Below are 126,452 nucleotides of genomic sequence, written 5' to 3' on the forward strand. Positions count from 1 at the left end.
GCTGATGCTGCCACGAAGTTGAACTCTTATCTTAACCACATGCTGCGGAGGACCAAAAAAAAGCGTTATCCAGCCAATGCGGGTGATGTGAGCGCGCGCGCGCACACACGCACACACACACACACACACACACACACACACACACAGCACCCCTATTTTCCCCGGATCATGACATTCCCTACACGGTGTCTCTTTTGGGAACATTACAGGTTGTTGCGTTGCCCACTTTCCTTCCTCGGTTTCCTGCGACTCTTCCTCCCTCACATGACTGTTTAGGCTTTGCGTCTGGTCGTTTGCCAACGGCTTTTCTACATTCCCCCCAACCCCCCCCCCCCCAAAAAAAACCCTCCCCGCAGCCCGGAGGCAGCGCTGCTCTCCGCTGCAGTCTCAAATAAAACTGCTGAGGCGTGACGGGCGACGCCACCGCCACGCACGCCGCGCACTCGCACGCCACGCACGCGCAGCCGGCGGAGACGCTTCCGTGTGGCGGTGACGTCACCGGCCAAGCCTCGGGCTGGTGGTGCCTGCGACTCGCCTGCTGCAGGGGAACGAACGCACACACACACATACATATACACACACATACATACACACACACTCTCAACACCTGTTTTTTGTTATGTGCGGCACATGTTTTTGTTTTTTTTGTTTTTTTTGCAAATTAGTTTTGGAGCAGTGAGATCAGAGAGCACAGCTTATTGTCTAATAAACAATTGAACTGAACATTGTTGTTTATTTGTTTATTTTTGCCTGCCTATCTGACAGTTTTATTGATCACTAAGATTGCATTGACTTGTGTGGCGAATTCGGGGTGGGGGGGGGGCAACCACAGGAACCGCCGCAGCCGGGACGCGAACCCGTATCGCCCGCGCCACGGGAGACGTCGCTAACCGCTCGACTAAAGGGTCCGACCTGTTAGCCAACGTGCCTACTTATCCATGCACGTTATACTACCTACCCACCCACCCCCCTTTGGGTAAGCGCGTCCGCGCGTATCCCACTTCTGACACCAATGCAGCGAATTCGGGGGGGGGGGGTAGCGTAGATCGGGACGCCGCAACCGGGACGCGAACCCGTGGCTCCCACACCGCAAGCGACAACGTTAACCAGTCGATTAAAGGGTCCGACATCGTCTTTTGTTTCTTTCCGCCATCTTTTCCGTTACAAGGGTTGAAGCGGATAAACTAGTTGGCTATCTGATCAAATTGATTTCTTCACCTTTACACTGACCCGGACATGCTCGCGAGCCATTGGTTCCCGACCCGACCCACGGGTGACCCGTGACCCGTGACATTTATCTTCAAAACTAATTTCTGTTTACTTTAAAATGACACGGTATTATTAAGAAATATCACAAGTATTTTAAAATCAGTTCCAAACTGATTTTTTTTTCCAACTCAACATTGTCTGGGAGCCATATGCCGTCACCGGAAGAGCCATATATGGCTCGCGAGCCATAGGTTCCCGACGGCTGGGCCATGGGGCATTTCTCTGGGGGTTAGTGGCTTCAGTGTAGCGAGGCTTGGTTTAATGTGCTGTAGCCGCTAGCTTGGCTCCCTACACTCTCCAGGTGGCTCACCCAACGCTGGGGTCAGCCGTTGTAATGTAGTTTTATAAAGCTTCGACGTGCTGTGAAAGAAGGGAAATAAACGACGGGACGACGACGCCGTCATGATGCGGCGCAGTGCATCTAGAGAAGGTTCGTATCGGGATTATATTTTGAAAAATGCATTGGGAACTATTTTCACTGGCGGCGCGAATTGGCGTTCGCAGCGGCCTCCCCCAGTGACTTCGTCCACGTCCGCGTCCTAAATTTTGTCTTCGTCCGTTGGCTGGGAGAGCTGGCGCCGGGTCAGCTGGGAGGGCTTGGTCTGCGCTGGGATGTGTTGTAGGCCCGGGGACCACGACCTTGCCTGGAGCTGCGACCGAGGAAGTAGCGACGAGGGCGGTCTGACAGGACGCAGAAGCGGGGCAGGCTAAGCTAACCGCTAACCCATGTAGACCGACAGTCATCCTGGTTAGTGTTCGTTCCCTTGGACAGTGAGTTTTTGTGTGTGTGTGTTTAGTTTGGATAGATGTGTTAGTTCAGATGTGTGTGTTAGTTAGTTAGTATGTGTGTTCTTGTAGTTTTTTGGATACGCGTTTTTGTCTTTGTTGTTGCACTGCTGTGGATTCGTTTGAAATGGCAAAGTGCTCCTGATTCCTGATTCCTAATTCCTGATTCCTGATTCCTAATTCCTGATTCTTGATTCCTAATTCCTGATTCCTAATTCCTGATTCCGAATTCCTGATTCCTGACACTTAGCAAACAAGGTGCCTGGTAGGAGGCTACTGAAGCGGCAAAAGTTCAGAACGTCGATGGCTCACGTCTGCCCATCAAACGCACGTCTATTGCGCTGTTGTAAATGCCACGAATAGGGCCCCTGGCCTCCATAAAACCTTTCCACAGCTGCATTTTTGATCTCTAGTCTGTAATTAAATCACATTTGGCTTTCCAGGAGGGTTTATTCCGAACAGTTACATTAACATGCCATCCATCCAGCTAAGTCGGATACACATTTATAATTTACGAGGCCATTATGGCAAATTTACTTTCCTGACTACCAGCTCGATTGCACCGTTTTTGCAACTTCCTCCAAACCACTTCTTCAAGCCACAGTTTAGACAGAGAGGGCATTTCTCCGCGCAGAGGAACGGCCGGCCCGGCTTTTCGGCAGCTTTAAATAAAACGTACCGTAAACCCCCGTCAAGTCGATGTAATATAGCTCAACCTGACCGTGCTGCATCAAATGTTGAACTATTAGTAGGAACAAAAAAAAAAAAATTACAGACACTGTGACCTTTGAAGAGGACTGTGTTTGTCTCCTGAAACAATGTGTGCATAATTACTAACTTGGAACCTTTGCTGAGGGGGGGATTCACGCCGTCTGAAGGTTCTGCATTAGTGCTAGTCCTCCCCTCGTGTGAAATATGAGACGAGAAAGGCAGGATGTCGGCGGCATAAAGGGAGTGCTGAACTGACGCAATGAAAGGTGAAAGGGAAGGGGGCAGCTATTTGAGCCCCGAAACCTGAAATCATCTATTTCCTGGCTGCCTTATAAGGTCAGCCATGGGCGACAATTCCAGTATCCACCCACTTATTACTCACCCACAGAGGGAGGCCAGAGGTATGAGCAGGAGAATGGGGAAGGATGGGGGGAGGGGTTGGCCTTTTTTTTGGACTGTGTGTGTGTGTGTGTGTGTGTGTGTGTGTGTGTGTACCAGGGCCCACGGCAGGGCGGGGCTCCGTTGATCTGCGTCTTATTCACTGCTGAGGATAAAGAGACGACATCTGAGCCTCAGTGTGATATCAGATATGCCGCCAGTTGGCCCCGGGGACTAACGCATCAATAGCTGTGCTACTTTTCACAACCCCAACCTTTATGTTGCAAGAGTCTGGGGCAGGTCATTATCTGAGGACCCCCCCCCCACCCCCGCTTTCAAGAATTAACACTCCGCAATGCGATGTTCAACACAGTCTAGACAGCAGGCGCATGTGTCAACATCCATTGTGCGTACGACTGACGCACAAGGAGAGTATAAACGTTTTCAGCCCTGCATCTATGGCCTCCTGTATACTGTGTATGCAAGTAACATGATAATCTTGTTTGATCTGCCTCAAAGCCCGATGAACATCTCCCCCCCCCCTCTGCCTTTATCTGATCGACGTTCCGCTGCAGCGGTTGCTGAACTTCCCCCGCTCACATGCGTTGACTTGCACCTGCTCACATAGGTGGGAGCCTGTCCTCAGGTCCCCTCTGCAGACGGAGAAACCATTCTGAAGGATGTAGCGCTGCACGCTTTGAGCCCCCCCCCCCTCTCTCCCGTCTCATGCTAGCATACTTTATTCACTGCATTTCCCTCCCAGAGGCTCCGGGCCCGAGGCGTGCCCACTCGGGTAGCATTCTGGACCGTGCGCGCCCTGTGGCGGGAACCGGTGTGAATTATTTGGTCTTTGCGAGGTATGCGGAAAAAGCTACAGTTCTTTTTATACGCGGTAGCCGGAATCTGGTAGATACAACCAGGGGCGTCTCCAGGATTTGAGGACATTTGGGGCTTAGCCCAGACTTCAGTAGAGGGGTCCGGGGGGGGGGGGGGCTACTCCATCCGCCCGTTATCCAAACCGCTTATCCTGCTCTCAGGGTCGCGGGGATGCTGGAGCCTATCCCAGCAGGCATTGGGCGGCCATCACAGGGCCCCTGAATAATAATAATAATAAAAAATAGCCGTAATCCATTCATCCATTATCGGAACCGCTTATCCTGCTCTCAGGGTCGCGGGTTCTCAGTAAAAAAAACAAAAAAATGCAAATAAAAAGACCCCGGGAAAATGTTTTTGATAAACAAGCTCTATTTTGATGCTTTTTTATACACTCTGGCACCTAATTCACATTCAAAGTACACGTCTTATCACTGAAAAAATTGAAATGTGTACCTCAAAAACTGTTGTTTACTCTCCATATGAATTATGAATTGTGACGTTAAAAGTATTCGTAGTTGTTAGTAACGAGGATTAGTATTGAGTAGAAGCAGAATACTTCACAACTGCTGTCATTAAACATTTACTGACATGCTGCAGTACCAGACTAGAGAAAAAAAGAAGTTAAATGTACTTATGTTAATGTTAGTTTACCGGACATATTGTAGCGAATTCGGGGGGCAGCCACAGGAACCGCCGCAGCCGGGACGCGAACCCGCATCTCCCGCACCGCGAGAGACATCGCTAACCGCTCGACTAAAGGGTCCGACCCGTTAGCCAAGGGCTACCGAGCCTATTCATCCGTGATCGTTACATTGCCCCCTTCCTTTGGGATTGGCGTCCCCGCGAATCGCCACAGCCAGGACGCGAACCTGGGGCTCCCGCTCCGCAAGCCACAACGTTAACCAGTCGACTAAAGGGTCCGACCCGTTAGCCAAGGGCTACCGAGCCTACTCATCCGTGATCGTTACATTACCCCCCTCCTTTGGGAAGACCATCCGATGGAGGGGACCGCCACACTCGGGGCGCGAACTCGTGTCTCCTGCAGCCCGGGCGACTACGTTAACCAGTCAACTAAAGGGTCTGACCCGTTAGCCAAGGGCTACCGAGCCTACTCATCCGTGATCGTTACAATATTACATTTTCTTTCACACACACACACATGCGGAGTTAGTTTCGAGATCTGCATTTACTTTGACAGGCTGTTGTTTTGGTCGGGCTTCACATAGGCGGCTTACATTTAAAATTACATTCCGGGCCACGCTCAAAACGTTCGGGGGGGGGGGGCTTAAGCCCCGGCAAAACGACCTGGCGACGCCGATGGATACAACACATCATGGCCCCAACAGAAGTGGGAATGACAAAATCAACAGAAATCCACCAACAGTTAATACGGAGAAGCAGGGCGTTACAACAACGTGGACTCAACGCCGCCGGGGTTTTGAAGGCTTTGCTTGAGAAAGACATTGCTGGACCAAAGTGTGTATCCCTTTTTATAGGTATTGCGTGGGGGTGCTGAATGTCACGGCCCAGCCGGGAGACGGAGCAGGCAGCCACGGCTCAACGGCGGCTCAACGGCACGGCTGCCGTGGAGAAGGCATGACTGCAATTGCCACAGCACAACTTGGCATATTAAAAAAAAGAAAAAGAAGAAGAAGAAGAAGAAAAGAAAAGGAAAATGGAGCAGGAGGGGCATCACAGACGGAGGGCTGACTCATATGTTGGCAGTCTCTCACCTCCCACTTGGGGAACATAAAAGAAACATACAGAGGAAACTGTACGTTAACAGCCTTGCCGTGTGAACCCACCCGACTCAGTCAGGCTGAACTCGGAACGTTTGCCGAGTGACTATTTTAAGTTACTTTCAACCCCGATTTGACTTTTTTTCTTTTTGATATCAAAATTGGTTTTTTTTTTTCCTGATTACAATACCATCGTCCTCGCTCATACACACATACCTCGCTTTCTCTTTTCCATATGCTGGTACATATTCGTTCCTGTGGGAGCACCAATGCCCCATCAGCATCATCATCATCAGCAGCACCACCATCATCATCATCATCACCCATACACCAACATGTGAGATGTTACTGACCGACACCTTGAGTCATGCAATTGCTGCGTAACTGCCACCCTACAGCTAGAAGGCTCCACTTATTATTTCATTATATATTTTTGGGTATCGTCTGTGTCTCATAGCCTTAAAACAGCATAGGATAGCTCCCACTTATGGACTATTGCAACACTGCCTCCATGTCTGGTGTGACCGGCACTTAAGCCATCGTTGCTATATGGCCGTGATATCACGCTACCATTTCAATATGAAACAACGTTAGCTTGTACGCTGCCTGTTGACGGACTGTAGAAAGTTCCAGAAACCAACCTATTTTCATGACAATACGTATTTATGCATGCATCTCTCTCCCCCCCCCCCTCTTTTTTTTTTGGGCCTGGCCACTCTCGATATGATCTAATAATTCCAAATCTGATTTCCCTGTGGTTCTTAGCTAACTTGTTTTGGCCCGAGGCGCACACGAAATAGGAGGCAAGAGCGCGCAGAAGTGGGGCTACCGCTCCCCTGTGGGCCGTGGGATGGGTCTATTTGTGGAGCTATTTCGGTTTCCGTCTGTCACAGCATCCATAAAGGCTGCGCTTCCGCCACAGCACATGCGAGGGTGTAACTGGGGCACCGAGGGGGTAGAAAAGTGAAGCGACACGACGGACACAGACAGTCGCGCCTCGTCCCTGGCTTCGGGCAAGGACCAAAATCAATCAATGTAATGCAGCGTGTAGCGTTAGGAAGTGGAGCGGGCACCTAGCTGATTACACACCTGCCCCTCCCCCACCCCCACCCGCCCCACCCCCGTGCATTTGCATGGCCCTGGCGTGGCTTGGTAATTAGACGTGAATATGAGAGCCCTCCGTGGCTGCTCTCGGTCAGAGGTTCGGCAGAGAGGCGGGCTACTCGAAAGAGGCCGACTTTCCAAGCGGCCGCGCTCACCAGGGGATGGGAGAGGAGAGCCAGCCCCTCCTGAAGCGAGCGCGGATGGAGGACAGAGGAGCAGATGCCATGTGTAAAAGGAGTGGGAGGCGGATCAAGGAGCGTGCTAGTTAAGTCACAGCATGAGCACATGGAAGCCATGCTTATAATGACCGGCTTTCATCTATAGTCCACGCTGCACTCCATGTATTGTTCACGGTGCTGAAATTTCGGGGGAAACAATGCCTTATCAGGAGCGCCAACACTGCACATTGTGTAAAATGGAAGGTGTAGAACAATGACTCACCCCCCCTCGCCTTGTTTTATTATTATTCACAAAGTCAAGCTGGCAAGGCTTCTGGCCCCGGTGAACAGGAAAAAAGAACAACGGGCTAACGTTGATGTACAGCCAAGCTTGACCTCTCACACATATCCAGCGAGTGGGGGGGGGGGGGGTCACACTTTAACATATGTTCACCGTGTTTAGTGGGGGAGGTCAGTCCCCTCACTTGCCGGAGAACAAGACGGACCACCGGGGTAAGGAAAATAGGAAAAGCGGAGTCAAAAATCCAGACGCGGTAGACCCTCAGACAGGCAGAAGCAGTTCAAGCAAGGACGCCAGCTTTTACAACTGGATGCATAGCCGGGAGACTGTCTTCATAAATCTCCACCCTAGCATGGTGGTTTTTTTCGAAGTATGTGTGAATATGGTGTCAGCACAGTAAAAGGCCCGGGCAGCTGGAGACTGGCCTTGCCATGAACAAGTACAGCTGATTGACCAATCATGAGTAACCAGCCGGTTCACTGTGGTCCAGCTGCCCTGAAAATAGTCCTGATAGGTCACTTTTCTGTATCGGCGATGTCCCCACGGAGCCATTACGGTTATCGTCCCTACACCAGCGTCATTCTAATCAGCGTGTCACATTTCATAGTGAACCCGGCGACCTCTGACCTCTTTCAGATGACCCCCCCCCCCCCCCAACGCTATTTGGTTCTGCAGTGACATTTCAGCTGACCGTCCGTGGACGTTTAAGAAAACGAATTCCCCAGGAGGTCATGTCAAGACCTCACATTTCAGGATCCTCTTACGTCGTCGCAAAAAGCACCGTCGGAAGGTCAGGTCAGGTGCGGTAAGATTAGCTACGAGAGGCTCTCGTCAATACCGCCCCATAGAAAGTCAAGAGAATAAGAGGAGGCCTACTTTCCGCCCCGATGCTATGGCCTCCTGTTGTGCTCGCACGTTCCGAAATCGGTTTCACTCGTGGCAAAAATGGCAAATGAAGTCATGTACTCGATCCCTGTCCGGCGCGGCCAGACTAAATAGAAAAATAGCCTTGCAGAATTTGGAAAGAGGACCCGAGCTCGTGATTTTATGAAAACAAAACAAAAAAACAACCAAAAAACAAAAAAAAACATTGGAAAATGCTGGTGAGGCCAAACACAATTATCACAGAATTCCCCCAGTGTTGCGCACAACCGAGTGACCTATCACTTACTTCTGGCTCCTCCGTGTTTCTCTGCAGAAGAGAAACGGTCGAGCTACAAGGGCGTTGTCATTTTTGACGAAGCTTCTTAATTTGAGTGTAGGTTGACTGCACACCTCACTGGGGTGTTGGAGCGTGTTACATATAAACTATTATTCTCAGGGCAGGGACAATAGAATAGAATAGAATAGAATACTCTTTATCACTGAGGCAGCGTGGCTCAGGAGGTAGAGCGGGTCGTCCAGTAATCGGAAGGTCGCTGGTTCGATCCCCGGCTCCTGCGGAGAGCGTGTCCAAGTGTCCTTGGACAAGACACTGAACCCTTAAGTGCTCCTGATGAGCAGGTTGGTGCCTTGCATGGCAGCCTCCAGCATCAGCGTATGGACGTGTGTGAATGGCTGAATGTGAGGCGCACACTGTAAAGCGCTTTTGAGTGGTCGGTAGACTAGAAAAGCGCCGTATAAATGAAGTCCATTTACCGTTCCCGTCGCGTAAACGTCCATTTACCATTCCCGTCGTGTAAACGAGACAACCCGTCTCTTAAATTTAGCATTTCTACATCTCATTCTGCCGCAGTTCTGCGTTGTACATGCCACCCCCACAAGATCAGACGTAAATCATCTGCCTTATTTCCAAGTGAAAAAAAATAAATAAAAAAAAACTACTAAAGCCCTAAAGCGAAATTGCACCACCCCATTTTTTCCTTTTTTTTTTTTTTGCAGTTTCTTCTGGAAGGGGGGCGGGCGGGGGGGGGGGGGGGGAAGGCATAAATTTTACACCGATGATACAGATCGGCTTGCTTTTAAAACAGCGCTTTGCTGAGGCAAACCCACTAGTACATGTGACTCTTCACACATGTTCACATGCAAACACCAACGCACACGCATGCACATACACGCAAAGTGCACCACCTCGTTGACCTGCTGAACGGCCCGTCCCCCCTCTCGCCCCCTCTCGAAGAAATGCAGGCTATCGGCTCCTGGGTTCAGCCATCTGCGACACGGTGAACCTCCCGACCCCGTCGAGAAGCAGGCCTCCGCAATTAGCCCGAAATATTTGGACGAAACCTGTCCGTCGGAGGATCAGCTGTCACAGTCACTGGGACTTAATTTAAGTTTTGAGAGTATTTCCCCCGCCGCCCCCCACCCCCCATTCCAACACCCGCGCCACCATACCTGCTTATTTTAGGCGTGCGTGTGTGTTTGGTCTTTTCGTTGCTCGGGGTGCAAAATCTGTTTAAGATTCCACTGCCTCACATATGCCGCTTACGCAATATCGTGACTGCTTTTACAACCTATTAATCTTTTAGTGCACCATTTAACTGTAACATACAGCTGGTGTCCATTGGATATGTGGTCGAGTGGGTTTTGTTTTGGTTTTGTTTTTTTTTACATCGAAAAAGTTTTGTAATTTTGCAGACTTTTGCAATAAGCGCAAAGGAAATTCGTCTGGGAACGAAGGCCCCACGAGGGTCCAAGGGGGGGGGGAACTTCGTCCGGTCCATTGACTGGCCCTCGGTCAACGTAAAAACAAATAAAAAAACCCCCAAAAAAACCCTACAATCTCACGAAACGGTCACATTTCGTGGACTGAAATGAAAACACCGACGGAGGGACGGACTTAGCCGGGGTGAACCGCGTCCAAGGCGCGGTGACGTCATGCAGCGAAACGGGACGGCATCCACAGGCTTCGGCCTAAGCAAAATTACAGATCTGGACGTTTATGAGAGCGGAAAATGTATGGGGGGGGGAAAGGCGAGGGAGCTGACGGAGAAGCCAGATTTAACGCTGAACAAATGCTTATAACGCCGGGTGTCTTTGGCCGGCTCGGTTTGTGGCTGCATAATTAGCTGTGTGGCCATTTAAGGGTTTTAACCAGGATCCCGCTGAGCTGGGCTTCTCTCGCTGCTGCTGGAATTCAGACCTCCTTGAGAAGTTAATGGGCCAAAATTAGTGAAAGGGCAACCCACCCCCCCACCCCCTACCATCTACATCCCCGCCCCCACCCAGCTCATCCACTGGACCCCCCCACCCCCAACCCTGTCCTCACTGGTCTTGAGACCGGTGGCAAACTCCTCGGCGCTTGACCTAGTTGTAGTGTCTCGGGAGGAAAGGGAGCTGTAAACACGCACAACCGCTCCTCTCCGGAGAACCTGGAATTTTCCACACTTTGCACGCCCCCGTGCACAAACCAGGCTGGTGTCCATGCAAAGGTGAACAGGAGGAGCTTTTTTTGGCATGCGATATATTATACAGGAAAATCCCCCCCCCCCGCCTCAGGCCTCCGACCGAGTCGGTACCGGACAGACCCGCGAGCCCATCGCGAACGTAAGCGCGAAAGAGGAGTCGCACTTCTCGGCTCTGGTTTGACTTGAGATGGCCGATCCCCTCGTTTATTTCACGATGTCGAGCGATTCAAATCAAACGCTTTCGTGTCAACCCCAAGAGAAAGTAAAAAAAAAAACAAAAAAAAAAAAACAAAGCGGTAAAATATAATGGGATTCACGGACGGGTCACGTGCAGGGTTTTGCAGCGAACGGTTCTGAATTTGTGGCCGAAGCGCCGTATTTAAAAGATCATAAGCTCGGGTTTGTTTTCTTTCTTTCTTCCTTTCTTTCTTTTTTAACTCGTCCTGAAGACTTAACACGAGAAAGATGCTAGCGGCTTTCACATGCACAGGCTCTGCGGCCATGTGGGGGATTCGCAAGGGATGGGGGCTGTGCGAGGGAGAGAGCAGGGCTAAGAAATGGTATATGGTTGTGCATGTGGGGGGGGGGGGGGGAGGCGCGGGGAGGGCTGGGCGAGCGACTGATGAAAAGATGGTGAAAGGAGGAGCGGTGCGCAATGAGAGGAGAGCAATAGAAACGGAGAGAGAACGAGAGAGGAAGGGAGGGGGGGGGGAGCGAGAGAGAGAGAGAGAGGATTTACAGTCGGCGTGTTGGCGGGGGAGGGTCGTGACAGAGTCTCACGTGTATCCAAGAATAAGTGCGAAGCTCCGCCAGGGCGATCTCTGGACACGGCGATGGCGGCGAAGACCCCCGCGTCCCTCGGGACCCTCATGTTCCCTCCACATGTACTCCTCCGGCAACCACGCGCACACTCCTCTGACACCTGCCCCCCCCACCGCCGCCTCCTCGCCTTATCTAACCCCCCCCCCCCACCCCAGGCAGGCTCGCTCTCTCCCTCTCTCCGTCCCCCCCCCCCCCCTCTCTGGAGACTAACCCACCCCGTGTAGACGTGCTATAAATCAGAGTCATCTTGTTCTAATCCATTAGCGCTATTCCCACGGCAGCACTCCGGCTTCTTCCCATACTGACAAGTGGATTCCTGTATCCCGACGTTCCCGCACATGGCCTCGCACAGGGACGGCTTTACTGTAATACGCGTGTCGATATCCCAGCACGAGCTATACATGCGCCGTGTCATTTACTCGAGCCCGCTGCAGCAGCGTGCAGTCCGTGACTAAGTAGAGGGCACGCTTAGCCGGTCATCACCCGGAGCGGCGCGTTAGGGCGGTTTCGGTTAGCGCTGCGGCGGGTAAGCGCTGTCCCCCGAGCCTCAGCCCATCCCGGAGAGGAGGACTGGAGGGTTGCCAGCTTCTTTTTCCCTTTTTTTTTTTTTTTGTTTTTTTGTAAAGGTTTGGGACGAGTTCCAGACAAACGAGTTAAAGTCCTAATGTGGACTTTCCAATGTTATGCAATTGTGCGAGCGCAGCGGCCCAATAAAGAAAAAAAAAAAAGGGCTTACGTAAAGCCCACGTTTCTGCTTATGATCCGGTTGCCGAGGGAAGGAGAGGCTTCCCACCTGGGCCGGGGCCGAGGACATGTGCTAGCCACCGCGAGCCCTCGGTGAAACCCCGCGGCCTGGGAGAGACACTGGTGTTTCCCTCAGACAAGACGGAACGTGCCGGGGGTCTTTGGTCTTTCGAGGGTCTTTGTGCACTGATCTGTATCTCGGCTCTGAACTGAGTGGGTGGGGGGGTGGGGGGTGGGTGGGGCTAGAAGGTGTCTGCTAACTCCGCCGCAGTGGAGGTGAGGCGCGCGTGACTCGCGTAATCTGGGGGGGGTTGGATTTCCACCGCCGCATCCTACCAGTCCCGCTGGGTAAGGATGCTGCAACCGAGGTCAGGTCTGATGTGGGATGCACCTCCGGCTTTTTGCAAAGCAACGCTGCACAACAACACGATAAATAAAGTCTGCCGTTTATCACGTGGCTGCTCCGACAGGGAGGAACAGGCTGCTGAGGAGAAAAACGTTTCGCATGCCCCCCGGTCAGTTGCTGCAAAGCGCAGACGCTTGCACAGGGCAGCAAACAAAGGCCGATGTCTCCGGCCACACCTAAAAACATGCACGCCACTCGCCCCGGTGCCCCGGTGTCACGTAAGAAATACGAGCCCAGCCGATTCTGCTTAACACCACGAAACCGACTTAATGCGTCCGATTCATTCTGCAGCTTTGAACCCCCCCAGCCTGCAGTTTTAAGTCTGATGGGATGTGCCCGTTCACCGGCTCCGGGTCTTCTCCACTGCACTGCCCCCCCCCCCCCCCGTCTGACAAGCCTTCGTTATCTTTACAGGCATGCACACCGTAGAGGAGCGGCTCCTCCCTGCAGTTGCGAGATGACATGGAAGGTCACGCGGGCCTTCCTGAAGAAGGAAGAGAAAAAGAATGTTTTGCGCTCAGATGAATGACGTTTTTATAATAATAATAATAATAACGATAACAGAAAAGACAAAAAAGTGAGGAGGACGAGAACCCCCCACCCCCGCGCTCTCTGTGGAACACTGATCCTCCCACGGATATGCATCATTTTGACAGCTGCAAATAAAACTGTAACCCTCTGTAGTTAGTAGCTATGCACGCTGTAAAAAAAAGCTGCTCTTTATTGGGGGGGGAAAAAAATCAACACACAAATCACAAGTTTATATTGTGAATGGAGGGTTTCGACGCGGCAGATATCGTTACCTCCAGGCTGGCACCGCTCTGCCGTCTAAGCGGTAAACACCGCGGCGAATAGTGTCCGAGCGATGTACGCTATAGAGCACTGTGTAGTCCAACGGGGGGGGGGGGATCACTTAGATTGATGCATTTTAATTTTGGAGAACGTTGCCCATATTTGGTTGCGAGACACCCTGTGTCGGCCTGGCGGCCTGTCCGGGGGCGTCTCCCCGCCTGCCGCCCAGTCACTGCTGGGATAGGCTCCGGCATCCCCGCCGCCCTGGGTAAGGATAAGCGGTTCGGACGCGCGGACGATGATCACTGACTGACTGAAGATCCCAGTTCGCCCACCTTTTTCCTTTTTACCACCGCATCACCGCTGGTACCGCCATTCAAACCCTGAGCCCCCTTCTGGGTTTCCATGTCGATCCGTCCATGATTTGATGTGCTTTGACAGGAAACCTGTGCGTCACGCCGTGACAGCCCCCCCTCCCCCTCCCCAAAGTTGAAAAACAACACTGCAGGGGACGCTGCGACAGCGGGGCCGTGATATATAGTCCCCCCCCCCCCCCATGTGTTGCTGGGAGTCCGTATGTGGCGGTAAGAATTCATCGGTCCCCGGCACATCGCATCCAGATAGGAGCTCACACCAGGATGCCCACGTAGCGGCTCCGTGAACGTGATGGCAGAGGGAGCGTGGGCGGGCGGCTCTACGTTGGGACGCGGACTTGGCAGACGTGCTGATGCGCCGACTCATCGTCTCTCAGCGGGGGGGGGAGGAGGGCCGAAGTTAAGAGATCAGCACCAAAGCAAGACTCGCCCGTGTTGTGTTTTCCACGGCCGCACCGCCACCGACCCGCCTACCGGCGACGCACTCATTCCGTATTGTGCGGTCAACATGGGCCAAACGACCCCCGCTCTTCGTACCGTAGCCGCCACGCTGTTCCCCTACACTCAGCACAACTTATCAGGACGATGTGGAGGCCACGTTACGCCGCCACACCGACTAATACTGTTCCCGGTGCACAGCCGAACGACAGGCTTACTGATGTCCAGCTGTAACAACACAAGAACGGTGATTGAACAGTGCCGCTTGTTGTGGTAATGGTAAAAAAAAAAAGGGGGGGGAGGGGGGGAAAGGTCCACGTAAGGTGAAACAGCCCCGCTGGAAAGTCAAGTTTTATGTTTGTGTGCGTTGGCTGGCCGAAGGTTCCAGCCCGAGTGAGGGAGGGAGGGAGGGAGGGGGTTATTCAGTGTGCTGTGAAGGTATTAGTTGTGGTGAGCTCACGGCTCTCTCATCATGCGTAGCCTCCTCATCCGTGCGTGGCGCGCAGGCTGGAGCGCTTACATAACCCGGTTAAAACATACCCACAGTCACATGTTGTGTTCAGCCCTGCAGATAGATATCCCACTGTCGCCTGAGCCGCCCTGGCAGCCGTTCAGACAGACGTCGGTGAAAGTTTAAACAAGCGCACATGCGCAAGCATGCATGCACGCACACACACACACACACACACACACACACACACAGAGCCCATTAAAGATTCGATCGTGGTTTTGCTGCCAGACGTTTTGAAACGCCTGCATGTGAACCGTCTGTGGAAAACGGTCAGGGAGTGTACTCCCCGAGTGAAGCTGCATGTGACTGACTGGAGCTGGACGGGGGAGAAGCCACAAAAAAGAGGGGGCGGGCGGCTGAACAACGACGGCGTTCCAGAGGACCGGCCCTTTAAAGTCACAGCGCAGGCTTCTCACAAGGCAGCCCGGTATCACTTCCTCCGTGGCTCCGCGACCAATAAGACTACACCCGAACGCTTATTGGCTCAGCATCACGCTGCACAACTGGCACCCTTTCCTCCCACCCCGCCCCCCTCCCCCGCCCCCACCCCCACACAGTGCAGCAGCGTGCCCCGCACTACGTGCAGTCACATTTCTTTTGTGTGGGTGGGGCTAACGCAAAGAAACTAGCGTTACCAGTAACAGGGTGACGTCATATCTGGGGGGTGGGGGGGGGTGTGTGGGCACACACTGGTGAGAAATGCCTGAACTCCGTGGAAGAGGTTTAGGGTCACAGCGTCCAAACTCACCGGAGCCTCGCTCGCTTATGTAAGACACGCGCCCGTTCGGCTTTCGGAGGTTAATAAAGCGACGTTCCGCTTTATCTGCAACCGCGTCTACGAGAAACATGTGCGGAGACCTTTGTGAAATATTACGGGATAATTAGCGGTCTTATTTGCGTCGACGCAAATCCCCCCCACCCACCACCACCACCACCACCCGCAGTGCAGTGTGGGAGAGGTCCGAGGGTTGCTGTAAACCGCGGTGCGCGGGGTTGCAAAGTATGACAAAATGTGCTCTGGCAGGAGCGTCAGCGCGGGGAAAACCGCAAAGATGTTTAAACAAAAAGCCGATATCCTCGTCGTTCGTTTAAAAAAAATGAATCAAAAATAAACGAGGGCGGTATCACGCAGTTGAAGTGCAGTGACCTCCGGGCCCTGTGGAAAACTGTCGATTTTGCGAAAGAAAAAAACGAAATCGGCGTCACTCTTGTGAGGACGGAGGACTTTGGCGTCCCCGGAGGAGCGTGACGTCGTTTCCTCCGTCGCCGAGCGCGTAGTGACCGTCCTCGCTCCCCACGTGTCACGAAGGCCCGGACGCCGTTTTTCACAGCTCACAGTTGTGTTTATGTTTATGTTCCCCCCCCCGCGGCCGTCTCTCGCTTTTCCGTTATCACAGCTACGAAGATTCCAGTCGCTCCTCCCTCCCCCTTCCTCTTCCACCGAGCGAAGCGTGCGTTGTGAACTAGTGTTGGGCGGCTGCAATATGGACAAGGCTCCTGAACGGCTCCTTGTCGGTGGTCCCGATTCAGAGACACGCCGCAGATGGGTAGCGCACACATGCGCGTGGACGTAAGCCCCTCGCTTGTTTGCACAGACAAGTGTGGGTCCAGCGACGCAAGCTACGTGGACCGGAGCCAGCTTTAATAGAGCTGAGTCATTTACACAGCTCGCAGCAGGGAAAACAGCAACCGAGGCTGGACACACAAACCGTGCCCAACATGCGAACGTCCTCTCATAGCCAAACAAATACGCACAAAGCCATACATACAATGCAGGCGGAGTCATGTTCACTGTCTGTAACCTATACCTGTGAAACAGGGGTCAGCTAAGGCTGCCGGTGGTGCACATTACACCCGGGCTGCCCGCACAGAGCCAGCCAGCATCGGCGACATCCTGACCGCCGTCTGTTTTGGTATCACATTAAACATGTCACACTTTACGAAGAGGAGAAACAAATTGTGCGAACTCATAATTAATTGTTCGGACATGCACACAAACATCACAAGGCAGCAGCCCTGCCAAATTCTCAGGTCTTTGGGGGGAGGGGGTGTGACGCTCATTATCCTGGTGCACACGCTGTACTTTTTGGGGAGGATGAGGAAGGGTTGGGACAAGTGCTTATTGTATAGCCCTGCGATATAATGGGGTTTGGGCTTTCGACATGGCTTTCATCTGCCTTTGTGAATGAGGATGGAAGCCATCCAGTCCCCGTCAGGCACTGAATCAGCCAGCTGCTCTGACAATGCATAAATCACAGCGTCCGTTCTTGTGTCTGACTCATCTCGGCCCTGACAGAGGAATGCACGGACGAGCGCTGGAAGTGCGTGCTTGTGTATTCATTTGCGATTTCAAAGAGGGTCGAAAATTGCCGCTGATCTTCATACGAATGCCAGCTCTGAAAGACGAGCAGAAGCATTGTATCAAGAGCACTGCAGCTCGAGTCTCGTGCGACTTGTTAATTATATTCACGGTGGATCTGCGCATGTGCTCTTCAGTGTTTAACACTCAAAATGGTGTGAAACAAATTTGGGGGGGGGAAAGCAACATATTGAAGACGGCGGCACGAATTCACACTTGCGGCGGCCTCGCCCAGTACCGTCGACGCAGTGTCTTTGTCGGCGTCTGAATTTTTGTCTTCGTTCATTGGCCGGGAGAGCTGGCGCAGGATCGGCTGCGAGAGCTTGGTCCGCTGCGCTGTGGGCCCGCGGACCGCGGCCTTGCCCGGGGCGGCACCCGAGGAGGTAATACCGAGGGCGGTCTGACAGGACGCAGAAGCGGGGCAGGCTAAGCTAACGGCTAGCCCAGGCAGACGGGCAGTTCGGATAACACCGAGGGTGGTCTGGCGGCGGCCTCACCTGGCGTTGACTGGGGTGTTTTTGATGCCGTCGTGTGGAGTGCGGGGAGGTGTGGCGAGGGTGTCTGGCTGGGAGGGCTGGCGCTGGATCGGCTGGGAGGGCTTGGTCTGCTTCGTCCGGTTGCCACAGGGGCCATGGCCCCTGCCTGGAGCTGCGGCCGAGGAGGAAACACACAGGGCGGTCTGACACGACACGTAATCAGGGCAGGCTAGGCTAACTGCTAGCTCATGCATACTGGTGGTTCTGACAGTCATCCTGGTTGGCGCTTGTTCCCTTGGACAGTGATTATTTTTTTCGCGTTGTTGTTTAGTTTGGATATATGTGTTAGTTTGGCAATGTGTGTTCTTGTAGTTTTTGGATGCGTTTTTGTCTTTGTGTTGCACTGCTGCGGGCTGGGGGAAAACGGCATTTCGTTTCACTTCATGTGCTAAAGTACATGAGGTGAAATGACAAAGTGTTCCTGATACTGCACTGCCATTAAAGCTGTTCGAATGGACACCTACAAATCAAACAGATCAACGGTCAAAAGGCATGTAAGATATTAGATGTTTTTCAGAGAACGGGTTAAAAATATAGCTGCAATTTTTTTAAACTTTCTCCAGATATTTACCACACAGGGGCAACTAGTACGCAGAAATCCGTGTCAACTTTGATTGCATTTTGCGTTAATATCTGTGCTGTGTTTTGCTGCTATTCTGAGCACTGTGTGTTCCTGAAAGATCCCTTTGATGGAAGAAAATATAGATGTTGGTTTCCTGTCCTTTCATGTGATGTACTACACAGTGACAGGGATGCTTTCAGCACACACACACAAAAAAAAGGAAATGAGCGTTGGAAGTGCATTGTCGTCACCAAGTCTGGGGTCAAAGAGGATAAGGGGCCGGGAACTGAGACGCCCCTCCGAGACTGCTTATTGGGCGCTAAAAGAATTACCATGGATGTTAAAGGATTGTAGCGCCGTGGTAATTCTACGTGAGCTGCTCCTTCGCACAGCAGGTGTGTCACCTCCACGAGCTTTTAGGTCTATGCTTTGGTCTGTACTGAGCCTTCTACACAGCAGGATGTGATTAAATACCAGCGGCGAGACGCAACCCCGTCATTCTCTGGGTCGTGGACACTAGGCCACTCTTGCCCTTCTCTTGGCTGTTCGTAAACTGCAACGGCAGAGCATAAACCAAAGCGGCTGCATATGCGCCTCTGTGATGGCTTGACCACAGAATGCCCTTCGAATCTGCTTGACGATTTACCAGCCTGCAATTAAGTAAGGCCTCTATAAATTGGATGGAACATGCTCATTACAGCGAGCAAAAGGACCGCTCCGAAAAGCGCTTCTACATATAAAGGCAGACAGATTTTTGCACCCGGTTGTTAAACCGTCTGGGCGGTGTTGTTGGCTCTCCAGACATCCCACTGTGCTTTTTCACATACAACCTATCAATTCTAAAGACAGCTGCTCTGCGAAGAGAGGGGAGAACAGGGGGGGAGAGGACCGAGGGTTAAAATGAGGCAAACCGGACGGGGAAATACGGCGTTTATGATCCTCTTTGGCTTGGCTAATGGTGTTTGTCAACTGGGGGGGGGGGGGGGGAGAAGAAGAGGCCCGATGTTTTCGAGCGGGTGTCTCCGAAACGCACGTGATCACGTTTGCTGTTAAGGGGTTTGTGACTCACTGGCTCCAGGGCTAAAAATCCTTGTCTGGCTTCCTACCAGTGTATTTTCTTTACTAACCCTCTCAAGCAGCCAAACATGGGTCCTGTGAGTCATACCTTTGCCGTCACTTGCACTCCGTGTCCACATTGAGGAGACGCGTATGCAGCATGCACATGACTGTGTTGTATGACTAACGTGTTTTTATTGATCGGCTTCATGTGGCCACGGCTTACACTCGCTCAGGCGCGAAGCAGCTCGTGGAAACCTGGAAAGGCTCTCTCACACTCACTCCCTTAATCACCCCGAATACCCACGGTTGGCTAGAGTTGTCTATGTCTTTGTACGGGAGGGCTGTGTCTGTCCTCGCTTTAAGATGAACGTGTACTACCGGCCGCTGAGAACAGATGCTTCGGAATTCAACTGCGTCAGTCCGGGTGGGCAGTCTGAGGCGAACACATTGTAGCTCGTCATTTCATCAATTAGATGAGGCCACTTAATAGAGAGAGAGAGAGAGAGAGAGAGAGAGAGAGAGAGAGAGAGAGAACCAAAACAAAACGATGGGCTCCGTCAGGCCCTGTCCAGACAAGCGAATTCGCTGACTGCGCCTGTACTAAGACAGGCCCGCTCTCTGACATGCCACAAGCCAGGCATCATGCGGATGATACAATGAGGAAGAATGCCTCCACAATGACCAAAACCAGTCCTAAATTGACCGCTCTCCCAGCTGTTCAAATGAAACCGAGCCGCGTGTCCACGTGTTTGCGTAATTTCCATCTCATTTGAATATGCGGGCGGCGCCGCGCCTATCGGCCGGGGCGCACACGCGGGGGCCGACTCCATTCGTCCGACGGCGGCGCCGCGCCGGCCAATGGGAGAGCCCGTGGGCCTTGAGCCCGCCCACCCAGACACGTTGCCTTGGGAGAAGCAACACGGGGTCGCTCAATCGCAAGCGCCACTTCTCGCTCAGGCGCTCCGAGAGCCCGACGAGCGTCCCGGATTTTTTTTACCCAACAGCGAACAAAGGGAGCAAGCGGCGCGATTCGACCCGTCCTGGTCAGGTAGGGCATGACGGATCTCCCCCCCCACTCCCCCACACTCCCCCTCCCCGGCCGCCCCGGGTAACACCGATAGGTCGGACACGCCATCTTGGCCGGGGGGGGGATGGAAAAAGGCGATTATTTGTCGCACTTTCTGACGCGATTTTCTAAAGCGACGATAGAGGAACGTCTGGGATGGCGACCCGCGCGCGCGCCGGCTGATTGACGTGTTGGGCTTTTAAAAGGAGAGACGTGTCGGACGTCGGGACACGGCTGCGCCGACTAGATAATAACCGCGCTGCCCGCTCCGCTCCGCTCGGCTGATAAGGAGGCGTCCGTTGCGCGTCTGCCTCGACCGCTCTTAAACGGACGTGGACGGACGTGCCGCGTCGGATCCGTCGCTCCGCTTCGGCCTTTCCGCGCGAATGGGGAAGGGGGTATCGGAGCGCCCCCCCCCCCGGTCCGCCCGTCTTCGTTTGAATGAAGGCTTTTAGGCTCGGACGACCGTGCTCGTTTGCCCCCCACCACCTACACAGGTAAGCGAAGCCCCCACGTTTGGAACGAATAGGCGGTCACGTCAGGAGACGAAAGGGAATAGCGAACTGGACGCTTTAGAAAGGATGCGATCGCCACCCCCACCACCACCCCTGTAATAGTGGATGTATAACACGAATCTATGATGGCCGGGTCAGACGCCCAGAGCCGTCATTTGGGCCGTCGCGGGTAGATTTGGAGGAGTGTTAACAGGTATCCTCGAATCCTTGGGAGGTATCGGCACACTGTTATTAGCTAGAAAGGAAATCGATTGGCTGCGTTTTTCAAATGCCACAATTCCCCATTCAGTTTTATTTGCAGGGCCCAGTATCACACGTTTGCCTCAGTGGGCAAAAAGAGCAGTCAGAATAATGGGAGAGATGAACACGTTTGTATTCAGTTCCGAGTTGTGTGATTGGTCTTTTTTTTCCCATTGGAGCCGACTGATGTTGGTTAGGGTACCCTCCACTCTTTCTTTAACTGCATAAAGGAATATACAGACTTGGGACATTGTTTGGGACTCTGATTTAAGCTAGGTAAGATCTGCTAAAGGCCCGCCACCCGTCCAGCAACAAGGTCAGCAGCTCAAACAAAGGACTGGGGAACAGTTAATTGCCCTTAGAGGTAGGCCACTGAGGACATGGCAGGCATTTACAGTTCAAATAACAAGCCCTGATAATTTGCCGAAAAGGGTGTCATTCGTTATGCGATTGTTCAGAATACATAGGACCAGATAAAAGATCCTCCAAGCGGGTGGGTAAATGGAGGCAATGAAACATTTTATACTGCTCGGAGTTTGCCATTGTTTTTGTCATGGACCGTCGGTACTGTCTCATTAAATAAAATACGTTTTTTTTTTCCCCTCATAAGTGTTACTGGTGTGGAGGTGAGGTCTCCGGTTACAGTTTGTGGTGGTCGTCAGGGTGCCAGACTCCTGGCCACTTTGAATAAACAGGCCGACAGTGTTTATGGACATGCGTGTTGGTGGCAGCTGTCGGGCCACCTAGGAGGGATGGGTTGGGTTTTGGAAAACATCTCGAGTTTTGTGACGCTTACTAGCAGCAGAATCAATATATTTGTTCCAAGTAAAACCACATTTCTGAGCATGTTATTTTCAATCGAAAGTCCTAGATAATAACAGTTGATATTTCCCGCTTGACAAAGCGCTGTTGAACGTTTCACCCGGAGATACATAGGATTGCTGTCGGCGTGAGGCTGTTCAGTGTTTGCGTTTGATGACTGGCTGCCAGTCTGTTTACTGGCTGAGGTGTTGTGACTGGAAATTCAGGCAGGTCAGTGGTTATCCCAACAATTGGGTTTCACTGCCACCACCTGCTCAGTAAACCCTCCTTTGCTTTGCCGTTTGTCCCCCTTTGGAGATGGCACTGTACTATCAGGCTATCTTGAGTGCAAAATAGTAAGTCAGTAAGAGTACTTTACATGTTGGTCTTTCACCTAACACTCTTATCCAGAGCAACATACAGCATCTCACTCAAGGACACTTGGTCAGGATACATGCTGCTGATTGACATACATTGGCCTTAGTGGACTCAAGTAACTTATTACTCTTTGGTTGGTCTCATTCAATCCCCAGGCAGTTTTGGTATCCTTTGTATTGTTGATCGTAACCACTGGATTCTCTCTTGTCAGGTCAGTGATGGTCAGAGCTGGTTAGAGCCTGCGGCTGAGGATGTCTGCTACAGATTCGGACAACTCCATTGACTGGTTGGCGAGTGACAATGAGGTGGAGGAAAGCGAGCAGGAGCCTGACTGCCCCGGAAGACCCAGCCAGACACGCATCTCGCCTTGTCCGAGTTCCCCCTCGCAACTATGTGCATCTGAGAGTGTCTGCTACAGAAGTGACGATGTGAAGGGCGATGATAGCAACTGGAGCAAGGTCAGCAAGGACTCTAACTACAGGTCTCCCTTTGGCTGCACAGAGACATACAACGGCGATGACAGTGGGCCGTGTCAGGCACAGCGAGGAGAAAAGTCCTGCAGTAAAAACAGTCATAAAGCACTGAAGAGACCTCACAGCTCCGTGGTGGAGGAGTGTAAGAGACGGCAGCTCATTCTGAACCAGTCGGAGAAAGATCGCATTTTCACCAATAAGGTGAGGACCTCTGTGACTCATGTTTGTCTACCACAGCGAGGTTGACAATGTCAGCAAAACTAGAGCATGCCCTATCGCACAGATCAGCTTCCCTTAGGTTCTAGAGAATGCTTTATGCGTAACATTTCCAGTTAGAGAAACCCCCCCCCCCACGTTTTGTAAGAGTGCAAAGTTGTCCTACTTTACATTGTTTTTAGAGAATCTTAACTTTAGGAGTGACCTTAAGCATGTTGGAACAACTTTTTTATGATTGTAAAAAGAAAAAGTTTGTCAAAGCCAGTTTGATGTTAGTAATTTGCAATAAGCAGATGTAGAAATTTTGACAGCTATATAATCTAAAGTAAATCAATTTTCTCTTTCTAGTGCATCGAATTACAATGCTATATTCATCCATTGTCATCAATCTTGAACGGACTTCGTTCGGGGAGATACAGACAACGTAAGTCTGCCATGGCATGTCTTTTCTCTTAACCTTCATAAACCTTTGAATGTCTTAATCTAGCTCCCTCTCACCCCGTCTGTCTCGCCCCTCATGTCTTTGCCTGCCTTAACGCCTCTTCCTGTCTCTCTTTCCCCTCTTCCCTCTTTCTTGTAGTCCAGAGAAAAACAATAGTCTGTACAGACAGAGGCAGCATGCCACTCTGAGTAATATGTGTCTCTGAGATTTTAAAGAGAGCTGTCTGAAAGGCGTATTGTCATGTGTGGGACTATCAAGTTTCTACAGGCATTTCCTGTGTGTGGTGTCGATATTTAATAATGGAGCCCATCATGTGTGCTGATGGTGCAGAGCCTTGTATCAAAATGGCCCTTGTGCCTCTGATCAGTGAACTTACTGTGAAACATGCATTGCAAAAATATGTAAAAAAAAAATAAATATTACTCTTAAGATTTTTGAAATATATGTTTGAGGTATATTTCATGGCAAAGAGAGGTAAGAACATACCAGGGCTCATCACAGAATGTACACAGTGTAAGGTAGCTGCCATGACGAAGTTAGTTGATATGTGTGATACAGTCTCTCAACGTGCTCTCTCGAAGTGAGTAGCGCCGTGTTCAGGCAGGCTCTGAAAGTGCTTTATCTGGGATCCCTGTGAAAACCTCAAGGCCTTGTGCGACCCCACACTTCCTGCCCAAAGAGACCGGGAGTCTACTCCCTCACATGCACACATCACAACAGCCCATCTGCTCCACAGACCCGCTGTCAGGACAATATGTGCGGTTCACAGTAAAACTCCCCCTCTTCCTTTCACAGGACTCAGCAGTTTCCAAGAGAGTGTGGCCATGGACAGAATACAGAGGATCATGGGTGTTCTGCAGAACCCCTGCATGGGGTAAGTGTCCTCATGTTACCTGCATGTCATGGTGACTGCAGTCTGATGGATGTTGTTTGTTTGTGTGTGTATGTACAATGAGATACATCCCTGCGTGTCTGGTGCCATCTATGTTATTTGCAAGTACTTCCCTTTTAGGGAAATAGAAAGCTAATGCTCCCTGCCCTCTCTTTCAACTGTGATCCTTGTCACCCCCACAAAAAGCAACAACAAAACACTGAATCAAAGGCATTTTACAAGTGGTAGAAATTGTGCTGGGGCTGGAAATGGACTAATGAGTAATAGAAATCTGTGGTACACAGCATGTAGTCCACCAAGAGGCAACCAAGCCCACACACTCTGAATATATTGACTGTGTAATTCACTGAGTCCCACTAATTCGGGGCATGTATCAAGCTCAGCTCCGACAACAGTCCGTTTGAGTCTGATTTATTAGCTCTCTTTCAGCCAGCAGAATTACAGGCTATCATTTCACTCCTCCAAACGGAAGGTCTCGGTCCCATTTAAAATGATGCTTTTTGATAATGCCTCGGATTTTTTACTCGAGTCACTAGATGGCAAACGGCTCTCGTTCTGTGACTCTTTGACTCTTACTTTCGTTATGTGTCACTATGGGTAGCAATTTGCCTCCACCATTTAGCTGATTGTTAAAAAAAACAAAAAACCCACAACCAATGTTAGTGGAGGACCTGCAGTGTTGTGAGAGGGCATCCAGTTACTCAGGGAGTTTGCATCAAGGTACACCAATGTTGGATACAACTGCTGAGTTTGGCATAGTCTTATCTGACTCCTCACCAACCAGCTGCTCCTTTCATATGTCAGACAAAGAGTGGGTGCGGCTGGCTCCTGCAAACAGCCAGGGCAGGGAAGGTGGACTAACCCCCTCCTTCCATCCCTCACAGTGCCTGGCCCATGCTGCCAGCTGGCAGCCCCTGCAGCAACACAATGGTAGATAGGATCAAAGTGACTTCTTTAGCAGTCACTGTTGCAGATAATCTATCACATGAATTTAACATGCTCCAAATGGGGTTTAGCAGGAGGGTCATATGACATGGGCTTATCCCTGCCAGCCATCTGGTTTGGACGAGTGGGAGTTAATGGGCACTGTTCTCTGCCCACCTCTAATGAAAGCTGCGTCACCGCTGGTAGTTTATTTTTGCTATGACGCGGTTGGAGATCACCTCGACTTAGGTGTTTATTTTTAGAGATGTGGAAAGCTATTGCACACCAGGCCACGTTTGAGCACAAAACATGAGTGAAATTTAAAAAATATTCTCCAAACACGGCTGGAGCTGAATGAATTCAAAGTGTCCGAGTGTGTTTTATTTATTCAAGACCGCGAAGATTTCCTGTGTTGGGTTCATCGAGAAGATAAGTTACTGGGTAAAAAAAAAGTCAACAGGATGTGTGTTGAATTTGACTGACTTTTTTTGAATGGGTGGCAAAACTAGGGGCTCCAAAAAATATTCCAAATCCCTCCGTTTACTGTCTTCCAGGGAGAAATACATCAATATCATTCTGAAAATGGAGGAAATGCTGAAGAGCTGGTTCCCCAATGTAAAACCCCGAGACCAACACACTGCCACCCAGACAGAGGAAGCTGTTCCTTCCAAGAAACTGAAGGTAAGATTTTGCACAACGACTTGGGAATAAGGCTGGCAGGCTGCCAAAAACATAGGCCATATGGGGACCACAGGCAGAATTCTTGAGACGGGGACCGAAATATCTATTATTCTGTACTCACAGGGACACAGTGTCTCTGAGACAGAGGAGAGAGGATTAAAATCTATTTTTACAGTTGTGAGGTATTACTGTAGTCTCAGGTTTACCAAGAACAACAGTGGGGGATAAAAGATAATTTTGGAGGAGTGTCCTTTAGGGGATAAGAAAGGTCAGAAGAGACGGGGAACATTCCACTGCATTCAGTTGGTGAGGATTTACTCCTGTGGCTAATCCCGTCACACCCTCTTCCTGTTGACAGGTTTTTAGTTTTGATGACTTAAGTAAAATTATTTGGTCCTCATAATTGCTCGTTACCAGTAAATGTAAAGGATAGGGCTATGACACAAGCAAAGGTAAAAAATTATAATATTGTTGTTTTTTTTCTCCCCTCCAATAGCTATCTCCAGTGACCACAGCTCTAGCCAGTGAGGCAGAGAGCCCTGTCACCATCGGTGCACCTCCAACGGTCACCAAAACCCTGAGAGTCACTGACCTCACTCCTCCCGGAGCCTATTCGGCCAGCAACCTAAAGTGGCTCCACACTTCGCCCATCTGCTCCCCCATGGCAGAACAGGCCCCCACTGGCCCCAAGCACGTGCTGCCCCCCAGAGATGGGGAGCTAATGCAGGACAATGTTGTGTCCTCCAGCACAGACAGCCACACTAAGACAGACTTCATACCCAGAGGCCCCCCACTGGGCAAAATCAATGCGCCCTGCCTAGAGAGGCTTCTCAAGTCTACAGAGAGCATCATCACCCGCAAGGGGACGGGCAGTATGATAGGCAGCAGCTGGTCCTAGTCCAGATAAACGGCTGGGTGGCCGGCTGTGTGCACAGCATTGCCCAGCTTAGACTAGCCTAGCCTAGCCTTTCCTATCCTGCCGGGAGCCAGTAAGCTCTCCTAGTCCATTCCAGCCTTCAAGGACAGACAGAAGCTTTCAGACCCTTGGATTCTGTATAGATACGGGAGGTGTGTCAGTGAACGTGTGCTCAGTATGAAAATATGCCCTCTCTGGTATGGCAAGTGTCTGCTTCAGTTCCCTTTGTTGACTTTTTTTTGTTTTGTTTTTTTTGTTTGCACTCTTGAATTGTGTTTGTGAGAGTGGGAAGGACAAAATTCACATGCTGGGATCTACGAAGCTATGCTTTGTTAATGATTTCACAAATGAGTTGTTCCCCCCCCCTGGCTTGTAGACGCAATAGCATAGTTTGAATATCTGTGAAACGGCCATTTTGCCTGAAAGGGGAAAAAAAAAAGAAAAGATTGCAAGACTAATTTTGTTTGGGAACATTTCAGATGTTCAGACATGTAAGAGGTCTCCATACTTGTGATAAATATTTGGGTGGAATGTGATTTTTTTTTTTTCTCTCTCTCTCTCCTCATGAGTCCACTCTTACGTTTATCGATGTGACTGTTATTCATTTGTATACTTATAAATAAGTCTTTTGGTACAACTGTTCTACCTCAGTGGGCACCACGTCAAGCTTAGTAGGTAGGAATGTGAACGCTTCAATCAAAGTCTGGACACCTCACAAGATCTGCAGTGAGCCAAACAGCCTGTGATGGCAAGGTCGAGAATGCAAGCTACTCTGCGTGTACAAACAGAGGATGCTCTCTCCTTGGACGAGGGCGTCTGTGGCCTGACTGGTGCCATTGTAAAGAATGTGAACTGCAGATTTTTTTTCTTTTTTTTCCTCGAGTCTCCCAGTCGAAGGCAATCAGTGCCTGTAAAGTCAAGCTGTGCCTGTAAACTGGTTTTAATAAAGAGAGAAACCGTTCACAATACCTGATCCTCTTGGGGATGTACAAAAATCAGGAATTCTCAGACTCCTGCCATTTTCTGTATCAAGTAAATTATTCAAATCTTGCCAATGACTTTCTGTGGTCAGGTAGGACAACTCCTTCCTTTTCGCCGCAGAACTGGACAGCGTGTTAGACCAGCAGAGAGGGACAAGGTATTTCTCTGTGTAAATGTTTTAAAAAGGTAAATTTACCCTGAAAAGTGGCCTTTACAGTGTGATATTTTATACTTTCAAAATAAATGTGGTTATATTTGTTTGACACAAACTGACTGCAGATTATTTATGCACATTTTTATTTCCTGAAATCAAATAGTATTTACTTATTTCGAGACAGTTACTTCCTTATGACAAAATGTACTCAACAATTGTGATACTAGTCAAATAAAAGGCGTCATTTTCATATTGTGAATTTGCATGAATTTGCAGATGCTGCACGGGGCTTTTTTTATTGTCTGCTAAGTAGGGAAGAACGGGGTTGGTAATCACACTTTTCACTTTCATTTGAATCCCCCCCCCCCCCGAAACTACTCTATTTAATAGATTCCCTGACAATGTGCAATGGAAAATAGATTCCCTGACAATGTGCAATGGAAGCCTAAAGTGTCAGGTGGGAATGCAGTGACTCTACTCTCCTTCAGCTTATTCTGTTCAAAAGATGTGGACTGTCAAATACGTCTTGTGCACTTGTGACTACCAACCCCATCGTGGGGTTGGTAGTCACACACTACGGCAGGAGTGGGCAAGCTTATCCAGACAGGGCAGGTGGGGGTGCAGGTCTTTGTTCCAACCAAGCGGTTACACACCTGTGTCTCCTAATCAAGTTCCTCAGCAAAGACTCTACTGGTTGATTAGTAGGATCAGGTGTGTGACTGCTTGGTTGGAACAAAAACCTGCACCCACATCGGCCCTTTCTGGATAAGACTGCCCACCCCTGCATTACGGGGTTGATTGTCCCTGTTATTTCAATGGAGGGGTGGGGGTAGAGGCAATCTTAAAAAATGAATTTAAAAAGTCTTAATTTCACTGAAATTCAACAACCTATCACATCTGCATCGAGAGAGCATAAACGAGAAAAACCATTCCTACAAGTTCATTTGTATCACTATATAACAATATAAATAACGACACGTGACTCACCCTTTTGTCAGTCGCCATCACGTCCAGAGGCCCGGTTCTGACAGATGCAGTCCAGGGGTGCAGTGCTGGTGTGCCCGGCGCTTGCACAGGATGCACTGCAGCTACGTCTCCTCGGGGGGCGGCTGTTTGACAAGGACTCCACACACACCAAGCAGAGACCTTCATCTGAGGATGACTATCTCCTGTCTCTCCTCTTCTTCTTCTATCTGAAAAGAAAGGACTAGAAGATAGATCACGCCACGCGTGTAAATGCCACGTGACAACCAACCCTGAAGAGAACGTGACAAGAACCCCAAACTGGACTTTTTGCTACCGGCAAGGCTAACAACCACATGTAGCCTAGCTAGGAAAAACACTACAGCTCTCCCTCGTACTCATAAAAGTTGTATTAGTATAAACCCATTGTGTAAAAGCCTACAGGAGAAACACCAAAGTGCTGGATATTTACATTCAGGCACGAAAAACTCTGCAGGTCCTCTCACCTCATTGTCAAGTGGCTTTCTCCTGAGATGACCTTGTTGGTGACCTCTGACCCCAATTCGGAAAATTTCAGCGTCAACATTTTTTTTAACAGCGCCCTCTAGGGAGCGACATCTCACGAACGTTACCAACCAACCCATCATGTGACGGCCAACATTGTTCTCCCCTGCAGAAACACAGAGCAGTGTGACACTGGGAGTTATTGAAACAGCGTGAAAAATGCTCTCTCACAAAAAAAACACACAAATATCAAGTTGCTCATTATAAATCACAGCTACGATCTAATATATTTCAATTAACCAATTCTGTAGAAAGGGTCCGTGGGTCGAGCTGATTTATATCAGAGATTTAAGTCAATTATGGGGTGAAAGGAGGGCAAGAGTCAAACGAAAACCACGTGGTGCCTGGAAGGAAAACGTGTTGTGCTATTTTGGAGGACAGGATGTGATTCGAAATACCTCAGAATCTCTTTTGTTTTATGTAAAAAAAAATAAAAATAAAATGCTGAACTTCCCCTTCACCAGGGCATCCCAAAATATATCGGTATCGTTTCACGTTTCTTAATAAAGGGAGACTCTGGGGGATTTTCGACTTTCGCAAAACTTGACACCTGCTTTCTCGTGCCCTGTCGACGACAAGCTATTTGCATAATGATCATGTGACTGTAGGCTTTAGCCGCGCGGCTCAAATGAATAGCGTCCTTTTTCAGCGCGGCACATCTTTCAGGTATTCCTGCAAACTGTTGAGGGACGACGGAGGCTGACAGAGAAAACCGCGCAGACTACTGGATTTCACCAGTACCAATATAGCTGCACCTTAAAATGAAGTCCCTTACGCAGCTCTAAGTAATATTTCTAGGATGAGGCACCCAGACTGGCCATAGAGGTAGCCTGGGAGCTAAGGGCAGGACTTGTGTAACCCAGTCTGAAACTGAATACTGCCCCCTGTAGAAGAATGCTGAGACCCAGGAAATAAAATGTTTTTTAATACCTATTTTTTGACATAAATTCAAGTGTTGGAGTGGTAAAAACACATTGCAAAGAAAAAAAATGTTAAAACTTAATTTTATTCAAATTTTACAACATGTCCACTGGAGTGGACAACCGGATTTTATTGTTCTCAAACGTGAAACATTTTAAAAGCTGAGTATGTACGCGGAAAGATCCACTGGAATCATCCGGTAAAATACAACAGTAAAACGCCACATACAAAACAAATGGAAAATGTAGATTTTCCATTCTTTTGTATTAACGTCACCGTTTCACCTGAACCTTTTCTGATTTCTTCATTAGATGTTTGACTCTAGATGTATTTCATGAAGTATTCTGACTTTTTGGAGACACAGAGGAACATGTTGCACTTTATGCATCTCATAAAGGTTTTGCTTTTGCATCCTGGCATTCTGCATCTGGAAGCATTGGAATGTTGAGCATTTGGGGCAAATATGTTGCACCGTATTTCCTTAAGCTGCCATCTGAGTGGGGATTCCTTTTATTGATGTCTGGAGAGAGTTCTTCGTCACTTGAGTCAGTTTCATCTCGTTGACATACCTGTGCCTGGGATATCAGTTCTCAGCCAAGAAGAGTTTGAACTCCAGGTATTGGGAGGTTTTCTTTGCAGGTCATTGCAAGGCCTGGCTTTCTTGTCGGTATTGAATCCATGAGTTGGTGATGGCTACAGTGAAGTGGACCATGGTATGAACAGTCCACTTCTTGGTGCAGCTGGACATTCTGTAGTAGCTGAGCATGTGATCGCACCTATCACCCCCCCCCCCCCAATGTTGCTGTTATATTCCACTACCACTGCAGGTCAGGTCTTGGACTTGCTTGTTGACCTTTTTTGACCATCTGGAACAGGTGTCCTGGGGCTCAATCTCATGGACGGTCGATACCATAACAACAGGCTTGTTGTCCACCCACTTGGTGAGTACGATTTCATGAGGTCTCCATGCAATCATTGGACATTGTCAGCAGTGAAGTGGCACTCTTTTGGAATTCAATTCTTCTGAATTGTTCCCGTAGCAGGAAGGACCCTTTCCAGAAGAGCCTCCAGAAGCTTGATGGCAGTAAAATACCAGTCAAAGTACAGCAGTGTTCCACTGGGAATCGTCTCAGTCAAATGCAGGACTGCATTTGGACCTATTCCCATTTGCTGGTCTGGAATGAAGGTGTTCTTTCCCTGGTAGGTCTCAAAGTCCAACACAAGGCCACTTGAAGTTGCGAGAACAAACACCCTTAATCCTGTTGGATTTGGTTTGCCGGGAACATATTGACCAACTGGACACAGGCCTGTGAAGGGAACCATTTGTTCATCAATGCAGACCTTTGCTGGCCTTGGTAGGCTGAGGCAACCTTGGAGCACTGTCTTGAGGAGCGGTCTTACTTTCCAAAGCAGATCCTTTTCCTTCTCATCTTCTGGCACATCCAGATCATTGACCACTTTCAGTGAAGATCTGATCTTGAAAAAACAATTTCGTGTCATGGAGTCACTTATAATCGGGATTCTTGTTTTGGCAACCCAATACATTTTCTTGGGTATCCAAGGCATGCCATGTACACTGAGAGTCCTAAAAAGGTCTTGATCTCTTCTTGCGTTGTGTTCAAGCTGCAGCCTGAATCCTGTACCATGCGCTGGTTGGTAAAGACAGACAGATCCTGAATTAGTTGCTCATCAATGTACTGCTGGAAGTACTGCAGTGGGCTCCAGTCTCTACGGCTTAGGACAGCATCATCTGGTGTAATTCTAACATAGGCATGAACCTTAGGAGATCATCTGGTTCCGGCTCACCTGAACTTACGCCTTCTTCTGTCTCATCCTCTGATAGAGCTAAGTCTGAATCTCCCTCAGTGACTCTGTTAAGAATCCTCTGCCTCCGTCATAGAGCTGTCTACTAAAAAAATGCAAAACAAACATAATGAATCGATTTCAAGGGCACCTGAGAACCGCCTCCTCCGTAACGTGAACCCGGGTCTCCCGCACCACGGGCGACTATGTTAACCAGGTGACTAAAGGGTCTGACCCGTTAGCCAACCGGCTAACGAGTCTAGTCCTTTGTGATCTTACACTACCCCCCCCTTTGATAAGTGCATCCCCACGCTTCAGCATACCAGCTCCCTCAAGCCTTTGGGCGCATGCACTTCTGATGGCCTCACGGTCTCACAATCACACTTCTGACACCAATGTAGCGAATTCAGGGGGCAGCCGGGAACCGCCGCAGCCGGGACTCGAACATGGATCTCCCGCACCACAGGCGACTACGTTAACCAGTCAACTAAAAGGTCTGACCCGTTAGCCAACCGGCTAGCGAGTCTAGTAATTCGTGATCGTTACAAAAAGTACAGAGTCCTGATGTCCACTACAGAGTACATTTATGAATTAGTTGTTTTTCAAATGAAAATACATAAACTCAGGTCTGAAAACTCACTCAAATATCCCTGAGATGTTTACTTACTAAAAAAATCAACATATAAGATTAAAAATGTTTTTTCATTATGAATATCATGCTTACCTTTTGTTCCATAAAATGTGCTTGTTGTGATGGCAACCATTTTGAAAAGGCAGGCACAGGCAAGTTGGCAAGGTCACGCCCCCCCACACACACACGTGATGTAATTTTAAAGCCTCAGTTGTCCTCTTTAAGGAATAACAGGGCTTAATAGAGTGACATGTATAGTAGGCAGGGTTGCCAACTGTCCCATATTAGCCGGGATGCAGGGGCGAAAATCTGATATCAACTTTGGAGGGGACAATTACATGAAATTTTCTAAAGCGCAATTCCTGAGGGGGACACCAAAAGTAGTGCTGTAACACATACCCTACGTTGTAATATGTTAAATGTATATTGAGGAACCATAATTACTACTACTGGATAATTGATAGGTAGTTAACTAAAGGGTTGTCCCAACTTGTTCAAATGTTTAAATCATTATACTACTACTACTTCTATGACTACTACTACTAATAGCGATAGCAGTGTTCCTTATCGGTCCAGTATGTATGCAGGTATTTGTATTTACAACCAGCAATACCAAGAACGGCCATTAGGTGGCAATGATACTGTACACTGTATGGGCGCAGTTTTCGTAAATACAAGAAGCATGTTGTGAGCTCATCTAAAAGAATCTCCATTGAGAAACGTCCCAAAGTTGGTCTCAGTATTGGGGGGGGATATATCATATTTTTCTCGGGATGCCGGGATGTCCCTTATATTGGGGCCACATTGATTTGTCCCATACGTGACCTCCCTTGTCCCGTTTATTGACTGCTACCCTACTCTAACCACTAGAGGGCACTCTCACAGTTGCATCAAATTTGATACGACTTAGCAGCAGTGGTGATCACGACGGGTGAGAATGATCACCTGTCATCATCCAATCACAGCCCCCCTCGCGCGCATCAATTATACATGTACAGTAAATGCGCCAATTCCTTCAAAAACAGAAAACGTTCCGGCAATGTCTGGTGCTGTTCGGTCGGTTTGGCATGTGGGAATATGGACTAACCTGCAAATATGGATAAACCTGTCATGGGTGTGTGATGTGGGTCATCGGGGCTCGCCCGTCCCCATCCCGATTGGTGTTTCACTTCACCTGCGCCCGTGTGCGTGAGTGACCCTGATTGCCCGGCTTCACGCACCTGTCCCCTTCTCCCATTGGCTGTGCGGTTCCTGCGCGCCTGCGCCCAATCTACCTCTCCTTTCTCCGATTGGCTGTCCGGCTCCTGCCCCGCCCTACGCACTATGCCCAATCTCACTCCCCTTTCTCCGATTGGCTGTCCGGTTCCTGCCGCGCTCTACGCACCTGTGTCTAATCTCACTCCCCTTTCTCCGATTGGCTGTCCGGTTCCTACCCGGGGCATCTATACCAAGGGGGGCCCCAAAATCGCCCCCCTTGGTATATATATGCCCCGTGGTTGCTCAGAATCCCTGTCGGTTCGTCTTACACACTCGCTGAGACGCTCCCAGAGACTCTTGGTCGTCAGATCGCACGCCATTTTGTGAGCTTTCCCGCCGAAGTGTTTGCGTTAGTAAAGTTTTATTCAAGCCCAGCCTGTACTTGCTGTCCTGCTCTCGCCGTGTCAAAACCTGCAAAGAAAGAAAGAAAAGACTGTGCACTGGGAAGTAAAAAAAGACGTGGGTTAAGCCCGTCAGCGGTGACTCAGCGAAAGCCTCCTGTACTTCAAGTGGCACGGAACCTTCAGTTGGCCACGGAGGTGAGAATGACCTGACTCACCCTGCTTCCACAGAAATGCGCAAGAAGGCCACACCAGCTAAAGGTGCACGCAGTATCGGTGCACTCCTGGTGGTGTCTACTGTGGAAAAGGACAGAATTGCGGCAAGTGAAGCCTCGTACGTGCATCATACTGTAACGTGCATGGACAAGAAGACACGCTGGCCGCTGGTTGGCGGGTCTGACCCTTTAGTCTAGCGGTTAGCGATGCCTCCTGCGGTGCGGGCGATACGGGTTCGCTTCCCGGCCGCGGCAGTTACGGTGGTTGCGTTGTCCCCCGAATTCGCAACAATACTGTTAAACACGGACTCGGCTACAACAGCACCGACTGTCTTGTTAGACTCAGCGGTGCGTTGTTTCATGCCGTGAACCGAGATGATCACGAATGTGTTGGGACCAGAGACTGTGCGGGATCATCTGGATGGTCTGTCCCCAAATGAAGGCGAGTCTGGGGTTTATTCGGTTGCCACTGATGCCTCAAACGAGGGAGGGGGGGGGGCTGTTTCCAGTGTGCGTGAGGTATTTTTCTGTGTCTGACAGGGCGCAGTGCAAGTTACTTATGAAGACGGCGATGAAACTGCAAATGGCAGTGTACACCCAGCTCTGATGACCTGTGTGGAAAAGTGTGAACTGGATATTAAACACCTCACAACCTATGCAGCAGGTAATGCCAATGTCAACTTTGGAAAACGCCACTCCGTTTACCAGTTACTGAGCAGTGCCAACAGTCGCATTCTGCGAGCTAATTACCTGGCTCACATCTCCTAACACCTGCAGGCACGTCAGTGGATACTGAGTCACTCGTTTGAAAGATCTCCAGCCACTTCTCAGTATCTGCTCCAGAAGAGGAGCTGCGTGCATCTTGTGCCTTTGTTGACGTTGAATGGCGTGAAATTCCGCGTCACGTTTGCGCGCCGCGGTTGTCTCTTCATCCAGCTGTTGATCGTCTCCTGCACAGCTGGCCAGCTCGCACCTCATACTTCAGGTCCCTTGGGGAGACCTGTCCCGTGGCACTGAAGAGGATTTTTGAGGACAAAGAAAGAAAAACAAAACAAAACTGGAGATGCTGAGATTTATCTGTGCTGTTTCCACAACGTGTGGCGTGTTTTTTGACACACTCGTCGGAGAGCTGGAGGAAACGACGCTCTGCATCACAGATGTTTACGAGGAGGTAGGAAAATTCGAAGCAAAGATGCCTCAGCGGAAACCAGACAGCTTTTTGGATACCCGACCAAGCAGCTGATGGACAAACAAGTGTCCGCACAAAGATCAAAACAGCAAAAGGACTTTCTGAGGTTCTGACTCTGTCATTGCATACATTGGCAGGTGGTTTGAGCTCTCCTTCCTTGACCTGGAGCAGGTGGTGGCTGCCCTCAGAATGACAGACAGTCAGTATGGCCCAACTCTATGAAGAGTGTTGTGCTAGCAGGGAGGAAATACAGAAACCAAGACAGGATACCACAGAATCCACCAATGAGAAGTGGGTGGCAGTTTTCCAAAACATGGGGAAAGCCAACTTGATCAACATTTTCAGGATTGTCTCATTTGTCCTCGGTTGTGCCGGGCTCAGATGCCTTTTGTAGAGGGGATTTTCTCTCTGATGACCATTAAAGGGTCCGACTCAAGAAACAGATGCAGCGCAGATGATCCGAAATGAACTTCAGATATCTGTGACTTGTCTTGTAAGGACTTTTCTCTGGCTGCACAGACGGACAAAAGACTGCTTGAATCGGTCAAGAGCAGCAAAAAATATCCATGGAAAAAGTAGACTCGGTGAGCAGAGGCACACCCCTCTTTCCCTCTTCTGCGTTTAAATGTTTTGTTGTTGTTATTTCCAACTTATATATACTTTTAGTGAATAAGAATATGAAGCATTCATTCCCCACTGTTTGTGTACACAGAGGGTGCATCGTCTGTGAGTCTCGGCTGTTTGATTCCTCTGCAAAACTACAGCACACAGAGGCGTTGTTACTTGTAGTTTGTCACTTGAAGGATTAACAAGAAGGGGATAACTTTCTCTAACCTACAGTGCAAGAGGCACAGGTGTTTTGACTTGGACTAATAGTAAAGGTGATGGTTCAAATAAAGGGCTGTGTTAAAGGTACCTGCTGTAAGTTAACAAACTGTTATTAAACCTACCGTATGTTGCCAAGGCATGGGAGTTGTGTATTGATCTTTAATTTGATTGTAAGCGATTAGCTATGATTATGACCGATGGCTTAAATCAATACACTATATTCACACAACACCATACCCACACCGCTGCAGCACGCCACCTCTTGTCCCTTATTTTGTCGTGAAAAAGTTGGCAACCCTAAGAGTAGGAGAGGTATGAGCAAAAACATAATGTCCACTAGGGTGGACAACAATGAATTGCTGGGTCTCAGGAGGATGGTTCATCATTGATGAAACATTTACAAGTACCTGGAGTTTGTTTTTATGGACGACAGTGAGTTATGGATGATCTGGATCGGCATCATTCCTACTTGTGAACTCATCTGCGCACCGTTTTTTTCCTCTTTCCATTTCTGAGGATATATGTATGAGTTGGGGGAGGGGGGATGCTACATTAGAATCCTTGTCTTTTTTTGTCAGCATGTCTTAAGTTCAGTTTGAATATTTTTTCTGGGACCCTGAAATATCCCTGGGTCATAGCTGACTTTGACTCCTACTGATATTCCTTGCCGCGATGTCACACCATGACAACAGGCAAATTTAGCGAAAGGAAAAATCAAGACTGTGCCATTTTGCATCTCCTGTCAAGCAATCTGACTAAAAGCCCAAGTTATTTGAATGGGATCACAATTTCAGAGGCCTGTCGTTTTGAAACGTGCTCCACTTGGTATCACAAGATGGTCATGCATTCCTGTCTCAGATTAGAGGAAGTGATTGGTGGGAGGTGCGGGGGGGGGGCTCCTTTTACCCAGACTGCATTGTTTCAGCGTTGCCGTCCCAGATTCCATCTCCCACGGCAAAGCTAATGGTCTGGACTCACGTGCACAGAGGACCTGGGCCCTGATACCATCCATGTCCAAAGGCAGTTGGCACGGCTACTGCCTTCTGCTCGCTCTCAAAGGGGAAGTTCTTATGAATGATAGGAAGACCTGCGTCAACAGAGAGGCACCCCCTCGTAGGACTGTCTATGCAATCTGGAACAAATTTGCACAGCAATGCGGTGATAATGGTGCTGTTTGCGAGCACGAGATGTTCAGTATAGACAGTGGCAGTATATATGCAAACTGATAGTATAATGGCATGGAAATGGATGATGGTACTGATAGTTTATGGGTTAGCAGCATTGGCATTACTTTGTCCACACATTCTGGCACAAATGTGCTGGGCCTCATCTCCACTGTACTGCTCAAATGTGATGTCAGACCTGATGGCAACAGTTACTAAAGCCATTAAGCCTGAACACTTTGATTTTTTAAAGGCTAATCCTGGTTCAATGGAGGTTGCGCTTTTGTGCAAATCACTGATGTCAGAGTTCTTTGTCTGGGCCATGTGTGGGCAAAGCTACAAAGACTAATAATCTCTGGAGGAGCAGAGATGGGAGCCTTTGTTGAGAGCGCTCAAAGGAAGGGAGGAAGAGAAAGCGGGACGAGGGAGAGAGAGAGAGAACAGGTCCATCGTTCCAGTGGCGAAGAGCCGGAAGGAATAACAAATGGAGCCTCATTCTCTCCAGCTACCCTTTCATTATAAATTGCTGTTGATTTGAGCTCCAGCTGAGTCTGAAACAACAAGGCGATGTGATTCTGGATTAGTGTGGCGCTGCCGGTTTGCTCTGCAGCAGCAGCTAAATGTAATGTGGGTAATTTATTTCCCCTGATCAGGAGGGAGAAAAGCTCCTCTGTAATCAGAACACACGACTGAAAGGAAGCAGATTTGAGTGGAGAGGGGGGGGGGGAAACACTGCAGAAATGGACGGACACCAAAGCATATGAAGGACGGACTTGTTCCATCAAACCCGGGGAAGAACAGAATGCTTCTGATAACCACGTCACAGGTGGAGAATAAAGAGCGAATCGTGGTGCCTTCGTCCCTTCAGACCCTCTAAATCAGCTTCTGCTCTTTGGGTCAACCTTCCTCTTTGCTCTTTTGTGAGTGACAATGGAAAGTAATTTGCTCTTACCGACCCCCCCCCCTTTTAAAAAAATGTTTTGTCCACCAATTGCCAGGGCTGCTGTCATGTCAGCTGTGATATGTAGTGCAGCACCTCCATAGGAGAGTGTTAATAAGACAATCCCCGCCACACGCTGTCATCCCAGGAAGTCGTATTAAATCTGCTTCTCTGTTGCTAAAAAGGCCGCCTCTCAATTATGCTGCAAGTTCGTTACGAGAGACGCGGGGGGAAATTCTGTGCACGCATCGAGGGCCAGCCTGCTGCAAGACGAGGCTGCCATACATATTTTGAGCCGATGCCCGCCGAGCTAGAAACGTGCCCATTGCGTTAATAAGATTTCTACAGTTGATCCGTTCCCATCCTAGAGAGAGTTTGGTCTCATTCGTCAGCGGGACCAGGCACTTCTAATAGACAGACCTGTGAACTCAAAATAACCGCTGCTCATTAACGGGCGGTACGGCTGATCAGACCACCTCTGCAGGAGCAGGTAGAATCAATACTGCTGGTCAGCAGGGGGGGGGGGGTTTGCTTGTCATCCCAGCGTACAGCCGCTCGAGTCATCAATATGCCGTGGAAAGATGGACTTCTGTAGGGCGTGATACATGACTATATTTACACAACTTATCGTGTATCAATCCCGGCCTTATTTTGTATGGATATGGAGCAATTGGTACGAGGGAAGCCTGTATCTCTTTCTGATACACTGGTCTGCAGGCTCAGGGCTCCTGTGATGATGCCACTTAGGACATTGATCCTTCATGAACTAGTGGCCTCCGTGAAGCCTTCTGTCTCCGGCCACGTCACCATTTCCAACACGTTGTCCTCGGCTTTTTCAGGGAGGAGGGCCGTGTTCAAAGAACGCTTTTGCTTTTCTGGATTTGTATTTATTTTTTGGTAACGATATTGATTTCGAATACTTCTGCAGACCCTATCTGAATATTTCAGATAGTGCAGGGGATTGATTGGAGAAAAGGGGCACGTATGTAGTGCACGAAAAGTCCAGCGACTTGGGTTGAATGGCCCTCCACGGAGCGCAGACGTGAATAGAGAGCGTGGGCACGACGCAGCAGCGAGAGACGGGCTAAGTGCCGCTACAGAGCAGCCTACCATGAGGCGCACGTATGGAGGCGGTGATCATTGGACGGCGCCTCACAAAAGGGAAATCATCGGGGTCAAGGAAACAGAGCAAGAGATTAAATATGTATTCTGTACCGAATGAGACGAGCTATGAATAAATGAAGTAATCTGCTCAAAATGATAACAGCTGTTCAGCGCTATATCGGTACACGCTGTTAAATAGTGTAACGTGCATGGATAAGGAGACACGCTGGCCGCTGGCTGAGGGTCTGACCCCTTTAGTCGAGCGGTTAGCGATGCTTCCTGCGGTGCGGGCGATACGGGTTCGCGTCCCGGCCGCGGCACTTTCTGTGGTTGCGTTGTCCCTCGAATTCGCTACATTGGTGTCAGAAGTGGGATGGAGCGACCGTACGGCCATCGGAAGCGCATGCGCCCTGAGGCGTGAAGGAGCTGATATGCTTAAGCGCGGGGACGCGCTTCCCGAAGGAGGGGGGTAGTGTAACGTGCATGGATAAGAAGACACGCTGGCAGCTGGCACGCGGGCCTGACCCTGTAGTCGCGCGGTTAGCGATGTCTCCTGCGGTGCGGGTTCGCTTCCCGGCCGCGGCAGTTCCTGTGGTTGCGTCGTCCCCCGAATTCGCTACAATAGTAAAAACTAGATGTTTAGAAACGCTTCGGTGGCAAAAGCATTTACGCATAGTGTGCATATGAACTGAAAATGCACAACTGTAGAATATCTTGCGTGAGCTTCATTTTCTATGTGTTGATATATGCCGAGATGTAGACTGAAGGTTGGTACCGTTGAGACCAATTATGCGAGCAGGGCATCGAGCCCACCCTTGTCTCACAACCACGCACATACATCACCCGCTAATTACCTAAAAGTGTTGCTGTAACGCAGGAGTAGGACTGATACCCTTGGGCTTAATATCCCCTTGCACCAGGCACACCAGAGTTGGAAAAGGACCAACAGGGAACATTTCTGTTCATTGCGTTTGGGGACTTTCCAACTCGTGTGTGTGTGCTGGGTATGCACATCAGTGTGTTTCACACCATAGCCCCCCCCCCCTCTGATGGGGTAGAAGAGCTCAAAAATCGTTGTCCTCACAACAGTATTTGGATGCTACATGTGTACCACTTTCAGCTATACACTTCTTTACAAAGGGGAATAATCTTGCCCCACAGACATAATGCCCCTTGCTCATAGGCGCCATGAAAATAGAAAATGCCCAAGATTTCCGGTAAGACTGGAAAATGGGCCAATCAGGTCAAATGGAGTCTAATTTGTATAACGTGGGTGGTATGTGGCGTGCGTCCCCGTCCGTATTGAGCTGTAGTGATGTGACTCCTCCTTAAAAGACACGACCCAGGTTTTTGCTGCGTCGCACCAGAATCTGAAAACGCGTTGACTTGGAAGGCGTGACGTATCAAAAGAAGCGCGGGCGAATTTCGGCGTGAGCCTATCCTGACGGGCAACTCCCGGCAACCCCCCCCCCTTAGGCCTCTATCTCAAAGCGTGGGTCCGCAGATGTGGGGGGGGGGGGGAACAGCGGGTGGAGGGGACACCGTCGCTCAGTGACAAGTCAAGATCACAGCGGCCTAAATACGAGACCCGTCCTTCATCACGTCGCTTTTCTAAGAATAGGGGCACACTGCGCCCATGTAGGTATGAATAATGGAAGTAGCCCCCAGGAGCTCATATCTAGAGAGTGATCATCACGCTAAAGTAAGCCCTGGTGATCACACAGATAAAGTGGGCGGCTGCCATGCATGATTAATGCCCCCCCCACCCCCCACCCCCCGGTCTGTCGCCTGAGCAACACGACCTCCTGTTGTTGTCCCGCGCGCGGGGAAAGGGAGCGCTTGATATCTGCAGATATTCACGGAATATGAACTGACACCATCGGGGTCTGCGCGGTGTTATTGGAGACGCTATCTACAGCAAGAGGGTTGCCATGCTCGCTGGAACAGTGACAATACCCGTGCAGAGCACAGGGGGACGAATTCTTACAGATTGTTGCCTAGGGTACCAATGCGGGGAGCCAACTGTGCAGAAAATAATGATAAATAACTAAACACAGTTTTGTATTCCTCTCGCAGTGGCAGACGGACTCTAAACTTGCTGAAAGGAAACCCATGTCAGAACGTTTGCACCGTGGCATGGCTGCTCTAAGTCAGTGGTTCTCCACCTTTTTGGGGTCCTGGACCCCCTGCGTATTTTTTGATCTACCCTGAGGACCCCTCCACCTGATCTTGGGGGAGGGGGGTTGCGATTTGATAGAAACAGCAGAAACGGCATTTTAAATTGCATTATAGCATTTATTCACTCTTTGGGGCAAAAATAAGAGCTTTCAGTTGTAACTTAGATATAGTTAACAAAACAGAATTCTTATGCAGTAACTTTCAGATACATGTAACAAAACAGAATATGTATTCAGTAACTTTCAGATATATGTAACAAAACAGAATATGTATTCAGTAACTTTCAGATATATGTAACAAAACAGAATATGTATTCAGTAACTTTCAGATATATGTAACAACACAGAATATGTATGCAGTAACTTTCAGATATATGTAACAACACAGAATATGTATTCAGTAACTTTCAGATATATGTAACAAAACAGAATTATTATGCAGTAACTTTCAGATATATGTAACAAAACAGAATATGTATTCAGTAACGTTCAGATATATGTAACAAAACAGAATTCTTATGCAGTAACTTTCAGATATATGTAACAAAACAATATGTATTCAGTAACTTTCAGATATATGTAACAACACAGAATATGTATTCAGTAACTTTCAGATATATGTAACAATACGGAACATGTATTCAGTAACTTTCAGATATATGTAACAACAAAATCTTTATGCAGTAACTTTTAACAATGCAAACGGGAGCGAGATCTCTTATTAAAATACAATAAATTACACTTGTGAAACATGTAATTAGAGAAAAAAGTCCTGTTACCCTTTATAGTTTAGGTAGGTAAAGGTCTCAGTCACATTTGAGTAAAATAATCCTATTTCTCTAAATGTCATAGGATCTTTTTTTTTAAAGATATTTTATTTTCACGGACCCCTTTGCAATTACACCACGGACCACTAGGGGTCCGCGGACCCCCGGTTGAGAAACACTGCTCTAAGTGACCCTGGAGGCGGCGGTGTTACTTCTCCTAACGCGTCCACTAGATGGCACTACAACGCAAGAAACCTGCCACCCTTCAGGAACCCACACTCGCTTTCAGAACAACTGCTGAAAACAGAGCACAAACATTCTGGAAATAACGACGGCGCGTGGAGAAATACACACCATGTGCAGAAGCATCACCCTAAATCTCCTTATCATTGGTTGTTATTAGAAGTTCACCGGTGGCTTTGCTCCGACAGCCACCGGTTATTTGCTGCATAAGCCTGTGGATGGCGAGTACGGAAGAGAAGAGAAGAAGAAAGCCGCTTCATTTTGTCGTTGTAGGTTACAATGACCTGTGTTCTCTGCATTCAACCCGTCCTATTGTATTGGAGCAGTGGGCAGTGGGCAACTCCCGTTCTTCTTTCCATTGCGTTGCTCAGGGGCACAGGCAGGAGCATCAACCCTACAAGGCCTGGAAGCGACAAAGCGTCACTGTTCTCATAGTCTTGAGATGCTGCGGGTGGATTTGCCGTGGACCGAAATGCTAAACTGACACTCGTTCTGTCTAATCTTAGCCGCCGAATCGGTCCGTTATGGGACCTGTCAGATTCCTTATGGGGTGAGTCATTTACAGGGCCCCCAGTAGCTGCATCTCTAGAGCACAGTGTTTCTCAACCGGGGGTCCGCGGACCCCTAGTGGTCCGTGGTGTAATTGCAAAGGGGTCCGTGAAAATAAAACATCTTTAAAACAAAGATCCTATGACATTTATAGAAATAGGATTATTTTACTCAAATGTGACTGAGACCTTTATCTACCTAAACTGTAAAGGGTAACAGGACTTTTTTCTCTAATTACATCTGTTTCACAAGTGTAATTTATTGTATTTTAATGAGATCTCGCTCCCGTTTGCATTGTTAAAAGTTACTGCATAAAAATTCTGTTGTTACATATATCTGAAAGTTACTGAATACATATTCTGTTTTGTTACATATATCTGAAAGTTACTGAATACATATTCTGTTTTGTTACATATATCTGAAAGTTACTGAATACATATTCTGTTTTGTTACATATATCTGAAAGTTACTGAATACATATTCTGTTTTGTTACATATATCTGAAAGTTACTGAATACATATTCTGTTTTGTTACACATATCTGAAAGTTACTGAATACATATTCTGTTTTGTTACATATATCTGAAAGTAACTGAATACATATTCTGTTTTGTTACATATATCTGAAAGTAACTGAATACACATTCTGTTTTGTTACATATATCTGAAAGTTACTGAATACATATTCTGTTTTGTTACATATATCTGAAAGTTACTGAATACATATTCTGTTTTGTTACATATATCTGAAAGTAACTGAATACATATTCTGTTTTGTTACATATATCTGAAAGTTACTGAATACATATTCTGTTTTGTTACATATATCTGAAAGTTACTGAATACATATTCTGTTTTGTTACATATATCTGAAAGTTACTGAATACATATTCTGTTTTGTTACACATATCTGAAAGTTACTGAATACATATTCTGTTTTGTTACATATATCTGAAAGTAACTGAATACATATTCTGTTTTGTTACATATATCTGAAAGTTACTGAATACATATTCTGTTTTGTTACATATATCTGAAAGTTACTGAATACATATTCTGTTTTGTTACATATATCTGAAAGTTACTGAATACATATTCTGTTTTGTTACACATATCTAAAAGTTACTGAATACATATTCTGTTCTGTTACATATATCTGAAAGTTACTGCATAAGAATTCTGTTTTGTTAACTATATCTAAGTCACAACTGAAAGCTCTTATTTTTGCCCCAAAGAGTGAATAAATGCTATAATGCAATTTAAAATGCAGTTTCTACTGTTTCTACCAAATTGCAACCCCCCTCCCCCAAGATCAGGTGGAGGGGTCCTCAGGGTAGATCAAAAAATACGCAGGGGGTCCAGGACCCCAAAAAGGTGGAGAACCACTGCTCTAGGAGATGGGCTCGGCCTTGGGTTACACGGCGGTGTACCCTAAATGCTTAAGGTGATCTTAACATTACATATGCAGCGTGGAAAATCATGGCAGGAGGCCTTATTTGTCCATAGGATTGCTGTGGCCGCGGCAGGCTGTCGTGTCCTCATCAAACCCAGGCACTGAGCAGCCCCCCCCCCTTTTTTTTAAGTCCACTGTAATTTCACGATGCCTGTCATCCCGCCGCTGGTCGACCACAGTGGTGGGTCCAGCATCGGCGCACGCTCTGACATCTGTTACACAAGACGCATCAGAACTATTAACTGCCACGGATGACTGGAAGGCATGCCGCTTCACACTCGCAACAAAGCCGAAAAGACGGGCCCGGATCATGTGTCGCTGATGCATGGCTGAAATATTTACAGTCATCCGGCTGGAGACGGATTCACCGAGGCATTCAGGGAACACCAATGGGCGACCTGGGCGTACTGGACCATCATTACCTCACCTGCCAGTAAATCACAGGCCTTCAGTAAGGGCGGCCGCTGACGAAGATGTGCAAGCGGTTGTCATACTGCCTTCCCTGGGGGAGGCAAGTCGCATTTGAGGGCTTATAAGGGTGCCGAATCTAAGTGTAAACTTGACAAGGGGGGGGGGGGTCCACCACTCCTCTTCTTCGTTCTTCTGAACCGTATGTCTATATGTGTGAAGGGTCGGTGGATTTCATATAGCCTTTTATGATGCTGATGGAAGAACTGACAAGTAGGACGCTTTCAACGGTACAGACAGCCGTGCCCTTCGTTTACCTATTGGAGACGGGGGGGGGGGGTGCTTCTTCATAGCAAGTGATACATTTTAACTATTTTTGTTACTGTTTAAAGCTGTTCGATTGGGTTAAGATGCTCACGGAGAACAAATACGTGAATCATATATTGATCAATCTGAGCGAAACCAACTACAATGGAAAAATATATCCCCCCCCACTCCCCCACCCACTCCTTTTCTCCTTAATTGTATCCGGCCAATTAACCCCCGCTCTTCTGAGCCGTCCCGGTCGCGGCTCCACCCCCTCTGCTGATCCGGGGAGGGCTGCAGACCACCACATGCCTCCTCCCATACACGTGGAGTCGCCAGCCGCTTCTTGTCACCTGACAGTGAGGAGTTTCGCCAGGGGGGGGGGGGGGGGCGTAGCGCGTGGGAGGACCACGTCATTCCCCGAACAGGTGCCCCGACCAACCAGAGGAGGGGCTAGTGCAGCAACCAGGACACATACCCACCTCCGGCCTCCCACCCGACCGAGCCGGAGGTAACACGGGGATTCGAACCGCCGATCCCCGTGTTGGTAGGCAACGGAATAGACCGCTACGCTACCGGACGCCACAATGGAAACATAATTTGATTTGCTGGGAATGACCTTGCTGTAATTTCCATTACAGAGGAATCATGAAACGTAGGGTATCCGAACGAAGGCCGCTTGCCAAATTTTAGCAAATTATTGCAAATAAAAAGCAACAGTCATAGTCGTTCACGTTCAGCTGCAGTAGTTTAGTACTGCACAGCAGGAGCTCAGCTACAGGGTGCAACCTGCTGCCAATGTGCCAGTGGGGAAAAGGAAGTTCAGGAGCCTTGGAAATGTCGGTCAGAATCTGGGTACACAGCGGGTCGACACACTGGGATCCTCTCCTGTGACCGGGCTCACGAAGGGGAAACCTGTTTACCGTGTCTCTGTTCCTCCATTGTGTCTTTAGGACAAGCACCTGTGGTTTGATGACGTCACATCTATAAGGTGGCTTGTGCTGGATGGGCAGTCGTCGAGAAGGACATCCTCTGATGCCAAAGTCCGAGTTAGCATACAAACAAGGCAAACAAGCGTGCAGATTCTAGACCGACCCGATGGTCAATTAGGATACGTTGGGCAGCTTCTTTGTGGAGCTGGCCTACATTTTCTCACTGCCAGCAATGTATTTAAATCAGGTCAGATTTCCCCTAAATTCTCCTCCAGCTCAGCTGAGCCCAGGCACCACTACCGTTGTGAAACTGCCTCACCCGACAGTTTTAGTCTGAAAAATCTCCCTCAGAAAATAATAGCTCTGTGCATTATAATTAGTGCCGGTTTGTGTTCAGACGGCACATAGGACGTATTTATCTTACAGAAAGGGATGCGATTTACAACTCCTACATTTACTTTTTGTTTTAACAGGGGGAAGAGTTCATCGTAATAGTGGAAATGGAAGGACTGGGATCAGCTCTCTCTCGCACTCTATATATATATATATATTTATACACACACACACACACACACACACACACACACACACACACACACACACACATACATACATACATACATATATACATACGTACGTACGTACGTACGTACATACATACATACATACATACATACATACATACATACATACATACACATATACATATGTACACATATATACATACATATATATACACATATACACACACACATATATATATATATATATACATACATACACACACACATATACACATATATACATACATACACAAATATACATACACAAATATACATACATACACATATATACATACATACACACACACACACACACACACACACACACACACACACACACACACACACACACACACACACACATATATATATATATATATATATGACTGCTGGCTGCTGGGGTAGGCTCCAGCCTCCTCCCGACCCTGAGAGCAGGATAACTGGTTTGGATAATGGATGGATGGATGGATGGATGGATGGATGGATGGATGGATATATATATATATATATATATATATATATATATATATATATATATATAGAGAGAGAGAGAGAGAGAGAGAGAGAGAGCATATATAGAGCATATAAATATATATAGAGAGAGCGCATATATATATATATATATATATATAGAGAGAGAGAGAGAGAGAGAGAGCGAGCATATATATATATATATATATATAGCACATATATAGCATATATATAGCATATATAGTATATATATAGGGTATATAGCATATATATAGCATATATATAGCATATATAACATGTCTGTGGGCAAGTTGGACTGGTGTGCAATGCAATGTAAGCAGATTTATCTCAGAAAATATTTGCATTTGCACAGAAATGCTGAGATTTCCTGCAGGGCTGCTGTGTGGATGGAATTCTTCTGGTAATTGGCTCTATTCCTGCCTCAGCCAGAAGCAAGTCTCCCTCCTGCAGCTCATGTACAAAGCTGCTTCACTTCCGATGGGTGTGAAGAAACGGAAGCATATGACCCTTATGCTGGTCTCATTGCAACGGGTGCCCTTACACGTAAGAATCGGTTTTAGAGTTTCATCGGTCACGTTTGAACGTCCCACTGGTCCAGGTCATTTTCGTGTCCCAGGGGATTTTTACCTCTGCGTTCTCTGTCAAAGTTTCCGGCTTACGCCATCGTGGCTTTCGGTGCACTGGGATCTGATGGCGCTTGCGGGTGTTCGTATGTAAAAGTGTCCCAATGTTGTTCTGTCTCTTCGTGTTGGCAAGCGTCTGGCCTCCGGTCAGGAGACGGGTGACCGTCTCATCCTGTTCTTTGTAGTCTGCACTTCAGGTCACTGGTGATATTCAATATTATTGCCGTATGGCTCTTCAGCGTACGATCTTGTGCTGCGAGGATGAGCGCTTCCATCGATGCCCCGAGACCATCCTCCATCTGCAGGCCTTGTCCACAGCTGTCCGATAGGCTCTCTGGCATGGTCACTTTCCACCAAGGTCTTCTCTTTCCAAGTCTTGACGTCTTTCATTTGATCTTTCTTCCAGGACTTTAATTTTTGTCTGGTCTCTTGTACACCCTCCCTTGTCCTTCGGTCCAATCTCTGCGTTTATTCCACCGTCCGGCCTTCCAGTGTAGGTTATTCCTGGGGTGGCGTAGCTGATAATCACCCGGCTCTTGTTCCGTCCATTGAGATGTTGACAAAGACGTCCTGATGGGACAGCAGGGATGTCTGGTGATGAGTAAAAACAGTCTACAACTAGAAGATTGCGATTGATCTTTGATATTGCCCTGAGATGGCCTGGCGGCCTGTCCAGGGTGTCTCCCCGCCTGCCACCCAACGACCGCTGGGATAGGCTGCAGCATCCCCCCCCCGACCCTGAGAGCAGGATGAGTGCTGGTAAGGGTGCTCAACAAATGAGGACCAGAGTATTAAGACAGATGTAGGAAAAACCTTTAATTCATAGCAGAACGAGCCTGTTTCATGCGCCACGCACTCATCAGCTGCTAATGTGATGAGTGCGTGGCGCATGAAACAGGCTCGTACTGAAATGTATTAACGTTTTTTTTTCCCCTACATCTGTTTTAGTATTCTGCTCCTCATTTGTTGAGCACTCTTACCAACGCCATTGATGGGCTCCGGAAAAACCCCACTATATACGTATATATACACGTGTATATACGTGTGTGTGTGTGCATATATATATATATATATATATATATATATATATATATATGTATATATACACACACACACACATATATATATATATACACATATATATATATATATTTACACAAACACACACATATATATTTATATATGGAATGAACATTTGATAGATAATGATCTTTGATAGGGCTGTGCAATATATCGATATATCTGTAGCATAATATGAAACTAGATATCGTCTGGGATTTTGGATATCATAATATAAGTGTGGCCTTTTCCTGGTTTTAAAGGCTGCATTACAGTAAAAGTGATGTAATTTCCTGAACTTACCAGACTGTTGTAGCTGTTATTATTTGCCTTTATCCACTTAGTTATTATATAGACATTACTGATGATTATTTATCAAATATCTGATGGTGTAAATGTTCTGTGAAAGCACCAGTGGTCATCCCCACAGTACCGATATCGAGGCATTTGGTTCAAAAATATCAAGATATATGATTTTGTCCATATTGCCCAGCCCTAATCTCCCCCCCCACCCCCCGTTTCTCCCCAATTGTATCTGGCCAATTAAATGACCCTACTCTTCTGAGTCGCTGCTCCACCCCCATGCCGATCCGGGGAGGGCTGCAGACTACCACATGCTTCCTCCAATACAGGTGGCGTCACCAGCCACTTCTTTTCACCTGACAGTGAGGAGTTTCACCAGGGGGACGTAGTGCGTGAGAAGGTCACGCTATTCCCCCCAGCCCCCCCCCCCAAACAAGTGCCCAGAACGACCAAAGGAGGTGCTAGTGCAGCGACCAGGACACATACCCACATCTGGCTTCCCTGAGACACGGCCAGTTGTGTCTGTAGGGATGTCCGGCCAAGCTGGAGGCAACACAGGGATTTGAAGCGGCGATCTCCACATTGGCAGGCAACGGAAAAGACCGCCACACCACCCAGATGCCCCCAGCCCTAATCTTTGATATATGTGATGCATGATTTATAATGGCTGGGTTAATGGATTATATATAGACAGCGAATGCATAAAAATATTTACATTGAAAAAGATTTATATACTGAGAATTTAAAGATATTGAATGAAAAAAAGTATATATATATGTATACACACACACACACACACACACACACACACACACACACACACACACACACACACATTGTGGTGGTTGACAAAGTGTACAGGAATATTTGTACTGAATACAGACTGGAAGTCCCCAAGTCCAAATGGGAGACACTGCTGAAGGTGGTTGAGAATGACAGAGCTAAGATCCGGTGGGACTTCAAGTTTCAGACGGACAAGCAGGTGCTGGCTAACCAACCAGGCATTGTGGTGGTCGACAAGGAACAGAAGACGGCAGCGGTGATCACTGTAGCGATCCTGAGTGACGGCAACTTCGGGAAGAAAGAGCACGAGGAGCTAGAGAGATACCAAGAGCTGAGGGAAGAACTAGATTGGATGTGGAAGGTGAAATCCTCAGTAGTCCCAGTGGTCATAGGAGCACTAGGGGCTGTGACCCCCAAACTGGGGGAGTGGCTCCAGCAGATTCCAGGAACAACATCTGAGGTCTCTGTCCAGAAGAGTGTAGTCCTAGGACCAGCTAAGATACTGAGCAGAACCCTCAAACACCCAGGCCTCTGGTAGAGGACCCGAGCTTGAGGAAGACACACACCACCTAAAAAGGGTTGAGAGGGAAATTTATATATTTAATATGTCTCACAGATTCAATGACTGCGGTGTAGAACTGAGTCAACAGCTCCTGTGGCAGGCCAAATTTCCTCAATTGCACAGAAAGAACATCCTCTGCTGGGCCTTTTTGAGGATGGAGTTGATGTTGGTCTCCCACTTCAGGTCTTTGGAAATGGTAGTTACCAGAAACTTGAAGGCCTCCACATTTGACAAATGGCTGTTGGATATTGTGAGGGGGGCAGTGCTGAGGGGTGTCTCCTAAAGTCCACTGTCGTCTCCAAGTCTTGAGCATGTTCAGCTCCAAGTTGTTTTGACTACACCAGAGCACCAGCCACTCAACTTCCCACCGATATGAAGACTCGTCACCATCCTGGATGAGTCTGATGACCGTAGTGTTGTCTGCAAACTTCAGTTGGGTCCTTGGAGGTGCAGTCATTGGTGTAGAGGGAGAAGAGCAGTGGGGAGAGGACACATCCCTGGGAAGTTCCACTGCTGACTGTCCATATACCAGAAGTGACTTCCCCCAGCCTCACTTGCTGTTTGCTGCCTGTCAGGAAGCTGGTGATCCACTGACAGGTGGCAGGGGAATACAGTGAGCTGGGAGAGTTTGGAGGGGAGGATTTCTGGAATGATGGTGTTGAACGCCAAGCTTAAGTCCACAAACACGATCCTTGCGTATGTCGCTGGGCAGTCAAGGTGCTGCAGGATGTAGTGCAGTCCCAAGTTGACTGCATCATCCACTGACCTGTTTGCCCGGTAGGCAAACTGCAGGGGGCCCAGAGGGTGTCCTGTGACATTCTTCAGGTGGGCCAACACCAGTCGTTCGAAAGTCCTCCTGACGACAGACGTCAGAGCGACAGGCCTTTGGTCCTGTGATGGAGGGTTTCTTTGGCACCACGATGACGGTGGAGTGTTTGAAGCAGGAGGGGACTTCACACAGCTCCAGGGATCTGTTGAAGATCTGCGTAATGATTGGAGCCAATTGGTAAACAAAGGCTTTAAGACAGGATGGGGAGACAACATCTGGACCCGGTACTTTCCTGGTCTTTTACCCAATTTCCCCTCAGGGATTAATAAAGTGATTCTGATTCTGTCTCTGGAAAAGCCAGCTGACATCCTCTACACGTGTCTTGAGTTCAGCCTAAGTATCAGGGGGAGGGTAAGGGAGTTGCCAGATGTGTGATGGGGGCTGTTGTCATTGGGCTGGGGTGGGTGAGGGGTGTGAATTTGTCTCTCTCAAACCTCCAATAGAAGACATTCAGGTCAAGTCAAGTCAAAACAAGTCAAAACAAGTCAATTTTATTTGTACAGCCCAATATTACAAATTTGCCCCGGGATGCTTTACAGCAACGTAACATCCTGTTCTTAGACCCTCGCATCAGATAAGGAGCAACTCCCTAAAAAAAACCTTTAACAGGGAGGGGAAAAAAATTAGTCACACGTCTGAGTGAGAGAAGGATGTGTCAGCCAGGTCTTTGTTTGCCCATGGGGGGACGGTCTTCTGTAGTTTGTGCTGTCTTTCAGGCCTCTCCACACTGACACAGGGTCGTTGGCTGAAAACCTGTTTTTCAGTTTTCCAGTGTAGCTTCTTTTAGCCACTCTGATCTCCTTTGTCAGTGCATTTCCAGCCTGCTTGTACAGGCTCTATCCCCACTGCTGTAGGCATCCTGCATAGCCTGTCTAAGTTGTCTTAGTTTGGTTGTGAACCATGGCTTGTTATTGATGTATGTGCAAAAGGTCTTGGTTGGTACACGTCTTCCCAAAAGCTGATGTAAGATGTCACAGTGTCAGTTAGTTCATCCAGGTTGCAAGCTCCAGCTTCAAATACACCCCAATTGGTGCAGTTAAAACAGTCATGCAGTTCCTGCTTTGCTTAGCTGGGCCATTTTTTTTCACTGTTTTAACCATGGGCTTTGCAGATTTTAGTTTCTGCCTGTAGATTTGAATAAAATGAACCAAGCAGTGATCGGAGTGCCTTGTGTGCCATATTAAGTGTCATATTACCAATGGCTCGATTCTTGGCTAGTGATTTCTTGAGATTTTGCACTAATCGTTCAGCTAGACCATTACTTGCAGGATGGTAAGCAGGTGATTTGATGTGTTTCACTCAATTTTTGGTTAGAAATGACCCATATTCTTGTGATACAAATTGAGGTCCATTGTCTTACTACTTCTTTTGGTAACCCATAAGCAGTGAACAAATGTCTCAGTACTTCTATTGCTTTAGCTGAGGTGGTAGTGTGCATGTAAATGATCTCTGGCCATCTAGCATAAGCATCCATCACTACCAAGAACATCTGCTTGTTGTCTTCAGCAAAATCTAGATGTATTCTTTCCCAGGGACTTCCAGCCCATTTCCATGTATGTACTGGTGCGGTAAGACATACTACGCTGCTGTTGGCAAATAGTACACTCACTCACTGAAACAGGGGTGAGAAACCCTGTACAAACCTCCTGTAGCATGAGGCCAGGCCTAAGAAGCTCTTCGGCTATTTCTGGTTGGTAGGGTGGGCCAGCTTGTGACGGCCTCCACCTTCTCCTCCATGGTGAAAATGCCATTCACCAGCCTGCAGTCTGAGCAGAGCCACCAGCCGCCTTTCTTCTTGGGGGACCATGACGACTGCTGGTGCCCAGAGGCTGTCAGAAGGCTCGATGATGTCTGCCTGCAGCATGGTAAATACACCTTCATCACAAGCCTGTTGACGAGCCAGAGGGAGGCAGCGGGGGTACACTTGATAGGCCGTGGGTCCCCCGTATCAATCTTGTGCTGTACTAGGTGGTTCCTCCCCATTTCCTCCTCATTCATGGCAAAACTGCCGTGGAACTCCAGTAGCAGCTGCCACAGCTGTGCTGTTGCTGGGGCTCTAGGCTACTACAGTTCTTCCTCCATACCTCCCTTACTGCAGACACCGCTCCCTCCTCCCCCAACTGAGGCCTCAGGGAAGGGGCTAGAGCTGAGTGGCTAATGCTGGGGGTGATGGAGGGGGGCTCGCGCTGGGAGGGTGTCACAGGAGAACAAGACAAGGAAGAGGGGTCGCTGAAAATCTCCACTGCACTACTGGCTGGTGTAAAACGTCCGTCAGGGAGGCATGGTAGGGATGTCAATGGGGGCATAGTGACAGCAGGCCCCCCTTTGAAGCTCACTGGGCCTCCTTCTAGGTCCAGCTGGCAGCCCGTAGCCCTAAAAAAAATCCAAACCCAGAATACGTGGGTCCTGCATCGCAGCTATCCACACCGGGTGACACACCGCCCTACCCCCTACAGTCACAGTCAACGTGTCTTTGCCTTTCAGAGGTGCTAGATCGACCGTGCGCAGTCGCACAGTGATGGGCTCAAACTGAGCCCAGCCCGGCACCACATCTGACCTCACCAAGGTCACGGTCAACTCTGTGTCCACTGGGGCAGAGAAGGACACCTCCTCCATGGTGACTAAGACATAACACAGGCATGCCCTACTGTGACGACAAGCTCCAGACATGTGCTATCATCTGCTTCTGGGGGGAGTGGAGCCCTGCTCCCCGGGCTGTGCTACTGGGCCCCTCCTGTTGACAGCGCGGCTTGAGAAAACAGGGTTGGAGTTGGGGTTGGGGTCAGCATATCCCCCTCTACACAGGCTCTAGCCAGTTCCCTGAGCCCTTGGTGACTCGGGGCACTCTCTGACCAAATGCCCAGGCTGACCACACCACACCCCCAGCAGACCCTGAGGCCCGGGCGTGGCCTGCGTGCTGTCTGTAGTGATACAGCCCTTATCAGTTCAGTCACTTCAGCCACCCATGCCAGCCTCTCTCCATCCGAGGAGTACTCTGCTGCAGCCCTCACAGCAGGTGGGCTCTCCTTGTGATAGTTCCCGGTAGCCATACCCCACACACTCTCCCTCTCTCCACAGCCATCTCCAAGGCTGCCTGCAAAGACTGTGGATGCTGCAGCTGCAACTGAATGCATAAGTCAGTGGGGAAGAGGGTTCTGATGAACTGATCTCGTGCCAGCTAGCTCTGTACATATGCCCACCACGTCAGGCTCTCTATGTTTTTGGTTAACACTCGCAGTGGCCCCCCAGATTTTTGGCATCGATTACACAGTTCATTACGCAGGAGCTCAGGCTGTAAACACTGTGCAAATCGCCTCTGCAGGGCCCCCACTCAAGCCCCGTAACTACATCTGCTCTCCGGGCTAAGCAGTAGCAGACAGGGCAGAGCATCGTCCATGAGGCACAAAACCAGCTGTAGTGCTTTAGTCTCTATCGACCACCCCTCTGCCTGGGCTAAAAGTTCAAATTGGGCGTGAAATCCCTGCCAGTCTGCCCTACCGGAGTACTTGGGCATTTTCACTGCTGTGGAAGCGACTGGGTGATGGGCACTGCCATGTTTATTTACATCCTGAGCCTTGGCCTTTGTCCCACATCCGGTGGAAGAAGAAACGGTGCGAAACGCCGATGACGGAGTCATGTCCGCGTTGACAGCCATCCTCACAGCAGACTCCCTCAGCTGATTCTTCGCCTCACGTTAAGCTCTTCTGAGCTCCCTGGCCATGTCATCCGACCACCCGCATGCTCCTTCCTCCTCTCTCTCCCCTCTCCTCCTTCTTCACTCCCATCCCACCATAGCAATTCATGACAGGCAGCTAGCTAACTATCCCTCTCACTGACACAGAAACGTCCTTCCCACAGCAACTGGGGGCCATCTGGAGGGGATATCACCTATCACCATGGGCCTCACAAACAATCCAAACAACAACAAAAAAAATTGAGCAATGGCACAGAGCCAACGTTGGGAATCTCGATATGAGGAAGCTCTTTGATGCTGACAAGGACAGATTCAACAAATTCGGTACAACCTTCAAAACAGACGATGGAGACGTTCTGTTGGACAACTCCCAAGAATCTCATCGATGAGGAAGTCATGGCCATGTTGCTCGCCATGGCCAAGTCAAGGGGAGTGGAGGAAGCCAGACAGATGTTCTCCAGCAAAAAGATCAAGTTCACTGAGGGCCATGCTGTGCTTCACATCGCTCTTCATAACCGTTCCAACACACCTATCCATGTCGATGGCAATGATGTCATGCCAGAGGTCAACAGGGTTCTGGACAAGATGAAGGCCTTCTGTCATAAAGTGCGCAGTGGTGAGTGGAAGAGCTTCAGTGGAAAGGCCATCACCGATGTCATCAACATCGGAGGTATCGGAGGTTCTGACCTAGGCTCATTGATGGTGACAGGGGCCCTTAAGCCCTACTTGGAAGACAGACCCAACGTGTTGGTCGTGTCCAATATCAACGGCATTCACCTGGCTAAGACCCTGGTTCAACTGAGCCCCGAGACAACCTTATTTATCATTGCCTCCAAGACATTCACCACTCAAGAGACCGTCACCAACGCCGAGTCCGCCAAGGATTGGTTCCTCCAGATTGCCAAAGACCAAACATTTTGTGGCGCTGTCTACCAATACACCCAAGGTGAAAGACTTTGGCCATTGACATGGACAACATGTTTGAGTTCTGAGCCCAAAACTTTATATTCGGGACAGCCCTAAATATACACACATATTATATATGATGGTTTACAATTCTTACACAATGACTAATTAAATTAATTTACCTAATAATACTACTCATATAGACAACCAATTGCATTTACTGATTGATTTATTTAACAAAATTTCAGTTGGACATACATACATGTAACATGTAAACAGAAAATTTTGCCTTCTTGCTTTCAACAGTGCATGTTTCAATAAGCTAAGACACAAGTCGAGCTGGAATTAAGACATTGGCTGACGTCTATTTACACCATAAATATATCAAAATATATCCAGATCTATTATTTGCACAAAAATATTCAACGGTCCAATTTTCAAAAAGACTATGTATATCCTTGAAAGCAGGACACGTGTTGCAAGTATTTTCTTTATTATTTTTAGCCCGGACCAAAAAAAGTGGCCTCTGAAAATGAGCAAGTTTAATAATAATAATTAAAAAAAAAGAAAAGAAACATGGCTGTATATCCAGTAACCAGGAGATAACGCTGAAGAGTGTGCAAGCTTCAGGTTATTTCTGACGAGGCAAATGGAGATGTTAACAGTAAACGGCGTTGTTGACACAAGATCTCCGCACGTTAGCAAAGTAAGCAGAAGAACGTGTAAAAAAAAATAAAAATACAGCAGGTTATGAAGATCTGCTTCATCCTTTTCTCCTTTCGGTTGTCTTTGTTTGCAACCATCAGTTTGTTTGATATCCATAGGGCAATTTTCATCCAAATGGCCTTCACATACTGTAGTGTATGCAGCAAGCACAATGAGAAGAAAACTCGCTTTGAACAATCTGCAGCCCAATCCCAAGTGGGAGACTTCCAAGGCCAAAGTTGAGAGGGAACGTTTCTTTTTTCTGCCCTCCGCTCTCGGCTATAGGCCCTGTGTGATGGCCCGGCGGCCTGTCCAGGGTGCCTCCCCGCCTGCCACCCAATGATTGCTGGTATAGGCTCCAGCATCCCTGCGACCCCGAGTAAGGATGAGCGATTTGGATAATGGATGGATGGATGGACTCTCGGCTATATTATAAATTCATACAGTCAAGCCGTCACGATGCAGAAAATACTCGCTGTATTTTTGGAAAGGCAAATTTGATAAATGTGAATGTATATATCAAGAAATACTTCTCCTGAGGGCTACTAAGTGTGCAGCATGGCCTGAGGGAGTCAAAGGTCACCATGCAAGACAGGTTGGCTAGACCACACCTACTGGAGACCGCTGCATTCGCGGCATTCCCAAATAGCTAGCTTGTTCCTTCCCGTAAGCACAAGCTGGTGTTTAAAATATGTCTTAAGTGCAATTTTACAATTTCAGAACGGCCCAAATCCTCAAAACCAACACTCTTTTGACACTGGTGACTAAAGAAAAACAAAAACTTTCAGGAAGTGCTGCTTCTTTTTCTAGTCCTGGGTTTTCTCCTCAGGATCTCTTCTTCATCCTGGTCGCTTTCACAATTCCTCTGAAATAGACCAAGGAGAAAAAAAGGGTGATATAATGTAAGGATTTTGTCCAACAACTCAAAGTGGTCTCTAATTTAAGGAATGAATCGCTGAGTTTCTTTTTTTTTTGGATCCCCCCCCCCTTTTCTCCCCTGTTGTATCCGGCCAATTACCCCCACTCTTCCGAGCCATCCCGGTCGCTGCTCCAGCCCCTCTGCCGATCCGGGGAGGGCTGCAGGGCTCCTCCGATACACGTGGAGTCGCCAGCTGCTTCTTTTCACCTGACAGCGAGGAGTTTCGCCAGGGGGACGTAGCGCGTGGGAGGATCACGCTATTCCCCCCAGTTCCCCCCCGAACAGGTGCACCGACTGACCAGAGGAGGCGCTAGTGCAGCGACCAGGACACATACCCACATCCGGCTTCCCACCAACAGACACGGCCAATTGTGTCTGTAGGGACGCCCGACCAAGCCGGAGGTAACACGGGGATTCGAACCGCCGATCCCAGTGTTGGTAGGCTACGGAATAGACCGCTACGCTACCTGGACGCCCCCGAATCAACAAGTTTCTGAGGTTGGTTCCTACCTCGTCCTCGCCAGACAGTTTAGGATGGCCCTTTTTCATCATGCGTGTCAAGTGGTTGCAGAGAGCCACAATTCTGAACGACAGCTGTGGGGAAAACAAAACGGCACATCAGCAAGTCACAAAAATGTCACACCTTCGAGGGAGACGCCCCCTCCCCCCCCCCCCCGTTCGCTTTTACGCCCAGATCCTCCCAAGATGCCCCGTTTTACCTTCCATCTGCGTCTGGCATACTGTCTCCGGAAGTTCTCCAAGTTAACCACCGACAGCCTCTTCACCATGGCCTGTCTTGAATTCGAGGGCTGAGGAGACAGCGTGGAGGATGAAGACGACAACAATAACAGAGGACGTGCACGTCAAGTTGCTATCGAACAGGTCAATGCATTTTCAAACAGCTCCGCAGTGGCACGGCTCCGGTCCAAATACTTGTTTCTTTAAATACAAGTACGTCCGAGACTAATGAGGAACTTGTGAGATTACGACGGATAAATAAACAAGCTTTTATTTTAGTGTTGTGTGCATATCAGAAGACAAATACGAATATATCCAGTGAGGTGCCGAGAGAGACCACACGTCAACATGTAAAATAAATCGCATGACAACATACATGTAATATAGGACACAGTTACTCGAGAACGAAGCAGAAAGGCTTCATCTTGACCGAGTTTTAAAACAACATAATTGATATATAATTGAATATAATATTACATTCAAAATACAGTTTGAAAGTACCATAACGTGTTCTGCGTGCTGGCTCGTTGAACCTCAAGTAAAGAAATAAAAATAAGGTGTCTAAAGCAAAACACATGAAGTTGGCCTAAAATCAAAGTGCACATTCGGTATTCAGTTTAACCATAAAAAAAACAAACTAACGTGAACCCCCCCCCCCCCCAGCCCCACCAATAACAAAAATTCACTACTAACTGAAGATGTAACTTCAAAACTCAACGACGCCTGTAAACCACAAAACGTAAATGGAATGAAAAAATAAATTAATAAAGAGTGAAATTCTGCTGCGTTAAAGACTTGACCCTGTTCTCGGTGGTCGCGACAGTAAAACAGAATAATCCTCACCGGCAGGGATCCGCATCATTCCTCCACATATCACATCAATAAACCGCATCTGAGCTGAAACACCGGCAATTCGTCCACAAACGGGCTGAACGGCCTTCATCTTCTTCTCATCACCCACAGCTGGTTTATTTGTAACCGCTGCTATGGATGACCTCTAATTAGTCTGATGTCCCCTAATTAGGCTAAGTGATATAAAATCAATGTAAGCTAAAAAAAATAAAATAAACTAACCCCCCCCCCCATTTGTTAAATCAAATTTCACAAATGGGCCCCGAGGTGGACTGGCGGCCTGTCCAGGGTGTCTCCCCCAGTGACTGCTGGGATAGGCTCCAGCATCCCCGTGACCCTGAGAGCAGGATAAGCAGTTCAGATAATGGATGGATGGATGGAATTCAACTAATCATCTTTTTGGCAAATAAAGTCCATCCATCCATCCATCCATCCATTATCTGAACCGCTTATCCTGCTCTCAGGGTCGGGGGGGATGCTGGAGCCTATCCCAGCAGTCATCGGGCGGCAGGTGGGGAGACACCCTGGACAGGCCGCCAGGCCATCACACAGGGCCCACACACATACACACACATTCATACCTAGGGACAATTTAGTACGGCCGATTCACCTGACCTGCATGTCTTTGGACGGAAGAAACCGGAGCGCCCGGAGGAAACCCACACAGACATGGGGAGAACATGCAAACTCCACACAGAGGACGACCCGGGACGACCCCCCCAAGGTTGGACTACCCCGGGGCTCGAACCCAGGACCTTCTGGCTGTGAGGCGACCGTGCTAACCACTGCGTCACCGCGCCGCGCAAATAAAGTCAACGTCTTGAAATTATATAAGCCCCTTTCAAGGGGACATATTCCTGGTATTGTTTTTTGGAAATATTTGTTTATCTGTCCTTCAATAACTTAATAGAAACTGGATGATCTGATTAAATTTTGGAGGCAACTGGGTCGACGTCATTCTTTCAAAATCGAAATATTTTTTTTTTTGGGCTACGACTGTCAAAAATGGTTCGATTTACTTCAAACTGGACACCAAAGTGTTTCAAACCTACAGAAATACAAACAAAAATACACATTTCTACCCATCACCAAAGTGATGAATGCATTGTTTTGAAGAGTGATAGCGGTCAACATTCGGGGGGAGGGGGGGGGTGAAGTCAAGGGCCTGGGTTTGTTATGCCTGGCACAGCTTGTTTTAAGATTAAGTTATGATCAATGTCATCCTACTTCTGTCCTTCTTATCTACAAGTTAACTAGACTCTGCGATTGGTTTTGTGGGCTCCGACTGCAGTTCTCCTCCGCAGGAGCTGTGGAGCAGCTCCTTCAGGGCCTGGTTCCTCTCTTTACTCAGACTGCCGCCGTTGACGTGGCCGTTGGCTCCTTCGTGATGCAGGGAGCCCGTGACCTCCTGCAGCCACTGCACCTCGGCGTTCAGCTCCTCCCTGAGCGCGCTCAGCTGGCTCTGCCTCTCGTGGTACTTCCCACCGACGCTCTCGAGGCAGGCGTCCACGTCCCTTATGTCCTCCTGCAGGAGCCTCCTGGTGGCCTCCACTTTGTGCAACTCGTAGCGCGCCTGAGAAAGCCGGCTCCTAGCGCTCTCACTCTCCTCCTTGTACCAGGCCTCCTTCTCATTGTAGATGGAGAGCAGCGCTTCGATGTCATCCTGCAGGGCGCGGTGGGCTTCTGCCACATCGGACAGCCCCGTCTCCATCAGGCTGATGTCCTGCACCACGTGGGCGTAGCGCTCAAAGTTGGCGTACGTGTTGTTTGAGGGCGTGCTGGAGTGAGACTGTATGGTGTACTCCTTAAGACGCTTGGCCTTCAGCTGACATGGCTCCACTCTCTTCTTGGCCTCGGGGGCGGAGTCATCGTCCGCGTGGCTGTGGGACTTCAAGACAGAGGGGGGTGGAGGAACACTGAGTGAGATCCTGTCTCATCCGAGCAGCTTTGAAAACAAACGTAGCAGCGGGCGCCTTTTTGCAGCCATGGCGCCACGTGATTAGTGTGTAAACCTACAGGAAAAGCAGGTGAGAGAGAGAGCCAGCCCAAAACACATCATTCCCACGTCTAGTGTGCTGCATTTCTTGGTCTCCGTGCTCCAAAAACGGAGGGGGGGGGGGGGGGGAGATGCGTCCCAAAGCGAAACACTCACATGCATGTCAGCAGCCAGTACAGTGGAGCAAACTTTTCCTACATTATTTATGTAACATTTGTAAAGCGTCCAAACCGTGCAGTCCAAAAAACAAAACAAAACATAACTTTGGCCTCCTCTCTCAGCTCTGAGCTCTGCTAACTAACGTCAGCCAGCATTACACTTTCAGGCTGCAACAGCCAGAGGGAGCCTGTCCAAGACGTGTGGTGCCGCATGTTTCAACAGGTGAAAGTTCAGCGAATAGCCCCAGAGGAGGGGTGTGGTGCGATGGCGTCAATGTGCTACGTTTTGCATAGGCCAAACTTTGCATAGTTATTTGGAAAGGCTGGGGAATTTATGCTCACAGATTTAGATATACGCTACTCTAATTTCCATTTGCAGCTAAATAATGTTGGTTACCAAACGGGAAGTTCAGGTCTGTCACCCTGGACATCCAAGTTAGAACACGGCTAAATGTTCTTTTAGTATGTTAAAGCAGTATGATGACGGGTATCTGCAGGTTATGACAGTATAAACACGTGCTTTTCTACACCATGTACATACCTTGATCCAGGGATGGTTGAGAGCGTCTTGTATTGTCAACCGCTTTCTAAAAAGTACAACCAAAAGGAAAAAAAATTGTAAAAACAGTATTAAATAAATTGATAAAAAGACAGACAGGCAGACATATAAGAACACAATATAGTCAAACAGACTAGTCTTGCATTTTTAGTTCCTTATGCAGCCTGAAACTAAAATACTTGCTGATGAGACACATACACACATACATACACAGATAGATACAAAGACACAGATAGATAGATACAAAGACACATGGATGATTAGATCCAAGTTTAAGAAACAATGTAACTAAATATGAGAGAGAGATTACACGTTACGCTACAATTTACATTATCCTTTGAGAACCGCAATTAGAATGAAAAGCAAAGCTCAGATGTTTGGGTGGTGTCGTGGTCTAATATACGTTAGCGTCGCAACGCTGAGGTTCACGGGTGCCGCCGGGAACGCTGTTGGCAGCGTTCCTGGGTGGGGCGGCAGTAAGGGGTAATGTGTCCGACCGAACAATTAGTAACTCCTTCAGGGGAGCGGGCCAACTGCACAGCTGCGGAGGGATCTGGGGAGAAGGGTTGTGGGTGTCTGCGAGCTCCAGCAGAAACCTGCAGCTGGCAGATGAAAAGGACTGACCGGTGATTCGTGTGTCGGAGGACACACGTGGTAGTTCGCATGCTCGCCAAACCACTGCTGGAGACGAGGGAGTCGGGACAAATTGTGAGAAAATAAAAAGTAAAAGAATTGAAGTAAAAAAAAAAAATCACCATCCCTCCCTCCCTCCCTCCCTCCCTCTCTCTGTCTGGGGAGAGAAGAAACGCGTCCCTGCTCTGCGCTGCAGATTGCTGTGGCCGGGCTGCCCTTTCGTACGTGTCCGGGGCTGGCTTGAGCCGTTCAATCCCAGTAAGCCTCGTGGATTTATTGCGGCGAAACCTCTAAACACAAGGCTTTTACTTGTGCTCGTCAGACTTGACCTTTGGCCTTCCACCTCTCTTAACGTGCGCGGCGAGAGACCCGATCCTTTTACCTCGTGTCTTTCTCCAGGAGTTGCCGTATGAAGCTCTTCGCGAGCTCGCTTGTACTGCTGAAGAACTCCTCGTCGAACTGGTAGCTCATCGCCGAGATGTTCCCCAGAGTCTCCTGCTTCGTGTCACCGAGAAAGGGCGACGCGCCACTTAGGCTGAAACAACGACAGCAAAGCGCACGCACATGTAACAAATGGGTTTCCTCGATAATAGTTTTAATTGTTCGGACTGTGATTCACGACACCAAAGCCGCCCTACTTACAGGATATACGTGATGACTCCGATGCTCCTGTGAAGTTCAACACACAATTAATGAGGAGAAACGCTCTGCGCTCTGTTCTAACGAAAGGCCCGTATAGCGGGGGGGGGGTAATTAAGGGGCTCTTACCACATGTCTGCCTCCAACCCCAGCGGCTCATAGTTGACTATCTCCGGAGCTGAAAATAGACACGGCAGCGTACTGCATCACACACACAACAGCGAGCCAAGGAAAAACAGTCCTCTCAAAATGTTCTGCATTGCGCACAGTTGTGTCACTGGCACAGCTGTACGTCCTGCTCGGGAAAACACTTACCGACAAATTCGGGGGTGCCGAAAATGTTTTTGAAGTCCGCCCCGGCTTCCATCTTATGAGCCAGGCCGAAGTCTATGAGCTTGATGCGTGGCAGAGGGACGTTCTTGTCCAGCAGCATTATATTTTCCGGCTGTGAAGTCAGCGAAAGAAAGAGGCCGTAACGGTGAACAGAGAGTCCTACGAATGTTAAGAACGAATGATGCACAAAGCAGAACGATGCAAGTCGCCCATTTCAAATATTGTCTTTTTATTGCAATGGTTTTCCTCATCGTGGTGTATGAAAAGCGTATTGGAAAAGTGTGTTTTTCCACACGAACTTCGTTGGTAATAGCGGCATAGACGTGGTAGCTTCTGCGTAGGTATCGACCCGTCGTAATGACTGTTTTCATTGTATTGAATTACCGTTTCCCATCAACACTGTTGCAATACACGCTTTTTGACCTTTAAATCAATATGAATGTCAAAAGCTCCGTGACGCCAACATGGACCGGCTAGACGGCTCGACACTTCCCTGCACCGACTTGGGATACCTTTAACCATAACGTTTTAATGTCCCGCACATCTGGGCTGCCTGGAAGTAGTGAATAGCCCTTCGCTGATGGACCTCAAGCTATTTCTCTCCTCGCCCAACTAAAAAGCACCCGAAGTGAATGTAGGAGAGGCGCCACTGCAAAAACAGGATGGAAACTATCAGAGAATAGTGCGGGTGATAGCCTCGCAATGACGAGGAGATAACCTTGTGGTGTCTGTGTCTAACTGTCTGCACCTAAGCCAGAGAGCAAAGGAAGGATGCGAGACCCTGAACTGTGAGACACATGCTACTGTGACAACATGTACACCTAAACATAGTCCACAGTAACTCCTGCTCAAATCTCCACCTCCTGGAGTGCAGAGGTCAAAGATGAGTTGCGCCACAAAACACAGGCCCCCAAACGAATTATTTCACAGGGGGGTGTCCGGGTAGCATAGCGGTCGATTCCGTTGCCTACCAACACAGGGATCGCCGGTTCGAATCCCTGTGTTACCGCCGGCTTGGTGAGGCGTCCCTACGGACACAATTGGCTGTGTCTGCGGGTGGGAAGCCGGATGTAGGTATGTGTCCTGGTAGCTGCACTAACACCTCCTCTGGTAGGCCGGGGCGCCTGTTCGGGAGGGGGAAGTGGGGGGGAATAGCGAGAGCCTCCCACGCGCTACAGCTCTCTGGCGAAACTCCTCACTGTCAGGTGAAAAGAAGCAGCTGGCGACTCCACATGTATGGGAGGAGGCATGTGGTAGTCTGCAGCCCTTGGCGACCGGGATGGTTCGGAGAGTGGGGTAATTGGCCAAATGCAATTGGGGAGAAAAAAAAAGGGGGGGGTCCAAAAAAAAAATTCACACATGTGATGTGCAGCTGGAGTATTTCACTCGAAGGCCCGTCATACCTTTAGATCAAAGTGTGCGATCCTCTTGGAGTGGAGATACTGGACTCCATCTAGGATCTGTTTGATGAACTGAGTAGCCTCCTCTTCGCTCAAAGACTCCTTCTGAGCCAAGAAGTCAAACAGCTCTCCTCCAGAAACTCTGCAACACACACACACAGACACACTCCCATCCTGAATGAGTCACACCACTCAGTTGGTACACACCATACCGGACTACTCTCTCACTGCTCATATATTCTTGCGTGTAGTCAGTATACCGACGGATTGGTCATGGATGCCTTGGATGCCTTTGTTTGTGGCAATAACGCTTTTATTTTGCTTCCCCGAGGCCCCCGACTTTGGAAATCTTACATAAATAATGTGCTTCCAGCCCTCTGTCTGCAGAGCAGTGCATGACTTGTGATTGAGAAGTGTAATATAAAATAACCTGTCATTATACAATTCACTCTTGCGTTAATTGGACTGAACTTTCAGTTAGTACTAATTGGGGGGCCTGCAAATTTCCGGGCGCCATCTGGCGCTAAACGGTAGCCCCTCTGAGGCCTCTCTCCATCCAACACATTATTGACTCAGTGGGAGACCTTTAGTTCTCTGGGCCTGCATGACCCTGACTGAGGCTTTCAGCAAACACAGGACTGACAAACGTACCATGTGCAGGCAGGCAAACATGTACACACAGAGCAGATCGTTCCTCCAAACAAACACGAGGCCAGTATTGATCTAGGACATGGAGCTAAACTGGGCTGCATGCCTCAAAGATAACACTGACTTTGTGGGGTTTTTTCATCACAGCAAAACACCACATCATGGGTGTACAGCATAATCCTCAGCGCACACGAGAAAACCCATACATACGGGTTTGGATTCGCTCACGTTGAAGATTTGGTATTTCCTGAGGGGCTATCACTGCTGTTAACGTGACAAGCGTGAGAAATGTCCACTGTATAGGACAGTGTAAGGGTACTGAATAAACCCCACTGTGTATAAAATGCAGGGGTAGGAGGTGCCGCGGTGTATTCTGTTGTCGCTGTTCAGTAAGGTAACGGCGATACCATCGGGGTGACTCACAGTTCAAGGATAAGCACCACGTCTGTACGGTTCTCGTAAACATCGTGTAGTGTTACTATGTTGGGATGCTGAATCTGCTGCAGGATGTCCACCTCCCTCTCGATCTCTTCTCTTCTCACGCCGCGTCTGCTGGCTCGACTCTGGCGCTTTTTAATGAACTTGGCCGCAAACTCCAGGCCGGTGCTCTTCTCTGTGCAGCGCTTGACGATGGCAAACTGCCCGCTGGAGAGAGTGAGACAAACAGAGGACGGTCACATCACTTCTGACTGCAACTGTTAGGAAGGGAGCCAGTGGGATCTAGCTCGGAGAAGCCGCAGAGGAGTTCTGGTCTAACATGAGAAAGCCAACCAACTGAGGAGGGCCCCAAATACCCTCATGACATTATTAAAGAGTCAAGCATAAAACAAAGTTTAACTAGTCATACTTTACACGATGCAATACTCTTTACCCATCCCCATCGGGAAACATAACATGGAAGGAAGGACTCGAGTCCATGTTTGACCGGGCTGGTTGACATTTGATGAGTTAACAATTTTGTTGCTATGAAGAATTCAGTCACAAAACATTAACGCATTCATTTAGTCAGAGAAAAAAAAATAAACCAGATGTCCATCCTTCAATGTCTCTAAACTTAAATTCTAATTTTGACATCCATTGTTTTCCCCAGCCGAGCTCTCTTGTCTACGTGAAAGCAGGTGTCCAAGTTTCAAGTGGTTGGATATCCCACTTTGAGCTGAACCTCTTCACACCCGTAACGGCTAATGTGTTTTAGACGGAGTGGGATGTTCCATAATTTCCTGTTTCCCAGCCAGACGGAGAACAATGACATATGCAGGCATGTGGACAGAATTGCTATCCTCCTACTCTCCAAGCAGTGTTCCTGCCAAGTTTCTGAAGCATCCTCAAGAGTCACGCCACTAAAAAAAAAAAAAACCTAAATATTTCACAACAGAGGGGTGGCTTACAGACCCCTCTTTGAGGATCGCTATTTCTTCTCGTTTTAAAACAGATTTAGAGCATTTTCGTAGTTTGAGGAGCTTTAATTCCGAGCTTCGTTGACCCGACTTGAAACCCGTTGGTCAATAAAGACAGGATGACTCGGCTTACGCAGTCACCGGGGTCGGGGGGTGGTAGCGGGGGTTGAAATTTTCCAATGCATTGTCACGCTCCCTGATATAATTATGGAGTTGTGTCTGTTTAGGTATTTATTAGTCATACGATATTTCTTTCGCTCTATGCCTGATGTGGCGACAGCGTGAGCGGGGAGGATGAGGAGCAATCAATAGTCGTTTGTCACCCAGCTAAATTGCATGTTGTGTCTCCCTACGGGCAGTATTATCAGAATAACACCTGCTATCTCAGAGCTGGCCCAACGGGTCACTGTCGTCACTTTAACTGTTCCTGCCTAACTGGCTGCCCGCTGTGGGCATTTCACCTCCCCTCTCAGTATCTCAGGCTTTAAATAAAAAAAAAAAAAGGGGGGGCTGGCGTGGTGGTACAGTGAACAACAAGGCACCATGTGGGCGAGCTTATGAGTGAATGTTATCTTTGTCTCGAGAGGAGCACTCTGGCAAGTATGTGCTCCAAAACACTGAATGCCGTGCAATTAGAAGTAGGTCTACGCCACACATATGAGGCTTTATTAAGCCGCGAGGGAGCAGTTCTGCAGAATTCTCAAGGCTGTTTGATACCAATACCTTACATCTTACGCAACGCGAGAGAAGCTTAAGGCTGTGGGGGACAGATAGCGACAGGCAGCGGATTTTGGACTCGAGTCTCTAAAGAGATTCTGGGGTGGCTGTGATGGGCTGTCCAGGCTGTGTCCCAGACTATCAGGGCCCCTCGGCTAAGAATAGCCCTGGCTGAGTGCTCATCTTCCACCTGCCATCTCTCTGCTGCCGGGCGGAAGAAATGGGCCCTGCTGAGCCGGTGGCGTAGGAGGCGGAGGGGAGAAGGTGGGGTGCCGGGGGACCGCGGACGGGGTTCAGAAGTGGTACAGAGGGGATGCGTGCACGTGTAGCGTGCACTCGCATTGTTTCAAAGTACACTCGAACAGCGACCGCTCCTGAATATCAGGAGGCCCCTTTAACTGCGTTAAGCTGTGAATACACAAACAGTAAGAACCGGTTCCGTGTCATTTGACTTCACCTTACAGTCAAGAGAGGTGGGTCTGGTTTTCTTTAAGTCTTTATTTACCTACAGGGTAGGTTGCCTAACCCCATTCGCTCTTTATTGGGAGACAGGTACACAGCCCGGCTGACTCGTAACAGGAGCCATTCGTTTGTTTTTCCGTGGATGCCCATGTCTAAAAAAAAAAAAGGGAGCTAAATTCTCCTTTTTAGGGACCATAACATAACTGAACCAATCACACCCCCCCCCATCTAGTCTTTGGTTTGCGGTTTTACATTCAAGTTCACGTTTCGTGTACAATCGAGCAGGTTTTCACACTTGCGGGTATCCAACACTGTGGGATGCTCCGTGTTAATAACAAAAGGATAAAAGCTATACAGACAATGAGGGAATCTAACATCGATGAGTGTGTCAGAACTCTGGAGGGAATTCGGGGGACAACGCAACCACAGGAACTGCCGCGGCCGGGACGCGAACCCGTGTCGCCCGCACCGCAGGAGGCATCGCTAAGAAGACACGCTGGCCGCTAGCTGGCGGGTCTGACACTTAAGTCGAGCGGTTAGCGATGCCTCCTGCGGTGCGGGCGATACGGGTTCGCGTCCCGGCCGCGGCAGTTCCCGTGGTTGCGTTGTCCCCCCCGAATTCGCTACAATACGATTACAAGTAAGGAGTTTACAGGAGGACTGCGTTTGAAAACAGGACGAGGCTCAGTAACTAGGGGGCGCCATACAACCACACGGACGCGGTCGACGCGCTTGGCTAAACGTACCCCCACGTGCTACACCCGCTCTCCGTCAGCGCGGCCCGAGTACGGCGGGTCACATGACGTCACATACTCCGGAAGCGCAAAACTACGGGAACGAAAGAGAGGGTCCGTTCCGATTGCCCGCAGTTGTGCGATTGCGGCCTTAGATACGCGTCCGTGCGTGTCAGATGGCTCTCCAGCGCGTGGCGTGTCCCGGAAGACATATAACGCGCCGCCTCAGTGACGTTTGATAAATGACACCTGCCGGCGGCAAACTGAAACGCCGAAGGACACAACAGCTTCAACAGCGGCAACTAGTGGGGGGAAGATGATATTGCCTCACACACACACACACACACACACACACACACACACACACACACACACACACAAACGCACGCGCACGCGCACACCGTCGTCTTAAAATACTAAGCCTATTACAGCGGATGCTGCGCATCACTTTGGAGGGCACAGCAGCAGACAGTGATGCCATCATGTTGAGCCCTGAGCATCACGCTAACTACTTTAAGGCAGTTACTGTGACGTCATCAAAGGGCGTCCTAATTGTTTTTTTTTAAATCTTTATTAAAACAACAGATTTAGTGTACAGAGGAGAGTACACAGAACGAACACACATAACAAAGGAGCCAGGGGTACCATTCCATTAGACATTAAAAGACACACATAAATTAAAAGTTTTGGCAGCCTTTTTGTTGGTAGTAGAAATAAGTTTCACATATTGTTCAATTTCTTTCAAGATAACCACAAAAAAAGGGGGGTTTTGTTTGTGAATTTGCTTAGGTGAATAAACATTTTTTTGCCAGTATTATTAATAGTTTTATTATGAAAAAAAATATTTGTCATCTATTTTGGGGAGGGGGGGTCATCAAAATATCTGTCATCTTTTTGGGGGTGTTTAAAGAAACCAAATACTACATTCTCCCATCATAAAACAACAATGGGTTTTTTTTCTCAGAGTACACTTGTGACAGCAAGTGTGGACTTGCGCACTCTGCGGAAACGAGTGTGGTGAAATGGGATTGGGCAATAGACGGTGTGCAAGCGCATCAGAAGCATTACAGCGGTAGATTCTTGTCAAGACTGTTGCGTTCTGGAACGGTGCTTTCTCGTGTGGTAACAGCGGGACTGGCTGTCTGGACAGGAAAAGGCTGCACCGAAGCAGTTCGAGCTTTGATCGTTCATATCATAGGCCATCGCTACTTCCTGGATGAGCACACGAGCGGTGAAATTTCCCTTTTAAGGATTTATATGGGAACGATATGCTCCTGGGAGGAGGCTCTACATTTCATTACAATTGTTGCGGATTGTTATGCGACCGCTACCTGAAATCATCAAGTGCCTCATTGTGTACTTACTGTAAATCTGTTAACACGGTTCTACTCTGACCCCTCAGCCCCTAATGCACGCCTATCCGTCCTGGAGGAGGGATGCACTTCCTGAGGTTTCTCACATTTTGTTTCCTGGCAGGTTTTTTTTTCTACTGAATCATTCCTCGCTCACATTGAGGGTCTGAGGATAGGGGGTGCTGTACATTGTCCTTTAATCTATGTTCCCGTCTTGGAGAATGTGGTGTGGATATAAAGCTCTCTGTGACCTCACTGCAATGTATGATTTTAGGCCTATGCAAAGAAATTTGACTTGAATGATGGGCCCCTGCTTCGTATCAGGTCACTGGACAACAGAGAGAGAGAGCGTGATTTTTACTTTTTATTTTCCCACAATTTGGCATGTCCGATTCCCTCATCCCCAGCAGTGGTTGGGGAGCACGCAAGCTACCACGTGTGTCCTCTGACACACGAATTGCTGGTCAGTTCTTTTCATTGGCCAGAACTGAGAGAGAAAAGAGAGAGAAAAGGGCCAAATTGGTCTGGGAAGAACGCAAGCTCTAGAGCCGTCGTTGAGATACATACTTATTTACACACACACACACACACACACACAAAGGTAAACTTAAACATCCCTGCACAAACACACATGCATAAATACACCGCAAAAAGAAAAGCAACAGCCTACAATGGGAGGGAGCCCAAGGCGTCTCACATGTTCTCTCTATTCATCCCATCTCTTCCCTGGAGACATCCTTGAAAGGCTCACTCTGTTAGAGATGACCCCGGTAATGCGTGAATATAATCGGAGAGGGGGGGTAAGGCAGTGAAAGAATTGTGCTTTCAAAAGGCATCTGGTTGCCTTGAGGGAAGAATGATCACATAATGGGGGCCGCGATGTCCCAGATTAAACTGTTAAGCAACAATGAACAGACATTATCTGCTGATCGGACAGAAGAAGAGTGGTCTTTATGTTGGAATCATTGTCATGCTGGTGAACGTTGCCCAAGCGTTTTAAACCGCTGGACCCAGACATCGGCATGTCAGGGCTTTTGTGAAGTGTTGTGGAGCGTTGTCATGTAGTGTGGAGTAGGAGCGGAGAGGCTGGGGATGCTGGGAGGGGCATTCTACAACGGGCCAGGCATGCCGGCTGTCTTAGCTTTAAGCTGGCCTCTGGAGCCGAATGCACCATCTCTCTTTGGACTTTCCACTTCCCAACAGCTGAAGGTTATTATCCACAGCCAAGTCGGGAGGAACACTGACAAGCGGCGCCGGCCCAATATCTAAACGCATTTCTGGACTGAACAACCTCCGGGACACCAAGTCAAAGCCAGCTCTGTTATAATTGACCAAACCCTGTCCCTGACCCTCCCTATCAGCGCGGTGATGCGTAGGAAGGGCAGTGTAGCAGCACACACTTTGGACACGTTACTCGTTTAACACTGCGGAAAAATAATGTTTCTAGCCTGCCAAAGAGTAAAGCAGCAATATGTATGGAAATCCAAGTATAGCTCCTCTCTTTTTTTTTTGGTCCCTCTATGTTCCAGTTACAAAAAAAAAGAAAAAGCGCGCCCATAGGTATCCTATGAAGAAGAACGCTGGTTTTTATGCGGTTTTGAGAGAATGACACGTTTGTGGAGAAGCAGGGGTGTGTGAGCGTCCCGGCGCTCCGCACCACACTAACAGGGTGACCTCTGCTAGGGTGGGAACTCCAGGAATGTCCAGGGGGTCAGCAGGGAGTTCCCACTTTGAGGCTGCCTTGAACAAACACATTTTTCACCTACTCCGCCGGCGGAATGCCCACCGCTCCGAGCTGACTACACACTTCCTGCCAGCTAAATACACGCATGCTAATGTCTAAGTCATGTAAACCCAGCATATACGCCTCGGGGGGGGGGGGGTCTGGCACTTTCCTGCAACAATCAGCACCTGTTGGTTCTTTTCACTTCCAGGCATCCCAAGTGAGAACGCGAGTGGAGCGGAATTCACACCGCGACGGCAAACTTCTGCAAACAGAAATCATTTCGCATTACTATTTTATACGCCGTTTTCCATAAAATCCCCTAAAATGTCTGTGAATGTTCTTTCATCCAGGTCGTGGTTATCCAAAGGAGTTGAATCAAGTGCAACTGGACTTGGTATATATCCGTGAAGACGTTTCGCCTCTCATCCAAAAGGCTTCCTCATTTCGTGCCTTTCTGACTAGACCAAGCTAGTCTGACTGAGTCAAATTCTGACTGAGTCAAATTCTGAGTCTCATCACCAGCCAGTCAGACTAGCTCGGTCTAGTCAGAAAGGCACGAAATGAGGAAGCCTCTTGGACGAGAGGCGAAACGTCTTCACGGATATATACCAAGTCCAGTTGCACTTGATTCAACTCCTTTGGATCCCCTAAAATGCACTGCGATACTGGCTGCTCGTCTTAACATCGCTCCTTGCGTCTCGGTGCCGTCCTGCATAACCGTTTCAGTGCCGTTACGTCCAGTTACTATTAGACATCTGGCAAATACATAGTGTCAACGTTTGCATGTAAAAACCCTGCAAAACCACAGTACCTCAGAACTTCCTGTATTCAACAAGTGTGCAACCAGAACAGTATTTCAATTCATTTCCCAAGCTTTGGTACACGACTTCTCCGTATAGACAGAAAAGATACGTCAGATGTTTTCTCCCTCCGTTGCCTTCCGCGTTCACACGAGGCTAAAACGTGAAGGAAGTTTTTTTTTTTCTTCAAAGATTTCAATTCTACTAGAGCTATTCAAAACAATGGCATTTCCCTTGCAACAACAACATCCTGTTTGATGATGAGCATTCCATTCATAAGGACTGTAGGGCAAGTACAGTGTTATGGTGGCCATTGTTGTTTAAACCACAGTAATCCGCAAATAAGGGCTCAGGTATCCCTTGCTCTATAAAGGGGGGGGGGGTCAGGCTTGATTTACCTAAGTGACCTTACATTATGTGGAATCGCACGAAAGCCAGGGCGGCATTAGCGGCAGTCACGTTATTTGTCCAAAGGAATTGTTTACGTGGGTTCTCCGTGTTCCCAGAAGACCCTTTTTCCTCAGCCTCCCGTTTGGAAGGCCGCTTACATAACACGGTCAGCGTCCGCCTGTTCCCGAAAGAGCCAATGGCAGCTGCAGGCCCAAGCACCGCGACACACTCCCTGCATCATTTCTGCGATCGGTTACCGTGGGACAGGTACGGACATCAGCGTAGCTCCACAGATGGGTTTACCCAAAACACTTCCTATCGTTTGTCTTTATGCACGCTCTCAGTAATCCAGGTGAGAAAATCAAATGACCAGATGAACTGATTCAACCTTCTTCGATTTTCTTACCCGGATTATTGAGCATGCATAAAGCCATCTACGTGAAGAGGGAACGACCATCGCTGCACCGAGGGGGGGGGGGGGCTACGAATACATCTGTCGCCATCTTACAATGCTGTGATTGCAAACATTCCCAAATCCTCTGTGAACAGTACACATGGCCACTGAAACGCTAGTTAACGGTCACGCCCATATTTGCATATGAAACCGATGGTTGGTTTCGGTCGTTATGCAACTGTATTGTTTATAATGGGTGGGGGGATACCTGCAGTCAGTTTAGGGCCCTAACACTGTGAACCAATGTTGGGCCGTTGGTGAGCATCTGTGACCCTACGTCGGCACTAGTCGGACTCCTGTCGGCAGCTTTTCGGCCGATTCAGCGCGTTGAATCGGCGGAGCCCATCAGTGAGCGAGATCACTCTGAGTAGCTGTTCAGCTTAGCGTATCAGCCCAGAACGTACATGCTAGCTGGCCGTCGGCTGTAGTCGTTGCGGTGTGTTCAAGTGCTACTTTTTGGCCCAGACGGCAGGCGATGTGAGGCGACGCAACAGTCGGCCTCCGTCGCCGCCGGTCGGTTTGGTGTGTCTGGGCCCTTAGAGTGAAGAAATCAGTGATGAAGCGTGTCTGTCAGTAAACATGGATGAACTGATTCAACCTTCGTTGACTTCTATCATTTGCATGAAGAGAGAAAAAAAAAAAAGTGCAATCGCACAGTTCCCCTATGACATCAATATCTATCAACGTGTGACGCCACATTAGCATAATGAATCACCTTCCATGATTGACGGATTCCACACGTCAGGTTATGACTCTTTAACTCAGGTTCGTCCCCCACCTTCTATGACTGAGGGTTGGGTTATATTTCCATCACGGCAAGCCCATCAGCTTCAGTCTGCAGTCACACAGCAAATGCAAATTGCGAGCAAGGTGGGTTGGCGGCCTCCCCAACCCAGCAGGAAAGTGTTGCGAGGAGAGAATTTAAAAAAAAGAAAAAAGGAACAAGTAGAGACTGGGTCATTGTTTTCTGATCAGAGACAGCTGCTGAGGTGTCGACACGATTCACACCGACAACTCTGCGACACCATAGATGGAGCCCTTCTCATTTTCTGTCACGGACGTCTATGACTTTCAACCACAAACACTTTACACTTCCCCCTGCTGACGAAAGCAGGGGGGCTGAACACATGCAAACCAAACCACAGGTCCTCGACCAGCTCAGCCAACTTCCCAAGCAACAGTCGACTCCGCTCCGGCTCAGCGGCGTCGTCTTCGAAATAAAGCCTTTGCGCCGCGTGAAATCTACAATGGCAGCCTTTTAACCAACCTCCAATTGCCTGAACGTTTAACCTAACGTTGCACGGACAGGATCTGAATGTTTCAAAAGGGGAAGAGATCTGCAGAAATTTACACGAGAGAAATGACTTGAGGGTGTGGAGGCTGGACATGAAATCCTTCCTCTGTCGGTAATAAACGTGTAAACACAGAGGGAAGCTCAATGGCAGGGTATACAGGGATGGTCTGGAGGTAGGGTATATACAGGGATGGTCTGGAGGCAGGGTATACAGGGATGGTCTGGAGGCAGGGTATACAGGGATGGTCTGGAGGCAGGGTATACATGGATGGTCTGGAGGCAGGGTATACAGGGATGGTCTGGAGGTAGGGTATACAGGGATGGTCTGGAGGCAGGGTATACAGGGATGGTGTGGAGGCAGGGTATACAGGGATGGTGTGGAGGCAGGGTATATACAGGGATAGTCTGGAGGCAGGGTATACAGGGATGGTCTGAAAGCAGGGTATATACAGGGATGGTCTGGAGGCAGGGTATACAGGGATGGTCTGGAGGCAGGGTATACAGGGATGGTCTGGAGGCAGGGTATACAGGGATGGTCTGGAGGCAGGGTATACAGGGATGGTCTGAAGGCAGGGTATACAGGGATGGTCTGGAGGCAGGGTATACAGGGATGGTCTGGAGGCAGGGTATACAGGGATGGTCTGAAGGCAGGGTATACAGGGATGGTCTGGAGGCAGGGTATACAGGAATGGTCTGGAGGCAGGGTATACAGGGATGGTCTGAAAGCAGGGTATATACAGGGATGGTCTGGAGACAGGGTATACAGGGATGGTCTGGAGGCAGGGTATATACAGGGATGGTCTGGAGGCAGGGTATATACAGGGAAGGTCTGGAGGCAGGGTATATACAGGGATGGTCTGGAGACAGGGTATACAGGGATGGTCTGAAGGCAGGGTATACAGGGATGGTCTGGAGACAGGGTATATACAGGGATGGTCTGGAGGCAGGGTATATACAGGGATGGTCTGGAGGCAGGGTATATACAGGGATGGTCTGGAGACAGGGTATACAGGGATGGTCTGAAGGCAGGGTATACAGGGATGGTCTGGAGGCAGGGTATACAGGGATGGTCTGGAGGCAGGGTATATACAGGGATGGTCTGGAGACAGGGTATACAGGGATGGTCTGAAGGCAGGGTATACAGGGATGGTCTGAAGGCAGGGTATACAGGGATGGTCTGGAGGCAGGGTATACAGGGATGGTCTGGAGGCAGGGTATACAGGGATGGTCTGGAGGCAGGGTATATACAGGGATGGTCTGGAGACAGGGTATACAGGGATGGTCTGGAGACAGGGTATACAGGGATGGTCTGGAGGCAGGGTATATACAGGGATGGTCTGGAGACAGGGTATACAGGGATGGTCTGGAGGCAGGGTATACAGGGATGGTCTGAGTTTGTCCTCTACGAGTGCACGTTAGACAGACTGAATATGGACTGTGGACGGCACCAGAACACACAGCAGCAGTGTTTGTTTCAGAAGTCACGACAGATCGAGCCCGAGACCGTTTTCCTTTTCACACCTGATCAATCTGTTAACAAGCTGCATGCAGCTTCTCCATCTCTTTTGACCTATTTCCTCTTTGGACATCATTTCCTGGATGACTGCGGTTTTAGGGCCTCGGCCTGCACATCACAATCAGTTCTGAATTATCCTTTCCATTCTCATTACTTTATACAATGTAGAGACATACCCCTGCATGCAGTGCATAGACAAATCTGTTTTTAACAGTATACATATCACACTAAACAGTACTTAAGTCGGTGTCGCCCTATCCTTCACAACTTATCTATTTGAACACAATGACACTCCCAACCTTGAACTTTAATAAGTCAGCTGTTGGCATATCTCCATTTCCCCTAAGTGCAGTAATGAGGACTGACTACTCAACACAAGAGAGGAGATCATCGAAACTACTACTGATTGAGAATTTCCGCCCCAAACTTGAACGTGACGCAACGACACTCACCTCCCCAGCGCTTCGCCAATTTCATAGAAATCTTCAACCTTCTGTTGCTTGAATACTGCCATGCCCGCCGTCCTCATTGATGTGTGTTATCTCCCGAGCGTGCAACACCAACGTCGGTCCTCTGTCCGCTTTATCCAACAGTCTTTTTCCGTCCCGTCTTCCCGAGACACATGCCCTGTCGGGAGAGGAGCGCAGCTCAGTGGTATCCCTGCGGTCCTCTGACACAAGAACCTGCAGTCAGAAGCTCCACCAGCTAGCGTGCATGTCCCAGCTCGCAGCAGTGCATTCCACCCGAGAGGTTCAGCCCCCTCAGGAGCTGCTGGATACTCTAACAGGCACCACCACTACGGGCCATGAGCGAGGCCTTTTATTCTGCCGTGACAGAACAAACGGGGCAGTTAGTCTGCCTTTCACAACCCTAAATGCCGATTAGACAACATTAAGCCCAAGTGCAGCGGGCGTCTTTGCTCAAAAACTCAAGACAACTGAGCCAAGCTGGTTAACTTGGCGGTGTTTAGTTTAGTTCTTGCGATTATTATGGGATTATAGGGAGGAAAAGAAAAAAAAAAGAAAAAGGGGAGAGGGTATTTAGGGCATATCAGATTAGCCCCAGATGACACGAAATATTGGCAATAATGTAAATTTCAGCGAGAACGCTCCGAAAATTGGGACAAATATTCACTTCTTTAATGTTTGGTGCTGTCAGAGTATAATAATAATAATAATAATAAGCGATTCATATGAGAATAAAAACTACCTTGAAAAAAAAAATCAGTGACTCTTTAAAAGTGCATTACTTGAGTTAAACACACAAGTTCTGACAAGTCACACCTTACAACAAAAAAAAAAAGAAAAAGAAAAAAAAAGCTGCTCATAATAACTGTACTATAGTCTAATGTGGCCTACCTTGTGTCAGTGTTGGCGGTGATAAGACAGCAGCATGCTTTTCTCACGTCCTCCGCGGCTGGTCTGAGCGGCTCAGTCTCACCGCCGGCACTTCAGCCTCAACTCCCCTCCACCGACAACTAACACGCTTTTGTTTCCTGCCACGGCTCACAGAGAGACACGTCCCCTCATGGTCAAACTGCAGAACTGCTATGAAACAGGCTATTAATAAAAACATGACAAACTTTGATGGAACTTGTTGGTGGTGGTGCAATGGGAGGGAGGGGAGGGGAGGGGGGGTCTTCATCAACATTTCACTAAGATGCCCTGTTTGATATTTCTGGATTTCTGCTTGACACCGAAATGTTGCGAATAAAATTAAGACCCGAGCAGTCAGCTACAACAAAGTTTATTCAGTTTTTCTTGTAACTGGAAAAAAAAAATCCATATGAATTGCGTACGCTGGAGTTTATACCATCAAAGCATTTTTTTTTCAAACAAACACTGATGCAGGTTAACCATTGAAAATATGATATAGAAAAGATTTCCATATGTAATCTAAGTGCCCCTGTAGCATTGTGAAAGGTTGTCATCGTGGCACTACATTTGTGCAATATATTGCTGTAAAGAGCAAAAAAGGGAATTTTTATCTAGCTTATGTAATACAAGGAATGAAATAAGCTAGTAATATGATGGAAAACAACAAAAAAAAACTTGATTTCAGCATGCAAAATAACAGCCTTAAAAATGGAGGTTATGTATTCAAGTAAGCTATGAAGATATATACATAATATGTGAACCCTTCTTAGACAAAGTAAACATGTGAGGAAAAACAAAGTAAAAACCAGAGGAACAGGAATCATTTCACCACATTACAGCGTGTCCATCCTGGAAAGCCTCGCTCTCTCGAGAGTCCTGCTCTCCGAGGCAAAGTAAACTTAAAACTCACCGTCTGGGGGCGGGGGGTGGGGGTGGGTCCCACTAAAGGTTAATTGCAAGAGCGATCTGTGGCCAAATAGTGCAGTGAACAGATAGGAGCGGGGACGCACACGCTCACGACAGATTCTCATCCAGGCAAATAACGTCCATCCTTGACAAACCAGCACCCAACTATCTCTACCGACTGAACATTACGGTCAACTTGTGAACGTTTTCATTACGGGCCACAAAATGATAAGCGATGACTGACTCGATAAGGATGACAGGAGTAAAGAGACGCGCAACGACGCCAACCCGGTGAGTGGCGTTTTCTTTAGTACCGAGATAACGCTCCGACGTCTACGGCGGAGACAGACCGCTCCTGAACACGCCAAGAAACGCCCTCATATATATATATTCCCCTTATTAGAAGTTACACAAATCATATTTCCATTTATAGACAGCAATCACGATGACCAGTCAAGTCTGACATTCAGGTCATTTACTGAGCGATTTAAACAGTATCACAGTATATTCAACGTCGACCCCTGAAAAACAGGGAACAAGCTGAAAGAAGAAGAAGAAGAAGAGGAGGACAGGATATTCAACATTGAAACCGGCCCCCTGTGTACATAGTGAAGGTCCCTGTGGGAGCGTGTGAGCGTTTCGACTGATTGAAGAAGGTTATACTGCCACTCTGAGGAGGAGATCTGCACCTACCGCAGAATTTAAGACGGGGCTCAAAAGTACTCATCAATCAGCTGAGGCGAATAAAACACCAAGGATACACAATAAAACTGAAAATCAGGTTCAGAGTGAGGGGATACTTCCGAAAAAACACAGAGGAACAGAGCTGGAAGTTGGAGCAAAAAGCATTAATTTGCTTAAAACAGAGAATTTTCTCTTTTTTTTTTTTTCCTTTTGAGGGAGGCGTATGATGTTCTGCTGTATTGTATAGCGGCTTGTTCCACCCGGTTCAGTGATATGATTTGCAGCAGGCATTACATTGGCTCCCAAAATCTCAAGTCAATAACAACCTCGGTGCAACCTGCGACCATCAACACCACACTTGTAAAACTCCCTTGCTGCTTCACTAAAGCACCCGTCTGAACACAGGGATTGCAGACTGAGGAACAAGATAACCAAGAGAAGTGACCTGACTCCTGAGATGAAGAAATACAGCCTCGGACCTTCCCCCCGAAATTTGCAATACCGCCAAATCACAGGTGGTGTGATAGAGGAAGATTATGCTACCGATCTTATTGCGGTCTACAGAGTACATCTTTGTGCATCTTCTGACCCCACCTCATCAGCACTCCGGAAGTCTAGAACTACCCATTAATAAAATTCAGCGAACTTATATTCATGCAAATTGATTCAAGTATAAGACACAGGAATAACAGATAAAACGGGGAGTTGTGTAGGAATGTCAGAAGGAGCGAAGCCAAAAGTGACGCAGGTAAACACAGAAAGGTGAACCGGTTCATCTGGACACAACGTTGAGAGAACCGTTTCATCGCTCGTCGGTCTCAACTGACTCCAGGTCTCCCCACCCTTCCGCTGAGACTGGCGAAACGTTTCTCCCAGTAACCGCTGCGTCCCGGATGAACCGATTCAGCGTCCTGTGATTTCCTTACCTGGACTATGGAGCATGCGTAAACAGGTAAACAATTTTAGGAGATTCATATTGTAAAAAATGAGGTTGTGACAAAGCAAAAAAAAAAAGAAAAAAAAAAAAGTCTACTCAATTTAGACAAAAGTTAAAAAATAATACAATTTCCTCAAGAGGCACAAACATGACTTACCATTTGGGATAACAGCCACGTCTTCAAAACACATTCAAACTGTGAAGGCTTAGCCTAGCAAAGTGGGTTGGAGATCCATGGGACAAGCTCGGTATTCAGCCCATCACCTTAACACTCATGCACACAGCAATTAAGGCATTTGCAAAAAATGGCAGGAATACTGATAGAAAGGCTGTTCGACCTACAATGTTTTGGTCTTTGAAAACCATACAGCACAAGGTTGATCGTTCCAGCTGGGAGGACATAGACCACATCATGCTTTGCATGGGAAGTGCCCGAGAGCGACCGGAACACTGATCTATGTAAGTTGACCTTTTTGTGTTTGGTCTATGTACCAAAACAGTCTGGAGGATCTGGTGAGATCAAGGTCAGTTATCTTCCTCGTCATCGCTGACAAAGGTCCGTCCATCGTGACTCGTTTCTCTCTCCCTGAGGAAGGTTTGCCGTATTGCCTCAAGCTCAGTCAACTCAAGACGGACCTTCTCAAGGTGGAAGGCGCGTCGGCTCTGGATCTGCCTCAGGGGAAAAGGGTTCATGTCGACGAAGGCGATGTTCATTAGTTTCCTGCAAGAAGGTCACATTGATCTCACCGTTAATCATATTCATGTGCTGTACTACACTCTGGTAATGTCACTGTCCTCTTCCACTAAATGAGACATTCTGACATCCTGCATGAGGTGTGCTATTACATACTAATGTTCCTGCAGCAGATGTTTAGAAGTCCAATGCCATCGAGTCGAATAGTGAATGATTTTTAGCGCCTGGTAAATAAAGTGATTCTGATTCTACTTTACTGCTCTAAAATCAGGCCTGGCATCCTGGAGAACATTTTTCCATCCATCCATTATCCAAGCCGCTTATCCCAATTGGGGTCACGGGATGCTGGAGCCTATCCCAGCAGTCCCTGGGCGACAGGGCAGGGAGACACCCTGAACAGGCTGCCAGTCCATCACAGGGCCGACACATTCACACCTAGGGACAATTTAGTACGGCCGATTCACCTGACCTACGTCTTTGGACTGTGGGAGGAAACCAGAGCAGACACAGGGAGAACACGCAAACTACACACAGAGGTCGACCTGGGATGACCCCCAAAGTTGGACAACCCTGGGATTCGAACCCAAGACCTTCCTGCTGTGAGGTGACTGCGCTAACCATTGTGCCACCGAGAACATTTCTCTGATGTCATATTGCTTAATCATCAAAAACAAAGCACAGCAGCGATTACAAATTTACATACATACATACACACATTACATACAAATATATAAAGCACTGCTTCACCTTGAATCCAGGATTGTGCGGGTGAAATATCTAAGGTATTTGAATATGGCGGTGGAGTCCTGTAACTTCAAAAACTCCTCCTCTTTGTACTTGAAGAGGGCAAGGGCGAAGCGAAATATGATCTACAGAGGAGCATAATGAAAAGTCATAAAATCACGACATGGCTACTGCGAAACAGTGAGCCCTTAAACATTATCCATCTGAATTGCTGCACGTCGCAGGATTTGCATCAGCATTTCCTGACTTCCAACAGCTTTGTCCACGTGGCACAGTCCTTACTGCCTGTTTATCAACCTTGGGTCAAAGTACAAAACCGTGGTACTTGCCAAGTTTCTTCTAAAGAGAAGAATGCCAGCTGCCCCATGTTCTCTTCAGCCTTACAGCTGAAAGGAACCTCAGGGCACACAGCTCTGACCGGTTCTGGCCACCGTGTTGCTATTCATTCCTCACACTCTTACCTTGGGTCCCTCGTACAGGAAGGCATCCCAAATCTTGAAGAGGATGTCGCTGACCACGCTGTCCACAAACACCACCAGGAACCAGTTGAAGGTGATGAGGGAGAAGTCTACATTGTTCTGCTCAAAGTGGGCATGAAGCCGGGGCAGCTTGTCACTCATCAAGTCCTTGAACACACGCTGGTCAACCTGACCGGAAACAAGAGGGTAAAAAAAATAATAATATTATGGGTTTCTAATGCAGTACAAGCAGACAAAAGCATGACCAGGTCATTACTTTGCAGTTAACTGGGTACTGGATTGTTTTTTTTTAGCCGGAGGAAACTTTGGGGTCAAACTCAAGAGTAAAACCACAACACGCACTGCTTTTTATTGCTACACATTCTTGCTCTGATGAGTCACGAGCATCAGGCTCTGTCACATGTATGTGACATCATCACAAATGAGAGAAATTTGTAAACAGTATCAGTGAGACAGCAGCTTGCCCCTTGAATCTTACTGTGTATGAACACAAACCTCTGAGTTTGACTGATTACCTGTGAGCCCAGCAGAGTCTTGGTGTAATAGTCTCTCGGCATGAACACCTCCACAATGGCTATGAGGCACCAGAAGGCATCCTCTTGGTCTAGGTAGAGCAAGGCAATGGCTGCCAGTCTGGAAAAAACAAGAAGAAATTAAAGGACTTAACGACCGTGAACGTGAAACACAAAAACGGACCCTCAGATTTTACAGTACCTGTTTAGTCCTTGGCAGTAGCCAATATCTGGGTTCCTCCAGGAGAAAGCCATAAGCACATTCCTTAGCTTCTGGATGCCCTCTGCACTCGGGGAGGCATAATGCTTGTTGTTGGGCAACGTGCGCAGCAAGTCTAGTTCGATCTGTTTGGAGGCCGGATTGGGTTTCTCCCGGGCAACATTCAACAGAGTTTCATAATAGTCCGGCGCCAACTGGTCCCGGAACTTCTTCACATGGAAGTTGACACACCAGTGCCACACCTTGGAGCGGTGGGCATGGGGCACGCCGCTCCGCATCAGGGCCTTGAGCTCCGGGGAGCGCATCAGGTCCCTGTTCATTGTGCTGGCGCGGTAGTTCTCCCACTTCACGCCAACAGACACCTCCTGGTTCGTCATGGACAGAGACTTGAGCTCCAGGGCTCTCACCTTCGCGTCCAGCTTCTCCTCCTCTTCCTCCTCCTCGGGGACCGTCTTGAAGCCATATATGTCATACTCGCTATGGTTAAACAAAGGCAGACGGAGGACAGTTGGAGAGTAATGGTCAGTTGCTGTTGGGATGATACAAGCCTTTCACTCATAGTGCAACACAGCAAATCTTGGGCTACGTTCAGACCGACACCTCGATTACGAAATCCCGACTTTTTCCAGACAAATGCACACACACAAATCATTTTTAAAAGCATTTTTTACATTTCGGTTTTCTACAGCATATCAGACACATATCCATTATGTGGCCGTATGACTTGAGCCGGTATGGCAAAGTCTGAGCCATACGGTACATTTTATGTCACCCTCTACGGCACAGATGGGCAGGATTAACTGGCTTGTATCAGCACTGCGGCTCGTCTTTCACTGACCAGTCACTGTTATTGGCTCTGCCAAACTAAGGTTAAATGAGATTAAGGAAAACACCTGCAACACCAGTGGAAAACCAGCAGGGGCGAGTGACTGTAGCAAAAGCAATTGGGGGAAAAACAGTGACAGTGACAGAAGTCAGTGGAAAGACAGCAAAGTCACTGAGTTCACATCTATTTTGGGAGGTGCCCCTATTCAATCTAAACCTCCTGGCATATATCACAACTGACCGGTGTTGTCACAAAACATATAGTAATAGTTGTGTAACAACAGTTGTGGTTCATTTGAGCATGTAAATATCAGTGCAAACTTTTCTAACGTTGTGGACACATTGAAAAATGAATATGAACAGCGGTTTTTAAGGAAACGTAAATCAATCTGTTTTCTAAAACTGAATATTTTTTATGGCTTTTATTTCCCCGAGGTAAAGTTTGAAAGAAATTTTTGCAGAAACCCCCCCCTCCAAAAACCCACAAAACAAAACAAAAAAAACCCCCGAACACTCAAAGCTGCATTCAATGTAATCTTCTGGAAGTAACACAATCGGCTTTACCAATGCTGCATTATAATTTATACTTGTATTTTTCCTTAACATGTGTTCTCATTCCTGTTGGAGAAAAACGCTATTAGATATGGCAAACTACCCCATGGACCTGATTATGCAAATGTCAGGGGGGGGGGGTTAGATAACGGGTTCAGCAAAAGTGTTATTCGTCCTCAAACATCTGCGGCCTGGAAATGTGCACAGCAGGTTTCTGGAGCCACCGTACCTGACAGTATGAGGTTTGAAAATAGGATGGTCGTGATGGTCGGTGCTCTCCGCCTGCAGCGCGTCCTCCACTAATCTGGAGATGACCTCGCGGGCTGGGCTCTGCTCTGACGCGGAGCACACGGGGGACTTCATCTCCTGCAGCAGCACCAAGTACTTACTCTCCACCTGACACAGCTTGGCGACCAAGGCCGTGTGCTGGGGACAAAGACCGTGAGGAAAGAGGAAACACAGACCCGATTTGTTTTCATCGACGAAAATGGAGTTGTAGTTGCTATTCCTTTTTTTTCCTAACTTGGTATTTTTTTTTTTTTTTTTTACGATTTGAGCTCAAAAGTTAACTAAGCTGAGGTTAATGCTGGACTTTCCCAAAAACCACCCCGACTTCCTGTTTCTATTTGCGGAGTTGTGCACAGTTATTCAGTAAAAATGTGTGTATGGTACCTTGGCCTCTAGAGCTTTCTCTCGGCATTCAGCATTTCTGCGTAACTCTGTCAGCTCCAGAATTTCTTTGTTCAGGAACTTGTTCTGAGATTTGTAACCTTGAAGACTGTCCTGAAATGGGAGCGATACATGCCCGTTACAACTGTGACAAGCAAACAGAGCCCAAGTAAACTAGGGACCGAAATGGGGACATTTCATTCGTCGAAAAACACATAAAGCTAAAGCTGAGTTCTTCTGTAAGACCAGCTTAAAGGAGTAATTCATAACTTTTAAAGTCTATATCGATGCTTATGTACTACATAGGTCGGGTTCATTTTCACAGTCATCCATCCTTCTCTCTCCTCATACTGGACACACAGCTCCAGCTTGCCATCTCGAGCTCAACACAATTAACGGGGGACAAATCCACAATATTTAAGTGCAAAAACATACCCCATCGTTCAGCCAAAGCCAACATGATTTTACAGCAGTCTATCGTAGCGAATTTGAGCGGTCATTCTAAAAATCTTCAGTTTTTTTACTCCCGGTTTTTTTTACTCGCAGTGATGATTGTTTCATACCATATTACTTCCCGCAACACAGTACAAGTGACTGCCACCAGGAGTCCCTCCACTGTGGCACAGCAAAGCAAACGTGAGGAGGGAATTTAACTCGAAAAAATTTTTTTTTTTCAAATTACCATTCAAGCGGGGCGCCCTGGTGGCTCACCTGGTAGAGCACGTACCAGATAAGGCTGAGTCCTTACCACAGTGACCTGGATTCGAATCCAGCCTGAGCCCTTTGAGCCCTTACCCCATTAATTGCATTGAGCTCGAGACGGCAAGCTGGAGCTGTGTGTCCGGGATGGCTGTGTATTCAGAAAAAAGGATGGATGACTGTGAAAATGAAATCTACCTATTAACTACTTGAGGAATGAGTATAAAACAGAGATAGACTTCAAAAATTCCAAACAATTTCCATCGGATCCATGTTTACACACTCATTTTCATCCTCAGAATGAGGGCATCAAGATACAGGTTTCCGATCCAAATCTACTATATATTTACAGTACGTGCTGACAACTGTATCATACCTTAAGATTGTTCACCTCCTGTTGCTCCTTACTATAGGCCGGTGAACTGTGACCATTTGGATTTTCATTATTCTCTGAGCTCTGTTGGTTCAGTTTAATGATGATTTCATCCTTAGCCTGAATGGTCTCCATCAGCATGCCCAGCTGGTCATTAATCTCGCCAACCTTGATCTTCAGGCCCTTCAGCTCCTGCTGCAGGCTCTCCTTCTCCAAGGCTAGACGCTCCATGTGCCCACATAGGGCTTGGATCTGTCCGTCCTTATCTTGGAGAAGGGCCTCCATCTGGGGAAGCTCTTCCTGGCCTGGAGTTGTGGATGAATCTGAAGGTGGGGCTGTGCGGCTCACTGGGCCTCTATCACATTGGGACGTCCTAAGAGTCTGCTGCAGTAGTCTAACCAGCTCCTGGTACGGGATAAAGAAGTTATTTTTTTATCAAGACAGCTGGCAGTGTGGACAGAAATTTATTGAAAACCCAGTTTCATGCACCCTAGTAAAGCCGAAACTTATATGAAAAAAAAAAACCTCTTAAACTCCCTTGACTGGGTTCAGAAACTGTCTACAAGGTGTGAGCTTTTCAAGTCACATGTTTATCCAATCACTTGCAAATGGGTGTAGTTCAAGAAAGGAAGTAGTTGCTGCTGAACAGACACGTTAGTAAAGACTTGAATGGAAGGTATGAAATCTAGTCGGTGTTGGTGAAAACACATTGTGTTAGCCCAGAGGAGAGCAAACAAACTACCAAGCAGCAGTTGAAAATACTGCGCATTTACCTACAAGTTAACAGTGCTGGAAGCAGTCGCAAGCAACACAACTTCCGTTTCATAACTGGATTATGCAGTCTTGTAAACCCAGATCATTAACAGATCACACCCATTAAACAAACAGACACCTCCATCAAACTATCACCTTAATTTGAATACCTTGATCAAGTTGACTACATGTAAACTGAATGACTGTCAAATTGTTTATGAGGTGTGAACCATGCATCTTAATTTTGCTGCTCATAAGTAATTATGATGCCTGGTTATTTCTATCACAGTATGTGGCATAAATAAACAGTTATTATCATTTTAGCCAGAATTATGCTTGAACCACTGGGCACCTCCATCGCAGTATTTTGAAAAAGCCAAATCTATTCAATATCATTTTAAAACAAGTTATTCTGAGAGGTGGTGAATCATTGAGGCATCTGCACTACTAACAAAACAAGTTGTTGCGAAGAGTATTTCATTGTTTGACAATGACCATGATGCCATGCTGACCCACACAACAGCGTGCAATTCATTTAAATAGCCACCAGCATGCCATGGCAACCCAGCCACTGCAGATGCACAAGCCAGCGCATTCTTAGTACCGGTCCCAAGTCTGGATAAATGGCCAGGGTTGTGTCAGGAAGGGCATCTGGGGTAAAAAAAGATTGAATACATATGTGTGAACGAGAGGGAAGACAGTGAGGACGCAAAGAGTAGAGGTGGCTAAAATGGATGCGTTTGAATACTTGAGGTCAACTGTTCAAAGTAACGGGAAGTGCAGAAGAGCGGTGAAGAAGACAGTGAAAGCAGGGTGGAGAAGAGTGTCAGGAGTGATCTGCGACAGAAGGGTACCAGCCAAAGTTAAAGGGAAGGTCTACAAGATGGTAGTGAGACCAGCTATGTTGTATGGTTTGGAGACAGTGGCACTAATTAAAATACAGGAGACAGAGCTGGATGTGGCAGAGCTGAAGATGCTGAGATTTTCGGTGAGAGTGACGAAGGAGGACAGGATTAGGAATGAGTATATTAGAGGGACAGTTCAGGTTGGATGGTTTGGAGACAAAGCAAGAGAGGCAAGATTGAGATGGTTTGGACAAGTGTGGAGGAGAGATGCTGGGTATATTGGGAGAAGGATGCTGAAGATGGAGCTGCCAGGCAAGAGGAAAAGAGGAAAGGCCAAAGAGGAGGTTTATGGATGTGGTGAGGGAGGACATGCGGGTGGTTGGCGTGACAGAGGAAGATGCAGAGGACGGGAAGAGATGGAAACGAATGATCTGCTGTGGCGAACCCTAACGGGAGCCGCCGATAGAAAAGGAAGAAGCCACCAGCATGCCATGGCAAGCCTACATCCAACTCAATCTCAGTTCTGAGCATTAAATCCTATTGTAAAGAGTTTATTATGAGCAAATTAAGTCAAGATGCTCTCTAAAGTTGTTGAACTGACAACTGTGCTGAACTGTATTGTAACGTGCATGGATAAGAAGACACGCTGGCCGCTGGCTCGCGGGTCTGACCCTTTAGTCGAGCGGTTAGTGATGTCGCCTTGTGGTGCAGTACACCCCGTATCGAATCCCGCACCGGGCAAGAAAATAACCGGTTACATAGATGGGGAGTTTGACTGGGGCGGTACACCTGTCAAACGGTAACGCAGGTGTCCTAAGGCGAGGCGGGGAGACGAGCCCCGAGCGGGCTCTCGTTTCTGGTGTCAAGCGGCCGGCCTCCGCCAGCCGCGACCCGCTCCGGGGACGGTGGCAGCGGTGGGATCCGGAAGTGTGCAGATCCTCAGAAGTCTCTTCGGAGCGCGGGAAGAACAAAGCGCGAGGGCGCGCTTCCGGGGAGGGTGACGACTGTAAACTACTAATAAGACACGTTAGTCCCTAGCTAACGGGTCTGACCCTTTAGCCGAGCGGTTAGTGATGTCGCCTTGTGGTGCAGTACACCTCGTATCGAATCCCGCACCGGGCAAGAAAATAACCGGTTACATTGGTGTCAGAAGTGGGATGGAGCGACCGTAAGGCCATCGGAAGCGTAGGCGCCCTGAGGCGTGAAGGAGCTGATATGCTTAAGCGCGGGGACGCGCTTCCCGAAGGAGGGGGGTAGTGTAACGTGCATGGATAAGAAGACACGCTGGCCGCTGGCTCGCGGGTCTGACCCTTTAGTCGAGCGGTTAGCGATGCCTCCTGCAGTGCGGGCGATACGGGTTCGCTTCCGGGCCGCGGCACTTCCTGTGGTTGCGTTGTCCCCCGAATTCGCTACAGTATGGTGCTTCTGCTTTTTGTGGCTATTTGAAGATGTCTAAGAGTGACAGGATCTCTAAATCCCAGTGTCGGGCAGAGAGGACATGCTTCATGAGCTACACGTTGAAAAGGTTAATGCTGCAGTTTGGCATGACTTCACAAACACAGCAAACATATTTAACATTCATCTGGCTTCTCCTCTATGACAGCAGACCTGTGTAGCGCCTTTCCCTCCATACAACAAGAACAGGGAGTAAGGAATAAACTGATACGGCTGTCTTTAGTGTTGAGAGAGCTCCTATGTTCTTGTTTTTGTCTTCGGCCTGGCTGCAAGCATGACTAATCATTAGCCATCTCGCTTCATTAGGAAAAACCAGATCCTACGTAGGTTCCATATTAGTGAGAGAGAACAGTTCTGATACACGATATCCCATATGGAGTCAGAATCACGCCAAACATACTCATTTACTATAAAAAGCTCCACCTCAGGTCTGGACTGAATTAATTCTATATTGAAGTGACTTTAAGCAGAAAAGACCATTTCTCCTGATACGTTACCACCTTTGAATGGTAAGTCAGCGATTACGGAGCTGGTTGTGCGCAGACATTTAAGATAAAGATTTCTTTCACACCATTTCACCAAATGCAATCATTATCTTGCAAACTTTCCACATAGCACCCACACAAAATAGGACAGGAATCATCACCTTCAAGTCACACACGAAAACAATCAAATAATTTGCATATCAATTTGCTTATCTTCACACTTTCTGAACGTAGACAAAGAGCACAGTAAAGTTGCATGAAAAGGTTGTTTGGCATAAATACACTGAAGCTACATGTCTTTTGATTTCGAAATATTTTGCTGGTGTCCTGATAGGAGAGTGATTATGAGGGGGTGTGAGGTGCGAGGGTGTGAAATGACAAGGCGAGAGTGAGAACAAGCAAGAAGGGCCCGGGTTGTACCTTCTGAGTGGCCAGCTCCTCTTGAAGTTTGGCCTTTTCCTGCTGCATGCGGCTGAGCTCCTCCTGCTGACTCTGGAGACGAAGTTGCATCTCCATGGGTTTGCTGCCGTAACCCTCCACCGGGGCGCCATCGCTGGTGCTGTGGTTCTCAGCACTACGAGTAAATTTACCGCCGCTCATCATCATATCTTTGAGGAAGGGCCTCTTTGCCCGCGAAGAACTGCGTCCAAAATCGAACGTGAATGCTGACCCAATGGAATCTGAGGGGAAATCGTTTCAGAAAGTTTCACATTGAAACTGCGCAGCTTCGTTTCTATCTTCATTTGCTCGCGGCTCACATTTACAGGTTCGAAACGCATGTGCCGGTAATAACTCACAGGAATCACCGCAACCCCAAAGAAGAAATCAAAAGTGTTTTACAACAAGCAGAATCTTATCTTCCTCGTGGAATCCATGCTATGGACTAGAGTAAAGGTAAACGAAAGTAAAGAGTAAAGTGTTAAGCAACGGCAAGTGGAGACGGGTAACTTGACATACGTCTGTGTGTGTCTGGTTGAGGTTTCAGTTCGGGTATGTCTTTTGGAGGAGGATCCACCAATTCCCACTCCTCTGAACTGTTGCTGGTGTAAAACACACTCCGTCTGCTTTCACCGCCTCGCCCTTGTCGCAGATGAGACATGGAATTCCTGGAAGGACCGAGACATGACAAGTTATTCATTGAGAGCTCAGGGATTTAAAACATTAAGAGCATCAGCATTATCACATATTCAGCCTTCCAACTTTATAAAAGCGGTTTTGAATCCAAAAAAAGAAGAACAAAGACAACTGGCAAGAGAATCCTGATGACCTGTTATTTTGCAGCACAGCTGCTGAGACGTTCTCAGGAACAGTAACAATTTATAGCACAAAGTGCCTTTGTCCGAGGCCTCCGGGCCACCAACATCTCACAGGAAATAGGCTTGCGACTGTTCGTTTGCAGTCAGCAAAGCCATACAGAAAGGAACCCTGAAACTGGAAGTTTGATTATGTGGAGGATTGGGGTGTACCCATAGCTCGATACTAGAACTTCTCGTGTTTAAGCTGAATTTCTGCCGATCACATGCCAGAGTTGCAGAAACTGCACGAAACCTAAGAGCGCGAGGAACTTAAGGAACTGGCATTTTCGGTAGAGATGACAGCTGTGGTCTCTCCATTGGCCCCGGTGATTTATGAGGATGATTTTGCACTGGCGCGGAATAGAAACCAATATTCAACAACTAATACGTGAGAAACCTCTATTCCAAGAAAAATCTGCTCCATTACAGAACATAAAAACCAAAAAATACAAGCCAAGACACCATAAAATAGCATACACGAGTCTTTCAAAGAATTCGGCTAATAGCTGTCAGCGACATTAGAGTATTTTAATTCTGGGCCTGTTTTTTCTTCCAAACCGTCACGAGCTCATAAGATATTTGTCCAGCTTTATTTACAACTTCCCTTTCCATTTCTAGGTGAATACAAAGGTCCGACTCCAGCCTTGCATTTCTGGCATTTTACAGTCTTACATCATTTGAGCAGATGTGCTCTAGGTCCTTGAAAAGGAACTTTTAGCGGGGTGGATTACTCAAGGAAAGCAGTCCAACAGTTTAGAAACAGAAAACATTTGCAACCATTTCCTTGAAGGCAGCCAACACCAGGAAGGACTGAGGAGGTGTTTTCTTTCCTCATACAGCTGTGTAAGGCCTTTACGCCGAGACGGTAGTGAAGCCAGTTTTGCATGCACTGAAAACAGTGTCCTTAAAGTACTTTCTCTCTGATAACTGAACGACTTGGTTCCAATACCTCATCCAGTCATTCATTACCCATACCCATCTAATCCAATTCAGGGTCTCCAACACATTGTCCTTCAAACTGGCACACTCGGACCCGCTGCAGCATAGGCCAGCACTTTTCTTTACCTGAGTTCTGTGCCCCAGTTTTTCAGGGAGAAGTTTAGGGGATTGGTGGACAAGCCAGAGGGCCCTCTGGCAGACTGCATCCCCACCATGCCCCCGCCATCTGTTTCTGTCTCCATGGCGAAGTCGCTGCGAACCTTCTCCATGCTCTCGCTAGGCTTTTCAAACAGGAAGGTATCTGAAACCCAGCACAGAGTGGCACCGTCAAAGATCTAGGCTTAAGTAACCATGCATGATTTTTTTTTTCATAGCGTGTTGCCTCTTGCCCAATTGATGTAAGATGCCTTGCATCCAATTGAGCGGAACCTACATAATGAAAGCGAAAGCTAAACAGTCACTCACTGCTTGCTTGTGTGCATGTACTTGTCAGTCACACGAGGAACAGGCAGGACAGGCAATGAGGCCATAAATTTGCAGGGTTTGACCACTTTTAAGTCCAAATGGTTTTCTGCGTCTTTCCAGCAAACAAAATAGACACATGGCTTTTCGTTATTGTGAGCTGCTTTTCACACCGATTCATTGACGTGGAGTGTCGTTTTAGAAATCATTTGTCTTGCCTGTCTCCTCTATATTATTTATTTATTTGGATCCCCCCCCCCTTTTTCTCCCGGGTTGTTTTCGGCCAATTACCCCACTCTTCCGAGCCATCCCGGTTGCCGCTCCATCCCCTCTGCCGATCCGGGGAGGGCTGCCGGTCCCTGTGTTGGTGGGCAACGGAATAGACCGCTACGCTACCCGGACACGCTCTAATCTACAATACTTTTAATGTCAGTCATGCCACTGAAGCCTGCAAAATTGGTAAAGCCCATGCATTTCTATCTCACCTGTCACGCTCTCAGACATGTGCGCTTGCTTGTGAGATTCTACAGACTGGAATGTTCTTTTTCTAAACGAGAACGAGGTATAGCACTCCGAGGTCTAACATACATCTGATTGACACAACAGGTGTTCTAACCATGAATGCTTGTGATTCGATAGCACAAACTACGTGGGAAAAATCGCCTCGGACCATTTGGAAATGCACTCGGTATTATCTATGCACTGTGTAGTGTATAATATAGCCTGATCTATGAACATTTCAAGGAAAGAAAACGCCCCTAATTACAGTGTGTAAGAAGGGGTGCGATGGCTTCCACAGTTTTGACAGCCGTGTTCAAATCACCTGTTTAGAAGTCCCATCCCCAGGCTTTAGAGTCTGATCACGTGTGAAGTAGATTCTTCTTTCCCGGGGTTATCGTGTGGGGATGACAATAACCCGTGTCAATCAAAATCAAATGTTGATGGAGGCCCACACAGGTCTGCTGCTCCATCCCTCTCACTCAGAGGTGGAAAAACCCGGTCCAGAAAGTAAAAACCCTATCCGTGTCTTTACTCCACCCATGTACTAAACCATCAGATTGCACTGACTAGTTTCCCAAATCAGCTGGTTTAATACATGGATGGAGTAAAGACACGGTTAGGATTTTTACTTCCTGGGCTGGATTTTTCCACCTCCGCTCTCACCGCATGTATGTATAAGCAACTTCATTCTTTTATCATATTACAGAGAAGCCCATGTCACACAAAAGGAAAAGTGCACCGCCGAACTCAACTCAGAGGACCGTGTTCCCTCTCTAGGAAACCTGATGGTCATTTTATACAAAATGATATAAAGTATTTGTTTACCTTCAAATGTGACTTAATAATGGCATCCATATTACAATATTCTATCCAATTTTTTTTTTTGGGCCACAAGTGTGACTAAATTTCCTCATTATTATTATTATTACTAATATTTTTGCAATCATAATCATTATTATTATTTATTTTTCCCCCCCTTTTTCTCCCCAGTAGTACCCAGCCAATTACCCCACTCTTCTGAGTGGTCCCGGTCGCTGCTCCACCCCCTCTGCCCATCCGGGGAGGGCTGCACACTACCACATGCCTCCTCCCATACATGTGGAGTTGCCGCCCCTTCTTTTCACCTGACAGTGAGGAGTTTCGCCAGGGGGACGTAGCACGTGGGAGGATCAGGCTAATCCCCCCTGAACAGGCGCCCCGAACGACCAGAGGAGGCGCTAGTGCAGCGACCAGGACACATACCCACATCCGGCTTCTCACCCGCAGACACGGCCAATTGTCTCTGTAGGGGTGCCCGACCAAGCCGGAGGTAACAAGGGGATCGAACTGCCGATCCCCATGTTGGTGGGCAACGGAATAGACCACTACGCTACCCGGACGCCCCTTGCAATCATACTTATGATAAGACATTTAATTTGTATAGCGCTTTTCACGAACTCAAAGTACCTCAGAATGTTAAATTAGTCACCGGATAATCACAATTATTCACAACAACGAGAACAGATTACGGTCAAGGACGGCACAACATTGCACGTTAAAAGCCTGTGTTAAGCGTTGCTTCTTGAGAGTCGGCAGCAGTAGCCTGAAGGGCTTTTAAACCAAGAAAGGGGATCAAAATGTTTTCGAGCAAGCGGAGGAACAGCATCTCTGCCGAGGCATTATCTTCACCGGGGTGTGCCTGTCTGTGGGTTGCTGTACCGCGCTCCAACCATCCAAAACAGATACCATGCGGTCTGTAATTATATCTCTGCTGCTTAAACTCTTCTAGATCTCGCCCTAAACAGGATGCAGTACCTCTTCGCTTTTGACCACCTGCGATTCAGCACATATTTGCGAGGATCCCACACCTTTCCTGGCACACTTAAACCCCGACGGCTTGGTGCATGCGTCATCAGTACTGACGAGTAACGTTGCCGTTAGAAGGACTACGACCCTCACTGCGTACCAGGGCGGAGAACTCTTGTGTTCCCCTGCTTCTAGTCTTTCCCACAGCACCTACGCGTACCAGAACGCATTGCATGCAAGCTGCGGTGACGCTGGCCATAAATTCCCCTGCGCTGGTGTTGTGGGAGAGCACTTCCAACGCTGGAATCGTAGCTCGGCCGAGAGAACGAGGATGTGCTTTTCGAACGGCACCTTTACGGCGTATTACGAGTAGCAGAAACCCTGCCAGGATGTAGTTTTACCGTCTGCCAAATGATGTCCCAGTACGTCACTTGCCAGACAGAACTGCAGGTGTTTTTTATGCGCTATCCCTGTTGCAGATATACGGCGATACGGTTGAAAATTGGCGAATTTTCCATATAATAACTGTAGGCTGTTATATTGATGAAAAGGTTAATTGCTAAGTTTTTTTCACACACACCCCCCCCCTCCCAGAGCACTTATTTGACTCGTCTCTCTAACGCGTATTTATGTGATCTAACTGAATGGGCTGAAATTCAGTGACGGCCAAATGACAGTGAATTTACCCTCTTTGTTTCCGTTTGTGTCTGAATATGTACGGATGTGACCTCAGACGGTTTGGTAGCCTGCTCTGATTAACGGCTGATTGCCGTGACATTGTGTTTTTTCACGTACGGCACGCCAAGCCTCTTGAGCACTTGTGTTAATGGGATAGTTCGGCTCTATTGACATAAGGTGGTGTGATTTACTCACTAATAGTGTTATCAGTTCACCAACATTACCTTGGTTGGCGACTCCCAAAATGTCAGAAATCAGTCCAAAAAAAAAAACCTTCTGCAAATGGGGACAATTAATAAAAATATTTGAAGTCACATTAAAACATGCAATCCCCCGCCCCCCCCCCCCAAAAAAATAGGGTTAACCAGTCACAATATCTTAATAGTGTTAACCATTCAGGATACATTACAACATCTTTCGTGTACTTCCGGCGCTCAGTTCTCCTCTCACACCGCTCTGTATCACAGAACTTCTCTCCGTTTTTGAGGAACATCTGGGCTGTTTGTGTTTCTCAGGTTGCTGATTGTGGTGCGTTATCTTTGAAACAACGGATAAGGGGGCGTGACGTGCTTTGTAAACAGGCTCCGGTGCTTAGCAGCACACCGGCGTTCTGCAGCAACAAAAAGTAATTCCACAATACGGAGCGCTACGAGAGGAGAAGCGAGCATCAGAAATGCACGAAAGACGTTTTATTGTATTTGCGGATGTCAACGGCGGTGGGGGTTGTGTGTGTTTTATTATGGCTTAAAAAAATTTTTTTTCTTCATGAGCTCTCCCGATTCATTTTTGTGCCTGGCGGCTGGGAATAGCAGAACAAAGCCTATGTAATGTTCATGAATCGATATCACTGCTAGTGAGTGAGTCACACCACCTTAGGTCAATAAATCCGAACTATAACCCTTTAAGCGGCTCTAATATGTTGACTGTGTGTGGCAGCTACAGTACAGGTTCGCATTAAATGTATAACCGCAATAAAATTATAATTGAAATAGAATATAATCACAGTTTTTAATGATCAAGATATGCCAATATCACGAAAGACAACACCAACGTGGTGTTTACCACATTTACCAAACAGCTGTACTGAGTCGGAAAATTGTTGTTACATCTGTGGCAATTGCCAAGCTGGTCTTACCGGTGTCAATGAGAAATGAAGTAACTGACACATATTGTAGTCCTCCTTACACTCATTCGCCAACAATGCAAACACACCGGTATGATTAATACAGAATCTTCTCAAGTTACTGTGCTTTTAACCACACATATCAGCAGGTTGAGAACTTAAGATAAAATCTTGGCAGGTTTCCTGGTCCACGACAGACGAGCGCCTCAGTCAGAGCAAGTTCTGTAAAATCTGGCAGTGGTTTGAATTGAAAACAAATGTGATCCTGACTGATTGGACCAAGACGTGAACGTTTGAAGGGAGGTAAATAGGTAGGAAGGATCGCATCTTTACCACTCACATATTCAGAGCAGACTTCATGAGGGGGAAAGAAAGCCTATTGTCTTGTGAAAATGAATTCAGCCTGTACCAACTCACTGCAGTTTAGGGAAATTAGTTGATAAACTGAGGATCTCACGTTGACCGTCAAATTTTCCACACCGAGCTCGAAATCGAAACCTTCAGCAACACAGTAACCCTACGAGGACTACACGTAAATGTTCGAGACCCTTTCAACAGACAGAGAAGAGATTACAGTTGAGGAGATGTTATCTTTCTTCGGGCTGACACCGACTCTCACCCATCTTTCCTCTACACCCACGCATTTTATCCTAGCTTGCACAGCAAAGGCCAAGAGCTTCCAAGACCAATTTGGCAGAGGATGAAACAACGGTAGATAAACCAAAACAGGCCAACTAATGAAGGCCAACACACACTCAGCAAGTTTCACGGACACGCTAGAAACCGTGCATTGGGAGGATTTCATTCTATGGTCTTTTGAGCGTCAAGATTTGGGCAATGAAATAAGAGCGGCTTTCATTTTGCGTGCTCATGTTGTGCGTTTAGGTGTATGTTTTCCGTACCTTCCATTTGCTTACCATTGTCTTTGGCGACCAGGCCCGTGTGAGGGTACGGCAGGATCGGAGAGCTCCAGCTGTCTCTCTGGCCTCGTGTGTTGCTGTACTCCCAGCGCTTCTGCTGTAACTGCTGGAGCCAGTAATGCATCACCTGCCTATTGGGAGCCTGCAAATACACACACACACACACACACACACACACACACACACACACACACACACACACACACACACACACACATATAGGTATTGACTTGGGTAGCGGTTTCACGTCCATTCTATCGTATGGATGTGACTTGGGTATGAAAAGTCTGACACGGGCCAGAAAACCCGTGTACTTTGCAAAATATACCACACGCCGGTGCCCACAACAGACTCAAACACCACTAGCCTCTTGCCACCCATGCAACTATAGTTGAGAAGTGCTTTCTATTTACCTTTTTATATTGTCTACATTAATATTTTACATTTTGTTACATGCTTAATTGAAAATTAGCGCAAAGGTTCTGAATAAAAGGAGAAAAATAATCAAATATATTGAGTATATAATTCAAAATCAAATAAGAAATAGGCCTTTCCATGTGGTCATTTTACAGATCACTGAATTTACAGAAAATGTGCTATATGGTGATCATGTATCGTTATCGTGGTATGAATGACCTACATCGTGATATCAGATTTTGGTCTTAAAGCACAGCCCTAACCGCACTCATCCAAAGGGGCTTGTATTCACGCATTAATGGAAGGTCTGGCAGATCACTGACGTCTCACTAAGCAAAGCGCGCCTACGAACGAGGGAAACAAAACTCAGTGACATCAAACCAAGAAAACAAAAGTAAGCAGTGGTACCAACGACAACCTACTGAAAAGGCCGAGAATACATTTCTGTCAAAACACGTTAACGCTTCGGTTAACAGGCAGGCGTTATTAGCACCCATCATGTGAATGAGCACAGATGTTAGTTTCAGTCTCAGTTCTGGCCTTGGGCTTTGCGAGCTGTTGGCTATTACCAATGCACACCATCTGCCCCCCAACGAGACTTTAGAAACTGGAATGGGTGACTTGACATTTGAAGTGGTGGTTTTCCGAACAACCTTTGGGTAAGAGCCACCTGCCCTTCTCTTGACACCAGGGCCTATCATCACATCTAGGGGACCCGAAAGGCCAATCACATGACACATGTGACCTGCATGTGGCGAAACCAGGAGGGGGGGGCAACTTTTCAGCAGGCTGCAGAAATCTGAAACATGCACACTTATGTTTAGTATTTTGATGGGGGTCGTCTGGAAAACGTCCCAATGCACCGTCAGCTGTTACTCATCTATACACTAGACATATCTGCAGAACAGGACCTGGTGATACTTTATAATCAGTTTCAGTGCACCTGAACAGCTTGGGGGTCAGTTTAGGAGGGGGGGTCAAAGGTTAAATGAAAGGCAAAGCCAACCCCCCCCCCCAAAAAAATTGATTTCTCTGACACAGTGATGTGAGATTACATAAATCCAATTCCCTCCCTCCTGGTTCGCCAGTAAAGGGCAGAACGTTGTTAAGACATAACCGCGTTTCGACACATCTAAGCGTCTTCTCAGGCAAGGCAGCGGTCCCCCCCCCCCCGCCCGCACGCTCGCCAACGGAGGAGGGCGTGTCCGCCTCTCGGAACGGCGACTAAGTAACAAAACGGCGCCGTCGCCGAGGTGACGTCTCGGCGGCCGCGCGCTCCGCGAGCGGGACTACCTTCAGAAGGAACTCCTTGCCCGCGGTGTGGATCTCAAACTGGCCCTCCTCCCCCTCCACGTCATAGCTGAAGGACGCGTCGCTTATTTCGATGTGCCCGAGCGGCAGCCCGTCCTGGGGCGTCTTGAAGTAATACAGACAGCACGTCCTCGGGTCGTACACGAACCACCTCTGCTTGTATCCCCTCAGAGGTCCTTTGCCGGCGAGTTTGCTCAGGTGGCCGCACAGTCTGGGGCTCTCGTCCCTCGCCGCCTCGGCCTCGGCCTCGTCCAGCGACGCCGAGGCCGGGGGCCGCGGAGCCGCGGGGGCATTCGCTTCGCCGCCATCCTCCCCGCTCATCTTCCGTCCAACTTTCTTCTTGCGCTGCGGCGGATGCACACTTCTGTTTCCACCCGCATGACCGCTGGCTTCTCGGGCGCGGGGGATCACGGGAATTGTAGTTTGTTTTTGTTTTTTTTAATAGCGAGCGTTTTTTAGGGAGCGGTGGCTCGCGAAAAGACCCGCCCTCCTCTGCATCTGATTGGCTAGTGCTGGTCCCCCTCCCCCCCCGCTGGTTAGGTTGGTTTAGGGCAGTGTTTCTCAACCGGGGGTCCGCGGACCCCTAGTGGTCCGTGGTGTAATTGCAAGGGGTCCGTGAAAGTAAATATCTTTAAAAAAAAAATCCTATGACATTTATAGAAATAGGATTATTTTACTCAAATGTGACTGAGACCTTTACCTAAACTGTAAAGGGTAACAGGAATTTTTTCTCTAATTACAACCGTTTCACAAGTGTAATTTATTGTATTTTAATAAGACATCTCGCTCCCGTTTGCATTGTTAAAAGTTACTGCATAAAAATTCTGTTGTTACATATATCTGAAAGTTACTGAATACATATTCTGTTGTTACATATATCTGAAAGTTACTGAATACATATTGTGTTTTGTTACATATATCTGAAAGTTACTGCATAAGAATTCTGTTGTTACATGTGAAAGTTACTGAATACATATTCTGTTTTGTTACATATATCTGAAAGTTACTGAATACATATTCTGTTTTGTTACATATATCTGAAAGTTACTGCATAAGAATTCTGTTTTGTTAACTATATCTAAGTTACAACTGAAAGCTCTTATTTTTGCCCCAAAGAGTGAATAAATGCTATAATGCAATTTAAAATGCAGTTTCTACTGTTTCTATCAAATTGCAACCCCCCTCCCCCAAGATCAGGTGGAGGGGTCCTCAGGGTAGAGCAAAAATACACAGGGGGTCCAGGACCCCAAAAAGGTTGAGAACCACTGGTGTAGCCCAACGTGTGTCCACTGGCTGTGGCGCCAGAAGAATCTATAACTGCTGAGCACTTCATCCATTACGTTCCTGATTGCTTCTCGATCTTGCTTATTCTCCTACGGCCATTTCCATCCTCCATTGTTACATGGTAGCGATTAAGTCCTTGCGTTCCTGCGATCCGTCTCGTTGCTCACACATACCTTTGCTGACCCCCACGTTTCTGCATAAAGAACTGTGTTTCCCTTCATTCCGAAGTTCAGCCGATCCTGGTACTGCTCTATCTGCTAAACGCTCGTTCTCGTACATGTATATTACAGCATAGTGTACATAGTGTAACGTGCATGGATAAGAAGACACGCTGGCCGCTGGCTGGCGGGTCTGACCCTTTAGTCGAGCGGTTAGCGATGTCTCCTGCGGTGCGGGCGACACGGGTTCGCGTCCCGGCCGCGTCACTTACTGTGGTTGTGTTGTCCCCCGAATTCGCTGCAATAGAAACAATTTAATGAGGACTCAGGACTCCAGAAGTAGCGTTTCTATAGCTTTACTTGTCTTTCGCAGCTTCAACAAACTTCTTCTTCTTCATTATATAGACTAACTGGACAGGTAAACCACCTGGAGCCTAGAGCTCCCCCTAGGTAAGTAATGCTATAAGTACACATAGCTCATGTATCTCCTGATTTAAAATGTGTTGTATATTCTTTGCAGTGCAGTTGCTGCTTAGATGGTTGGGTAATCAGGAAGATTAGGGGACATACTTTGTTAAATTAATGCAAATGACTATTCGGATATAATAGAATGGGAAACCAATCTTAGGTGGTATGAGGAATTGAAAAGGCTGTGATCAAGACATCTTCGCAGTCTTTCTCATTACAGAACGATGCTTGAAGTATTTGCAGAGAGCGCTGTGGTGGAGTAATGATATGTCTGGAAATGAGCTCAGGGCCAATAACTGCAAGGGGTCTTGTTGGAATTGCTGGAATCCTCATCTAAGACTACTATGGGTATCGTGAAGCGCATATTGTCGTGCGACCTAACCATTAACACAAAATCAGCAACTTTTTCTTTTTTAATTTAGTCGGTTGGGTGGCAACAGGGGCGGCAGGGTCTTTTATTGAAGGTGGGCAGCCCCTAGATCAAGCCTTTTCCATTTGTAAGAGAGAAATCTACCGTAAGCCCCCCAGCCCCCACCCCCATAGGAATCTACCATACACCCCCTGGAATAAGACTGTCTCGTTGCAAATTACAATATAATTTGAGCCAATTTGGTCTTTTTGCCAATGTCAGAGGAACAGATGTATGAAAAAAAATCAATGGACCAATGAGTCAAAACTGGAGCTCCGGACCTGCCTCGAATGCACCGACTGGAGTGTTTTTGAGGCTGCATCTACAGACCTGGACGAACTTACTGACACTGTGACGTCTTACATCAGCTTTTGTTAGTACATGTGTGTGGCCACCAAAACCTTCTGTACCTTGAACAACAATAAGCCCTGGTTCACAGCAGAACTCAGGAAGCTTTGTCAGGCCAAAGAGGAAGCCCACACAGGGGTGGAGATAGGACCCGGTATAACAAAGCCAGAAATACACCTACGAAGGCGATCAGAGTGGCAAAAAAGGTGCTACTCTGAAAAGTTGAAAAATTGGTTTTCTGCCAAAGACCCATCATTAGTCTGGAGTGGTTTGAAAGACATTACCACCTACAGGAGACCCCCCCCCCCCCACTGCAGGGAACCATCAACTGGCTGACGATCTAAATGGGTTTTACTGCAGGTTTGAAAAGCAACATTTCACACCCCTCACCCTCTCCAGCCACAATACACAACTAACCGCACTCCCTGCCAGCCACTCTCCCCTCCCCACCTGAGCTCCACCTACACTCAGGATCTGTGTTGAGGATGTGCGCCAGCTCTTCCAGAGACAGAGGACCAGGAAGGCACCGGGCCCGGATGGCGTGTCACCCTCCTGTCTTGTCTTAAAGTCTGCGCTGACCAGCTGGCGCCCATTTTCACGCTGATCTTCAACTGGAGCTGTGTGAAGTCCCCTCCTGCTTCAAGAGCTCCACTATCAGCCCAGTCCCCAAGAAGCCCTGTATCAGGATTAAATGACTACAGGCCCATTGCCCTAACATCTGTGGCCATGAAATCCTTTGAGAGACTGGTGTTGGCCCACCTGAAGGAAATCACAGGTCCTCTGCTCGACCCCCTGCAGTTTGCCTACCGAGCAAACAAGTCAGTGGATGATGCGGTCAACATGGGATTGCAATACATCTTCCAACACTTTGACTCCCCAGGGACCTACGCAAGGGTCCTGTTTGTGGACTTCAGCTCAGCGTTCAACACCATTGTCCACTCCAAACTCACCCAGCTCACTGCACCAGCCCCCATCTGCCAGTGGATTAAAAACTTCCTGACAGACAGGAGGCAGCTGGTGAGGCTGGGGAAATCCACATCCAGCACCCGGACAATCGGCACTGATGCCCCCCAGGGATGTGTGCACTCATCTGTACTCTTCTCCTTCTACACAAATGACTGCACCTCAGGTGACCTTGTCTGTTAAACTCCTGCAGTGTGCCGATGACACAACCATCATTGGCCTTTTCCGGGATGGTGACGAGTCTGCATATAGACGGCAGGTTGATCGGCTGGCCCTCTGGTGTGGCCATAACAACCTGGAGCTGAACACACTCAAAACTTTGGAGATGACAGTGGACTTCAGGAGGAGCCCCCAACACCCCCCCACCCACCATACTCAACAGCATGGTGTCTATGGTGGAAACCTACAGATTTCTGGGTTCCACAATCTCCCAGGACATCTAAGGTGGGCATCCAACATAGACACAAGCATCAAAAAGGCCCAGCAGAGGAGGTACTTTCTCCACCAGTCCAAAAAATTCAACCTGCCTCAGGAACTGCTGATTAAGTTCTACACTGCAATAATCCAGTCTGTCCTCTGCACATCCATCACTGTCTGGTTTGGATCGGCCACCAAACAGGACAGGGACAGACTACAACGGACAGTGAGGTCTGCAGAGAAAATCATTGGTGCCAACCTGCCCTCCATTCAGGACTTATACTCCTGCAGAGTCAGGAAACGGGCAGGCAAGATCACTGCAGACCCATCACACCCTGGTCCCAACCTGTTCCAACTCCTCCCCTCTGGTAGGCGCTACAGAGCACTGTACCCCAAAACAACCTGATATAAAAACAGTTTCTTTCCGCCTGCCGTCGTTCAAATGAACGCGTAACACTGTCAAATAAATCCAACCATTTTGTATATACTGTACTGTACTGTACTGGACATTGTACATATACTGGTAGGCTCTGTCATGTCCATCTACCTCAGACATGCATGGAAGTAACCTGCTGACATCTATCTCAGCATCTCTGATATAGTCTCTGCACCACTGCACGTTATCACCTCTTATTTCACCTTTATAAGGCAATCCTTGTGTACATATCTGAAGATTGTTGTGTTGCAGTGTTGTTATTCTATGTTAAGTACACCGAGAGAGTCACGAAACTGGGGTCAAATTCCACGTATGTGCAAACCCACATGGCCAATAAGCAAACATGAAATACTAACATGAAGGAAAAAAAAAGGTTTCATAATATTTATAATATTTCTTTATTTCACCGTGAAGCCGAATGGACAAAAGCTAACTATTGCTTGAGAACGGCAAGCATAATCGCCAAGCCCGCTTGCAGGTTTTAGAATCTGACCTGAGTGTACACACACACACACACACACACACACACACACACACACACACACACACACACACACACACACACACACACACACACACACATGCACAGCCATATCCTGAGAGAACGATGATGACATTTTGCAAGAGCACCCATTATGTGTTTGCTCTGATCCAGGTTCTTTATTGTAAGCCTTTATCTCACAACAGTGCACGGGTGGAGAAAACACATGCCAACAAACACTGCTAATAACCAGAGATGCTTTACATGCGGCCATTGAGGGCCGTTCCTTGTGACTGTAGAATCAATGATCGGCCGGTAACCCGACACCTTTCAAACCCTCAGAAAAACACAGTTGAGTCACAAAGGCGCAACAGGCAGGCCTCCGCTGATTCACTGTAACGATAATGCGAAAAGGTCACGGGATGGGGAGGTCATGTTGCGTGTGTGTGTCATTCTTGTGTAAGAAGCGGGGTTGTTGTGGAGCGTCTAGTGTGTTGGTGTAGTGTTGCGGGCCTGTCGTGTCTCACTCTCAGCCTTCGCCGCTGGCTAGCGGAGATGCGGACAGGGGAGCCGAGCACGCCAAGTCTCTCCCTGCCGGTGCGTAGCCTCTCCGACAGCGAGCCCTACGTAGCGCCTCCTCGTGGCGACGCGCGGTAACTGGGTACACCTTGGACCCTGGCTGAACTACAAGACTCGGAGGAGGTCTGGCCCCTAGACACGTGGTACGCAGGCCCACCGGTGTGTGACTATTCTCTGATGCCCACGGACCAGCCCCCCCCCCCCAGCTATGGCTTAAATAGTGCCACTGCCTAGCGGATACCTCGGGGGAGGAATAGGCTACGGGAGTAAACCCCTACAGAAAATCAGCGTCCACAGTGCTGCTGTTTTTTTGTTTCTCTTGCCCTTTTATATCCGTTTAAGTGGGAGAGTACTGCTAGCGTCATGTGCGGCTGCCGCTTCTCCCTCTCGTCGCCCCCCCTTCCCATCCACCCCTGTATGTCTGCCCCCCTTCCCATCCACCCCTGTATGTCTGCCCCCCTTCCCATCCGCCCCTGTATGTCTGCCCCCCTTCCCATCCGCCCCTGTATGTCTGCCCCCCTTCCCATCTGCCCCTGTATGTCTGCCCCCCTTCCCATCCGCCCCTGTATGTCTGCCCCCCTTCCCATCCGCCCCTGTATGTCTGCCCCCCTTCCCATCCACCTCTGTATGTCTGCCCCCCTTCCCATCCGCCCCCGTATGTCTGCCCCCCTTCCCATCCGCCCCTGTATGTCTGCCCCCCTTCCCATCCGCCCCTGTATGTCTGCCCCCCTTCCTATCCGCCCCTGCGTGTCTGTGTTATGTTTATCCGTTGCCTTGTTTCACCCTGTTTATTGTAAAGCGACTCTGAGTGTTAGAAAAGTGCTGTATATGTTTGATTTAGTATTAATTGTTATTATTAATTATTCATATTAGTATATCATTATTGTTGTTACTATTATTATCATCAAAGCAATAGTTAGGCATGTATGGACTGTAAAACTCGCCCAATTAGGCAATGAGTTGTTCTTGACTATAATAGATTGAGGCCTACCATGGAAACTGCACACTAAAACAACAACAACAACAACTTTGCAGCCAAAAGGCCTCCATTTTGGGTTGGGTGTAGGGTGGAAACGCAGCAAGAAGAGGCATCTTAACATCAAAACATCGAACGGGTTTTGCCATTGGGGAACCAGTCGAGTCCAGGCCAACGCTGCGCAGTGAGACATAGACTCCAGCGGGCTCCTCTTCCTCCCACAGAGCCGGCCGACGAGGCTCCTGCCGCTTACCATTAGGCGCAGGCAACGATGGAGCTGATTTATGGCGAGTGTCTGTCATGGAAGGAACAAGTTTCTCACAGCCGTCATGAAGCTGAAAAATATCTGACTCAACAAGTGTTTATTTACAACTGCACCACTCGTGCCCCCAACCAAGGGATCCTCCCAACACTTCCATGCCCCGTACACTGGGCCGAGCCCTGACGGTTGGCGAATCTCTCTGAAACTACGACGAGACAAGCTCCGAACGAGCAGACGCAAGAGCGCAGACCGGATTTCGCCCTCCGTAACTACATTAATCTGATGGTCTGTTTGTAAACCTTCTTCTGTTGTGAGCCAATGAGCTCGCGCCCCGAAAACCACACTTCCTATGCAGCTTTCTTTCCATTCCCCCCCCTCAGGAAACCCCGTGCTCTATGAAAGTCCTGCTTTCTGCCTTTGGTATGCAAATGAGCCGCGTGAACTGTACTTTGCCGTTACACAAGAACCATCACTTTCCAAGCCTGGCGGAAAAACGGCGTGCGATTCTAAATGTCATCTGTCTATATCTCTTGTGAACAGTTGCCCTCCCTCAGAACACCCTTTCTCAGAGGCCGAGGACGGTTTAGGAGATAAGAGAAATCATCTTAATGGTTGCCGAAATGAGTCTGGATTCAAATCACGCGGTGTCAGGCTCAAGGGCAGGTAAGCGCTTAACCCGAGCTGTGAGAAATGACTGGCCAGCTTCGCCTGAGGTCGCAGCTATTTCTGATAACAGATGTTTTCTTGCTCGCTTCCTGCAGAGATAAAGAGGAATTGGACCTGGCTCTTTAGAAGAGTGAAAGATAAACCGCGTAAGACCTGCAACGTTTTGGGGTCAAGGCCAATGGACCGGGAGCATCCCAAGGCCCGCTGCTTCAGGACCCATGTGATGTTTCACCACAAGGTACAAATGTGCTTAAAGCTGGAGATGGTTGGCATTTTGCTTTAATGGGTATAACTATGGCTCACACCGTGTTGGCTCTTACCTTCCCCCAGAGCTGGGCAATTATTTAATACGCTATACAATATACGATATCATCTATAGTGTTTTAATGGTATTGTATTGAGGTGACATTTGGATATTGTCCTATTGTGATACACAATTCTGGTGTCTAAATACATGATAACAAGAGCTGATTACTTAAAGTTTCTCACAAAACGAGTTCTTGAACATTTTAGGGATTATTATTTGAAAACTAGCTTTGGTTTGATATAATTCTTTACATTAAGAAACAATTCAGTTCAACTGAATCACGGTATTTTTGGTGCATGTAAGCGGATATTGTGACGCGTATATCAATGCCGTTTCAAATTCTTTGTGATTATTGCGATAATATTGCATGTTATCATCATATTGTATAATGATAATATTTTCCATATCGCCAAGCACGACCTTCACACCAAACAATGAATTTCAGAGCACTGTCTGATTTCAGCAATGGCCTCAAAAACAGCTCGGATCAGACGATCGTAACGCTGATTGAAACAGTATATCGTAAAAAAAAAAGAAAAAAGTAAACGACTTTCGAGAGAGAATCCATAATTTCAGACTAAGAGACTGTTAAATTAAAGCGAAGAAAAGGAAAATAATCCAAACCGGTGTGGTTGAGTTTTCCTGCAACCTCAGCAATACACCGGGACAATGGGCACATTGAGCAGGCTTCCTTATCTGGCTGACGTGTGTTGGAAAATAGGCAAATCAGACTGTGGGTCATAGGTAAAAAGTGACCTGTCTGTCAGAGGGCTGGGTGTGTTGATCTGCTTGTGCCGACCTCTGTCATTCTGGATTCGCTCAGGACCGGGTAAGGATGGAGCCGCCGGTAGACTCGCTTGCTGAGGGGAGCGAGGGAGGACTCAAAGAGCTGACACTGAAGTGGTTCACCGAGACACAGACGCCGGTTATTCTCCAAAACGGCACCTTCCCCTCCTGGTTCCAGGGCTTCATCAGCAGGAGGTAAGGCTTTCTAGATATCCATTTTGAGGCAATTAAGTAGATTTTTTTTGTGTGTGATAATTCTGCGGGGCTATTTCTGTCAGATTAAAGCTATAGAAAGGTATTTGTCTTGTGTTTTTTTTTTTTTTGGGGGGGGGGGGACTACAAATAACCAGTTGCAAAAATTTTACCCCATGCATAAAAGTAATAGTAATTTGAAATTATGCCAACGTTGCTTTGGGTTCGCCATCTCAAAGTGCTTAAAGGTTGCCGTTAAGAACGGGTACCGTCAGCTGTGAATTCAGAGGCGACAAGATGTTGGGGGCCAAGTGTAAGCCTAACCCCGGCCGTACGTTAATGTAAAAATAGAGGAGTAAATGGGCACGATCAGTCTCGAGAGCAAGCGTGCGCGGGAAGTGGCTCTAGAGAATTCACCCTTTGGTCTATTCGGAGGTGTTGTGGATTTAATTCAACACAGCACCTCCGACACCCGCCCAATTCCCCCGACGGCATACCTGCTTTCACTTCGCCGCTTCTCCTCCAACATCCAAGATGTCCGAGTAGTCACGTACTGCGAGTAGCAGAGAGGACCGGTAACATTCCACCAGAGCGTACACGGGAAGCTCGGCGATGAGGCCTTTAGCAAGTCGATTTCCTTTTTATGGCGACGTCATCCGTGAATAACACGAAGCAGGCCTTGCTTTCTGAATACTCTGCCTTGTTTACTTTTTGCACGCTATTCTGAAATGGGGCTCTGGCACGTAGGAGTTGTTGTGCTCATGGCTATCCACTTACAGGGATGCTGAAGAAACCCTCCAGGACAAGGAACTGGGCTGCTTCATGATCCGCCTCAGCGATAAGGCCATCGGGTACATACTCTCCTACAAGTGAGTGGTGTTTTACTCATGACGAGGCGATGTAACACATGCATGCTTGGCGGGGAGACGCGGTTCCAACGTACAATATCGTTCTCTTCCAGAGGCAGGGATCGGTGTCGGCACTTCGTGATAAACCAAAGCAAAACGAAACAGTTCATTGTGCTCGGCGACACGGAGGTACACGACACAATTTCCGGCCTGATCGAGTACTACAAGGCCAACCCCATCGAGCCGTTCGGCGAGTACTTGACATCTTCGTGCGGCGAGGTGAGAGGACACTCGTATGACCTCACTCGCGGCGAGCGTATTTTGGGTGAGGACGCCCGTCTTACCGGCTGTTTTTGTGTACGCAGACGTTTACGGAGCTGTATGACATCATCCAGGTCAGCCCCAAAGAAAAGCCCGCGGCCACTGTCAGAGCTGCAAAGAATGTGCAGGCCCAGCACAGTCATAGCGGCTCAGAGAAACCTCCCACTCTGCCGCCAAAGAACAGCAGCACGGTGAGTACCCTGCAGACAGCACACCGCCGGCGGGAGGGTTACATAATCCCTCACCAGGCGTACACAACAATTAACCACATTTGACTCAAATCAAAGGCTTAATCCAGGTTGTCTTCTTGAATATTTAAGGCTCAGTTCAACAGCCCGGTTTGTTTCGTCAAACAGGAAGTACAGCCCTTACCGAGACGCAACGTGCCCCTCGTGAAGGGCCCCCCGGACGAGCCGAGCGACCCCCCGGGTAAAGTGCTGTACGCTCAGCTGGAGAAGCTGAGAAGTAGGGGGATAACCAGAGCCCAACACAGCGGTCAAGAAGATTTACCCGGAGTACCCCCGGGGAGGGCCGAGAGGTGCGCAAATCCCAGCCAGGCCTGCCGAGAGGAGAGCGTCAGCTGGGATAGTCCAGCCCCAAGATCAGGCATTATTTACTCTCAGATAAGCTCACTGGACTGCAAGAGCCGGTCCCTGCCTCTTCTGGACAACAGCTTGGACAATCAGAATTCTCACAGGCTAAGTGCATCCTCGCTTACCCCGCCTCGGCTGTCCCCCAAATCCCCCAGACAACCCGCGAACCACTATGCCCTGCCCCTGGTGCCGAGGGGGATGTCCAGCAGTCCGGCCGGCAGCCACAGTCTCGACTACCTTTGCAACAGCCCTATTTACTACTTAGCCGGCAGACCCGGGAACCAGGTGACCGCCAACGAGAGACGGCCACTCACACCAGAACAAGACAACGTTTACACATCCGCCGAGGTCCCCAGTCAATTCAGCCAGACCCGCTTCCTTCTGGACAACACGTACGAGCAGATCCCCGGGCACGGACTCACGAGGGAAGCACCCAAGTCCGAACCTCGCAACAACATGTACGAGTCCCTGGCCGCCCCCAGGCCTAAATACACAGTCCCATCCGGTGGGATCAAGGTTGGTGACGCAACTAAAACACCATGATCATGAACACAATTGCCTTTCCCAAGGTTTTATTTGTCATCACGTGTGGTTATTGATCGATTTATTTGCCTCCTTTAGAACGACAAATGGAAACGGTTCTTCCCCGATCCCAAAAAGAAATGAGGAGTTGAGGTTGTTATACCGGCTACTGGAGAAAACCACTAAGATGACACTAGCACCACTCTCTAACTGTACCGGCATTGTGTCCTTTGTGAAATTTACATAAGATTATGTTTGTTGATATCTATTCAGGCTGACAACAAATGCTCTGTGCACTTCCGTTTTTTTAACGCATGTTAAAAAAAAAAGATAAAGATAAAAGATAAAACTTCCGGGTATGTGCTGGACACTGTACAAATACCGTGAATCAATATTTATTAAACATTGCTATGAACAACAAACTCCAAAAGTCAGATATTATTTTTCTTGCACAAACCTGTGAGCCACGTTATTAACATCTATCTGTATGCTGAATTTAGCTGAGCTTTAGGTAGACTACTGGAAGACGGCCCCGCCGCTAGTTAGTCGTGTTTATTTATTTATTTATTTATTTTGCTTCACATGTCGGACGACGCCCTTGCACAGTAAATGTACTGCTTATGGCTGTGCGTCAATGTGAGAATACATATCATATTCTATCCCCGGGTTTAAGAAAGTACCGCGAGTATTTTCTCGTGGCTCTGTTTGTCATTTTCCCGAGGGGCTGTATTAAAGGTGGGGTGGCGCAGTGGTTAGCGCGGTCGCCTCGCAGCAAGAAGGTCCTGGGTTCGAGCGCCGGGGTCGTCCAACCTTGGGGGTCGTCCCGGGTCGTCCTCCGTGTGGAGTTTGCATGTTCTCCCCCCTGTCTGAGTGGGTTTCAGTCCAGACACATGTAGGTCAGGTGAATCGGCCGTACTAAATTGTCCCTAGGTGTGAACGTGTGTGGGCCCTGTGGGATGGCCTGGCGGGCCTGTCCCGGCATCCCCGCGACCCCGAGAGCAGGATAAGCGGTTTTCGGGTAACGGATGGATGGGTGGATGTATTAAGGTGTGATCCCATCCGTTAGGAAGGAGCAGCTCCTTACGTACGTGCAGGGCTCGATCGGTTCTGTCACCATAACTGACAAAAAGATGTCAAGCGAGCTGCAGACCGGTCCTGCAGTGGTTATGCAGGACAGGTGCGTGTCCAGAGGGAAAGATGTAAGTAGGTCAAACGTCGATCAATGAGATTACACGCAATTTCACCCTAAACATACCAGTTGCAAGTTTTCTTTTCACAGTGATGATGAATTTATTTATTTTATATAACACAAGAGCAACCTAACGGGAGCGTGCCGCTTTTAATCCTGACTTACACTAAGTAAATCTGCCACGGCGCAAGACCGATGTGTATGGAAAATATGTTGGCAGATTCCAAAGAAAAACACAGGTGAAATGTATTCAGCGCTGCTTTGAATAAAATATTTTCCTGTCAGCGGCGCGTTTCATTCAAAGCAGGCCTGATTTGCTTAAAGACCTCTGGCCACCTCCGTGCAATTGCAATGCCGGGAAGCTGCGGTCACAGATATGTAGAGGTCATTTACTTATGGTGTCTTTTTATAGTCTGCTGCTCCCCTCTGCGCTAGCCGTGGATTTAGTGCCAGTAGCACAAGCGCAAAAGCCAAAATTTGCGCTCAAATGTTTTGCATGCTTGTTATCTCTTAGAGCGAAAAATGCAAAAGGGGCAACGGTGACATTAAAAAAAAAAAAGAAAAAAGCAACCACACTTGGGCTGGCCCTGTTAGGGCCATGATACAGATATCAACCATTAAAAACATCCTGCTTGAAAGGCTGATGACTAACCGCCCTGCAGTGACGAGCCCCGACCTGAGCGTTTTCTCTCCTATCAGTATATTGTTCTACCACTGAGGGCTAAACGCGGTTGGTTGTTGCATGTAGCATGGTGAAGTCTATTTTGAAATAATTCCCCCAAAAAGAAAATGTCCAGCCCCATTTATCTGGATGAAATTTGCATTTTCTCCTGTATCAAGAGAAACCCAAAATGGCCCTTTTCTTCGCGCGCTAACCTGGTCTTGACAGTGACAAGATCCTTGTTTACAGGAAATCATTACAATCACAACTGACTGACACAGTATTTGTAAGTTCGTGCACCTATCACACCGAGATTTCGAAGAAAAACAAATAGATTTAAAAGAAATTCTCCAATAACCGTGTTCCCTACTTCCGATGGAATATCGATTATTCTATAATGTAAACCCCCATCTCTATTACAGGTGGCAGGGTAGTTGTGAAATTACCAGTAATGTCATTCACAGACAAAAAAAATATATATTGAAAATATTATGATTTGATTAATAAATCTATGACATGTAAATATAAAATATCATCTGAGCTAAATTTCAAGACATTGGGCCTCATTTGTTCTCACACACCCATGGAACTTTTTAGCCCTGAAATTTGTCTCAGAGGCACAAGTGGAACCTGGGTAACCCCTGAATTTAGACGCCAGTTGGTTAACGCTGGTGTCTTTGCAAGCCCGGGTGATGGGTCGTTGCAAGACGTAGACAATAGATGTTAGGGGGAAGGAATTGCAATACCATCAGGCTTTGCTCCTGCCTGTCAGACAATCCTGAGAGCCAAAAAAACTCCACTGGAGTGTAAGAATAAATTTGTGCGTATGAACGATTGATGAATGAAGGCCATTGTTTGTCCAGGAAACACAGATCAGGGCCACTTCCCACACCAGGCAACTTCGCCAGAATCCTCCTCATTTACTTCAGCTCCGTCTTCAATACCATCCAGCTTTTTCAGATGATCAGGAAACGCCAGCAGCTCAATGCCTTTCTACACGTCATCCACCAAGTACACAGCTTTCTCAGCAACAGACCACAAACAGTCAGAGTGGGCCCCGTGATATCTTCCACCATCATTACCAACGCCGGCGCTCCACAAGGCCGTGGGCTGAGCCCTTTTCTATTTACCCTATACACCAATGACTGTATTAGCCCCCCCACCTACATACATAAGAAACTCAGATGACACCGCCGTGCTCACACTCCTCAATGATAACAACTCTGTGGCAGCCTATCAACACGCCATTTCCCACTTCACAAAATGGTGTACAGATCAGTACAACCGAATGTCACTAAGACGACAGAGCTGCTCATTACCAACACCCATCCATAATGAGATCGTTGAACTTGTGGACTACATCAGGTACCTTGGACTTGCTCTGGGCAATAGACTGTTTCGACCAACACGCCATTTTATATCCATAAACACTGTCAGGAAAGACTATCCGTCATTCGTGAACTCGAGGCATTTTCCGTCAAACCTCATCTTCTCTCGTTACTGTACGAAAGCATAATACAGCCCTCACTACTTTACTGCTCCCCGTTTCTTCGCCATCTTAACGATAGGGACCGACTCATCCGCATCTCGTGGAGCCTCCAAAATCACCTGTCACTTGTTGGGGATGGGGAGGCACAAAATGCCTCCCCATCCCCAACCTATCAGACCTCAATAGCAAAGCCATGATACGCAGAGCGCCAATCATCACTCAGGATCCCATTCACCCCTTATCCCATTCTTCACATTGCTTCCATCTGGTCTCAGGAGGTCCCTTCACCTGGAGACGGGCCGCTTTAAAAGGAGCCTTGTTCCCTCTGCCATTGAAGTTCTAAACTCACTGAACCTCTAAACTCTCGTGTTAATGTGTTGTTGTCTCCCTGTCCTGTGTATGTCCTGTGGTGTGTGCAGTGTGTGTACATGTATTTACCGTATATGTGAGGCTCTGTACAAAGGGAAAACAAATCTCTTGTAGGAGAACAAAATATCTCTCTCTCTCTCTCACTCTATCTGTCTACCTGTCTGTAGATAGATAGATAGATAGGTCTGTAGACCTGTCTGTACCCTGGCTTGCACTCAACCAGAAACCACAAGCAATGTTGTAATGGCTGCTTTTCAGCCATGCCGAGCTCCTGATATCACATCCAAACAGAACCAACCAATCTAAATCGGCACATGCTCTGTGTGAGGGCAGTAATAAAGGAGGCTGCACTATCAGCGCCCTATTGCTGTGAATATTTCATACTGCCCTAATAAAGGGCGCCGGGGGTAAGGGGAAGAGGACTTAACTGCATATTAGCAATTAAGCATGAGCAGCAAATACGTATCGATGTGGCCCAGCTTCACCGTCGTCGGACAGATTCTGCTCACAATTTCTATTTCTTTCAAGTTGGACCAACTGCTTACAGATATTGGACCTACAGGATAAAATTTCATTTATTTTTTTGCACATTACCTAATTTATAACTGTGGTATTTAACTCTCTGCAGGCACAGAGCTTGAATACCGCACGGTCTGTTGAAGTGATTTACATGTCGAGCTTGTCCAAATGTACCACAGTCAGTCATATAAAAACAATGCAGTTATGATGCTTAAGGGGGACGCACTGTGATTGCACCGGACATCTTCGCCCATAAACAGGACTAGCTGGTAAAGCCTCACATAGTTATCTTGACCGAGGCTAATAAGCCACCGTAGCATTGCCAATTAAGATATACTGAGGTCGTTAAGAGCGGGGCGTAATCACTCGTGGAAATGCTGAGGCAGCCTTCCTCGTGCTCTCTGTTCTGCTTAAAAAGTCATTGCAGAATATTTGATGGTGTATGCGCGGACATAATCCCCCCCCTGATCTTTATCGGACACGCTCCCCAGCCATCACCGGTGGCGAGGGGGATAACACCGAAATACTACATGCTCAAAATCTCATCCGCGTCGTTGATTTTTCAGGTCAGCGCCCTCTCCCGAGCCGTCCCGGTCGCTGCTCCACCCCCCTCTACCCATCCGGGGAGGGCTGCAGACTACCACATGCCTCCTCCGAGACATGTGGGGTCGCCAGCCGCTTCTTTTCACCTGACGGTGACAAGTCTCGCCGGGGGGGGGGGGGTGTAGCACTATTCACCCCAGTTCCCCCTCCCTGTCCCCCCCCTTAACAGGAGGAGGCGCTAGTGCAGCGACCAGGACACATACTCACATCCGGCTTCAGTTGTGTCGGTAGGGACGCCCGACCAAACCAGAGGTAACAAGGGGATTCGAACCGGCGATCCCCGTGTTGGTAGGCAACGGAATAGACCACCACGCCACCCGGACGACCCCTATGTGTCACCAGCCTCACACCGTTCCACGACTGTCACCATCAAATAAAATAAATAGACAAATAAAACAACACGAGATGTCGTAGTAATCACTCGTTCTTTCTAAAATGTGTTTTTCAGTCGGGCGTTCGGTGCTTTCCTGTACCTGACCGGCTGTTTCATCGTATACCGGGTCGCCACGATGTCACTCAAAGCCCACTGAAAAGTGCTTTATTAGAAATAAAGTCAAGTACCACAAGTCACATCAAACACCGAGACGCACACGTCATTTACCGACAGGAAGACGACATGTGGAGGTCCCACGTGAGGCCGGTGGAGGTTTTAAGGGTTTCGCTGAGAGGCCGAGCCCTTCGTTCAGCTGGAAGACAGTGATCCACGACTGTCATCCTGTTCCAGTCCTTAAAACGAGGACACTTTTTAAAACGACAAAAGCAACACGCCACCACAAAGTAAAAGAAACAAAAAAAAAAACCAATACACAAGTTGTGAATGTAGTGAGAAACGTTGCATAGCTCATATGAAACACACTTGGTTTGCCCTTAATGCCACTGCTGTGCTTTCCCGTTCCCCTGGAAGGGCGAAATCTCTACCGCCTCACTAGGACGCCGGTTAGGATTTCAAATGTGCCACGTAAGTAAAGGCGCCTTTCGATCATTCTTGGAAATGCAGGAAATGTTTTATAACCTTGTTTTCCTTTCTAGAAAGTGTAAAAAAAAAAGTGCCCTTATGTGACCAGTCCAGGTCAAGCCCTATTTTATGCGGCGGAATCAGTCTGTGTCCTTGAGTGAAAAGGTGAAATAAAGGAGGTCGTACAAAGAAGTCCAGGCTGGTGAGAATCCCCCCCTCCTCCGGGCGTTTAAGCTGTCGGCTGTTAGCCGACGTCTCCGAGGGGGCGGCCGGCGCGGAGCTTTCGGAGGAGCAACGGACGGCTGGCTGCCTTGCTGGCGGGACTGGAAGACGGGCACCGTGTTGTGGTGGTCTGGTCAGGGTCCTGAGGATGAACGTCTGAAGTCCAAGATCTTCGCCGCACTACCGGTCAGTGGTATCTCTCCCAGGAGCCCTTTCAAATCCGTATGTGGAAGGTGCTGTAGTTACAAAACAAAAAAAGAAAAGAAGATATTAAACACAATTAAGGGACTTGACTTGAGCCCTTTAGGGACGTTTTCATTACATTTGTGCGCACGTCAACATGAGAACTAATGCCAACCAAAGTTCCCGGGGGGTAGTTACTGACCAGCCGAATGAGTGAGAGCAGCCTGTTTGGGCACCGTGAGGGTTCGGAGGGGTAACGGTGAGGGCAGACAGCCAGGGAATGGAAAAACAGACGTGTTGGCCAGGGAAAGAAAGGCCCAAAGTCTGTAATGCGAGGACCGACTCAGCACGGCGTGCCCGACTGGCCTGATTTCTCATTTCTACATGGCATTGCCTCCCAGATAAACAACAAACGGACCAAATAAAATTAAATCTAAATGTGTTCATCTATATAACCACAACCCTGGGACATTATTTGTACTGTATTGTCACAATACCTTACTATGTGCAGGGGTGTGAAAACTAGGTCCAAATCGTGTATTTGCCCCACCCATGTACAACACCAGCAGATCCTAGTCAACACCACTCGTCAATTAAGTAGGGGAAATTAGTTACTGGAAATCAGCTAGTTTAGTAACATGGGTGGAGCAAATACACGGTTCGGACTTTGACTTTCTGGACCTGGATTTTACATCTCTGGTTTGGAGGCAGTGGCACTGATGAAAAGACAGGAGGTGGAGCTGGAGGAGGCAGAGTTGAAGATGCTACGATTTTCATTGGGAGTGACGATGGAGGACAGGATTAGGAACGGGTATATTAGAGGGACCGCTTAGGTTGGACGGTTTGGAGACAAAGCAAGAGAGGCATGATTGAGATGGCTTGGACATGTGTGGAGGAGAGATGCTGGGCATACTGGGAGAAGGATGCTGAATATGGAGCTGCCAGGGAAGAGGAGAAGAGGAAAGCCAAAGAGAGGAGGTTTATGGATGTGGTGAGGGAAGACATGCAGGTGGCTGGTGTGACAGAGGAAGATGCAGAGGACAGGAAGAGATGGAAACGGATGATCCGCTGTGGTGACCCCTAACAGGAGCAGCTGAAAGTAGTAGTAGTAGTAGTAGTAGTAGATTGTCACAATACCTTAAGAAGTCAGGAGCCCTTGAGATCATATTTTCGAAGTCAGCAAAGGAGAGTTTGCTGTCTCCATCCAGATCTGCTTCTTCGATCGTCTTCGCACACACCAGATCGACCTCCTCGGGAGTCAGCTCCTCTTTTGTCAGCCTATTCAATGTTTTCTCCAGGTCCTCTTTACACAGGAAATTATCCACATTGAAATCTGTGGGCGGCAGGGACTGAGACCAATTAATAACCGGTTCTCTGGTTTTCCGGTCTAACAAAATGTTTGAGGAGCTGTGGTCCAGTGTTTGATCATTTCATCCTCACCATATATTTTGAAGGCATATATGGCCTTCAGCTCTCTGGGGGCCGTTTCACTGAGGACAGAGAACATGTCCACAAAGTCATTAAAGCTGAGATTTCCCAGTCCGTCCTCTGAGAATGACTCCACTATCCTGTTCCGAAATGGGTTCTCCTGCATAGAAAGAGCGTAACCCCCCCCCCCCCCAAAAAAAACATTTAAATCATTTAATGTGTCTGGCAGATGGGTGGCTGCAATGAGAGCTATGTAAATTATTGATAAACTGTGGTTTGTGGATAACAAAAGAAATGCATGAAAAACACATTATCCATCCATTATCCAAGTCACTTATCCTAATTAGGGTCGCGAGACACTGGAGCCTATCCCAGAAGTCATTGGGCAGCAGGCGGGGAGACACCCTGGACAGGCTGCCAGTCCATCACATTCACACCTAGGGACAATTTAGTACGGCTGATTCACCTGACCTACATGTCTTTGGACTGTGGGAGGAAACCGGAGCATCTGGAGAAAACCCACGCAGACACGGGGAGAGCATGCAAACTCCACACAGAGGACGACCCGGGACGACCCCCCGAGGTTGGACTACCCTGGGTTTCGAACCCAGGACCTTCTTGTTGTGAGGCAACCGTGCTAACCACTGTGCCACACACACACATATATACACTACCGTTCAAAAGTTTGGGATCACATTGAAATGTCCATATTTTTGAAGGAAAAGCACTGTACTTTTCAATGAAGATTACTTTAAACTAGTCTTAACTTTAAAGAAATACACTCTATACATTGCTAATGTGGTAAATGACTATTCTAGCTGCAAATGTCTGGTTTTTGGTGCAATATCTACATAGGTGTATAGAGGCCCATTTCAAGCAACTATCACTCCAGTGTTCTAATGGTACAATGTGTTTGCTCATTGGCTCAGAAGGCTAATTGATGATTAGAAAACCCTTGTGCAATCATGTTCACACATCTGAAAACAGTTTAGCTCGTTACAGAAGCTACAAAACTGACCTTCCTTTGAGCAGATTGAGTTTCTGGAGCATCACATTTGTGGGGTCAATTAAACGCTCAAAATGGCCAGAAAAAGAGAACTTTCATCTGAAACTCGACAGTCTATTCTTGTTCTTAGAAATGAAGGCTATTCCATGCGAGAAATTGCTAAGAAATTGAAGATTTCCTACACCGGTGTGTACTACTCCCTTCAGAGGACAGCACAAACAGGCTCTAACCAGAGTAGAAAAAGAAGTGGGAGGCCGCGTTGCACAACTGAGCAAGAAGATAAGTACATTAGAGTCTCTAGTTTGAGAAACAGACGCCTCACAGGTCCCCAACTGGCATCTTCATTAAATAGTACCCGCAAAACACCAGTGTCAACATCTACAGTGAAGAGGCGGCTGCGGGATTCTGGGCTTCAGGGCAGAGTGGCAAAGAAAAAGCCATATCTGAGACTGACCAATAAAAGAAAAAGATTAAGATGGGCAAAAGAACACAGACATTGGACAGAGGAAGACTGGAAAAAAGTGTTGTGGACGGATGAATCCAAGTTTGAGGTGTTTGGATCACAAAGAAGAACGTTTGTGAGACGCAGAACAAATGAAAAGATGCTGGAAGAATGCCTGACGCCATCTGTTAAGCATGGTGGAGGTAATGTGATGGTCTGGGGTTGCTTTGGTGCTGGTAAGGTGGGAGATTTGTACAGGGTAAAAGGGATTCTGAATAAGGAAGGCTATCACTCCATTTTGCAACGCCATGCCATACCCAGTGGACAGCGCTTGATTTGAGCCAATTTCATCCTACAACAGGACAATGACCCTAAACACACCTCCAAATTGTGCAAGAACTATTTAGAGCAGAAGCAGGCAGCTGGTATTCTATCGGTAATGGAGTGGCCAGCGCAGTCACCAGATCTGAACCCCATTGAGCTGTTGTGGGAGCAGCTTGACCGTATGGTACGCAAGAAGTGCCCATCCAACCAATCCAACTTGTGGGAGCTGCTTCTGGAAGCGTGGGGTGCAATTTCTCCAGATTACCTCAACAAATTAACAGCTAGAATGCCAAAGGTCTGCAATGCTGTAATTGCTGCAAATGGAGGATTCTTTAACGAAAGCAAAGTTTGATGTAAAAAAAATCTTATTTCAAATACAAATCATTATTTCTAACCTTGTCAATGTCTTGACTCTATTTTCTATTCATTTCACAACATATGGTGGTGAATAAGTGTGAGTTTTCATGGAAAACACAAAATTGTTTGGGTGATCCCAAACTTTTGAACGGTAGTGTATATATATATATATATATATATATATATATATATATATATATATATATATATATACTTAGCACAAAAAGTAAGGAAATGTGTGTTTGGTAGATGATTTCTTTGTTGTAACAATGCTTCTTGGCAATAAATCTTATACTGTTGGAAAGCCTGTTTATTTCCCTTTTAAATGGGGCCACATTGGTAAGGAACATGCATTTGTGGGATGAGCAGCAGAGCCGAGCATGTGGGTTGCGCCCATGAAACATTTGCCAAATCTTCTCTGCCATTGCCAAACAGCTTATTTTGCTGTTGCTATTGACTCTTGTTTTGAGCTTCTGGTACCCCAGGTGCTGACCGTCAGCTGCCTGATATAAGATTTGCTACCAAGAAGCATTGTTACAACAAAGAGATAATCTACCAAACACATATTTCCTTACTTTTTGTGCTAAGTATATATATAAAACTTCATTAAATGAAACACTCAATGATATGGAAAGTGCTCGACAACTAAGGAGCAAAATAATCCAGTGATTAAAATAAGTCATTCTTTAATGGACAGTACAAGCCTGTTTGATGCCATAAGCAATCATCAGCTGCCAATGGAGCTACAAAACAAAGAATATATATATATATATATATATATATATATATATATATATATATATATATATATATATATATATATATATATATATGTGTGTGTGTGTGTGTGTGTGTGTGTGTGTAGTGTGTGTATATATATATATCGACACAGATACAGGAAAAAAGTTTTAATACACTGCAGTATTTTTTTCCTGTATCTGTGTTGATATTCTGCTCTGCATTAGTTGAGCACTTATAACACCATTGACAGTTTCTGAAAAAAAACGCTACATATATATATATATATATATATATATATATATATATAATTTTGTTTGTTAAAAGAAACACTCAATGGTAGGGAAACTGCTCAACAAATAAGGAGCAAAACAATCCAGAGAGTCAAGTAAATTCTTTATGCGACAGTACAAGCCTGTTTCCTTGACTCACTGGATTTTATATATATACATATATACACACACACATACACATATATAGGTATGTATGTATGTATGTATGTATGTATGTATGTATGTATGTATGTATGTATGTATGTATGTATGTATGTATGTATGTATATATTCATTACACATTACACATTATTTGAACACATTATTTGAAGTATGAATGTCTCATGAGCGTTCTGTGTTTACTGGGAGGTATCTACGAGGCAGATGTGCTGCAAAATGTACAAACAGGCGTGTTCTGCTGAGCACGGCGTTTAATAAAGAAGGGCTGACTCCGTCTCTTTGCCGTTATGGTGGGTTCAATTATTTTGTCCTCTGGTTCTCACCCATATCTGCTGCTAGAGGTTTTATATCCCCGGAAATCAGCTGACTCGCCACAGCCCATAGTCACCACGAAGCGACGAGAAGGTCATCAGAAGAGATGCTGGATTTAACCTGCTCTGCACCGGTGAGGATGGGGCTCTCTACAGCCTACTCCTCTCAGCACAGTCTGCAAGACAAGCTAGACCGGTGGCAAGACCCACGACACGCACACGTTGCTGTTCTCATCTGGCGCCGTCGTTACACCGCGGATCCCCACTGGCTACTCAAGAAAGTCGAAGACACGTTTGCAAGCGAGGTTTGACTGCACGGTTATAAAACTGTAGAGGACTTTGGGAGGTTGTGTTCTGTGTTACGTTCACCCGTCCTGACTCGAACTGTCTCCGTCTCACCTCATCATCCCCAAAGGTCCTGCAACACTGTTGGCGTGTCTACAGGCGAGGGCCAAATGGCAACCAGTCAAAGGACACATTACCAGGTACTGTGGTGACTTCACAGCCCCCGGTGTGAGGAGAGACGCCAGGGGAAATAGCCTTGTACACATGTCTGAACATGTTTAGGGGAAAGGCTGAGATAAGCATATTAAGAGGTGCAACCTCACTATCACTCGTGTGTCTCTGTTCTTCACTGCAACAGGGGCCTGCTTATATAGGATTAATTGTTTACTGTGCATCACATTCCCCAAGCTCCCAGAAAGCAGCATCCCGTGAGGGGGTACTGGGGGTACTGTTACGGTAATGGAAACCGACACTCTGCGAGTCGAGTCGAGTCGAGCCGGTACCAGGTAGTGGAAAAGGGGCATATGTTACCTTCAGTTCTGGCATGTTGACTATCAAGGCTAAAGGCACTTTACAGTCCGGGTCCTTGGTGTAGTCCATTGGTACAAGATGTGGAGCCAGTTCATGGTATCTGCTGTGCAAACTGGCAAAAACAGAAGAAGAAAAAAAAAACAATTTTTTTAATTTGTATTTTTTATCTCCTCACATTTCCTTATTCTCTGTCTCACCTCCTGTCAGGTAAGAAATATAGTCCGAGCTACTGACTAACATAAAGGCAAAGTAGTTGGTTCCACAATATGATCCTCTGGAGAGAGGAGGAAAACCAGACAAAAATATTTCGGTCTGACTCGTTGTACTACTTACATGGCCTTTCTTAACACTCCATAAGGATTGTTGTGAACCAAACGCAATACACAGCTGAGGCACATGTTGGACCTGGATAATTTCATATCTAGATATTGGTAATTAAAATTGTCTGTTTTACACACTGTGTCTCATAATTTTGCATGTCAGTGGTTAAGAACGGCCAAGGTGAAGGAGTGTGTGGAGGCTTGTGTACAAAGAGCACATTATTTCATGGAGGCCAACCTCTATAATCTATAGTACCATCCATCCATTATCCAAACCGCTTATCCTGCTCTCAGGGTCGCAAGGATGCTGGAGCCTATCCTAAAAGTCATTGGGCGGCAGGCGGGGAGACACCTTGAACAGGCCGCCAGGCCATCACATGGGCCCACACACACACATATTCATACCTAGGGGCAATTTAGTATGGCCAATTCACCTGACCTACATGTCTTTGGACTGTGGGAGGAAACCGGAGCCCCCGGAGGGAAACCACGCAGACACGGGGAGAACGTGCAAACTCCACACAGAGGACGACCCGGGACGACCCCCAAGGTTGGACTACCCCGGAGCTCGAACCCAGGACCCTTCTTGCTGTGAGGCGACTGCGCCACCATGCCGCCCAATAGCAATGTCATCCATATCCAGATACATTGGTCTTTCAGGGCACCTCTCTGATATTTGGCTTCTGCTCTATTCTCTCTGGATGTACAATAATACACTGACTATGGGGATGACCTTCAGTTTAAATGATTATTTAAACCACTTATTTGATCGTTTCATAAACCTACTGGATAGCCACATATACACCGACCAGCCAAAATATTAAAACCACCTGCCTAATATTGTGTAGGTCCCCCTCGTGCCACTAAAACAGTTCTGACCCGTCGAGGCATGGACTCCACAAGACCTCTGAAGGTGTCTTCTGGTATCTGGCACCAAGATGTTAGCAGCAGATCCTTTAAGTCCTGTAAGTTGCGAGGTGGGATCAGACTTGTTTTTCCAGCACATCCCACAGATGCTCGATCGGATTGAGATCTGGGTAATTCGGAGGCCAAGGCAACACCTCTAATGCTTTGTCGTGTTCCTCAAACCATTCCTGAACAATTTTTGCAGTATAGGGGCGTCCAGGTAGCGTAGCGGTCTATTCCGCTGCCTATCACCATGGGGATTGCTGGTTCGAATTCCCGTGTTGCCTCCGGCTTGGTCGGGCGTCCCTACAGGCACAATTGGCCGTGTCTGCGGGTGGGAAGCCGGATGTGGGTATGTGTCCTGGTCGCTGCACTAGCGCCTCCTCTGGACGGTCGGGGTGCCTGTTCAGGGGGGAGGGGGGACTGGGGGGGAATAGCGTGATCCTCCCACGCGCTACGTCCCCCTGGTGAAACTCCTCACTGTCAGGTGAAAAGAAGCGGCTGGCGACTCCACATGTATCGGAGGAGGCATGTGGTAGTGTGCAGCCCTCCCCGGATCGGCAGAGGGGGTGGAGCAGCGACCGGGACGGCTCGGAAGAGTGGGGTAATTGGCCAGATATAATTGGGGAGAAAAAGGGGGAAAAATATGAAAAAAAAAAACCAAACCCAAAACTTGACATTCACCAAATTACTCATTTCTGAGACAACATCTCAGAAATCTTATATACTTTTATACTTCAACATTTATTCTGTAATAAAAGTCTAAAAGGCAGCATCGTGGCTTTGTGGTTGGCCCGCCACCACGCAGTAAGAGGGTCCTATAGGCTCAATTCCAGGTGTAGTTTGCATGTTCTGCCTGCGTCTGCATGGGTTTGCTCTGGTTTGCTATCAGTCCAGCGACGTGTGTTCAGTGAACTGGAATCTCTTCATTTGCCCGTAGGGTTGAATGATTTGTTTGGGACTTGTGATGGACTGAAAATCTGTCCAGGGTGTCCCCCTGCCTTCTGCCTAGCGTCTAAGGTGGTAGGCTCCCTATTGGAGTAAATAGGAATAAAAATGTCCACAATATTTTCCATTTCTATTTTTAAATTTTTTTTTCCTATTTTCATTTTCTGCAAGGGCAACAACAGGGCCCAGAGGCACGAGGGGGCAAAAGTCGGCACTGGCCCCACAGAGAAATGTTGCGCCCCCCTCGGCTGTTGCATATGAAATCGGGGCATGTAGCACAAGCTGTCAAGTCAAGTTTACTTGCATAGCCTAAAATCCCAAAGTAATCCCAAAGGACTAAGTAATCCCAAAGGGCTAAGTAATCCCAAAGAGATTACTTTGTGACGCCTGCTTTCCTTAGACCCAGCAAGTGGAAGATGGAATTTGTGAGCCATTTCATCGCAGCCGCAGGAAAAAAGCTCACAAGTTGGAAGATGAAAACTGAGAAAACAGCCGATGAGCAGGAGGTTGAAGGACAATGTGGGGGAGTCAACTGTTATGAACAAACAAGACTCCTCATGCAATCTCAGTTGGCACAAGAAGCATTATGGCAAGCTACGGAAAGGGTTCAAGGTCTGAGAGCTGCAAACAGACTGTTTTCTGTCTGCATCCATCCATCCATCCAGCCATCCATCCATCCATCCATTCATCCATCCACTATCCGAACCGCTTATCCTGCTCTCAGGGTCGCGGGGATGCTGGAGCCCATCCCAGCAGTCACTGGGCGGCAGGTGGGGAGACACCCTGGACAGGCCGCCAGGCCATCACAGATTCCATATACAGTGCATCCGGAAAGTATTCACACCCCTTCACTTTCCCCACATTTTGTTATGTTACAGCCTTATTCCAAAATGGATTAAATTCCTTTTTTTTCTCATCAATCTACACACAATAACCCATAATGACAACGTGAAAAAGGTTTTGAAGAAATTTTTGCAAATTTATTAAAAATAAAAAACTGAAATATTGCGTGTACATAAGCATTCACACCCTTTGCTGTGACACTCAGAATTGAGCTCAGGTTCATCCTGTTTCCACTGATCATCCTTGAGATGTTTCTACATTTTGATTGGAGTCCACCCGTAGTAAATTCAGTTGATTGGACATGATTTGGAAAGGCACACACCTGTCTATATAAGGTCCCACTGTTGACAGTGCATGTCAGAGCAGAAACCAAGCCATGAAGTCAAAGGAATTGTCTGTGGACCTCTGAGACAGGATTGTATCGAGGCACAGATCTGGGGAAGGGTACAAAATAATTTCTACAGCTTTGAAGGTCCCGAAGAGCACAGTGGTCTCCATCATTCGTAAATGGAAGAAGTTTGGATCCGCCAGGACTCTTCCTAGAGCTGGCTGCCCAGCCAAACTGAGCAATCGGGGGAGAAGGGCCTTGGTCAGGGAGGTGACCAAGAACCCGATGGTCACTCTGACAGAGCTCCAGCGTTCCTCTGTGGAGATGGGAGAACCTTCCAGAAGGACAACCATCTCTGCAGCACTCCACCAATCAGGCCTTTATGGTAGAGTGGCCAGACGGAAGCCTCTGCTCAGTAAAAGGCACATGACAACCCGCTTGGACTTT

General features: G+C 47.8%; 5 protein-coding genes and 1 pseudogene across 10 annotated transcripts; 3 read left to right on the plus strand and 3 right to left on the minus strand.

Annotated features, from left to right (window-relative positions):
- Positions 1 to 20,181: 20,181 nt before the first annotated feature.
- On the plus strand, positions 20,182 to 28,201 carry LOC130114768 (uncharacterized). Of its 2 annotated transcripts, none has more exons than XM_056282673.1 (6): positions 20,182 to 20,320; positions 22,484 to 22,946; positions 23,310 to 23,385; positions 24,199 to 24,277; positions 25,774 to 25,900; positions 26,397 to 28,201. In XM_056282673.1, the coding sequence occupies exons 2-6, from the start codon at positions 22,524 to 22,526 to the stop codon at positions 26,796 to 26,798; spliced, it is 1,107 nt and encodes a 368-aa protein (XP_056138648.1). In that variant the 5' UTR covers positions 20,182 to 20,320; positions 22,484 to 22,523; the 3' UTR covers positions 26,799 to 28,201. The 2 variants fall into 2 exon arrangements, with proteins under 2 accessions (XP_056138648.1, XP_056138649.1); XM_056282674.1 differs by lacking the exon at positions 20,182 to 20,320 and adding an exon at positions 20,335 to 20,835.
- A 27,614-nt stretch (positions 28,202 to 55,815) lies between these two features.
- On the plus strand, positions 55,816 to 56,580 carry LOC130114615 (glucose-6-phosphate isomerase-like; annotated as a pseudogene).
- A 156-nt stretch (positions 56,581 to 56,736) lies between these two features.
- Positions 56,737 to 78,436, minus strand: dapk2b (death-associated protein kinase 2b). 4 transcript variants are annotated; one of them, XM_056281617.1, is made up of 12 exons: positions 78,300 to 78,421; positions 77,394 to 77,765; positions 66,523 to 66,744; positions 65,455 to 65,593; positions 64,034 to 64,163; positions 63,848 to 63,896; positions 63,722 to 63,748; positions 63,462 to 63,614; positions 62,429 to 62,474; positions 58,863 to 58,952; positions 58,654 to 58,737; positions 56,737 to 58,089 (listed from the first exon to the last, which is right to left on the minus strand). In XM_056281617.1, the coding sequence occupies exons 2-12, from the start codon at positions 77,468 to 77,470 to the stop codon at positions 58,009 to 58,011; spliced, it is 1,098 nt and encodes a 365-aa protein (XP_056137592.1). In that variant the 5' UTR covers positions 77,471 to 77,765; positions 78,300 to 78,421; the 3' UTR covers positions 56,737 to 58,008. The 4 variants fall into 4 exon arrangements, with proteins under 4 accessions (XP_056137592.1, XP_056137593.1, XP_056137591.1 ...); XM_056281618.1 differs by lacking the exon at positions 58,863 to 58,952 and having other exon boundaries at positions 78,300 to 78,422; XM_056281616.1 differs by lacking the exons at positions 56,737 to 58,089; positions 58,654 to 58,737; positions 58,863 to 58,952 and adding an exon at positions 60,240 to 61,621 and having other exon boundaries at positions 77,394 to 77,568; positions 78,300 to 78,436.
- A 242-nt stretch (positions 78,437 to 78,678) lies between these two features.
- tbc1d2b (TBC1 domain family, member 2B) lies at positions 78,679 to 100,086 on the minus strand. Its single transcript, XM_056281309.1, has 13 exons — positions 99,563 to 100,086; positions 97,850 to 97,994; positions 92,510 to 92,684; positions 91,107 to 91,255; positions 90,570 to 90,829; positions 86,615 to 87,016; positions 85,543 to 85,653; positions 85,100 to 85,296; positions 83,476 to 83,970; positions 83,277 to 83,394; positions 82,744 to 82,929; positions 82,286 to 82,407; positions 78,679 to 81,565 (listed from the first exon to the last, which is right to left on the minus strand). The coding sequence occupies exons 1-13, from the start codon at positions 99,899 to 99,901 to the stop codon at positions 81,370 to 81,372; spliced, it is 2,895 nt and encodes a 964-aa protein (XP_056137284.1). The 5' UTR covers positions 99,902 to 100,086; the 3' UTR covers positions 78,679 to 81,369.
- Positions 100,087 to 106,814: 6,728 nt separating this feature from the next.
- On the plus strand, positions 106,815 to 111,006 carry LOC130113711 (SH2 domain-containing protein 7-like). 2 transcript variants are annotated; one of them, XM_056281310.1, is made up of 8 exons: positions 106,815 to 107,024; positions 107,123 to 107,265; positions 108,158 to 108,315; positions 109,092 to 109,181; positions 109,274 to 109,439; positions 109,526 to 109,672; positions 109,802 to 110,590; positions 110,696 to 111,006. In XM_056281310.1, the coding sequence occupies exons 1-8, from the start codon at positions 106,970 to 106,972 to the stop codon at positions 110,738 to 110,740; spliced, it is 1,593 nt and encodes a 530-aa protein (XP_056137285.1). In that variant the 5' UTR covers positions 106,815 to 106,969; the 3' UTR covers positions 110,741 to 111,006. The 2 variants fall into 2 exon arrangements, with proteins under 2 accessions (XP_056137285.1, XP_056137286.1); XM_056281311.1 differs by having other exon boundaries at positions 109,838 to 110,590.
- Positions 111,007 to 116,669: 5,663 nt separating this feature from the next.
- Positions 116,670 to 122,744, minus strand: cib2 (calcium and integrin binding family member 2). The gene is made up of 4 exons (XM_056282528.1): positions 122,661 to 122,744; positions 118,227 to 118,374; positions 117,924 to 118,119; positions 116,670 to 116,839 (listed from the first exon to the last, which is right to left on the minus strand). The coding sequence occupies exons 1-4, from the start codon at positions 122,727 to 122,729 to the stop codon at positions 116,818 to 116,820; spliced, it is 435 nt and encodes a 144-aa protein (XP_056138503.1). The 5' UTR covers positions 122,730 to 122,744; the 3' UTR covers positions 116,670 to 116,817.
- Between the last annotated feature and the right edge of the window lie 3,708 nt (positions 122,745 to 126,452).

Source organism: Lampris incognitus, chromosome 6 (assembly GCF_029633865.1).
Source record: "Lampris incognitus isolate fLamInc1 chromosome 6, fLamInc1.hap2, whole genome shotgun sequence".
NCBI classification, from domain to species: domain Eukaryota; kingdom Metazoa; phylum Chordata; class Actinopteri; order Lampriformes; family Lampridae; genus Lampris; species Lampris incognitus.

Bases quoted from the DNA above. Each gene is read 5' to 3' on its own strand.
- LOC130114768 (XM_056282673.1), top strand. From the start codon at position 22,524: ATGTCTGCTACAGATTCGGACAACTCCATTGACTGGTTGGCGAGTGAC. The intron at 23,386-24,198 runs GTAAGTCTGCCA...TTCCTTTCACAG, and splicing joins TTCGGGGAGATACAGACAAC to GACTCAGCAGTTTCCAAGAG. The intron at 24,278-25,773 runs GTAAGTGTCCTC...ACTGTCTTCCAG, and splicing joins CTGCAGAACCCCTGCATGGG to GGAGAAATACATCAATATCA.
- dapk2b (XM_056281616.1), bottom strand. From the start codon at position 77,470: ATGAGGACGGCGGGCATGGCAGTATTCAAGCAACAGAAGGTTGAAGAT. The intron at 66,745-77,393 runs GTGAGTGTCGTT...CACTCTCTCCAG, and splicing joins ATTGGCGAAGCGCTGGGGAG to CGGGCAGTTTGCCATCGTCA. The intron at 62,475-63,461 runs GTAAAAGGATCG...TGTACTTTTTAG, and splicing joins CTCCTGGAGAAAGACACGAG to AAAGCGGTTGACAATACAAG.
- tbc1d2b (XM_056281309.1), bottom strand. From the start codon at position 99,901: ATGAGCGGGGAGGATGGCGGCGAAGCGAATGCCCCCGCGGCTCCGCGG. The intron at 85,654-86,614 runs GTATGATACAGT...CTCCCATTTCAG, and splicing joins AGGAGGTGAACAATCTTAAG to GACAGTCTTCAAGGTTACAA. The intron at 81,566-82,285 runs GTGAAGCAGTGC...ACCTTCTTGCAG, and splicing joins CGCACAATCCTGGATTCAAG to GAAACTAATGAACATCGCCT.
- LOC130113711 (XM_056281310.1), top strand. From the start codon at position 106,970: ATGGTTGCCGAAATGAGTCTGGATTCAAATCACGCGGTGTCAGGCTCA. The intron at 109,440-109,525 runs GTGAGAGGACAC...TTGTGTACGCAG, and splicing joins TGACATCTTCGTGCGGCGAG to ACGTTTACGGAGCTGTATGA. The intron at 109,673-109,801 runs GTGAGTACCCTG...TGAATATTTAAG, and splicing joins CGCCAAAGAACAGCAGCACG to GCTCAGTTCAACAGCCCGGT.
- cib2 (XM_056282528.1), bottom strand. From the start codon at position 122,729: ATGGACTACACCAAGGACCCGGACTGTAAAGTGCCTTTAGCCTTGATA. The intron at 118,120-118,226 runs GTGAGGATGAAA...TGCCGCCCACAG, and splicing joins ATATGCCTTCAAAATATATG to ATTTCAATGTGGATAATTTC. The intron at 116,840-117,923 runs GTATTGTGACAA...TTGTAACTACAG, and splicing joins AGGGCTCCTGACTTCTTAAG to CACCTTCCACATACGGATTT.